Source organism: Ascaphus truei, chromosome 1 (assembly GCF_040206685.1).
Source record: "Ascaphus truei isolate aAscTru1 chromosome 1, aAscTru1.hap1, whole genome shotgun sequence".
Taxonomy (NCBI): Eukaryota; Metazoa; Chordata; class Amphibia; order Anura; family Ascaphidae; genus Ascaphus; species Ascaphus truei.
Window position 1 is genome coordinate 5,900,503 of NC_134483.1, and position 144,179 is coordinate 6,044,681.

Below are 144,179 nucleotides of genomic sequence, written 5' to 3' on the forward strand. Positions count from 1 at the left end.
TAGCGTGTAACCGTGCTGGGCTCTGTCACATCCCCAGCACATAGCGTGTAACCGTGCCGGGCTCTGTCACATCCCCAGCACATAGCGTGTAACGGTGCCGGGCTCTGTCACATCCCCAGCACATAGCGTGTAACGGTGCCGGGCTCTGTCACATCCCCAGCACATAGCGTGTAATCGTGCCGGGCTCTATCACATCCCCAGCACATAGCGTGTAACGGTGCCGGGCTCTGTCACATCCCCAGCACATAGCGTGTAACCGTGCCGGGCTCTGTCACATCCGCAGCACATAGCGTGTAACCGTGCCGGACACTGTCACATCCCCAGCACATAGCGTGTAACTGTGCCGGACACTGTCACATCCCCAGTACATAGCGTGTAACGGTGCCGGGCTCTGTCATAGCCCCAGCACATAGCGTGTAACCGTGCTGGGCTCTGTCACATCCCCAGCACATAGCGTGTAACTGTGCCGGACACTGTCACATCCCCAGCACATAGCGTGTAACGGTGCTGGGCTCTGTCACATCCCCAGCACATAGCGTGTAACGGTGCCGGGCTCTGTCACATCCCCAGCACATAGCGTGTAACGGTGCCTGGCTCTGTCACATCCCAAGCACATAGCGTGAAACCGTGCCAGGCTCTGTCATATACCCAGCACATAGCGTGTAACCGTGCCGGACACTGTTATATCCCCAGCACATAGCGTGTAACCGTGCCGTGCTCTGTCATATCCCCAGCACATAGTGTGTAACCGTGCCGGGCTCTGTCACATCCCCAGCACATAGCGTGTAACGGTGCCGGGCTCTGTCACATCCCCAGCACATAGTGTGTAACCGTGCCGTGCTCTGTCACATCCCCAGCACATAGCGTGTAACCGTGCCGGGCTCTGTCACATCCCCAGCACATAGCGTGTAACGGTGCCGGGCTCTGTCACATCCCCAGCACATAGCGTGTAACGTGCCGGGCTCTGTCACATCCCCAGCACATAGCATGTAACGGTGCCGGGCTCTGTCACATCCCCAGCACATAGCATATAACCGTGCCGGACACTGTCACATCCCAAGCACTAAGCGTGTAACCGTGCCATACTCTGTCACATTCCCAGCACATAGCGTGTAACCGTGCCGGGCACTGTCACATACCCAGCACATAGCGTGTAACCGTGCCGGGCTCTGTCACATCCCCAGCACATAGCGTGTAACGGTGCCGGGCTCTGTTACATCCCCAGCACATAGCGTGTAACGTGCCGGGCTCTGTCACATCCCCAGCACATAGCATGTAACGGTGCCGGGCTCTGTCACATCCCCAGCACATAGCATATAACCGTGCCGGACACTGTCACATCCCAAGCACATAGCGTGTAACCGTGCCATACTCTGTCACATTCCCAGCACATAGCGTGTAACCGTGCCGGGCTCTTTCACATACCCAGCACATAGCGTGTAACCGTGCCGGGCTCTGTCACATCCCCAGCACATAGCGTGTAACGGTGCCGGGCTCTGTCACATCCCCAGCACATAGCGTGTAACGGTGCCGGGCTCTGTCACATCCCCAGCACATAGCGTGTAATCGTGCTGGGCTCTGTCACATCCCCAGCACATAGCGTGTAACCGTGCCGGGCTCTGTCACATCCCCAGCACATAGCGTGTAACGGTGCCGGGCTCTGTCACATCCGCAGCACATAGCGTGTAACGGTGCCGGGCTCTGTCACATCCCCAGCACATAGCGTGTAATTGTGCCGGGCTCTGTCACATCCCCAGCACATAGCGTATAACCGTGCCGGGCTCTGTCACATCCCCATCACACAGCGTGTAACGGTGCCGGGCTCTGTCACATCCCCAGCACATAGCGTGTAACCGTGCCGGGCTCTGTCACATCCGCAGCACATAGCGTGTAACCGTGCCGGACACTGTCACATCCCCAGCACATAGCGTGTAACCGTGCTGGGCTCTGTCACATACCCAGCACATAGCGTGTAACTGTGCCGGACACTGTCACATCCCCAGCACATAGCGTGTAACGGTGCTGGGCTCTGTCACATCCCCAGCACATAGCGTGTAACGGTGCCGGGCTCTGTCACATCCCCAGCACATAGCATATAACCGTGCCGGACACTGTCACATCCCAAGCACATAGCGTGTAACCGTGCCATACTCTGTCACATTCCCAGCACATAGCGTGTAACCGTGCCGGGCTCTTTCACATCCCCAGCACATAGCGTGTAACTGTGCCTGACACTGTCACATCCCCAGCACATAGTGTGTAACCGTGCCGGGCCCTGTCACATCCCCAGCACATAGCGTGTAACGGTGCCGGGCTCTGTCACATCCCCAGAACATAGCGTGTAACCGTGTCGGACTCTGTCACATCCCCAGCACATAGCGTGTGACCATGCCGGACACTGTCACATCCCCAGCACATAGCGTGTAACCATGCCGGGCTTTGTCACATCCCCAGCACATAGCGTGTAACCGTGCCGGACACTGTCACATCCCCAGCACATAGCGTGTTACTGTGCCGGGCTCTGTCACATCCCCAGCACATAGCGTGTAACGGTGCCGGACATTGTCACATCCCCAGCACATAGCGTGTAACGGTGCCGGGCTCGGTCACATCCCCAGCACATAGCGTGTAACCGTGCCGGGCTCTGTCACATCCCCAGCACATAGCGTGTAACCGTGCCGGGCTCTGTCACATCCCCAGCACATAGCGTGTAACGGTGGCGTACACTGTCACATCCCCAGCACATAGTGTGTAACCGTGCCATACTCTGTCACATCCCCAGCACATAGCGTGTAACGGTGCCGTACTCTGTCACATCCCCAGCGCATAGCGTGTAACCGTGCCATACTCTGTCACATCCCCAGCACATAGCGTGTAACGGTGCCGTACTCTGTCACATCCCCAGCACATAGTGTGTAACCGTGCCATACTCTGTCACATCCCCAGCACATAGCGTGTAACGGTGCCGTACTCTGTCACATCCCCAGCACATAGCGTGTAACGGTGCCATAATCTGTCACATCCCCAGCACATAGCGTGTAACGGTGCCGGGCTCTGTCACATCCACAGCACATAGCGTGTAACCGTGCTGGGCTCTGTCACATCCCCAGCACATAGCGTGTAACCGTGCCGGGCTCTGTCACATCCCCAGCACATAGCGTGTAACGGTGCCGGGCTCTGTCACATCCCCAGCACATAGCGTGTAACGGTGCCGGGCTCTGTCACATCCCCAGCACATAGCGTGTAATCGTGCCGGGCTCTGTCACATCCCCAGCACATAGCGTGTAACGGTGCCGGGCTCTGTCACATCCCCAGCACATAGCGTGTAACCGTGCCGGGCTCTGTCACATCCGCAGCACATAGCGTGTAACCGTGCCGGACACTGTCACATCCCCAGCACATAGCGTGTAACTGTGCCGGACACTGTCACATCCCCAGTACATAGCGTGTAACGGTGCCGGGCTCTGTCATAGCCCCAGCACATAGCGTGTAACCGTGCTGGGCTCTGTCACATCCCCAGCACATAGCGTGTAACTGTGCCGGACACTGTCACATCCCCAGCACATAGCGTGTAACGGTGCTGGGCTCTGTCACAACCCCAGCACATAGCGTGTAACGGTGCCGGGCTCTGTCACATCCCCAGCACATAGCGTGTAACGGTGCCAGGCTCTGTCACATCCCAAGCACATAGCGTGAAACCGTGCCAGGCTCTGTCATATACCCAGCACATAGCGTGTAACCGTGCCGGACACTGTTATATCCCCAGCACATAGCGTGTAACCGTGCCGTGCTCTGTCATATCCCCAGCACATAGTGTGTAACCGTGCCGGGCTCTGTCACATCCCCAGCACATAGCGTGTAACGGTGCCGGGCTCTGTCACATCCCCAGCACATAGTGTGTAACCGTGCCGTGCTCTGTCACATCCCCAGCACATAGCGTGTAACCGTGCCGGGCTCTGTCACATCCCCAGCACATAGCGTGTAACGGTGCCGGGCTCTGTCACATCCCCAGCACATAGCGTGTAACGTGCCGGGCTCTGTCACATCCCCAGCACATAGCATGTAACGGTGCCGGGCTCTGTCACATCCCCAGCACATAGCATATAACCGTGCCGGACACTGTCACATCCCAAGCACATAGCGTGTAACCGTGCCATACTCTGTCACATTCCCAGCACATAGCGTGTAACCGTGCCGGGCACTGTCACATACCCAGCACATAGCGTGTAACCGTGCCGGGCTCTGTTACATCCCCAGCACATAGCGTGTAACGTGCCGGGCTCTGTCACATCCCCAGCACATAGCATGTAACGGTGCCGGGCTCTGTCACATCCCCAGCACATAGCATATAACCGTGCCGGACACTGTCACATCCCAAGCACATAGCGTGTAACCGTGCCATACTCTGTCACATTCCCAGCACATAGCGTGTAACCGTGCCGGGCTCTTTCACATACCCAGCACATAGCGTGTAACCGTGCCGGGCTCTGTCACATCCCCAGCACATAGCGTGTAACGGTGCCGGGCTCTGTCACATCCCCAGCACATAGCGTGTAACGGTGCCGGGCTCTGTCACATCCCCAGCACATAGCGTGTAATCGTGCTGGGCTCTGTCACATCCCCAGCACATAGCGTATAACCGTGCCGGGCTCTGTCACATCCCCAGCACATAGCGTGTAACGGTGCCGGGCTCTGTCACATCCGCAGCACATAGCGTGTAACGGTGCCGGGCTCTGTCACATCCCCAGCACATAGCGTGTAATCGTGCCGGGCTCTGTCACATCCCCAGCACATAGCGTATAACCGTGCCGGGCTCTGTCACATCCCCAGCACACAGCGTGTAACGGTGCCGGGCTCTGTCACATCCCCAGCACATAGCGTGTAACCGTGCCGGGCTCTGTCACATCCGCAGCACATAGCGTGTAACCGTGCCGGACACTGTCACATCCCCAGCACATAGCGTGTAACTGTGCCGGACACTGTCACATCCCCAGTACATAGCGTGTAACGGTGCCGGGCTCTGTCATAGCCCCAGCACATAGCGTGTAACCGTGCTGGGCTCTGTCACATCCCCAGCACATAGCGTGTAACTGTGCCGGACACTGTCACATCCCCAGCACATAGCGTGTAACGGTGCTGGGCTCTGTCACATCCCCAGCACATAGCGTGTAACGGTGCCGGGCTCTGTCACATCCCCAGCACATAGCGTGTAACGGTGCCAGGCTCTGTCACATCCCCAGCACATAGCGTGTAACGGTGCCGGGCTCTGTCACATCCCCAGCACATAGCGTGTAACCGTGCCAGGCTCTGTCATATACCCAGCACATAGCGTGTAACCGTGCCGGACACTGTTATATCCCCAGCACATAGCATGTAACCGTGCCGTGCTCTGTCATATCCCCAGCACATAGTGTGTAACCGTGCCGGGCTCTGTCACATCCCCAGCACATAGCGTGTAACGGTGCCGGGCTCTGTCACATCCCCAGCACATAGTGTGTAACCGTGCCGTGCTCTGTCACATCCCCAGCACATAGTGTGTAACCGTGCCGGGCTCTGTCACATCCCCAGCACATAGCGTGTAACGGTGCCGGGCTCTGTCACATCCCCAGCACATAGCGTGTAACGTGCCGGGCTCTGTCACATCCCCAGCACATAGCATGTAACGGTGCCGGGCTCTGTCACATCCCCAGCACATAGCATATAACCGTGCCGGACACTGTCACATCCCAAGCACATAGCGTGTAACCGTGCCATACTCTGTCACATTCCCAGCACATAGCGTGTAACCGTGCCGGGCACTGTCACATACCCAGCACACAGCGTGTAACCGTGCCGGGCTCTTTCACATCCCCAGCACATAGCGTGTAACTGTGCCGGACACTGTCACATCCCCAGCACATAGCGTGTAACTGTGCCTGACACTGTCACATCCCCAGCACATAGTGTGTAACCGTGCCGGGCCCTGTCACATCCCCAGCACATAGCATGTAACCGTGCCGGGCTCTGTCACATCCCCAGCACATAGCGTGTAACCATGCCGGGCTCTGTCACATCCCCAGCACATAGCGTGTAACCGTGCCGGACTCTGTCACATCCCCAGCACATAGCGTGTACCCGTGCCGGGCTCTGTCACATCCCCAGCACATAGCGTGTAACGGTGCCGGGCTCTGTCACATCCCCAGCACATAGCGTGTAACCGTGCCGGACTCTGTCACATCCCCAGCACATAGCGTGTACCCGTGCCGGGCTCTGTCACATCCCCAGCACATAGCGTGTAACCGTGCCGGACACTGTCACATCCCCAGCACATAGCGTGTAACGGTGCCAGCCTCTGTCACATCCCCAGCACATAGCGTGTAACCGTGCCGGGCTCTGTCACATCCCCAGCACATAGCGTGTAACGGTGCCGGGCTCTGTCACATCCCCAGAACATAGCGTGTAACCGTGTCGGACTCTGTCACATCCCCAGCACATAGCGTGTAACCATGCCGGGCTTTGTCACATCCCCAGCACATAGCGTGTAACCGTGCCGGACACTGTCACATCCCCAGCACATAGCGTGTAACTGTGCCGGGCTCTGTCACATCCCCAGCACATAGCGTGTAACGGTGCCGGACACTGTCACATCCCCAGCACATAGCGTGTAACGGTGCCGGGCTCGGTCACATCCCCAGCACATAGCGTGTAACCGTGCCGGGCTCTGTCACATCCCCAGCACATAGCGTGTAACCGTGCCGGGCTCTGTCACATCCCCAGCACATAGCGTGTAACGGTGGCGGACACTGTCACATCCCCAGCACATAGCGTGTAACGGTGCCGTACTCTGTCACATCCCCAGCACATAGCGTGTAACGGTGCCGTACTCTGTCACATCCCCAGCACATAGCGTGTAACGGTGCCATAATCTGTCACATCCCCAGCACATAGCGTGTAACGGTGCCGGGCTCTGTCACATCCCCAGCACATAGCGTGTAACCGTGCCGGGCTCTGTCACATCCCCAGCACATAGCGTGTAACGGTGCCGGGCTCTGTCACATCCCCAGCACATAGCGTGTAACGGTGCCGGGCTCTGTCACAACCCCAGCACATAGCGTGTAACGGTGTCGGGCTCTGTCACATCCCCAGCACATAGCGTGTAACCGTACCGGGCTCTGTCACATCCCCAGCACATAGCGTGTAACGGTGCCGGGCTCTGTCACATCCCCAGCACATAGCGTGTAACGGTGCCGGGCTCTGTCACATCCCCAGCACATAGCGTATAACGGTGCCGGGCTCTGTCACATCCCCAGCACATAGCGTGTAACCGTGCCGGGCTCTGTCACATCCCCAGCACATAGCGTGTAACCGTGCCGGGCTCTGTCACATCCCCAGCACATAGCGTGTAACGGTGCCGGGCTCTGTCACATCCCCAGCACATAGCGTGTAACGGTGCCGGGCTCTGTCACATCCCCAGCACATAGCGTATAACCGTGCCGGGCTCTGTCACATCCCCAGCACATAGCGTGTAACGGTGCCGGGCTCTGTCACATCCCCAGCACATAGCGTGTAACCGTGCCGGGCTCTGTCACATCCGCAGCACATAGCGTGTAACCGTGCCGGACACTGACACATCCCCAGCACATAGCGTGTAACTGTGCCGGACACTGTCACATCCCCAGTACATAGCGTGTAACGGTGCCGGGCTTTGTCATAGCCCCAGCACATAGCGTGTAACCGTGCTGGGCTCTGTCACATCCCCAGCACATAGCGTGTAACTGTGCCGGACACTGTCACATCCCCAGCACATAGCGTGTAACGGTGCTGGGCTCTGTCACATCCCCAGCACATAGCGTGTAACGGTGCCGGGCTCTGTCACATCCCCAGCACATAGCGTGTAACGGTGCCAGGCTCTGTCACATCCCCAGCACATAGCGTGAAACCGTGCCAGGCTCTGTCATATACCCAGCACATAGCGTGTAACCGTGCCGGACACTGTTATATCCCCAGCACATAGCGTGTAACCGTGCCGTGCTCTGTCATATCCCCAGCACATAGTGTGTAACCGTGCCGGGCTCTGTCACATCCCCAGCACATAGCGTGTAACTGTGCCGGGCTCTGTCACATCCCCAGCACATAGCGTGTAACGGTGCCGGACACTGTCACATCCCCAGCACATAGCGTGTAACGGTGCCGGGCTCGGTCACATCCCCAGCACATAGCGTGTAACCGTGCCGGGCTCTGTCACATCCCCAGCACATAGCGTGTAACCGTGCCGGGCTCTGTCACATCCCCAGCACATAGCGTGTAACGGTGGCGGACACTGTCACATCCCCAGCACATAGCGTGTAACGGTGCCGGACTCTGTCACATCCCCAGCACATAGCGTGTAACCATGCCGGGCTTTGTCACATCCCCAGCACATAGCGTGTAACCGTGCCGGACACTGTCACATCCCCAGCACATAGCGTGTAACTGTGCCGGGCTCTGTCACATCCCCAGCACATAGCGTGTAACGGTGCCGGACACTGTCACATCCCCAGCACATAGCGTGTAACGGTGCCGGGCTCGGTCACATCCCCAGCACATAGCGTGTAACCGTGCCGGGCTCTGTCACATCCCCAGCACATAGCGTGTAACCGTGCCGGGCTCTGTCACATCCCCAGCACATAGCGTGTAACGGTGGCGGACACTGTCACATCCCCAGCACATAGCGTGTAACGGTGCCGTACTCTGTCACATCCCCAGCACATAGCGTGTAACGGTGCCGTACTCTGTCACATCCCCAGCACATAGCGTGTAACGGTGCCATAATCTGTCACATCCCCAGCACATAGCGTGTAACGGTGCCGGGCTCTGTCACATCCCCAGCACATAGCGTGTAACCGTGCCGGGCTCTGTCACATCCCCAGCACATAGCGTGTAACGGTGCCGGGCTCTGTCACATCCCCAGCACATAGCGTGTAACGGTGCCGGGCTCTGTCACAACCCCAGCACATAGCGTGTAACGGTGCCGGACACTGTCACATCCCCAGCACATAGCGTGTAACGGTGCCGGGCTCGGTCACATCCCCAGCACATAGCGTGTAACCGTGCCATACTCTGTCACATCCCCAGCACATAGCGTGTAACGGTGCCGTACTCTGTCACATCCCCAGCACATAGTGTGTAACCGTGCCATACTCTGTCACATCCCCAGCACATAGCGTGTAACGGTGCCGTACTCTGTCACATCCCCAGCACATAGCGTGTAACGGTGCCATAATCTGTCACATCCCCAGCACATAGCGTGTAACGGTGCCGGGCTCTGTCACATCCCCAGCACATAGCGTGTAACCGTGCTGGGCTCTGTCACATCCCCAGCACATAGCGTGTAACCGTGCCGGGCTCTGTCACATCCCCAGCACATAGCGTGTAACGGTGCCGGGCTCTGTCACATCCCCAGCACATAGCGTGTAACGGTGCCGGGCTCTGTCACATCCCCAGCACATAGCGTGTAATCGTGCCGGGCTCTGTCACATCCCCAGCACATAGCGTGTAACGGTGCCGGGCTCTGTCACATCCCCAGCACATAGCGTGTAACCGTGCCGGGCTCTGTCACATCCGCAGCACATAGCGTGTAACCGTGCCGGACACTGTCACATCCCCAGCACATAGCGTGTAACTGTGCCGGACACTGTCACATCCCCAGTACATAGCGTGTAACGGTGCCGGGCTCTGTCATAGCCCCAGCACATAGCGTGTAACCGTGCTGGGCTCTGTCACATCCCCAGCACATAGCGTGTAACTGTGCCGGACACTGTCACATCCCCAGCACATAGCGTGTAACGGTGCTGGGCTCTGTCACATCCCCAGCACATAGCGTGTAACGGTGCCGGGCTCTGTCACATCCCCAGCACATAGCGTGTAACGGTGCCTGGCTCTGTCACATCCCAAGCACATAGCGTGAAACCGTGCCAGGCTCTGTCATATACCCAGCACATAGCGTGTAACCGTGCCGGACACTGTTATATCCCCAGCACATAGCGTGTAACCGTGCCGTGCTCTGTCATATCCCCAGCACATAGTGTGTAACCGTGCCGGGCTCTGTCACATCCCCAGCACATAGCGTGTAACGGTGCCGGGCTCTGTCACATCCCCAGCACATAGTGTGTAACCGTGCCGTGCTCTGTCACATCCCCAGCACATAGCGTGTAACCGTGCCGGGCTCTGTCACATCCCCAGCACATAGCGTGTAACGGTGCCGGGCTCTGTCACATCCCCAGCACATAGCGTGTAACGTGCCGGGCTCTGTCACATCCCCAGCACATAGCATGTAACGGTGCCGGGCTCTGTCACATCCCCAGCACATAGCATATAACCGTGCCGGACACTGTCACATCCCAAGCACTAAGCGTGTAACCGTGCCATACTCTGTCACATTCCCAGCACATAGCGTGTAACCGTGCCGGGCACTGTCACATACCCAGCACATAGCGTGTAACCGTGCCGGGCTCTGTCACATCCCCAGCACATAGCGTGTAACGGTGCCGGGCTCTGTTACATCCCCAGCACATAGCGTGTAACGTGCCGGGCTCTGTCACATCCCCAGCACATAGCATGTAACGGTGCCGGGCTCTGTCACATCCCCAGCACATAGCATATAACCGTGCCGGACACTGTCACATCCCAAGCACATAGCGTGTAACCGTGCCATACTCTGTCACATTCCCAGCACATAGCGTGTAACCGTGCCGGGCTCTTTCACATACCCAGCACATAGCGTGTAACCGTGCCGGGCTCTGTCACATCCCCAGCACATAGCGTGTAACGGTGCCGGGCTCTGTCACATCCCCAGCACATAGCGTGTAACGGTGCCGGGCTCTGTCACATCCCCAGCACATAGCGTGTAATCGTGCTGGGCTCTGTCACATCCCCAGCACATAGCGTGTAACCGTGCCGGGCTCTGTCACATCCCCAGCACATAGCGTGTAACGGTGCCGGGCTCTGTCACATCCGCAGCACATAGCGTGTAACGGTGCCGGGCTCTGTCACATCCCCAGCACATAGCGTGTAATTGTGCCGGGCTCTGTCACATCCCCAGCACATAGCGTATAACCGTGCCGGGCTCTGTCACATCCCCATCACACAGCGTGTAACGGTGCCGGGCTCTGTCACATCCCCAGCACATAGCGTGTAACCGTGCCGGGCTCTGTCACATCCGCAGCACATAGCGTGTAACCGTGCCGGACACTGTCACATCCCCAGCACATAGCGTGTAACCGTGCTGGGCTCTGTCACATCCCCAGCACATAGCGTGTAACTGTGCCGGACACTGTCACATCCCCAGCACATAGCGTGTAACGGTGCTGGGCTCTGTCACATCCCCAGCACATAGCGTGTAACGGTGCCGGGCTCTGTCACATCCCCAGCACATAGCATATAACCGTGCCGGACACTGTCACATCCCAAGCACATAGCGTGTAACCGTGCCATACTCTGTCACATTCCCAGCACATAGCGTGTAACCGTGCCGGGCTCTTTCACATCCCCAGCACATAGCGTGTAACTGTGCCTGACACTGTCACATCCCCAGCACATAGTGTGTAACCGTGCCGGGCCCTGTCACATCCCCAGCACATAGCGTGTAACGGTGCCGGGCTCTGTCACATCCCCAGAACATAGCGTGTAACCGTGTCGGACTCTGTCACATCCCCAGCACATAGCGTGTGACCATGCCGGACACTGTCACATCCCCAGCACATAGCGTGTAACCATGCCGGGCTTTGTCACATCCCCAGCACATAGCGTGTAACCGTGCCGGACACTGTCACATCCCCAGCACATAGCGTGTTACTGTGCCGGGCTCTGTCACATCCCCAGCACATAGCGTGTAACGGTGCCGGACATTGTCACATCCCCAGCACATAGCGTGTAACGGTGCCGGGCTCGGTCACATCCCCAGCACATAGCGTGTAACCGTGCCGGGCTCTGTCACATCCCCAGCACATAGCGTGTAACCGTGCCGGGCTCTGTCACATCCCCAGCACATAGCGTGTAACGGTGGCGTACACTGTCACATCCCCAGCACATAGTGTGTAACCGTGCCATACTCTGTCACATCCCCAGCACATAGCGTGTAACGGTGCCGTACTCTGTCACATCCCCAGCGCATAGCGTGTAACCGTGCCATACTCTGTCACATCCCCAGCACATAGCGTGTAACGGTGCCGTACTCTGTCACATCCCCAGCACATAGTGTGTAACCGTGCCATACTCTGTCACATCCCCAGCACATAGCGTGTAACGGTGCCGTACTCTGTCACATCCCCAGCACATAGCGTGTAACGGTGCCATAATCTGTCACATCCCCAGCACATAGCGTGTAACGGTGCCGGGCTCTGTCACATCCACAGCACATAGCGTGTAACCGTGCTGGGCTCTGTCACATCCCCAGCACATAGCGTGTAACCGTGCCGGGCTCTGTCACATCCCCAGCACATAGCGTGTAACGGTGCCGGGCTCTGTCACATCCCCAGCACATAGCGTGTAACGGTGCCGGGCTCTGTCACATCCCCAGCACATAGCGTGTAATCGTGCCGGGCTCTGTCACATCCCCAGCACATAGCGTGTAACGGTGCCGGGCTCTGTCACATCCCCAGCACATAGCGTGTAACCGTGCCGGGCTCTGTCACATCCGCAGCACATAGCGTGTAACCGTGCCGGACACTGTCACATCCCCAGCACATAGCGTGTAACTGTGCCGGACACTGTCACATCCCCAGTACATAGCGTGTAACGGTGCCGGGCTCTGTCATAGCCCCAGCACATAGCGTGTAACCGTGCTGGGCTCTGTCACATCCCCAGCACATAGCGTGTAACTGTGCCGGACACTGTCACATCCCCAGCACATAGCGTGTAACGGTGCTGGGCTCTGTCACAACCCCAGCACATAGCGTGTAACGGTGCCGGGCTCTGTCACATCCCCAGCACATAGCGTGTAACGGTGCCAGGCTCTGTCACATCCCAAGCACATAGCGTGAAACCGTGCCAGGCTCTGTCATATACCCAGCACATAGCGTGTAACCGTGCCGGACACTGTTATATCCCCAGCACATAGCGTGTAACCGTGCCGTGCTCTGTCATATCCCCAGCACATAGTGTGTAACCGTGCCGGGCTCTGTCACATCCCCAGCACATAGCGTGTAACGGTGCCGGGCTCTGTCACATCCCCAGCACATAGTGTGTAACCGTGCCGTGCTCTGTCACATCCCCAGCACATAGCGTGTAACCGTGCCGGGCTCTGTCACATCCCCAGCACATAGCGTGTAACGGTGCCGGGCTCTGTCACATCCCCAGCACATAGCGTGTAACGTGCCGGGCTCTGTCACATCCCCAGCACATAGCATGTAACGGTGCCGGGCTCTGTCACATCCCCAGCACATAGCATATAACCGTGCCGGACACTGTCACATCCCAAGCACATAGCGTGTAACCGTGCCATACTCTGTCACATTCCCAGCACATAGCGTGTAACCGTGCCGGGCACTGTCACATACCCAGCACATAGCGTGTAACCGTGCCGGGCTCTGTTACATCCCCAGCACATAGCGTGTAACGTGCCGGGCTCTGTCACATCCCCAGCACATAGCATGTAACGGTGCCGGGCTCTGTCACATCCCCAGCACATAGCATATAACCGTGCCGGACACTGTCACATCCCAAGCACATAGCGTGTAACCGTGCCATACTCTGTCACATTCCCAGCACATAGCGTGTAACCGTGCCGGGCTCTTTCACATACCCAGCACATAGCGTGTAACCGTGCCGGGCTCTGTCACATCCCCAGCACATAGCGTGTAACGGTGCCGGGCTCTGTCACATCCCCAGCACATAGCGTGTAACGGTGCCGGGCTCTGTCACATCCCCAGCACATAGCGTGTAATCGTGCTGGGCTCTGTCACATCCCCAGCACATAGCGTATAACCGTGCCGGGCTCTGTCACATCCCCAGCACATAGCGTGTAACGGTGCCGGGCTCTGTCACATCCGCAGCACATAGCGTGTAACGGTGCCGGGCTCTGTCACATCCCCAGCACATAGCGTGTAATCGTGCCGGGCTCTGTCACATCCCCAGCACATAGCGTATAACCGTGCCGGGCTCTGTCACATCCCCAGCACACAGCGTGTAACGGTGCCGGGCTCTGTCACATCCCCAGCACATAGCGTGTAACCGTGCCGGGCTCTGTCACATCCGCAGCACATAGCGTGTAACCGTGCCGGACACTGTCACATCCCCAGCACATAGCGTGTAACTGTGCCGGACACTGTCACATCCCCAGTACATAGCGTGTAACGGTGCCGGGCTCTGTCATAGCCCCAGCACATAGCGTGTAACCGTGCTGGGCTCTGTCACATCCCCAGCACATAGCGTGTAACTGTGCCGGACACTGTCACATCCCCAGCACATAGCGTGTAACGGTGCTGGGCTCTGTCACATCCCCAGCACATAGCGTGTAACGGTGCCGGGCTCTGTCACATCCCCAGCACATAGCGTGTAACGGTGCCAGGCTCTGTCACATCCCCAGCACATAGCGTGTAACGGTGCCGGGCTCTGTCACATCCCCAGCACATAGCGTGTAACCGTGCCAGGCTCTGTCATATACCCAGCACATAGCGTGTAACCGTGCCGGACACTGTTATATCCCCAGCACATAGCGTGTAACCGTGCCGTGCTCTGTCATATCCCCAGCACATAGTGTGTAACCGTGCCGGGCTCTGTCACATCCCCAGCACATAGCGTGTAACGGTGCCGGGCTCTGTCACATCCCCAGCACATAGTGTGTAACCGTGCCGTGCTCTGTCACATCCCCAGCACATAGTGTGTAACCGTGCCGGGCTCTGTCACATCCCCAGCACATAGCGTGTAACGGTGCCGGGCTCTGTCACATCCCCAGCACATAGCGTGTAACGTGCCGGGCTCTGTCACATCCCCAGCACATAGCATGTAACGGTGCCGGGCTCTGTCACATCCCCAGCACATAGCATATAACCGTGCCGGACACTGTCACATCCCAAGCACATAGCGTGTAACCGTGCCATACTCTGTCACATTCCCAGCACATAGCGTGTAACCGTGCCGGGCACTGTCACATACCCAGCACACAGCGTGTAACCGTGCCGGGCTCTTTCACATCCCCAGCACATAGCGTGTAACTGTGCCGGACACTGTCACATCCCCAGCACATAGCGTGTAACTGTGCCTGACACTGTCACATCCCCAGCACATAGTGTGTAACCGTGCCGGGCCCTGTCACATCCCCAGCACATAGCGTGTAACCGTGCCGGGCTCTGTCACATCCCCAGCACATAGCGTGTAACCATGCCGGGCTCTGTCACATCCCCAGCACATAGCGTGTAACCGTGCCGTGCTCTGTCACATCCCCAGCACATAGCGTGTAACCGTGCCGGGCTCTGTCACATCCCCAGCACATAGCGTGTAACGGTGCCGGGCTCTGTCACATCCCCAGCACATAGCGTGTAACCGTGCCGGACTCTGTCACATCCCCAGCACATAGCGTGTACCCGTGCCGGGCTCTGTCACATCCCCAGCACATAGCGTGTAACCGTGCCGGACACTGTCACATCCCCAGCACATAGCGTGTAACGGTGCCAGCCTCTGTCACATCCCCAGCACATAGCGTGTAACCGTGCCGGGCTCTGTCACATCCCCAGCACATAGCGTGTAACGGTGCCGGGCTCTGTCACATCCCCAGAACATAGCGTGTAACCGTGTCGGACTCTGTCACATCCCCAGCACATAGCGTGTAACCATGCCGGGCTTTGTCACATCCCCAGCACATAGCGTGTAACCGTGCCGGACACTGTCACATCCCCAGCACATAGCGTGTAACTGTGCCGGGCTCTGTCACATCCCCAGCACATAGCGTGTAACGGTGCCGGACACTGTCACATCCCCAGCACATAGCGTGTAACGGTGCCGGGCTCGGTCACATCCCCAGCACATAGCGTGTAACCGTGCCGGGCTCTGTCACATCCCCAGCACATAGCGTGTAACCGTGCCGGGCTCTGTCACATCCCCAGCACATAGCGTGTAACGGTGGCGGACACTGTCACATCCCCAGCACATAGCGTGTAACGGTGCCGTACTCTGTCACATCCCCAGCACATAGCGTGTAACGGTGCCGTACTCTGTCACATCCCCAGCACATAGCGTGTAACGGTGCCATAATCTGTCACATCCCCAGCACATAGCGTGTAACGGTGCCGGGCTCTGTCACATCCCCAGCACATAGCGTGTAACCGTGCCGGGCTCTGTCACATCCCCAGCACATAGCGTGTAACGGTGCCGGGCTCTGTCACATCCCCAGCACATAGCGTGTAACGGTGCCGGGCTCTGTCACAACCCCAGCACATAGCGTGTAACGGTGTCGGGCTCTGTCACATCCCCAGCACATAGCGTGTAACCGTACCGGGCTCTGTCACATCCCCAGCACATAGCGTGTAACGGTGCCGGGCTCTGTCACATCCCCAGCACATAGCGTGTAACGGTGCCGGGCTCTGTCACATCCCCAGCACATAGCGTATAACGGTGCCGGGCTCTGTCACATCCCCAGCACATAGCGTGTAACCGTGCCGGGCTCTGTCACATCCCCAGCACATAGCGTGTAACCGTGCCGGGCTCTGTCACATCCCCAGCACATAGCGTGTAACGGTGCCGGGCTCTGTCACATCCCCAGCACATAGCGTGTAACGGTGCCGGGCTCTGTCACATCCCCAGCACATAGCGTATAACCGTGCCGGGCTCTGTCACATCCCCAGCACATAGCGTGTAACGGTGCCGGGCTCTGTCACATCCCCAGCACATAGCGTGTAACCGTGCCGGGCTCTGTCACATCCGCAGCACATAGCGTGTAACCGTGCCGGACACTGACACATCCCCAGCACATAGCGTGTAACTGTGCCGGACACTGTCACATCCCCAGTACATAGCGTGTAACGGTGCCGGGCTTTGTCATAGCCCCAGCACATAGCGTGTAACCGTGCTGGGCTCTGTCACATCCCCAGCACATAGCGTGTAACTGTGCCGGACACTGTCACATCCCCAGCACATAGCGTGTAACGGTGCTGGGCTCTGTCACATCCCCAGCACATAGCGTGTAACGGTGCCGGGCTCTGTCACATCCCCAGCACATAGCGTGTAACGGTGCCAGGCTCTGTCACATCCCCAGCACATAGCGTGAAACCGTGCCAGGCTCTGTCATATACCCAGCACATAGCGTGTAACCGTGCCGGACACTGTTATATCCCCAGCACATAGCGTGTAACCGTGCCGTGCTCTGTCATATCCCCAGCACATAGTGTGTAACCGTGCCGGGCTCTGTCACATCCCCAGCACATAGCGTGTAACTGTGCCGGGCTCTGTCACATCCCCAGCACATAGCGTGTAACGGTGCCGGACACTGTCACATCCCCAGCACATAGCGTGTAACGGTGCCGGGCTCGGTCACATCCCCAGCACATAGCGTGTAACCGTGCCGGGCTCTGTCACATCCCCAGCACATAGCGTGTAACCGTGCCGGACACTGTCACATCCCCAGCACATAGCGTGTAACTGTGCCGGGCTCTGTCACATCCCCAGCACATAGCGTGTAACGGTGCCGGACACTGTCACATCCCCAGCACATAGCGTGTAACGGTGCCGGGCTCGGTCACATCCCCAGCACATAGCGTGTAACCGTGCCGGGCTCTGTCACATCCCCAGCACATAGCGTGTAACCGTGCCGGGCTCTGTCACATCCCCAGCACATAGCGTGTAACGGTGGCGGACACTGTCACATCCCCAGCACATAGCGTGTAACGGTGCCGTACTCTGTCACATCCCCAGCACATAGCGTGTAACGGTGCCGTACTCTGTCACATCCCCAGCACATAGCGTGTAACGGTGCCATAATCTGTCACATCCCCAGCACATAGCGTGTAACGGTGCCGGGCTCTGTCACATCCCCAGCACATAGCGTGTAACCGTGCCGGGCTCTGTCACATCCCCAGCACATAGCGTGTAACGGTGCCGGGCTCTGTCACATCCCCAGCACATAGCGTGTAACGGTGCCGGGCTCTGTCACAACCCCAGCACATAGCGTGTAACGGTGTCGGTCTCTGTCACATCCCCAGCACATAGCGTGTAACCGTACCGGGCTCTGTCACATCCCCAGCACATAGCGTGTAACGGTGCCGGGCTCTGTCACATCCCCAGCACATAGCGTGTAACGGTGCCGGGCTCTGTCACATCCCCAGCACATAGCGTATAACGGTGCCGGGCTCTGTCACATCCCCAGCACATAGCGTGTAACCGTGCCGGGCTCTGTCACATCCCCAGCACATAGCGTGTAACCGTGCCGGGCTCTGTCACATCCCCAGCACATAGCGTGTAACGGTGCCGGGCTCTGTCACATCCCCAGCACATAGCGTGTAACGGTGCCGGGCTCTGTCACATCCCCAGCACATAGCGTATAACCGTGACGGGCTCTGTCACATCCCCAGCACATAGCGTGTAACGGTGACGGGCTCTGTCACATCCCCAGCACATAGCGTGTAACCGTGCCGGGCTCTGTCACATCCGCAGCACATAGCGTGTAACCGTGCCGGACACTGACACATCCCCAGCACATAGCGTGTAACTGTGCCGGACACTGTCACATCCCCAGTACATAGCGTGTAACGGTGCCGGGCTTTGTCATAGCCCCAGCACATAGCGTGTAACCGTGCTGGGCTCTGTCACATCCCCAGCACATAGCGTGTAACTGTGCCGGACACTGTCACATCCCCAGCACATAGCGTGTAACGGTGCTGGGCTCTGTCACATCCCCAGCACATAGCGTGTAACGGTGCCGGGCTCTGTCACATCCCCAGCACATAGCGTGTAACGGTGCCAGGCTCTGTCACATCCCCAGCACATAGCGTGAAACCGTGCCAGGCTCTGTCATATACCCAGCACATAGCGTGTAACCGTGCCGGACACTGTTATATCCCCAGCACATAGCGTGTAACCGTGCCGTGCTCTGTCATATCCCCAGCACATAGTGTGTAACCGTGCCGGGCTCTGTCACATCCCCAGCACATAGCGTGTAACTGTGCCGGGCTCTGTCACATCCCCAGCACATAGCGTGTAACGGTGCCGGACACTGTCACATCCCCAGCACATAGCGTGTAACGGTGCCGGGCTCGGTCACATCCCCAGCACATAGCGTGTAACCGTGCCGGGCTCTGTCACATCCCCAGCACATAGCGTGTAACCGTGCCGGGCTCTGTCACATCCCCAGCACATAGCGTGTAACGGTGGCGGACACTGTCACATCCCCAGCACATAGCGTGTAACGGTGCCGTACTCTGTCACATCCCCAGCACATAGCGTGTAACGGTGCCGTACTCTGTCACATCCCCAGCACATAGCGTGTAACGGTGCCATAATCTGTCACATCCCCAGCACATAGCGTGTAACGGTGCCGGGCTCTGTCACATCCCCAGCACATAGCGTGTAACGGTGCCGGGCTCTGTCACATCCCCAGCACATAGCGTGTAACGGTGCCGGGCTCTGTCACATCCCCAGCACATAGCGTGTAACGGTGCCGGGCTCTGTCACATCCCCAGCACATAGCGTGTAACCGTGCCGGGCTCTGTCACATCCCCAGCACATAGCGTGTAACCGTGCCGGGCTCTGTCACATCCCCAGCACATAGCGTGTAACGGTGCCGGGCTCTGTCACATCCCCAGCACATAGCGTGTAACGGTGCCGGGCTCTGTCACATCCCCAGCACATAGCGTATAACCGTGCCGGGCTCTGTCACATCCCCAGCACATAGTGTGTAACGGTGCCGGGCTCTGTCACATCCCCAGCACATAGCGTATAACCGTGCCGGGCTCTGTCACATCCGCAGCACATAGCGTGTAACCGTGCCGGACACTGTCACATCCCCAGCACATAGCGTGTAACGGTGCCAGACCCTGTCACATCCCCAGCACATAGTGTGTAACGGTGCCGGACACTGTCACATCCGCAGCACATAGTGTGTAACCGTGCCGGGCTCTGTCACATCCCCAGCACATAGCGTGTAACCGTGCCGGGCTCTGTCACATCCCCAGCACATAGCGTGTAACCGTGCCAGCCTCTGTCACATCCCCAGCACATAGCGTGTAACCATGCCGGGGCTCTGTCACATCCCCAGCACATAGTGTGTAACGGTGCCGGACACTGTCACATCCCCAGCACATAGCGTGTAACGGTGCCGGACACTGTCACATCCCCAGCACATAGTGTGTAACCGTGCCGGGCTCTGTCACATCCCCAGCACATAGCGTGTAACCGTGCCGGGCTCTGTCACATCCCCAGCACATAGCGTGTAACCGTGCCGGACACTGTCACATCCCCAGCACATAACGTGTAACCGTGCCGGGCTCTGTCACATCCCCAGCACATAGCGTGTAACGGTGCCGGGCTCTGTCACATCCCCAGCACATAGCGTGTAACCGTGCCGGACACTGTCACATCCCCAGCACATAGCGTGTAACCGTGCCGGGCCCTGTCACATCCCCAGCACAGAGCGTGTAACCATGCCGGACACTGTCACATCCCCAGCACATAGCGTGTAACCGTGCCGGGCTCTGTCACATCCCCAGCACATAGCGTGTAACCGTGCCGGGCTCTGTCACATCCCCAGCACTTAGCGTGTAACCGTGCTGGGCTCTGTCACATCCCCAGCACATAGCGTGTAACCGTGCCGGGCTCTGTCACATCCCCAGCACATAGCGTATAACCGTGCCGGACACTGTCACATCCCCAGCACATAGCGTGTAACCGTGCCGGACTCTGTCACATCCCCAGCACATCGTGTGTAACGGTGCCGGACACTGTCACATCCGCAGCACATAGCGTGTAACCGTGCCGGACTCTGTCACATCCCCAGCACATAGCGTGTAACGGTGCCGGACACTGTCACATCCCCAGCACATAGTGTGTAACCGTACCGGACACTGTCACATCCCCAGCACATAGCGTGTAACCGTGCCGGACACTGTCACATCCCCAGCACATAGCGTGTAACGGTGCCGGGCTCTGTCACATCCCCAGCACATAGTGTGTAACGGTGCCGGACACTGTCACATCCTCAGCACATAGCGTGTAACGGTGCCGGGCTCTGTCACATCCCCAGCACATAGTGTGTAACGGTGCCGGGCTCTGTCACATCCCCAGCACATAGCGTGTAACGGTGCCGGGCTCTGTCACATCCCCAGCACATAGCGTGTAACGGTGCCGGACACTGTCACATCCCCAGCACATAAAGTGTAACCGTGCCGGGCTCTGTCACATCCCCAGCACATAGCGTGTAACTGTGCCGGACACTGTCACATCCCCAGCACATAGCGTGTAACCGTGCCGGACACTGTCACATCCCCAGCACATAGCGTGTAACCGTGCCGGGCCCTGTCACATCCCCAGCACATAGCGTGTAACGGTGCCGGGCTCTGTCACATCCCCAGCACATAGCGTGTAACGGTGCCGGACACTGTCACATCCCCAGCACATAAAGTGTAACCGTGCCGGGCTCTGTCACATCCCCAGCACATAGCGTGTAACTGTGCCGGACACTGTCACATCCCCAGCACATAGCGTGTAACCGTGCCGGACACTGTCACATCCCCAGCACATAGCGTGTAACTGTGCCGGACACTGTCACATCCCCAGCACATAGCGTGTAACCGTGCCGGACACTGTCACATCCCCAGCACATAGCGTGTAACCGTGCCGGACACTATCACATCCCCAGCACTTAGCGTGTAACGGTGCCTGACACTGTCACATCCCCAGCACATAGCGTGTAACCGTGCCGGGCTCTGTCACATCCCTAGCACATAGCGTGTAATGGTGTCGGGCTCTGTCACATCCCCAGCACATAGCGTGTAACTGTGCCGGCTCTGTCACATCCCCAGCACATAGCGTGTAACCATGCCGGGCTGTGTCACATCCCCAGCACATAGCGTGTAACCGTGCCGGGCTCTGTCACATCCCCAGCACATAGCGTGTAACTGTGCCGGGCTCTGTCACATCCCCAGCACATAGCGTGTAACTGTGCCGGGCTCTGTCACATCCCCAGCACATAGCGTGTAACGGTGCCGGGCTCTGTCACATCCCCAGCACATAGCGTGTAACGGTGCCGGGCTCTGTCACATCCCCAGCACATAGCGTGTAACCGTGCCGGGCTCTGTCACATCTCCAGCACATAGCGTGTAACCGTGCCGGGCTCTGATTACTTTAACTCATAACCAAGAGCAGGAAGCCTCAGGAACAGAAGCGAGGACATGTCTGACTTGGAGGTGAAAGCTTCGCTTCCTCTGCCGGGCGCCGGCACTGAGAGGAGCGTCATCTCATCCCCTCATACAGGTGAGACCCCCGAGAGAATTAGGGAGAGAGGGAGAGGGAGAGGGAGAGGGAGAGGGAGAGGGAGAGGGATAGAGATAGAGATAGAGATAGAGAGGGAGAGAGATAGGCAGATAGAGAGAGAGAGAGAGAGAGAGAGAGAGAGAGAGAGAGAGAAAGAGAGAGAAGACAGTGTGTGTGAGAGAGAAGACAGTGTGAGAGAGAGAAGTCAGCATGAGAGAGAAGACTGTGTGTGAGAGAGAGGTCAGTGTGTGAGAGAGAGAGAGAGAGAGAAGTCAGCGTGAGAGAGAGAGAGAGAGAGAGAGAAGTCAGCATGAGAGAGAGCCCCTGAATGTAACTGTGATGACTTCTTTGTATCATATAAAAGATGAATATGTAAGGATCCCTGGATCTCGGCGGATCTCGGCGGATCCCGGCATATCTGTTTATCTGTTTGACTGATGGTGGATTGATGACTGACAAACAGTCTTATCACCACCGTGTATTAGATAAAGATTGTAAAAACCCTACAAAGTTTTTATTTATTATGCAGATCTTAATAGTTAAAAAAATATCCAAAAATACGTATAATGTCCGATGAATTTTACTACGTTTTAAACGGCGGCATTAATCCTATTACACACAGGTCTCGCTGTGTCACTTTCAGGGGGGGGGGGGGGCGGAGGCGCTGCCCCTTTAAATGTTTCAGAAACTCAGGATACTGCTAATACCCACAGGGGTGTAATCAGGGAACAGAAAGGTTCCCACATCCCGGGTCAGAGACCCCAACTTCCTGTTATTAAAGTGCACATTACAGTATGAAGCTCACAATGCATGCAGGTCAGTGGCAAGGAAAGGGTATACTGCCCCAGGGTATACTGCCCCAGGGTATACTGCCCCAGGGTATACTGCCCCAGGGTATACTGCCCCAGGGTATACTGCCCAAGGGTATACTGCCCCCTCTGGGTATACTGACCAGGGTTACAGTACAGCCTCTGGGAATACAGCCCCAGTGTATACTGCTCCCTCTCGGTATACGTACCAGCACATAGCGTGTAACGGTGCCGGGCTCTGTCACATCCCCAGCACATAGCGTGTAACGGTGCCGGGCTCTGTCACATCCCCAGCACATAGCGTGTAACCGTGCCGGGCTCTGTCACATCCCTAGCACATAGCGTGTAACCGTGCCGGGCTCTGTCACATCCCTAGCACATAGCGTGTAACCGTGCCGGGCTCTGTCACATCCCCAGCACATAGCGTGTAACGGTGCCGGGCTCTGTCACATCCCCAGCACATAGCGTGTAACGGTGCCGGGCTCTGTCACATCCCCAGCACATAGCGTGTAACGGTGCCGGGCTCTGTCACATCCCCAGCACATAGCGTGTAACGGTGCCGGGCTCTGTCACATCCCCAGCACATAGCGTGTAACCGTGCCGGGCTCTGTCACATCCCCAGCACATAGCGTGTAACGGTGCCGGGCTCTGTCACATCCCCAGCACATAGCGTGTAACCGTGCCGGGCTCTGTCACATCCCCAGTACATAGCGTGTAACGGTGCCGGACACTGTCACATCCCCAGCACATAGCGTGTAACCGTGCCGGGCTCTGTCACATCCCCAGCACATAGCGTGTAACTGTGCCGGGCTCTGTCACATCCCCAGCACATAGCGTGTAACCGTGCCGGGCTCTGTCACATCCCCAGCACATAGCGTGTAACCGTGCCGGGCTCTGTCACATCCCCAGCACATAGCGTGTAACTGTGCCGGACACTGTCACATCCCCAGCACATAGCGTGTAACCGTGCCGGGCTCTGTCACATCCCCAGCACATAGCGTGTAACCGTGCCGGGCTCTGTCACATCCCCAGCACATAGCGTGTAACCGTGCCGGGCTCTGTCACATACCCAGCACATTGCGTGTAACGGTGCCAAGCTCTGTCACATCCCCAGCACATAGCGTGTAACGGTGCCGGGCTCTGTCACATCCCCAGCACATAGCGTGTAACTGTGCCGGGCTCTGTCACATCCCCAGCACATAGCGTGTAACGGTGCCGGGCTCTGTCACATCCCCAGTACATAGCGTGTAACGGTGCCGGGCTCTGTCACATCCCCAGCACATAGCGTGTAACCGTGCGGGGCTCTGTCACATCCCCAGCACATAGCGTGTAACCGTGCCGGGCTCTGTCATATCCCCAGCACATAGCGTGTAACCGTGCCGGGCTCTGTCACATCCCCAGCACATTGCGTGTAACCGTGCCGGGCTCTGTCACATCCCCAGCACATAGCTTGTAACGGTGCCGGGCTCTGTCACATCCCCAATACATAGCGTGTAACCGTGCCGGGCTCTGTCATATCCCCAGCACATAGCGTGTAACCGTGCCGGACACTGTCACATCCCCAGCACATAGCGTGTAACCGTGCCGGGCTCTGTCACATCCCCAGCACATAGCTTGTAACCGTGCCGGCCTCTGTCACATCCCCAGCACATAGCGTGTAACGGTGCCGGGCTCTGTCACATCCCCAGTACATAGCGTGTAACGGTGCCGGGCTCTGTCACATCCCCAGCACATAGCGTGTAACGGTGCCGGGCTCTGTCACATCCCCAGCACATAGCGTGTAACCGTGCCGGGCTCTGTCACATCCCCAGCACATAGCGTGTAACCGTGCCGGGCTCTGTCACATCCCCAGCACATTGCGTGTAACCGTGCCGGGCTTTGTCACATCCCCAGCACATAGCGTGTAATGGTGCCGGGCTCTGTCACATCCCCAGCACATTGCGTGTAACCGTGCCGGGCTTTGTCACATCCCCAGCACATAGCGTGTAACCGTGCCGGGCTCTGTCACATCCGCAGCACATAGCGTGTAACCGTGCTGGACACTGTCACATCCCCAGCACATAGCGTGTAACCGTGCCGGGCTTTGTCACATCCGCAGCACATAGCGTGTGACGGTGCCGGGCTCTGTCACATCCCCAGCACATAGCGTGTAACTGTGCCGGGCTCTGTCACATCCCCAGCACATAGTGTGTAACCGTGCCGGACACTGTTATATCCCCAGCATATAGCGTGTAACTGTGCCGGGCACTGTCACATCCCCAGCACATAGCGTGTAACTGTGCCGGGCTCTGTCACATCCCCAGCACATAGCGTGTAACTGTGCCAGGCACTGTCACATCCCCAGCACATAGCGTGTAACTGTGCCGGGCACTGTCACATCCCCAGCACATAGCGTGTAACTGTGCCGGGCACTGTCACATCCCCAGCACATAGCGTGTAACTGTGCCGGGCTCTGTCACATCCCCAGCACATAGCGTGTAACCGTGCCGGGCTCTGTCACATCCCCAGCACATAGCGTGTAACTGTGCCGGGCTCTGTCACATCCCCAGCACATAGCGTGTAACCGTGCCGGGCTCTGTCACATCCCCAGCACATAGTGTGTAACCGTGCCGGACACTGTCACATCCCCAGCATATAGCGTGTAACGGTGCCGGGCTCTGTCACATCCCCAGCACATAGCGTGTAACCGTGCCGGGCTCTGTCACATCCCCAGCACATAGCGTGTAACCATTCCGGGCTCTGTCACATCCCCAGCACATAGCGTGTAACGGTGCCGGGATCTGTCACATCCCGAGCACATAGCGTGTAACTGTGCCGGGCTCTGTCACATCCCCAGCACATAGCGTGTAACCGTGCCGGACACTGTCACATCCCCAGCACATAGCGTGTAACTGTGCCGGACACTGTCACATCCCCAGCACATAGCGTGTAATGGTGCCGGGCTCTGTCACATCCCCAGCACATAGCGTGTAACGGTGCCGGGCTCTGTCACATCCCCAGCACATAGTGTGTAACTGTGCCGGGCTCTGTCACATCCCCAGCACATAGCGTGTAACGGTGCCGGGCTCTGTCACATCCCCAGCACATAGCGTGTAACGGTGCCGGGCTCTGTCACATCCCCAGCACATAGCGTGTAACGGTGCCGGACACTGTCACATCCCCAGCACATAGCGTGTAACGGTGCCGGACACTCTCACATCCTCAGCACATAGCGTGTAACCGTGCCGGGCTCTGTCACATCCCCAGCACATAGCGTGTAACCGTGCCGGGCTCTGTCATATCCCCAGCACATAGCGTGTAACCGTGCCGGGCTCTGTCACATCCCCAGCACATTGCGTGTAACCGTGCCGGGCTTTGTCACATCCCCAGCACATAGCGTGTAATGGTGCCGGACTCTGTCACATCCCCAGCACATTGCGTGTAACCGTGCCGGGCTTTGTCACATCCCCAGCACATAGCGTGTAACCGTGCCGGGCTCTGTCACATCCGCAGCACATAGCGTGTAACCGTGCCGGACACTGTCACATCCCCAGCACATAGCGTGTAACCGTGCCGGGCTCTGTCACATCCGCAGCACATAGCGTGTGACGGTGCCGGGCTCTGTCACATTCCCAGCACATAGCGTGTAACTGTGCCGGGCTCTGTCACATCCCCAGCACATAGTGTGTAACCGTGCCGGGCTCTGTCACATCCCCAGCACATAGCGTGTAACCGTTCCGGGCTCTGTCACATCCCCAGCACATAGCGTGTAACTGTGCCGGGCACTGTCACATCCCCAGCACATAGCGTGTAACTGTGCCGGGCACTGTCACATCCCCAGCACATAGCGTGTAACTGTGCCGGGCTCTGTCACATCCCCAGCACATAGCGTGTAACCGTGCCGGGCTCTGTCACATCCCCAGCACATAGCGTGTAACTGTGCCGGGCTCTGTCACATCCCCAGCACATAGCGTGTAACCGTGCCGGGCTCTGTCACATCCCCAGCACATAGTGTGTAACCGTGCCGGACACTGTCACATCCCCAGCATATAGCGTGTAACGGTGCCGGGCTCTGTCACATCCCCAGCACATAGCGTGTAACCGTGCCGGGCTCTGTCACATCCCCAGCACATAGCGTGTAACGGTGCCGGGATCTGTCACATCCCGAGCACATAGCGTGTAACTGTGCCGGGCTCTGTCACATCCCCAGCACATAGCGTGTAACTGTGCCGGACACTGTCACATCCCCAGCACATAGTGTGTAATGGTGCCGGACACTGTCACATCCCCAGCACATAGCGTGTAACCGTGCCGGACACTGTCACATCCCCAGCACATAGCGTGTAACTGTGCCGGGCTCTGTCACATCCCCAGCACATAGCGTGTAACTGTGCCGGGCTCTGTCACATCCCGAGCACATAGCGTGTAACTGTGCCGGGCTCTGTCACATCCCCAGCACATAGCGTGTAACCGTGCCGGACACTGTCACATCCCCCGCACATAGCGTGTAACTGTGCCGGACACTGTCACATCCCCAGCACATAGCGTGTAATGGTGCCGGGCTCTGTCACATCCCCAGCACATAGCGTGTAACGGTGCCGGGATCTGTCACATCCCGAGCACATAGCGTGTAACTGTGCCGGGCTCTGTCACATCCCCAGCACATAGCGTGTAACCGTGCCGGACACTGTCACATCCCCCGCACATAGCGTGTAACTGTGCCGGACACTGTCACATCCCCAGCACATAGCGTGTAATGGTGCCGGGCTCTGTCACATCCCCAGCACATAGCGTGTAACCGTGCCGGGCTCTGTCACATCCCCAGCACATAGCGTGTAACGGTGCCGGGCTCTGTCACATCCCCAGCACATAGTGTGTAACTGTGCCGGGCTCTGTCACATCCCCAGCACATAGCGTGTAACGGTGCCGGGCTCTGTCACATCCCCAGCACATAGCGTGTAACGGTGCCGGGCTCTGTCACATCCCCAGCACATAGCGTGTAACGGTGCCGGACACTGTCACATCCCCAGCACATAGCGTGTAACGGTGCCGGACACTCTCACATCCTCAGCACATAGCGTGTAACCGTGCCGGGCTCTGTCACATCCCCAGCACATAGCGTGTAACCGTGCCGGGCTCTGTCATATCCCCAGCACATAGCGTGTAACCGTGCCGGGCTCTGTCACATCCCCAGCACATTGCGTGTAACCGTGCCGGGCTTTGTCACATCCCCAGCACATAGCGTGTAATGGTGCCGGGCTCTGTCACATCCCCAGCACATTGCGTGTAACCGTGCCGGGCTTTGTCACATCCCCAGCACATAGCGTGTAACCGTGCCGGGCTCTGTCAATCCGCAGCACATAGCGTGTAACCGTGCCGGACACTGTCACATCCCCAGCACATAGCGTGTAACCGTGCCGGGCTCTGTCACATCCGCAGCACATAGCGTGTGACGGTGCCGGGCTCTGTCACATCCCCAGCACATAGCGTGTAACTGTGCCGGGCTCTGTCACATCCCCAGCACATAGTGTGTAACCGTGCCGGGCTCTGTCACATCCCCAGCACATAGCGTGTAACCGTTCCGGGCTCTGTCACATCCCCAGCACATAGCGTGTAACTGTGCCGGGCACTGTCACATCCCCAGCACATAGCGTGTAACTGTGCCGGGCACTGTCACATCCCCAGCACATAGCGTGTAACGGTGCCGGGCTCTGTCACATCCCCAGCACATAGCGTGTAACCGTGCCGGGCTCTGTCACATCCCCAGCACATAGTGTGTAACCGTGCCGGACACTGTCACATCCCCAGCACATAGCGTGTAACTGTGCCGGGCACTGTCACATCCCCAGCACATAGCGTGTAACGGTGCCGGGCTCTGTCACATCCCCAGCACATAGCGTGTAACCGTGCCGGGCTCTGTCACATCCCCAGCACATAGCGTGTAACCATTCCGGGCTCTGTCACATCCCCAGCACATAGCGTGTAACGGTGCCGGGATCTGTCACATCCCGAGCACATAGCATGTAACTGTGCCGGACACTGTCACATCCCCAGCACATAGCGTGTAACCGTGCCGGGCTCTGTCACATCCGCACCACATAGTGTGTGACGGTGCCGGGCTCTGTCACATCCCCAGCACATTGCGTGTAACCGTGCCGGGCTTTGTCACATCCCCAGCACATAGCGTGTAACCGTGCCGGGCTCTGTCACATCCGCAGCACATAGCGTGTAACCGTGCCGGACACTGTCACATCCCCAGCACATAGCGTGTAACCGTGCCGGGCTCTGTCACATCCGCAGCACATAGCGTGTGACGGTGCCGGGCTCTGTCACATCCCCAGCACATAGCGTGTAACTGTGCCGGGCTCTGTCACATCCCCAGCACATAGTGTGTAACCGTGCCGGGCTCTGTCACATCCCCAGCACATAGCGTGTAACCGTTCCGGGCTCTGTCACATCCCCAGCACATAGCGTGTAACTGTGCCGGGCACTGTCACATCCCCAGCACATAGCGTGTAACTGTGCCGGGCACTGTCACATCCCCAGCACATAGCGTGTAACGGTGCCGGGCTCTGTCACATCCCCAGCACATAGCGTGTAACCGTGCCGGGCTCTGTCAAATCCCCAGCACATAGTGTGTAACCGTGCCGGACACTGTCACATCCCCAGCATATAGCGTGTAACGGTGCCGGGCTCTGTCACATCCCCAGCACATAGCGTGTAACCGTGCCGGGCTCTGTCACATCCCCAGCACATTGCGTGTAACCATTCCAGGCTCTGTCACATCCCCAGCACATAGCGTGTAACGGTGCCGGGATCTGTCACATCCCGAGCACATAGCGTGTAACTGTGCCGGGCTCTGTCACATCCCCAGCACATAGCGTGTAACCGTGCCGGACACTGTCACATCCCCAGCACATAGCGTGTAACTGTGCCGGACACTGTCACATCCCCAGCACATAGTGTGTAACGGTGCCGGGCTCTGTCACATCCCCAGCACATAGCACGTAACGGTGCCGGGCTCTGTCACATCCCCAGCACATAGCGTGTAACCGTGCCGGGCTCTGTCACATCCCCAGCACATAGCGTGTAACTGTGCCGGGCTCTGTCACATCCCGAGCACATAGCGTGTAACTGTGCCGGGCTCTGTCACATCCCGAGCACATAGCGTGTAACGGTGCCGGGATCTGTCACATCCCGATCACATAGCGTGTAACTGTGCCGGGCTCTGTCACATCCCCAGCACATAGCGTGTAACCGTGCCGGACACTGTCACATCCCCCGCACATAGCGTGTAACTGTGCCGGACACTGTCACATCCCCAGCACATAGCGTGTAATGGTGCCGGGCTCTGTCACATCCCCAGCACATAGCGTGTAACGGTGCCGGGCTCTGTCACATCCCGAGCACATAGCGTGTAACTGTGCCGGGCTCTGTCACATCCCGAGCACATAGCGTGTAACGGTGCCGGGATCTGTCACATCCCGAGCACATAGCGTGTAACTGTGCCGGGCTCTGTCACATCCCCAGCACATAGCGTGTAACCGTGCCGGACACTGTCACATCCCCCGCACATAGCGTGTAACTGTGCCGAACACTGTCACATCCCCAGCACATAGCGTGTAATGGTGCCGGGCTCTGTCACATCCCCAGCACATAGCGTGTAACGGTGCCGGGCTCTGTCACATCCCCAGCACATAGTGTGTAACTGTGCCGGGCTCTGTCACATCCCCAGCACATAGCGTGTAACCGTGCCATACTCTGTCACATTCCCAGCACATAGCGTGTAACCGTGCCATACTCTGTCACATTCCCAGCACATAGCGTGTAACGGTGCCGGGCTCTGTCACATCCCCAGCACATAGCGTGTAACGGTGCCGGGCTCTGTCACATCCCCAGCACATAGCGTGTAACGGTGCCGGGCTCTGTCACATCCCCAGCACATAGCGTGTAACGGTGCCGGGCTCTGTCACATCCCCAGCACATAGCGTGTAACGGTGCCGGGCTCTGTCACATCCCCAGCACATAGCGTGTAACGGTGCCGGGCTCTGTCACATCCCCAGCACATAGCGTTTAACCGTGCCGGGCTCTGTCACATCCCCAGCACATAGCGTGTAACGGTGCCGGGCTCTGTCACATCCCCAGCACATAGCGTGTAACGGTGCTGGGCTCTGTCACATCCCCAGCACATAGCGTGTAACCGTGCCGGGCTCTGTCACATCCCCAGCACATAGCGTGTAACGGTGCCGGGCTCTGTCACATCCCCAGCACATAGCGTGTAACTGTGCCAGACACTGCCACATCTCCAGCACATAGCGTGTAACGGTGCCGGGCTCTGTCACATCCCCAGCACATAGCGTGTAACGGTGCCGGGCTCTGTCACATCCCCAGCACATAGCGTGTAACGGTGCCGGGCTCTTTCACATCCCCAGCACATAGCGTGTAACGGTGCCGGGCTCTTTCACATCCCCAGCACATAGCGTGTAACGGTGCCGGGCTCTGTCACATCCCCAGCACATAGCGTGTAACGGTGCCGGGCTCTGTCACATCCCCAGCACATAGCGTGTAACCGTGCCGGACACTGTCACATCCCCCGCACATAGCGTGTAACTGTGCCGGACACTGTCACATCCCCAGCACATAGCGTGTAACCGTGCCGGGCTCTGTCACATCCCCAGCACATAGCATGTAACGGTGCCGGGCTCTGTCACATCCCCAGCACATAGCGTGTAACGGTGCCGGGCTCTGTCACATCCCCAGCACATAGCGTGTAACGGTGCCGGGCCCTGTCACATCTCCAGCACATAGCGTGTAACCGTGCCGGGCTCTGTCACATCTCCAGCACATAGCGTGTAACCGTGCCGGGCTCTGATTACTTTCACTCATAACCAAGAGCAGGAAGCCTCAGGAACAGAAGCGAGGACATGTCTGACTTGGAGGTGAAAGCTTCGCTTCCTCTGCCGGGCGCCGGCACTGAGAGGAGCGTCATCTCATCCCCTCATACAGGTGAGACCCCCGAGAGAATTAGGGGGAGAGGGAGAGGGAGAGGGAGAGGGAGAGAGAGGCACTAAAAACATAGATTGTAAGCTCCACGGGACAGGGACGTGCCTGAAAAATGTCTCTGTAAAGCGCTACGTAAAACTAGCAGCGCTATACAAGAACACGCTAAAAAAATGTGTCAACAAACGTGTTGTCTTTCTCCCAGGGGGTTACGTGTAGGTCTCTCTCCCAGGGGGTTACGTGTAGGTCTCTCTCCCAGGGGGTTACGTGTAGGTCTCTCTCCCAGGGGGTTACGTGTTGGTCTCTCTCCCAGGGGGTTACGTGTTGGTCTCTCTCCCAGGGGTTTACGTGTTGGTCTCTCTCCCAGGGGGTTACGTGTAGGTCTCTCTCCCAGGGGGTTACGTGTAGGTCTCTCTCTCAGGGGGTTACGTGTAGGTCTCTCTCCCAGGGGGTTACGTGTAGGTCTCTCTCCCAGGGGGTTACTTGTAGGTCTCTCTCCCAGGGGGTTATGTGTAAGTCTCTCTCCCAGGGGGTTATGTGTAGGTCTCTCTCCCAGGGGGTTATGTGTAGGTCTCTCTCCCAGGGGGTTACGTGTAGGTCTCTCTCCCAGGGGGTTATGTGTAGGTCTCTCTCCCAGGGGGTTACGTGTTGGTCTCTCTCTCAGGGGGTTATGTGTAGGTCTCTCTCCCAGGGGGTTACGTGTTGGTCTCTCTCCCAGGGGGTTACGTGTAGGTCTCTCTCCCAGGGGGTTATGTGTAGGTCTCTCTCCCAGGGGGTTACGTGTAGGTCTCTCTCCCAGGGGGTTACGTGTAGGTCTCTCTCCCAGGGGGTTATGTGTAGGTCTCTCTCCCAGGGGGTTACGTGTAGGTCTCTCTCCCAGGGGGTTACGTGTTGGTCTCTCTCCCAGGGGGTTACGTGTAGGTCTCTCTCCCAGGGGGTTACGTGTAGGTCTCTCTCCCAGGGGGTTATGTGTAGGTCTCTCTCCCAGGGGGTTACGTGTAGGTCTCTCTCTCAGGGGGTTACGTGTAGGTCTCTCTCCCAGGGGGTTACGTGTTGGTCTCTCTCCCAGGGGGTTACGTGTTGGTCTCTCTCCCAGGGGGTTACGTGTAGGTCTCTCTCCCAGGGGGTTACGTGTAGGTCTCTCTCCCAGGGGGTTACGTGTAGGTCTCTCTCCCAGGGGGTTACGTGTAGGTCTCTCTCCCAGGGGGTAACGTGTAGGTCTCTCTCCCAGGGGGTTATGTGTAGGTCTCTCTCCCAGGGGGTTACGTGTTGGTCTCTCTCCCAGGGGGTTATGTGTAGGTCTCTCTCCCAGGGGGTTACGTGTAGGTCTCTCTCCCAGGGGGTTACGTGTTGGTCTCTCTCCCAGGGGGTTACGTGTTGGTCTCTCTCCCAGGGGGTTACGTGTAGGTCTCTCTCCCAGGGGGTTATGTGTAGGTCTCTCTCCCAGGGGGTTACGTGTAGGTCTTTCTCCCAGGGGGTTACGTGTTGGTCTCTCTCCCAGGGGGTTACGTGTAGGTCTTTCTCCCAGGGGGTTACGTGTAGGTCTCTCTCCCAGGGGGTTACGTGTAGGTCTCTCTCCCAGGGGGTTACGTGTAGGTCTCTCTCCCAGGGGGTTACGTGTTGGTCTCTCTCCCAGGGGGTTACGTGTAGGTCTCTCTCCCAGGGGGTTACGTGTTGGTCTCTCTGGTATGTTGTGGGACTACCAGAGTGTGGGAGGGTAATGTTGATTGTATTACTGTGTGAGGTATTACCTCGGGTACCATTACGTGATGAGTGTGTAATTATCGGCAAAATGCAGTGTCCATACTGCAGCTGAGTATAAAAAATGCAACATTAAATATTCCGAGCACCGACCTTTCATCTGAGCTACGGAGCCGGATCTTATCTAAAGGAGAGTACATGGTTAATATTGTGTACGCTTTCCCTTCTGCTGCCAGAATCACTCTACTCTTTCCTAGATCTGTCTCAGCATCTCCACTCATGAAATCCCTCTCCTGGCTTCCAATCAAATCCCGTATCTCACACTCCATTCTTCTCCTCACTTTTAAAGCTTTACACTCTTCTGCTCCTCCTTACATCTCACCCTAATCTCTCACTATACCCTCTTCTGCCCCTCCTTACATCTCAGCCCTAATTTCTCGTTATGCACCATCCCGACTCTTGCGTTCTCAAGGATGTCTTCTTTCTACCCCCTTTGTATCTAAATCCCTCTCCTGCCTTAAACCTTTTTCCCTGACTGCCCCACACCTCTGGAATGCCCTTCCCCTCAGTTCCCGACTAGCACCCTCTCTATCCACCTTTAAGACCCACCTTAAGACACACTTGCTTAAAGAAGCATATGAATAGCACTGTGGATATTCTGAACACATGACACATAAAGCTTGGCCCCCTGCAGACGCACTTACCAGAACTCCCTCCTACTGTCTCTGTACGTTCTCCCTACCTACCAATTAGACTGTAAGCTCCTCGGGGCAGGGACTCCTCTTCCACAATGTTACTTTTATGTCTAAAGCACTTATTCCCATGATCTGTTATTTATATTATCTGTTATTTATTTGATTACCACATGTATTACTACTGTGAAGCGCTATGTACATTAATGGCGCTATACAAATAAAGTAAAACAAATATAATCACTGCGCTTCTCCATGTAAAGAGCATGCAGCTAGTGAAGGAAATGGCCATACAAATGTGCAAAACAGAAAGTGAATCCCTGCGCTTCTCCCATAGGGATAGCAATCACTGGGGAATATATATATATATATATATATGTATGGTGTAAATACCTATAAGAAAAAAGGAGACTTTTGGTATACATCCTTTGATCAAATAATGCCAAGCCTGCTAACCACGTCAAGGTAAGTCTCTTTAGCAGGTCCCTACGCTAAATGCATATTAGTGTTATGTGAAATAAGCCCAGAAGGGGTTAAAATATCAAAGCATATGCTTGTATAACCTAGTGCAATTAAAAACTGGTATATACCAGTACAGATACTCACATGTAAGTGAAGTGGAATAAGGGGACCTTGCTAGGAGATTATATACCTAGAAGAGGAGGGGCTGGCCTGCCACAAACTGCTCAATAAGCAGTTGCAGGTGATTGGCTAAATATATTCAATTACACCATAGTAGTGTTGCCCTCTAGGAGCGTGCTGCAAAGGATTAAAATCGGCCCAACAAATAATGTAAAACAAATATAATCACTGCGCTTCTCCATACATATATATATATATATTCCCCATTGATTGCTATCCCTATGGGAGAAGCGCAGGGATTCACTTTCTGTTTTGCTATACAAATAAAGACATACAATACAAAAAAATTGGAATAGCAAAAATAAATGCAGTATAAAATAACAGCGCAAAGTTTGTATACTGAAAATAGTGAGCAGAAAATAAAAATAGAAAATATAATTACTTAAAGTTCAGTTCGTTCGCTGCTTGAGGTCTGAAATTTCCCAAGACCTTTCTCCCACGATGGTCAGTGGTCAGGGATTATTATGCCCGTCAGAAACACTAACTTGTTGATACTTTCGGAGCTAGAATCAGTTGCACGTGGGCGACATGTAGAAGTATTTGAAACCGACATTTCCACCTGGGTTGAAGAGCGTTCTTGCGCAGGAAATGCTCCACCATTACCCAGCCGCCTTCATTTAGATGCTGCTGCTTGGTATTCTCCCTGGTGGATTGAGCGGCTCGCACCTGGGAATAGAGAGACGAAAGCAATTTCATTCATTTCACACAATAGACAACCTTTTTCGGAAGGATAGGACAAATAGAAGGGGAGTTGGAGTGTGTTTATATGTTAAACCGGATATAAAACCTATTATAAGGGATGATGTCTATGAAGGGAATGATGAAAATGTAGAGACCTTGTGGATAGAAATTAGCAGTGGAGGTAAAAGTATAAAGAAAATGTTTGTGGGAATATGCTATAAACCACCAAATATCTGTGAGATTGAGGAAGCTAAAATACTTTTGCAAATGGAGAAGGCATCAAAACTGTGTCATGTTTGCATAATGGGGGATTTTAATTATCCAGACATAGACTGGGGCAATGAGATTAGCGTTACAACAAAAGGAAACAGGTTTTTGGAAGTGCTTAAAGACAATTATTTGACCCAAATTATTGAGGAACCAACCAGGAGAGGGGCAGTTCTGGATTTGGTCATATCAAACAATGTAGAAGTAATAACAAAGATTCAAGTCCTGGAACATTTGGGTAACAGTGATCATAACATGGTCTCATTTGAAATAAATTATCAAAAAACATTACTTGGGTTCAACAAAGACTTTAAACTTTAGAAAGGCAGATTGTAATAAACTGAGGTCTAATATAGTAGTAATACACTGGGATGATATTAGTAGTAACTGTTACGCCGATGCTCGCCACAAACCGGGACCGGACCGCGGGGCTGAGGTGGGGTTATATAATCACGACCTTAGTCCACGCAGACTGATCCGGAGTGCGCAGTTCGTAGTCGTACATCGCAGGGTCAGGATTGGAGAAGGCAGCATCGTCGTTAATGAAGCAGGAGTTCGGCAACAGGAAATCAGGAGTGCCCCGCTTCAGCTTAGGAGCGTGAGCGCGGGGGTGGCTTCTGCGCGAGGTGCGGCCTCGGCCCATGACGCCGATCTCAGCAGGAGGAGACAGCAGGCTGGCCGAAGTTCACCGCAGGGCAGCGTCGGGAAGAACCAACGCTTCAGCGCAGAAGTCCAAGACAGGCCACTGCAAGAGGATCGCAGCAGGCCGCAGGAAAGGAAGGGTAGCCACTGCTAGGAGGGAATGCAGCAGTTACCACTGCTGGCATCAACGCTTCAGCACAGACGTCCAGGGTAGGCCACTGCAAGGAGATAGCAGCAGGCCGTAGGACAGGAAGGGTAGCCACTGCTAGGAGATAGCAGCAGGCCAGTGCTGGCAACAACGCTTCAGCACAGACGTCCAGGACCAGGCCTCTGGATACTCAGGAACTTGGAAGGTAAGAACGCTAGGAGAGAGGCCTGGGGTGGTTTGTGGCAGAGACAGTAACATAGAGGTAGGAATAGTTATGCTCGGCGCTGGTTCAGAGCCAACGCCTAGAATATAAAGGGCGGAGATCCAATCACAGGAGGAGGGTGTGTGAGAATTCCTCCAATGAAAGAGCACAGGGCAGAAGCTGCAATGAGAGGCAGCACCTGTGCCATAGATTGCCAGAGGAAGCTTGCAACTGCACAGGTCTGCAAGGCTATAGTCAAAGCCAGTAGTGGATTCCTTACAGTACCCCCCCCCCTTCAGGTGAGACCTCCGGACGAACAAGATCCATCACAGATTTGGGGAACATGGAATTGTTCCTAAACCTCCTTAGGCGAGAGGTGGCGTTGAAAGCCCATAGTTTGTTGGGATTCCTTACAGTACCCCCACCACTGGGTGAGAAGCCTGGGTGAACAGGACCATTCATAGGTCTGGGAGACATTGAGTTGTTCCTGAAGTGTCTCCGGCGAGAATTAGGTCCACAATCCAGGTGTACATTGGCGAGTGCCATGAAAGACAGCGGTGGTACTGCAGTTCTTGGTACATGAACAATGGGACCTGAGGGCTCCGGAATGGGAACATCAGAAGGGCAGTAGCCAGGTGTCCGGTGCATAGTAATAGTCCAAGAGTACAGGACACAGATTGTCGGACAAAAATGGCAGAGGGACCTTCAGAGAAGGCAATGTCTTTGGTGAAATCAGCACGGAGGAAGTTGCGAGAGTCTTTAGCTTCCAAGGAATTCCGGGTGGTGGTTAGCAAGGGAATGCGGCGGGAGGGTTCACTACACACTATTGCAGCGGTACTTTTGATACCAAGCAGGGTTGCTATCCCAAGCAATTTGCGAGAGTCTGTAGCAGTGTGTATGCAACTCATGGTACTGGCAGTTGAAGAAGGATCCGCTTCCTTTGGTTTGTGATCTTTAGAGAGAATCAAATCCGAAATTGTGGCCTTGGCGAAGGACATAATAAGCATGTCTATACCCATAGTGGACCCATAGAGAACAGGAACGGACGCTTCAGGTAAAGCGACGAGGTCCAGTAAGGGTGTCTTCGTCTTAGGGAGAGGCCAATTGCCATACAGATCGGGCACTTTGGGCACCGCACAGAGACCTGCGAGTAAGGAGTCTGTTTGAAAGGTGAGAAAACAGATTTTATCCAAAAAACAAGGCAGGCGGTTAAGCGGTGCATCAACCTTAGGGAAAAAAGTCTTGGGGTTAAAGCTGGGTGCCTCCAACACAGAGAAAGAAGACAGAGAACTAGAGCTTGGCTTCGGAGTGGAGGTCCCAGGTACCCAGGTCTCACATGATACTGTGGGAGAAGCAATGCAAATTGTTACTGTTTTAAACATAGGGTTTTTAACATCGGTAGCTCCAGGCACCTTTTTGAGAGGTAACCCTAGTTTTGGGACAGGACAGTCAATAGCAAGTACCCCAAGTATTGTGGAAGACACAGAGAAAAATAAGTCCATTTTAAAGACGGGATCTCCTGAAAAAAAGGAAAGTTCCAAATGCGATACCCCTGAGTTCGTGGTAGTAGACATACAGTCAGTAGTGGATACCCCGAATACTGTGGGCGAATCAGCGTGAAACAGTATTATTACAGGAATAGGCATCCCAGACTTAAAGTCATTTTTAATCATCCCGGAGGCTGTGGCATGATCCGTGAGAGAAACTGGGGTAAACTCTCCAACAGACACAAGGGACATCTTGCTTTTTACAGAATTGGGTCCCTGAGAATCCCTAGTGAGGGCATCAGACTCCATGGGAAACTTAGTGACAGGGGTTTTGGAACTGATTAAAGGAATTGCAGGTATCACAGATTTAATAGGAGAAATACCTTGCAAAACAGAAATTTTAGTAAAGGTGATAGGCATCACAGATAGGACAGACAGAAGTAAGCTAGGCAAGGTTGCTTCTATAACAGAAGATTTGGCAGCGGCAAAGCTTAACTCAGCGGCTGCTGGAGAACTTTTAACTACAGTGAGAAGGGACTGCAGATTTACAAAGTCAGGGATAAAGGGAGTCTCAAACTTGAAAGCCTGATCCTTCAAAAAGAAGGGCCCTAACTTTAATGGTACTGAGGGAGCAACAGCAGATACGCTGATCTCAGAAGGGGTCACTTGGAAAGGAGCATAATATGTACTGTTCGCTTTAAACCCTAGGATTTGAGAAAAGGAGAACTCAGACAGTGCAAGTGGGGCAACCACGACTGTGCTGGCCTCTGAAGTGGGTATTTGGGAAAGAGTGTCTGGGACATCAGAAACGACAACAGATTCCACGAAAAGGGGTCTATGCTCAGAAGCATGGGTCTCAGCTCTCTGAGTGACAGACGGGGTGAGTGAAATACCTAGGAGTGGGGATTAGAGAAACAAACGGCTCCAGAATACTTTTTACTGGAGCCAGTATTATTGCCGAAAGTTCAGGGGGCATAACCCCGAGAATTTTAGCCGAGTCAGAGGACAAAAGGGGTTGATCCTCTGAGGCTAAGGAGGTGCCCTGACTGACGAACTAAAGGGATCTACCAAGGAAAGTTCACAGGGCTGACCTGCAGGGGTTAACATAGGAAAAACCCCAAGGGTTAAATTACTCTGTACCTGATAATCAGAGAAATAGAAGCTAGTCTCCGAGAGTGGGGTCATAGGGGGTTCTGCCTCTTGCCCTAGGGACCTATCATTAGACTGCGGAATACTAGGGTTAGCAGTAGGGACCTCACAGAGCAGACTAGCAGGGGTTAATACAGAAAAAACCTCGGAAACAGAGCTTAGAATTTTTGGTTTAGGAAAAGAGGGCAAACAGGATTCATTCTCTGGTGCTAGGGAAGACACACTGACCTGGGGACTGCAGGGATTTACAGTGGGGGACGCATAAGCCTGACTAGCAGGGGTTAAGACCGAAATAACCTCAGGGACAGAACTTAGGGAGGTTAACTCAGGATTAGGGAGCGTGGCAGCTTCTTCCTTAGCGGGCAGCGATAGAGAAATGGTTTGACCATTCTTAGAAGAGAGAGGTACCCCCACAGGTTTAGCAACAGGACTGGCAGCATAGGGGATCTGCCAAGCAGCAGCGTAGCTGGCAAGGAGGGGGTCCTGTTCTATTATGTGAATATCTAGTGTTGAGGAAAGTACATGGAGTGTATCTTGAGACTGAGCCAACATGAGGAGGGCGCCCTGTTGTACTAGGGGAATGTCCAGTGATGAGGCCAGGAGGTAGAGTGCCTCTTGGGCGTCGGCCAGTTCCATAGGGTTCACATTATCCCAGGTTAAAGGGGAATCAGGGGAGCGAATACATTCGGCTAGAGACTGTTTTAAGTTCTGGATGCAGTAAGCCTTAATAAAGAGATCAGACCGGCATTGTCTTTGCAAAGGGGTTAAACCTTCATAGGTAAACATTTCATCAATCAGGGGTAGTACTTCACACAAATACTGGCCTTCATAGTGGGACTGATACGCAGGCCGGGACATAACTTCAGTTGGTAAATTGCCATCCCCCGCCACGGCGCGGTCCGGTTTTAATGGGCCGAGCATACTGTTACGCCGATGCTCGCCACAAACCGGGACCGGACCGCGGGGCTGAGGTGGGGTTATATAATCACCGACCTTAGTCCACGCAGACTGATCCGGAGTGCGCAGTTCGTAGTCGTACATCGCAGGGTCAGGATTGGAGAAGGGAGCATCGTCGTTAATGAAGCAGGAGTTCGGCAACAGGAAATCAGGAGTGCCCCGCTTCAGCTTAGGAGCGTGAGCGCGGGGGTGGCTTCTGCGGGAGGAGCGGCCTCGGCCCATGACGCCGATCTCAGCAGGAGGAGACAGCAGGCTGGCCGAAGTTCACCGCAGGGCAGCGTCGGGAAGAACCAACGCTTCAGCGCAGAAGTCCAAGACAGGCCACTGCAAGAGGATCGCAGCAGGCCGCAGGAAAGGAAGGGTAGCCACTGCTAGGAGGGAATGCAGCAGTTACCACTGCTGGCATCAACGCTTCAGCACAGACGTCCAGGGTAGGCCACTGCAAGGAGATAGCAGCAGGCCGTAGGACAGGAAGGGTAGCCACTGCTAGGAGATAGCAGCAGGCTAGTGCTGGCAACAATGCTTCAGCACAGACGTCCAGGACCAGGCCTCTGGATACTCAGGAACTTGGAAGGTAAGAACGCTAGGAGAGAGGCCTGGGGTGGTTTGTGGCAGAGACAGTAACATAGAGGTAGGAATAGTTATGCTCGGCGCTGGTTCAGAGCCAACGCCTAGAATATAAAGGGCGGAGATCCAATCACAGGAGGAGGGTGTGTGAGAATTCCTCCAATGAAAGAGCACAGGGCAGAAGCTGCAATGAGAGGCAGCACCTGTGCCATAGATTGCCAGAGGAAGCTTGCAACTGCACAGGTCTGCAAGGCTATAGTCAAAGCCAGTAGTGGATTCCTTACAGTAATAAATGAGATGATGTTTTTGCAGGGAAAAATGTAGAAGATAAATGGGCAGTCTGTAAAACATTGTTAGAAAAGCACACTTATCAGTGTATACCCTTGGGTAATAAGTATAAAAGAAATAAGTCAAAACCAATGTGACTAAATAAACAGGTAGGGGAGGAAATGGACAAGAAGAGGAAGGCGTTTAGATTCTTTAAGTCAGAAGGGACGGAGACATCGTATCAGAATTATAAGTAATTTTAAAAAAATTGCAAAAGGGCAATCAAATTAGCAAAAATGGATAATGAAAAAAGGATTGCAATAGAAAGTAAAGTCAACCCTAAAAAGTTCTTTAAGTACCTTAATAACAAAAAAATGAGAAAAGAAAATATAGGACCCTTTCAGTGTGAGATGGGTAGGCAGATTATTGGAGATAAGGAAAAAGCTGGGGTATTAAACAAATTCTTTGCCTCTATGTTTACCAGGGAAGAATCAAGTTCAATAGTAGTTCCGCAGGAGGAAGCCACAACCCCCATATTAATGAACAATTGGTTAACTGAGGAAGAAGTTCATAAGCGACTTGAAAAAATTAAAGTAAATAAGGCACCTGGCCCGATGGCATACATCCAAGAGTTATCAAGGAGTTAAGCTCAGTAATAGCCAAACCATTATATTTAATATTCAAGGACTCCATTTCCACAGGCTCAGTACCACAAGATTGGCGTAAAGCAGATGTGGTGCCTATATTTAAAAAGGGAGCTAGATCACACCCGGGGAATTACAGACCTGTAAGCCTAACTTCAATAGTAGGGAAACTACTTGAAGGTTTAATACGGGATAATATTCTGGAAAACAAAATTATTAGTAATAGTCAGCATGGATTTATGAAGGATAGATCTTGCCAAACTAACCTTATTTGTTTCTTTGAGGAGGTAAGTAGGAATTTAGACCAGGGTAATGCAATTGATGTGGTCTACTTAGATTTTGCAAAGGCTTTTGATACTGTTTCAAACAAAAGTTTGGTGTACAAAATAAAGAAAATTGGACTCAGTAATAATATATGCACCTGGATTGAAAACTGGTTAAAGGACAGACAACAGAGGGTTGTCATAAATGGAACTTTTTCAGGTTGGGCTAAAGTCGTGAGTGGAGTACCTCAGGGATCGGTACTGGGACCCCTGCTTTTTAACTTGTTTATTAATGACCTTGAGGTTGGGATCGAGAGCAAAGTCTCCATCTTTGCTGATGATACTAAATTGTGTAAGGTAATAGAATCAGAGCAGGATGTAATTTCTCTTCAGAAGGACTTGGAGAGACTGGAAACGTGGGCAGGTAAATGGCAGATGAGGTTTAATACCGATAAATGTAAGGTTATACATTTGGGATGCAAGAATAAAAAGGCGACTTACAAATTAAATGGAGATATATTGGGGGAATCCTTGATGGAGAAGTATTTAGGAGTGCTTGTAGACAGCAGGCTTAGCAATAGTGCCCACTGTCATGCAGTAGCTGCAAAGGCAAACAAGATCTTATCTTGCATCAAACGGGCAATGGATGGAAGGGAAGTAAACATAATTATGCCCCTTTACAAAGCATTAGTAAGACCACACCTTGCATATGGAGTACAATTTTGGGCACCAATCCTACGAAAAGACATTATGGAATTAGAGAGAGTGCAGAGAAGAGCCACCAAATTAATAAAGGGGATGGACATTCTAACTTATGAGGAGAGGCTAGCTAAATTAGATTTATTTACATTAGAAAAGAGGCGTCTAAGAGGGGATATGATAACTATATACAGGCATACCCCGCATTAACGTACACAATGGGACCGGAGCATGTATGTAAAGTGAAAATGTACTTAAAGTGAAGCACTCCCTTTTCCCACTTATCGATGCATGTACTGTACTGCAATCGTCATATACGTGCATAACTGATGTAAATAACGCATTTGTAAAAGGCTCTATAGTCTCCCCGCTTGCAAACAGCTTCGGTACAGGTAGGGAGCCGGTATTGCTGTTCAGGACATGCTGAAAGGCGCATGCGCGACCTGCCGTTTGCCTATTGGGCGATATGTCCTTACTCACGAGTATACTTAAAGTGAGTGTCCTTAAACCAGGGTATGTCTGTACAAATATATTCAGGGACAATACAAGGAGCTTTCAAATGAACTATTCATCCCACGGGCAGTACAAAGGACTCGGGGCCATCCCTTAAGGTTGGAGGAAAGGAAATTTCACCAGCAACAAAGGAAAGGGTTCTTTACAGTAAGGGCAGTTACAGTGTGGGATTCATTACCCATGGAGACTGTGATGGCAGATACAATAGATTTGTTCAAAAAAAGGTTGGACATCTTTTTAGATGGGAAAGGTATACAGGGATATACCAAATAAGTATACATGGGAAGGATGTTGATCCAGGGATTAATCCGATTGCCAATTCTTGGAGTCAGGAAGGAATTAATTTTTCCCCTTAATGGGGTTTTTTGTTTGCCTTCCTCTGGATCAATAAGTAAGTATAGATATAGGATAAAGTATCTGTTGTCTAAATTTAGCATAGGTTGAACTTGATGGACCTACGTCTTTTTTCAACCTTATCTACTATGTAACTATGTAACTATGTAACTATATGTAACTATGTAACTATGTAACTATGTAACTATGATTAGGCCGTCAGTCAGAGCATGATCATGCAACGATAATTCTAAGGCCTCGTTCAGGGTGCCGGCTTCGGAGGGGGGGCGTTGGATACAAATTGTTTCAACTGAATTACGGTTGTCAGGGTAGCAGCTGCCCTGTCGCCGAAATACGGAGTTGACGCTGACTACAGTTTCAATGAACAACCCAAGTTGTTTTTTGAAGCTGCAGAAGCGTCACTGGGACCTCGGCAGCCAATGAAATCATTCTTGAAAATGATTTCAATACAGCAACACCGATCCCTAAGCTGCTGTCTGTCGCCCGCCTCCTCAACACTTGAAAATGCCTGCTGGGGATGATGTGCACACATCGCCCAGCAGACTGACGCTCGCACACGCGAACGCCCGCCCTCCAACTCCTGCCTCTGGCCCCCTGAACGAGGCCTTAGGTATCTGCAGTGATAATTGGTCTACCCATTAGAATTTCATGTGGTGTTAGTTTGGTTTTTCCTTGTGGAGTACTCCTTATTGACATAAGCGCCAAAAGGAGCGCATCTGGCCAGTGCAATTTGGTTTTGGCACACATTTTACTGATTTGGGGGAATTAGGGGAGATTAGAGGGGATTGGGGGATATTATAGGTAATTTGGAGAGGTTTAGAGGGGCTTGGGGGATATTATAGGTAATTACAGTATGGGGAGGTTAGAGGTGATTGGGGGATATTAGAGGGAATTAGGGGTAGTTACAAGGGATTAGGGGATATTAGAGGGAATTAGGGGAAGTTAGAAGGGATTAGGGGATATTATAGGGAATTGTGAGACCAGCCGAACATATCAAGGTACGGGGCCTAAGTAATGACGACTACCCCATCGACGGCCTGGTGACTGTGGACCTGGAAATACAACAGCTCGACACGGGAAAATCTCACCCCATGAAGGTGGACGCCTTGGTGTGTCCGGAACCCAAAGATACGCCCAAGTACCCAATCATCCTCGGCACGAATGCTGATATTGTGCAGGCCATCATCCGGGCCTACTTACACGAAGCTAACGAGCTGCCCATATCCAGCCTACAGTTACAGCTGGTTCAAGCCGACCCAGCCCCTCCCAAATCCCCCTCGGAAGACTACGGACTGTTGTTCTGCGGGCGGGGAGGATTGACCCAACTCTTTCCAGGGGAGACGCAGAGGATCCCAGCTTGGTGTGCCTACGCTGACCGACTAGACGAAGAACAACAGTTCTCTCTAGAGAGCACCCCCGAAGAGGATGTCCACCGGGGATACCGCCTGGTACCCGAGTTTCGCAGCTGGCCCGCCGCCATTCCCCGTCGAATCTTTGTAATGGTACAGAATCTGTCGCCCTTCCCCATGGCCATCGATGTGGGTCAACGAATAGGGAGGATTTATCCTGTCAGCTCAGTGGATGAAGCCGTGCAAGTAAACGCGACCAGAGCGGAAGACCCTGGGGCATCGTTAGACTTTGACTTTGGCTCTTCCGAACTGCCGGAAGCCTGGAAAGAGCGATTACGAGTACAGCTACAAAAAAGAAGAGCCGTGTTCTCTACCAGTGAGATGGATGTGGGTTGTAGTCGCAATGCCCAACACACCATTCGTATGACTGATGAAAAGCCCTTTCGGGAGCGTTCCCGTCGACTCGCTCCCCGGGACGTAGAGGATGTAAGGGCGGCTATCAACGAAATGGAAGCAGCCGGGATTGTCATGGAATCACGAAGCCCTTACGCCTCCCCTATAGTAGTCGTGCGAAAAAAACATGGGACAGTGAGATTATGTGTAGATTATCGGATGCTGAACAATCGAACGGTACCGGACCAGTATAACCTTCCCTGCATAGAAGAAATCTTAGATACCTTACACGGGAGCCGGTGGTTCAGCATATTGGACCTTCGGTCAGGGTACTACCAAGTCCCCATGAGTCCCAAAGACCAAGAGAAAACCGTGTTCGTCTGCCCCCTAGGGTTCTATCAATTCACCCGTATGCCCAAGGGCATATGTGGGGCGCCGGCCACCTTCCAGCAGCTAAAGGAGAAGACTCTAGGAGACTTGAACCCCCGAGAATGCCTGGTGTATTTAGATGATATCATAGTCTTCGGGAAAACCCTGGAAGAGCATGAGGCTAGGCTCTTGAAGGTGCTGGATAGATTATCACAGAAGGGGCTCAAACTCTCCTTGGATAAATGCCGGTTCTGCCGGACTTCTGTGACGTACGTAGGACACATAGTGTCCGGTGAAGGAATTGCCACGGACCCCGCCAAAATAGAAGCTGTTGTCAACTGGCCCCGCCCTGATAATGTGGGAGAGTTGCGTTCATTCTTGGGGTTCTGCGGCTACTATCGCAGATTTGTGGAGAGGTACTCCGCCGGGCCAAAGCCCTCAACAGCCTGCTCAAAATATACCCGGTGGACGCGGGCCAGAAGGCCAACCCTGCCGACAGCCCTTCGGGGTTAAATGGACACCCGAGAGCGAACAAGCTTTAACAGACTTGAAACAGAGCCTGACGGCGGCTCCAGTACTGGCCTATGCGAATCCCGAACAGCCATACATACTACATGTAGACGCTAGCCTGAATGGTCTAGGGGCCATGTTACATCAAAAATATCCCAAGGGATTTCGACCCAGTGCGTATATCAGCCGCAGTCTCACTGTCAGCGAGCAGAATTATCCAGTGCACAAACTCGAGTTCTTGGCCCTTAAGTGGGCCATAGTAGACAAACTTCGGGACTATCTGTACGGGGTGCCGTTCGAAGTACGGACAGATAATAATCCTCTCACCTACATCATGACTTCCGCCAAACTCGATGCGGCCGGCCATCGCTGGCTGGCAGCTCTTTTCAATTACAATTTCACCCTGAAATACAAACCTGGCCCGTTGAACATTGGAGCGGACGCCCTGTCTAAGCGCCCGGGATTGGCCACTACCCCCGACGAGGATCAGTGGGAGGAAATCCCAGGGCCAGGAGTAAGAGCTTTATGTTGCACCGCAGCCATCGTAAATGATCAAGTAGCATTTTCAGAATTACGGGTGCCGACTCCCTAGGGTGTGCCTCAAACGCTATACCTGAAGCCTATCGCGACCCTAGTGGAATGCACGTTACCCCCGACAAGATTATCACCTGGAAGGATATGGTACGATACCAAGAGCAGGACCCAGTCGCAGGGGCCATTCGTTATGCTATCTGACACAATCGCCGGGCCCTCCTTCGACAGACTCCGGGGGATGTAGGAGGTCTACTGATGCGGGAAGCGGACAAATTTGAGATACAATAAAATATGTTATACCGAATTGTAGAATATCATAATCACCCGAACCGACGACAATTAGTGTTACCGAAACGACTGCAGTATCTAGTGTTGAAAGCTCTCCATGACGAACATGGTAATTTGGGGTAGATAAGACTTTTGGACTTGTGCGAGATAGGTTCTTCTGGCCCAAAATGAGAGAAGCCGTGGAGCATCACTGTCATAGGTGTGTGCGGTGCATTCAGTGCAAGACTTTGCCCACTAGAGCTGTCCCAATGGGCCACTTGAAAAGTACGGGACCAATGGACTTGGTCTGTATGGACTTCCTGTGCATCGAACCCGATAACCATGGCATAGGCAATGTGCTGGTCATTACCGATCATTACACCCGCTACGCTCAGGCCTTTCCGACCAAAGATCAAAAAGCCATTACGGTGGCTAAGGTACTCTGGGAGAAGTATTTCATGCATTATGGGCTTCCTCAATGCCTACACTCCGATCAAGGGCGGGACTTCGAAAGCAAACTAATAAAAGAACTGCTGAACCTCTTACATATCAAAAAGTCCCGTACTACGCCTTACCACCCTGAAGGGGATGCCCTGCCGGAACGGTTCAATCGCACTCTACTAGACATGTTGGGCACATTAACAGGAGTGGAGAAGACTAAATGGAGTCGCCATGTGGAAGCCCTAGTCCATGCTTACAATTGTACACGACACGATTCTACTGGGTTCTCGCCCTATTTTCTCATGTTTGGTCGTGAAGCTAGACTACCTGTGGACATACAGTTGAGCGTCTCCACAGATGGGGTACACAATTCTACCCACTTCCGCTATGTACAGAGATTGCCTATGTACAAGCCGAGAAATCCGCTGAAAAATTGAATGCCGGAAATAAAAGGCGGTTTGATCATAAGGTGAAACACCGAGACATTAAACCTGGTGATGAAGTACTTCTCCGCAACCTGGGAGTACCAGGGAAGCATAAATTGGCCGACCGCTGGCGGGAGGGGGTGTACGAAGTGGCCTCTCAATTGCCCGGTCTTCCGGTCTACCGCATCAAGACTCGGAGGGCCGGGTGAAAACCTGGCATCGTAATCATCTGCTCCCTATTCCCCAAGTAGCGGAAGGAGATTTGGAGTGGCCGGCATCCCCATTAGATGGAGAAATGTCATCAGAGAAAGAATCAGGGAACTCCGATGTTCTGGAAGATCCACAAGAGGGAACCTCTCAAAGGAGCCCTCCACATGGAGCATCTCCCGGGGGAGCTTCGGGTAAAGAGCTCCAGGAGCAATCACCCCAGGAGGTGGCTCCGGAAAATTCAGTATTAGACCCAAAGAGCCCATGTTTCGTACCAACCCAAGACCAGACCGAGACCCCAAGCCCCTCAAGGGAAGAATTCAACGTACCAGATGCCGATAGTCACTCTCCCACGGGAGTGACTGAACAGCTGTTATGGAGGAGTCAGAGAAATGGGCAACCTCCAATGAGGATGGCCTACGATCAGTTTGGGGCAGCCCACTATGAGGCACAGCAGTGGGCTCGTAATCGAGTGCAATCAGTAATTGTAATGTTTAGCGAGATGTACAAGCTGATTTAGAGAACCACATGTATTAGACATTTTTCATTATATAAAGGTGTGTCTGTTTAGCGTTGTCCAAGCGGGGATGTTGGAATCCACAGGGGGGAGGATGTAGCCGGAATCCCTTTTCTCACCCTTGTGGTGTGGGAGGGTGCGCTGCAGAATGAGTACTCCAATACGGAGGTTCCGCGTCATGAAAGACGCCATGTTCTGGTTGGCAACTGTATAGAACTAACCTAGATAGAGGTTGCGCATGCGCAGACGTGTGTTTGCCAAAGCCCGTGAAGGAGGAGTGTGCTAATTGGAGGGAGGTGGCGAGACACGAGTCCCAGCAGCCCCGCGGAGACCCCGTGATAGATTTTAGCCATTGGGCTGGGAGCTTGGGAGAGGAAGAGGAGGGAGTTGCACGCACGTTGGGTCAGAGCTGGCTGGAGAGGAGAGGAGATGGAGCTTCGGAGTAGGGGAGGCCAACCGCCCCTGCGTAGGCTGCCTGCCCCCAGGCCCAGTCAGGCCCTGAGTCCCAGTAGAGACAAGCGGAGCTAGGGATTGCCATAGCGAGGTTCCTGATTCCCGTTAGTGTCACAAGATCGATAGCAGGACTGATCCAATCGGTGGGAGGTCTGGGCTCAGACCCCTCTAAGCAACCGCCGCGTGTCCGGGTGGGATCGCCCTGGACCGCCACGTGGGTGGAAGGATGACGTCTATATCCAGCGGAGCCTTTGTGAAGATTGTAGCAGTACCGGGTACTGGAGTACCCGGCAGGTATTTCTACAAGTGCACCAACGGTACCATCATTTCATTCGGGACACAGCGGCTGCGCAGTCACACTCACATATACATATCTATCTGACTCACTTGAGGGTGGGGGGACTTATCCCAAAGGGATTGGACATGGGGTGGGATCACCCGGTGTAGAGATCCGTAGGCGTCTGCTGTGGTGCTAAGTAGAGTGTCTCCGCTAGGGAGGGCCGCTGAGCTATATATATATATATACATGTGTAAGGTGTTGCATGCAAGTAAAGTCATTTTGGTTAAGGTATCCTGCTGTGTGGTGGTATTTATCGTGTATACATCCTGCGAAGATCCACTCCCCCTCTGGCGGGAGCTGTCACAGATGGAGGCGCTGCACCCATTATAATTATTGCGCGAGTACCCCAGGCTCTCCATGGCAGAGACTTAGGCCCTGCGAGCCTACAGGGGATACAGCACATGGTAGCGGCCTGCATTCGATTGGAAGCAGGGCTACATATATATAAAATGTTGCCTGGTTCCAGAACTTCAGGGATTAACGTTACGTGCCGTTGGAAAGTTGCAGAGCTGTCTACAACCTTTCCATGTAACTCTTTCCATGCTGCTCTTTTTGATGTTGCTGTTAAACCCACCAATTAGTACGTAGGCCGCACCTGGCCCTGAATGTTGCAATATGGTGGGTTAAGGGTATAAACAGGTGGGGAGGGAGACCCCTAGCTAGTCTCAGCTTCAGCTCAGCACTTTCTCTCTTGGCTGAGAGGATTCCAGCTGCAGTGCCAGTTCCTGTACCGGTTCCCGGCAGGAGGTCCAGTCTAGTCAGGTCCACGACCAGTTCCTGTAAGCACTGCAGTGGAGGATAGTGGGGAAATCTCCTTAGGGAGGTCCCTGCGACTAGGACTGCAGGGTATCCCCAGTTTCCCCAGTTGTGTGTATGTTGTCTGTTTTTATGTCAGTTGTGGATACCTTTTTCCAATAAATTAATGTTCTAAACTCTCGTGTTTCTGTCTGGCGAGTTGATCCCTGGTATTAGTCCTGGTCTCCCGTGACAGTGGAGTTAGAGGACCATGCGCAAAAATATAATGAGGGTCATTTATCAAATTCTCTATGGAAAAACAAATGACAAAATATTGCACCAGCTTTATCAAAGAACAAAATCCCAGATCTTTCAATCGGACGGTTTTACCATAATAAAGCTGGTGTGATCTTTTCAGCCACAGTTTTTCAGCAGGAGAAGGGGTGGGAGTGCCCATCTGAGGTGTGTCTGCATGAAGGTACGAGAGGGAGAATGGGACGGGAGCACCGGTCTGAGGTTTGTCTGCAGGAGGGTATGGGGTGGGAGAGCTGGGCAGAAGTGCCCTTCTGAGCTGTGTCTGCATCAGGGTATGGGCGGAGAATGGGGTGAGAGAACCGAGCGTGAGAATGGGGAGGGAGTGCCCTTCTGATGTGTGTCTGCATGAGGTTGCGGATGAGCGCTCTCGCCCCGCTTTCCCACCCCGCTCTCCCGCCTTGCTCTCTGGCCCCGTACCCTCATGCAGTCACACCCCAGATGGGCGCTCCCGCCCCATTTTACCACCCCATACCCTCATGCAGACATACCCCGGGTGGGTTCTCCCACCCCGTTCTCCCACCCCATACCCTCATGCAGACACACCCCCACCCGGGGTATGTCTGCATGAGGGTATGGGGTGGTAAAATGGGGCGGGAGCGCCCATCTGGGGTGTGACTGCATGAGGGTACGGGGCCAGAGAGCAAGGCGGGAGAGCGGGGTGGGAAAGCGGGGCGAGAGCGCTCATCCGGGTGTGTCTGGATGAGGGTACGGGGCGGGAGAGCGGGGCGGGAGAACCCATTCGGGGTGTGTCTGCATGAGGGTACAGGGTGGGAGAGCGGAGCGGGAGAGCGGGGCGGGAGAACCCATCCGGGGTGTGTCTGCATGAGGGTACGGGGCGGGAGAGCGGGGCGGGAGAACCCATTCGGGGGGTGTCTGCATGAGGGTACAGGGTGGGAGAGCGGAGCGGGAGAGCGGGGCGGGAGAACCCATCCGGGGTGTGTCTGCATGAGGGTACGGGGTGTGGGGTTATTTACTGTATTAGAAAATAACTGAAATTGCTCTCATTGGATGTCCTCTCCTTGCACCAGTTTTGCAGCCGGGAGACATAATTAGACCCCTACGGGACCCCTTATCCTCCTGTGTCTGTGTTCTCTCTAGTTCCCCAGCCCAGGAGGTTTGTGTGTGTGGCGCCCGTCCTGCTGCTCGTCCTTCTGCTGACCTGTCTTACCCTGCAGTGTGTGACCATAGGACTCCGAGAGACATGTAAGTGGGAGTCATGTACATATTAAGGGACATTCTATATTATTTATTTATTTATTTATTTATAAAATATTTTACCAGGAAGTAATACATTGAGAGTTACCTCTCGTTTTCAAGTATGTCCTGGGCACAGAGTAAAACAAATAATACATGGTTACAAATACAGTTACATAAATGAACAAGGTATACATTTATATACAAGACATTGCATGCACAGTTAAAGAAAATATATATTATGAGCTTATGAAACAGTTACAGACCAGATTAAAGTGTGAGACAGCCTTAGATTTGAAAGAACTTAAGCTGGTGGTGGATATGAGAGTCTCTGGTAGGTTGTTCCAGTTTTGGGGTGCACGGAAGGAGAAGGAGGAACGTCCGGATACTTTGTTGAGTCTTGGGACCATGAATAGTCTTTTGGAGTCTGATCTCAGGTGATAGGTACTGCATGTGGTAGGGGTGAGGAGCTTGTTCAGGTAGCTGGGTAGCTTGCCCAGAAAGTATTTGAGGGTGAGACAGGAAAGGTGAACTTTGCGCCTAGACTCTAGTGATGACCAATCTAGTTCTTTGAGCATTTCGCAGTGATGTGTGTTGTAGTTGCATTGGAGAACAAAACGACAAATTGAATTGTAGAGGGTGTCAAGTTTGCTAAGGTGGGTTTGAGGAGCCGAGCCATATACTATGTCTCCATAGTCAATAATTGGCATTAGCATCTGCTGTGCAATACGCTTTCTGACCAGGAGACTTAGGGAGGATTTGTTCCTGTAAAGTACCCCTAGTTTGGCATAGGTCTTGGTTGTCAGGGTATCAATGTGCATCCCGAATGTTAAGTGGGAGTCAAACCATAAGCCCAGGTATTTAAAACTAGTGACAGGTGTTAGGGTGGTTTTAGCGTTGGTTCTAATCAGGAGCTCAGTCACTGGAAGCTTTACAAATTTAGTCTTGGTCCCAAATACCATTGTTACAGTCTTGTCAGTGTTTAAAAACAGTTTGTTTTGGGAAATCCAGTTTTCGAGTCTCAAAAAGTCAGACTGAAGTATGTGTTGAAGGTCAGAGAGGCTATGGCTGTGTGCATACAGGATTGTGTCATCTGCATACATGTGTATTGAGGCTTCCTTACAAGCTGTGGGAAGATCATTAATGAACACTGAGAAGAGTAGGGGCCCCAGAACAGAGCCTTGCGGGACACCACAGGTGATATCCAGGGGGTTGGAGTTAGAGCCTGAGATGGACACATGTTGGGATCTTCCTGATAGGTAGGACTGAAACCAGTTTAAAGCATGTTTCCCTATTCCAGAGCTCTGGAGTTTGTTAAGCAGGATAGCATGATCAACTGTGTCAAAAGCCTTTGCAAAATCTAGGAATACTGCACCAGTGAGTTGGCCCCGTTCCATTCCACACTGGATTTCATTGCAAACTTTTAGCAGGGTAGTTACGGTGGAGTGTTTGGGACGAAACCCAGACTGGAATTGGCTAGGGAAATTTGTCTTGGTGTAGAACTCGCTTAATTGGGAGTGGACACATTTTTCCATAACTTTGGATAGAATTGGGAGAAGTGAGATTGGCCTGTAGTTTGAGACAGTGTTTTTGTCCCCACTTTTGAAGATTGGGACAACTCTGGCAGTTTTCCAGGTCTTAGGGATATGGCCTGCAGACAGGATAGAGTTGACTATCGACGCAATTGGTTTGGCAATGGCTGGGGCACCAAGTCGTAGGAACCTAGATTGTAGTAAGTCGGGTCCACATTGGCTGCTTAGTTTTAGTTTGAGGAGCGCTTGTGTAATCTCCTCTTCAGATACTGGGCTAAATTGAAAATTGTGGGCAGTGTTGGGAGGGGGTGGGACTATAGGGGTACTCCCAGGATGAGATTCAGGTTTGGGGTTTGTGCTGCGTTTCGCTAATAGGTTAGTGGCACACCCCACAAAGTAATCATTGAATGCATTTGCAATGTCAGTGGGGTTTGTCAGAGTAATATCCCCCTTAGTGATATTACTTGGTTGTTGATGGTTAGGAGGCTGGAATATATTGTTGATAACCTTCCAGAAATTAGCTGGGTTTGATGTATTCTGGAGGAGATTGTCAGAGTAATATTGTGCTTTTGCATGCCTTGTTTGCCTTGTGCACACGTTCCGCAGGCATCTGTAGTGATTGAGATCCTTGGTAGTGCCGGTTACTTTGTAGCTTTTCCACAAGGCATCCCTGAACTGGTAGAGTGCTATAAGGTCAGGTGTAACCCATGGAAGGTGGGCCCCCCGTACCCTTATTTTGCGTAGTGGAGCATGGGTATCGCAGAGTTTTAAGAACTCGGATTGGAAATAGTCGAGCGCAGAATCAGGGTCGGGAATTAAATCGATTCTGTGCCATGGGCAGTTGGTAAGGTCATCCAGAAACTGTTGTGGGTTAAAGTTTTTAAATGTTCTAGTTAGGAGAACTTTGGGGCTTGAATGGGGCGGTTTAATTTTCCTTACACAGTACACTATTGCATGGTCACTGAAAATGTCAGGAAGGATGCCAGAGGATTGGATTCTGCTGGGGTTTGAGGAGAGAATCCAGTCTAGCAAGGAATGGTTATGCGACTTCAGGTTTATTCGTGTGGGTTGGGAAATGAGTTGCGATAGGTTAAGTGACTTGAGTTGTATCTGGATTTTGTGGTTTTTAGGGTCAAGCCAATTGAAGTTGAAATCCCCAAGAACTAGCAGCTCACTCTTCTCATTCAGAGAGGAAATGGAGGCAAGAAATTGGGTGATATCAGTCAAGGATTGTAGAAGGGCTTTAGGGGGGCGGTAGATGCCAGCAAGCAAGATGGGCTTAGAAAAGGGGAGGCAGATTTTGCCAACTAGAGTTTCAAAAGAAGGTGGACTTGGTGGGCAATGTAGCAGTGTAAATTGTAAGGTGTCTGCAATATAAAATAACACCCCTCCTCCTCTCTTTGACCTATCTCTCCTAAAAATGGAGTATCCCTGAATGGCAATATTTGCATCAGGGGTTTTAGAGGATAGCCATGTTTCTGTAAGAACGATGGCTTTGGGTTTATGCATAAGGCACCATGCCCTTAGTTCGTCTAGTTTGGGCAGCAGGCTCCGGATGTTTATATGGGCGACAGATAGCCCTTTTTGGAATTTAAAGGTGGAATTCTCAGGGGCATGGGACAGAGCTGAAATGGGAGGACCTGGGTTAGTTTCAATATCACCTGCTAGAGAGAGTAATAGTATGAGAAGAAATTTGGGTAGTTGTTTACAAGTTGTAAATTTGTGGTGTTTTCCATTAGAGTGAGCAGTGGTTGGTGTGCTGGTTTTTAGAGTTCTCCACCAACATTCAGAAGATAGTGCAAGGCTTTTGAGTAGTCCAGGGTGTATGGTGATGTTAGGTGCGGGCCAGGATGGAGGAGTTTGTAGTGGATAGAGGGAGTAACATCTCCATGAGGCCAGGAGAAAGAAAAAAGTTAGAAGACATAGCAGGTTCATGATGCCAGAGGTAGGCAGTGTTGCATGGAGCTGTTATGAGCAGAGTGAGTGTGTGCAGACTAAACAGCAGGGGTGAACCTGTACCTTGTCATGTGTTTTGCTGCATTGCAATGCTAGGGTCAATTCAGGGTTTCAGTGTTTTGTGCAGTCAGTTTTGGGAGAGGCTGCAGTGAAAGAAGTTGTAAAGGGGTGGGGGGTTAAACTATGCAGGCTAACAAGCATGGGATCATAGTGTGATCTGAATAGCTTACCGTTTGTTGTCTTGAGTTAAAGAGTTTGCAGAAAGAAGCAGTCCCCAGTCACCTCTAGTCAAACTGTAGTCTAACTGTATCACTTAAAAACCTCACTTTAAATGCCTCACTGCCCAATGCAAAGTCACTGCTGTGTGTGTCTTTATAATGGGGGGAAATAGCTGTGTGTGTCTTTATAATGGGGGGGAATAGCTGTGTGTGTCTTTATAATGGGTGGGAATAGCTGTGTGTGTCTTTATAATGGGGGGAAATAGCTGTGTGTCTTTATAATGGGGGGAAATAGCTGTGTGTGTCTTTATAATGGGGGGAAATAGCTGTGTGTCTTTATAATGGGGGGAAATAGCTGTGTGTGTCTTTATAATGGGGGGAAATAGCTGTTTGTGTCTTTATAATGGGGGGAAATAGCTGTATGTGGCTATATAATGGGGAGAAATAGCTGTGTGTGTCTTTATAATGGGGGGAATAGCTGTGTGTGTCTTTATAATGGGGGGAAATAGCTGTGTGTGTCTTTATAATGGGGGAAAATAGCTGTGTGTGTCTTTATAATGGGGGGGGGATAGCTGTGTGTGTCTTTATAATGGGGGGGGGGAATAGCTGTGTGTTGCTATATAATGGGGGGAAATAGCTGTGTGTGTCTTTATAGTGGGGGGAAATAGCTGTGTGTGTCTTTATAATGGGGGGGAATAGCTGTGTGTTGCTATATAATGGGGGGGGGGGGGAATAGCTGTGTGTGTCTTTATAATAGGGGGAATAGCTGTGTGTGTCATTATAATGGGGGGGAAATAGCTGTGTGTGTCTTTATAATGGGGGGGAATAGCTGTGTGTGTCTTTATAATGGGGGGGGGGGAATAGCTGTGTGTGTCTTTATAATGGGGGGAATAGCTGTGTGTTGCTATATAATGGGGGGAAATAGCTGTGTGTGTCTTTATAGTGGGGGGAAATAGCTGTGTGTGTCTTTATAATGGGGGGGAATAGCTGTGTGTTGCTATATAATGGGGGGAAATAGCTGTGTGTGTCTTTATAATGGGGGGAAATAGCTGTGTGTGTCTTTATAATGGGGGGAAATAGCTGTGTGTGTCTTTATAATGGGGGAAATAGCTATTTGTGTCTTTATAATGGGGGGAAATAGCTGTGTGTGTCTTTATAATGGGGGGAAATAGCTGTTTGTGTCTTTATAATGGGGGGAAATAGCTGTGTGTGTCTTTATAATGGGGAGAAATAGCTGTTTGTGTCTTTATAATGGGGGGAAATAGCTGTGTGTGTCTTTATAATGGGGGGAAATAGCTGTTTGTGTCTTTATAATGGGGGGAAATAGCTGTGTGTGTCTTTATATTGGGGGAAATAGCTGTGTGTGTCTTTATAATGGGGAGAAATAGCTGTTTGTGTCTTTATAATGGGGGGAAATAGCTGTGTGTGTCTTTATAATGGGGGGGAATAGCTGTGTGTTGCTATATAATGGGGGGAAATAGCTGTGTGTGTCTTTATAATGGGGGGGAAATAGCTGTGTGTGTCTTTATAATGGGGGGAAATAGCTGTGTGTGTCTTTATAATGGGGGAAATAGCTGTTTGTGTCTTTATAATGGGGGGAAATAGCTGTGTGTGTCTTTATAATGGGGGGAAATAGCTGTTTGTGTCTTTATAATGGGGGAAATAGCTGTGTGTGTCTTTATAATGGGGGGAAATAGCTGTGTGTGTCTTTATAATGGGGGGTATAGCTGTGTGTGTCTTTATAATGGGGGGAAATAGCTGTGTGTGTCTTTATAATGGGGGGAAATAGCTGTGTGTGTCTTTATAATGGGGGAAAATAGCTGTGTGTGTCTTTATAATGGGGGGGGGAATAGCTATGTGTGTCTTTATAATGGGGGGGGGGAATAGCTGTGTGTGTCTTTATAATCGGGGGAATAGCTGTGTGTTGCTATATAATGGGGGGAAATAGCTGTGGGTTTCTTTATAATGGGGGGAAATAGCTGTGTGTGTCTTTATAATGGGGGGAATAGCTGTGTGTTGCTATATAATGGGGGGAAATAGCTGTGTGAGTCTTTATAATGGGGGAAAATAGCTGTGTATGTCTTTATAATGGGGGGAAATAGCTGTGTGTGTCTTTATAATGGGGGAAATAGCTGTGTGTGTCTTTATAATGGGGGGGAATAGCTGTGTGTTGCTATATAATGGGGGGGAATAGCTGTGTGTGTCTTTATAATGGGGGGGGAATAGCTGTGTGTGTCTTTATAATGGGGGGGGGGAATAGCTGTGTGTGTCTTTATAATGGGGGGAAATAGCTGTGTGTGTCTTTATAATGGGGGAAATAGCTGTGTGTGTCTTTATAATGGGGGGAAATAGCTGTTTGTGTCTTTATAATGGGGGGAAATAGCTGTTTGTGTCTTTATAATGGGGGGAAATAGCTGTTTGTGTCTTTATAATGGGGGGAAATAGCTGTTTGTGTCTTTATAATGGGGGGAAATAGCTGTTTGTGTCTTTATAATGGGGGGAAATAGCTGTTTGTGTCTTTATAATGGGGGAAATAGCTGTGTGTGTCTTTATAATGGGGGAAATAGCTGTGTGTGTCTTTATAATGGGGGGAAATAGCTGTGTGTTGCTATATAATGGGGGGGAAATAGCTGTGTGTGTCTTTATAATGGAGGGAAATAGCTGTGTGTGTCTTTATAATGGGGGAAATAGCTGTGTGTGTCTTTATAATGGGGGGAAATAGCTGTGTGTGTCTTTATAATGGGGGGAAATAGCTGTGTGTGTCTTTATAATGGGGGAAAATAGCTGTGTGTGTCTTTATAATGGGGGGGGGGGGAATAGCTGGGTGTGTCTTTATAATGGGGGGGGGGAATAGCTGTGTGTTGCTATATAATGGGGGGGGGGGAATAGCTGTGTGTGTCTTTATAATGGGGGGAATAGCTGTGTGTGTCTTTATAATGGGGGGAAATAGCTGTGTGTGTCTTTATAATGGGGGGGAATAGCTGTGTGTGTCTTTATAATGGGGGGAGGGAATAGCTGTGTGTGTCTTTATAATCGGGGGAATAGCTGTGTGTTGCTATATAATGGGGGGAAATAGCTGTGGGTTTCTTTATAATGGGGGGAAATAGCTGTGTGTGTCTTTATAATGGGGGGAATAGCTGTGTGTTGCTATATAATGGGGGGAAATAGCTGTGTGAGTCTTTATAATGGGGGAAAATAGCTGTGTATGTCTTTATAATGGGGGGAAATAGCTGTGTGTGTCTTTATAATGGGGAGAAATAGCTGTGTGTGTCTTTATAATGGGGGAAATAGCTGTGTGTGTCTTTATAATGGGGGGAAATAGCTGTTTGTGTCTTTATAATGGGGGGAAATAGCTGTTTGTGTCTTTATAATGGGGGGAAATAGCTGTGTGTGTCTTTATAATGGGGGGAAATAGCTGTGTGTGTCTTTATAATGGGGGGAAATAGCTGTGTGTGTCTTTATAATGGGGGGGGGAATAGCTGTGTGTTGCTATATAATGGGGGGGGAAATAGCTGTGTGTGTCTTTATAATGGGGGAAATAGCTGTGTGTGTCTTTATAATGGGGGGAAATAGCTGTGTGTTGCTATATAATGGGGGGGAAATAGCTGTGTGTGTCTTTATAATGGGGGGAAATAGCTGTGTGTGTCTTTATAATGGGGGAAATAGCTGTGTGTGTCTTTATAATGGGGGGAAATAGCTGTGTGTGTCTTTATAATGGGGGGAAATAGCTGTGTGTGTCTTTATAATGGGGGGAAATAGCTGTGTGTGTCTTTATAATGGGGGGAAATAGCTGTGTGTGTCTTTATAATGGGGGGAAATAGCTGTGTATGTCTTTATAATGGGGGGAAATAGCTGTGTGTGTCTTTATAATGGGGGAAATAGCTGTGTGTGTCTTTATAATGGGGGGGAATAGCTGTGTGTTGCTATATAATGGGGGGGAATAGCTGTGTGTGTCTTTATAATGGGGGGGGAATAGCTGTGTGTGTCTTTATAATGGGGGGGGGGGAATAGCTGTGTGTGTCTTTATAATGGGGGGAAATAGCTGTGTGTGTCTTTATAATGGGGGAAATAGCTGTGTGTGTCTTTATAATGGGGGGAAATAGCTGTTTGTGTCTTTATAATGGGGGGAAATAGCTGTTTGTGTCTTTATAATGGGGGGAAATAGCTGTTTGTGTCTTTATAATGGGGGGAAATAGCTGTTTGTGTCTTTATAATGGGGGGAAATAGCTGTTTGTGTCTTTATAATGGGGGGAAATAGCTGTTTGTGTCTTTATAATGGGGGAAATAGCTGTGTGTGTCTTTATAATGGGGGAAATAGCTGTGTGTGTCTTTATAATGGGGGGAAATAGCTGTGTGTTGCTATATAATGGGGGGGAAATAGCTGTGTGTGTCTTTATAATGGAGGGAAATAGCTGTGTGTGTCTTTATAATGGGGGAAATAGCTGTGTGTGTCTTTATAATGGGGGGAAATAGCTGTGTGTGTCTTTATAATGGGGGGAAATAGCTGTGTGTGTCTTTATAATGGGGGAAAATAGCTGTGTGTGTCTTTATAATGGGGGGGGGGGGAATAGCTGTGTGTGTCTTTATAATGGGGGGGGGGAATAGCTGTGTGTTGCTATATAATGGGGGGGGGAATAGCTGTGTGTGTCTTTATAATGGGGGGAATAGCTGTGTGTGTCTTTATAATGGGGTGGAAATAACTGTGTGTGTCTTTATAATGGGGGGAAATAGCTGTGTGTGTCTTTATAATGGGGGGGAATAGCTGTGTGTGTCTTTATAATGGGGGGAGGGAATAGCTGTGTGTGTCTTTATAATCGGGGGAATAGCTGTGTGTTGCTATATAATGGGGGGAAATAGCTGTGGGTTTCTTTATAATGGGGGGAAATAGCTGTGTGTGTCTTTATAATGGGGGGAATAGCTGTGTGTTGCTATATAATGGGGGGAAATAGCTGTGTGAGTCTTTATAATGGGGGAAAATAGCTGTGTATGTCTTTATAATGGGGGGAAATAGCTGTGTGTGTCTTTATAATGGGGGAAATAGCTGTGTGTGTCTTTATAATGGGGGGGAATAGCTGTGTATGTCTTTATAATGGGGGGAAATAGCTGTGTGTGTCTTTATAATGGGGGAAATAGCTGTGTGTGTCTTTATAATGGGGGGGAATAGCTGTGTGTGTCTTTATAATGGGGGGAAATAGCTGTTTGTGTCTTTATAATGGGGGGAAATAGCTGTTTGTGTCTTTATAATGGGGGGAAATAGCTGTGTGTGTCTTTATAATGGGGGGAAATAGCTGTGTGTGTCTTTATAATGGGGGGAAATAGCCGTGTGTGTCTTTATAATGGGGGAAATAGCTGTGTGTGTCTTTATAATGGGGGGAAATAGCTGTGTGTGTCTTTATAATGGGGGGAAATAGCTGTGTGTGTCTTTATAATGGGGGGAAATAGCTGTGTGTGTCTTTATAATGGGGGGGGGGAATAGCTGTGTGTTGCTATATAATGGGGGGGGGGGAAATAGCTGTGTGTGTCTTTATAATGGGGGAAATAGCTGTGTGTGTCTTTATAATGGGGGGAAATAGCTGTGTGTTGCTATATAATGGGGGGGAAATAGCTGTGTGTGTCTTTATAATGGGGGGAAATAGCTGTGTGTGTCTTTATAATGGGGGAAATAGCTGTGTGTGTCTTTATAATGGGGGGAAATAGCTGTGTGTGTCTTTATAATGGGGGGAAATAGCTGTGTGTGTCTTTATAATGGGGGGAAATAGCTGTGTGTGTCTTTATAATGGGGGGAAATAGCTGTGTGTGTCTTTATAATGGGGGGAAATAGCTGTGTGTGTCTTTATAATGGGGGGAAATAGCTGTGTGTGTCTTTATAATGGGGGAAATAGCTGTGTGTGTCTTTATAATGGGGGGAAATAGCTGTGTGTGTCTTTATAATGGGGGGAAATAGCTGTGTGTGTCTTTATAATGGGGGAAAATAGCTGTGTGTGTCTTTATAATGGGGGGGGGGGAATAGCTGTGTGTTTCTTTATAATGGGGGGGGGGGGAATAGCTTTGTGTTGCTATATAATGGGGGGGGGGGGGAATAGCTGTGTGTGTCTTTATAATGGGGGGAATAGCTGTGTGTGTCTTTATAATGGGGTGGAAATAACTGTGTGTGTCTTTATAATGGGGGGAAATAGCTGTGTGTGTCTTTATAATGGGGGGGAATAGCTGTGTGTGTCTTTATAATGGGGGGGGGGGAATAGCTGTGTGTGTCTTTATAATCGGGGGAATAGCTGTGTGTTGCTATATAATGGGGGGAAATAGCTGTGGGTTTCTTTATAATGGGGGGAAATAGCTGTGTGTGTCTTTATAATGGGGGGAATAGCTGTGTGTTGCTATATAATGGGGGGAAATAGCTGTGTGTGTCTTTATAATGGGGGAAATAGCTGTGTGTGTCTTTATAATGGGGGGGAATAGCTGTGTGTGTCTTTATAATGGGGGGAAATAGCTGTGTATGTCTTTATAATGGGGGGAAATAGCTGTGTGTTTCTTTATAATGGGGGGGGAATAGCTGTGTGTGTCTTTATAATGGGGGGGGAATAGCTGTGTGTGTCTTTATAATGGGGGAAATAGCTGTGTGTGTCTTTATAATGGGGGGGAATAGCTGTGTGTGTCTTTATAATGGGGGGAAATAGCTGTGTGTGTCTTTATAATGGGGGGAAATAGCTGTGTGTGTCTTTATAATGGGAGGTATAGCTGTGTGTTGCTATATAATGGGGGGAAATAGCTGTTTGTGTCTTTATAATGGGGGGGGGGGAATAGCTGTGTGTGTCTTTATCAGTGCGCGGGCTCCGGATCAGGGCGCGGGCTCCGGATCAGCGCGCGGGCTCCGGATCAGCGCGCGGGCTCCGGATCAGCGCGCGGGCTCCGGATCAGTGCGCGGGCTCCGGATCAGTGCGCGGGCTCCGTATCAACGCGCGGGCTCCGGATCAGCGCGCGGGCTCCGGATCAGCGCGCGGGCTCCGGATCAGCGCGCGGGCTCCGGATCAGCGCGCGGGCTCCGTATCAGCGCGTGGGCTCCGGATCACTGCGCGGGCTCCGGATCAGTGCGCGGGCTCTGGATCAGCGCGCGGGCTCCGTATCAGGGCGCGGGCTCCGTATCAGCGCACGGGCTCCGGATCAGTGCGCGGGCTCCGGATCAGCGCGCGGGCTCCGTATCAGCGCGCGGGCTCCGTATCATTGCGCGGGCTCCGGATCAGCGCGCGGGCTCCGTATCAGGGCGCGGATACATTCAGTGAAAATGTGAATAAATACTATAACAAACACTTCAATATATTACTGTGAATTGAGTGATACTCGGCACACCTCTATGGGCACGTCTGTTCATCAAGGTGTGGAGAGCCTGATAACGTGATGACTCCCACGCGTTTCAGATAGATATGCAGCAGCCAGGATTCGACCATTTCACCAGATCAAATACGCAATATATTGCGTGGTGGTCCAAGATGTTCCGCGGCAGACTATAATGGCCCATCGGATTAACACAGCGGGAGTCCCTGCGGTGTGAGTCCTACCGGGTCTGCCTTTCTGTAAGAGACGCGCAGTAAGAGGCTGAATCCGTCACTCTAACTGCGCGCCTCTCACAGGCGATCGCAGGGGTTTTATATACTTTTAAACATTACAGTAATGTAGCAGGGGGTCTCCGGAGCTGAACCGCATTGATTTCAGGTCCAGGGACCCCCTACTTCCCGATATACAGGCCCTGTTATGGGGTGCCGGTTATCCGGCGGCCATGTTTAAATTTTCCCGCGTCACGGCCCACGTGATCGGGGGATTTAGACCGAGCACAGGGATACCGGCACCCCATAAGAAGGTCTTTAACTCAGAAATTAGGGGGTCCCCGGACCTGAAATCAATGTGTCTACCTACTGCATCAATACACAACCCACCCCCTGTACCCCCAACAACCCCCCTAACTCATACCGTGCAGTAATGGGCAAAATTACTATTATCCAGATATGGATAATAAAATATAAAATCAAACATAAACCAGCAGCATACAGTGAATAAAACGTGCACGTACCCCTGCCAGGATGAAGGCCGTCCTCATCATCATCACCGTCCTTGTCCTCCGTTGTCAGCAACAGCAACAGTACAATAAAAAAATACAATCTGACCCCTTAATCACCTTAGCGGTTAGGTGTCCCTGTGTGCAAAAACAAATCTTTGTGGACCGGTTGGTCCTCCTGAGCGCTGGCTGCATACTGCTGCCCGCCGAGGAGGTCCATCGCGGTGTCACTGGCAGGGACTGCAGGCACCGCTGGCTGAGTCTTCTCCTGTAACTCCTGCACGGTCGCCTGCCGGTAGATGCCCATAAAAACATCCGGGGCATCTACCCCACATCCAAACCGGAGGTTAAGGCTGGCGACGGCCATACAGTCCACAACTGCGCATTCTTACGCTGGAACCCGCGAGCGTGATTATAACCGTCTGTGTTACATGTCAGTTTAGTAAAGTTTTGTGCGCTATTGTGCTATGGTAATTCCTTTCCTTTTTCCCATACACACCATATTGCACAACCACCGCCCCACACACGGGGTAACGATGCTAAGTACTCTTACACCGGGTCAGTGTGGCATGTATCGGTGTGTAGGAGGGCCAAACCCCTTATCAGCAACACTGTGGTGAGCCACGTTTCCTCAGTGTATCACATTGTTAGTGCGTCCTATCTGAAACGCGTGGGAGTCATCACGTTATCAGGTTCTCCCCACCTTGATGAACAGACGTGCCCATAGAGGTGTGCCGAGTATCACTAATTTCACAGTAATATATTGAAGTGTTTGTTATAGTATTTATTTCACATTTTCACTGAATGTATCCGCGCGCTGATCCGGAGCCCACGCGCTGATCCGGAGCCCGCGCACTGATACGGAGCCCGCGCACTGATCCGGAGCCCGCGCACTGGAGCTCGCGCACTGATCCGGAGCCCGCGCGCTGATCCGGAGCCCGCACGCTGACCCAGAGCCCGCACGCTGACCCAGAGCCCACGCGCTGATCCGGAGCCCGCGCACTGATACGGAGCCCGTGCACTGATACGGAGCCCGCGCGCTGATCCGGAGCCCGCTCCCTGATTCGGAGCCCGCGCGCTGATCCGGAGCCCGCGCGCTGATACGGAGCCCGCGCGCTGATCCGGAGCCCTCGCGCTGATCCGGAGCCCGCGCGCTGATCCGGAGCCCGCGTGCTGATCCGGAGCCTGCGTGCTGATCCGGAGCCCGCGCGCTGATACGGAGCCTGCGCACTGATCCGGAGCCTGCGCGCTGATCCGGAGCCCGCGTGCTGATCCGGAGCCTGCGTGCTGATCCGGAGCCCGCGCGATGACCCGGAGCCTGCGCGCTGATACGGAGCCCACGCGCTGATCCGGAGCCCGCGCGCTGATCCCGAGCCCGCGCACTGATCCGGAGCCCGCGCGCTGATCCGGAGCCCGCGCGCTGATCCGGAGCCCGCACGCTGACCCAGAGCCCGCGCGCTGACCCATAGCCCACGCGCTGATCCGGAGCCCGCGCACTGATACGGAGCCCGCGCACTGATCCGGAGCCCGCGCACTGATCCGGAGCCCGCGCACTGATCCGGAGCCTGCGTGCTGATCCGGAGCCCGCACGCTGACCCGGAGCCCACGCGCTGATCTGGAGCCCGCACACTGATACGGAGCCCGCGCACTGATCCGGAGCCCGCGCACTGGAGCCCGCGCACTGATCCGGAGCCCGCGCACTGGAGCCCGCGCACTGATCCGGAGCCCGCGCACTGGAGCCCGCGCACTGATCCGGAGCCCGCGCGCTGATCCGGAGCCCGCACGCTGACCCAGAGCCCGCACGCTGACCCAGAGCCCGCACGCTGACCCAGAGCCCGCACGCTGACCCAGAGCCCACGCGCTGATCCGGAGCCCGCGCACTGATACGGAGCCCGCGCACTGATCCGGAGCCCGCGCGCTGATCCGGAGCCCGCGCGCTGATCCGGAGCCCGCGCGCTGATCCGGAGCCCGCGCGCTGATCCGGAGTCCGCGCGCTGATCCGGAGCCCGCGCGCTGATCCCGAGCCCGCGCACTGATCCGGAACCCGCGCACTGATCCGGAGCCCGCACACTGATCCGGAGCCCGCGCACTGATCCGGAGCCCGCGCACTGATCCGGAGCCCGCGCGCCAAGGAGGACTTTTCTCTGCACACAAATATCCTACATGTGTGTTTTTTGCAGATAAGGCCGTGCACGGCCGCTTTACGTGTCAGGCTGACCGCTGTGTGCAGATAAGACCGTGCACGGCCGCTTTACGTGTCAAGCTGACCGCTGTGTGCAGATAAGACCGTGCACGGCCGCTTTACGTGTCAGGCTGACCGCTGTGTGCAGATAAGACCGTGCACGGCCGCTTTACGTGTCAAGCTGACCGCTGTGTGCAGATAAGACCGTGCACGGCCGCTTTACGTGTCAGGCTGACCGCTGTGTGCAGATAAGGCCGTGCACGGCCGCTTTACGTGTCAGGCTGACCGCTGTGTGCAGATAAGACCGTGCACGGCCGCTTTACGTGTCAGGCTGACCGCTGGGTGCAGATAAGACCGTGCACGGCCGCTTTACGTGTCAGGCTGACCGCTGGGTGCAGATAAGACCGTGCACGACCGCTTTACGTGTCAGGCTGACCGCTGTGTGCAGATAAGACCGTGCACGGCCGCTTTACGTGTCAGGCTGACCGCTGGGTGCAGATAAGACCGTGCACGGCCGCTTTACGTGTCAGGCTGACCGCTGTGTGCAGATAAGACCGTGCACGGCCGCTTTACGTGTCAGGCTGACCGCTGGGTGCAGATAAGACCGCGCACGGCCGCTTTACGTGTCAGGCTGACCGCTGGGTGCAGATAACACCGTGCACGGCGGCTTTACGTGTCAGGCTGACCGCTGTGTGCAGATAACACCGTGCACGGCCGCTTTACGTGTCAGGCTGACCGCTGTGTGCAGATAACACCGTGCACGGCCGCTTTACGTGTCAGGCTGACCGCTGTGTGCAGATAACACCGTGCACGGCCACTTTACGTGTCAGGCTGACCGCTGGGTGCAGATAAGACCGTGCACGGCCGCTTTACGTGTCAGGCTGACCGCTGTGTGCAGATAAGGCCGTGCACGGCCGCTTTACGTGTCAGGCTGACCGCTGTGTGCAGATAAGACCGTGCACGGCCGCTTTACGTGTCAGGCTGACCGCTGGGTGCAGATAAGACCATGCACGGCCGCTTTACGTGTCAGGCTGACCGCTGGGTGCAGATAAGACCGTGCACGACCGCTTTACGTGTCAGGCTGACCGCTGTGTGCAGATAAGACCGTGCACGGCCGCTTTACGTGTCAGGCTGACCGCTGGGTGCAGATAAGACCGTGCACGGCCGCTTTACGTGTCAGGCTGACCGCTGTGTGCAGATAAGACCGTGCACGGCCGCTTTACGTGTCAGGCTGACCGCTGGGTGCAGATAAGACCGCGCACGGCCGCTTTACGTGTCAGGCTGACCGCTGGGTGCAGATAACACCGTGCACGGCGGCTTTACGTGTCAGGCTGACCGCTGTGTGCAGATAACACCGTGCACGGCCGCTTTACGTGTCAGGCTGACCGCTGTGTGCAGATAACACCGTGCACGGCCGCTTTACGTGTCAGGCTGACCGCTGTGTGCAGATAACACCGTGCACGGCCGCTTTACGTGTCAGGCTGACCGCTGTGTGCAGATAAGACCGTGCACGGCCGCTTTACGTGTCAGGCTGACCGCTGTGTGCAGATAAGACCGTGCACGGCCGCTTTACGTGTCAGGCTGACCGCTGTGTGCAGATAAGACCGTGCACGGCCGCTTTACGTGTCAGGCTGACCGCTGGGTGCAGATAAGACCGTGCACGGCCGCTTTACGTGTCAGGCTGACCGCTGGGTGCAGATAACACCGTGCACGGCGGCTTTACGTGTCAGGCTGACCGCTGTGTGCAGATAAGACCGTGCACGGCGGCTTTACGTGTCAGGCTGACCGCTGTGTGCAGATAAGACCGTGCACGGCAGCTTTACGTGTCAGGCTGACCGCTGGGTGCAGATAACACCGTGCACGGCGGCTTTACGTGTCAGGCTGACCGCTGTGTGCAGATAAGACCGTGCACGGCGGCTTTACGTGTCAGGCTGACCGCTGTGTGCAGATAAGACCGTGCACGGCGGCTTTACGTGTCAGGCTGACCGCTGGGTGCAGATAACACCGTGCACGGCCGCTTTACGTGTCAGGCTGACCGCTGTGTGCAGATAACACCGTGCACGGCCGCTTTACGTGTCAGGCTGACCGCTGTGTGCAGATAACACCGTGCACGGCGGCTTTACGTGTCAGGCTGACCGCTGTGTGCAGATAAGACCGTGCACGGCCGCTTTACGTGTCAGGCTGACCGCTGTGTGCAGATAAGACCGCGCATGGCCGCTTTACGTGTCAGGCTGACCGCTGGGTGCAGATAAGACCGCGCACGGCCGCTTTACGTGTCAGGCTGACCGCTGGGTGCAGATAAGACCGTGCACGGCCGCTTTACGTGTCAGGCTGACCGCTGTGTGCAGATAAGACCGTGCACGGCCGCTTTACGTGTCAGGCTGACCGCTGTGTGCAGATAAGACCGTGCACGGCCGCTTTACGTGTCAGGCTGACCGCTGTGTGCAGATAAGACCGCGCATGGCCGCTTTACGTGTCAGGCTGACCGCTGGGTGCAGATAAGACCGCGCACGGCCGCTTTACGTGTCAGGCTGACCGCTGGGTGCAGATAAGACCGTGCACGGCCGCTTTACGTGTCAGGCTGACCGCTGTGTGCAGATAAGACCGTGCACGGCCGCTTTACGTGTCAGGCTGACCGCTGGGTGCAGATAAGACCATGCACGGCCGCTTTACGTGTCAGGCTGACCGCTGTGTGCAGATAACACCGTGCACGGCCGCTTTACGTGTCAGGCTGACCGCTGGGTGCAGATAAGACCATGCACGGCCGCTTTACGTGTCAGGCTGACCGCTGTGTGCAGATAAGACCATGCACGGCCGCTTTACGTGTCAGGCTGACCGCTGGGTGCAGATAACACCGTGCACGGCCGCTTTACGTGTCAGGCTGACCGCTGGGTGCAGATAAGACCATGCACGGCCGCTTTACGTGTCAGGCTGACCGCTGGGTGCAGATAACACCGTGCACGGCTGCTTTACGTGTCAGGCTGACCGCTGGGTGCAGATAAGACCATGCACGGCCGCTTTACGTGTCAGGCTGACCGCTGTGTGCAGATAAGACCGTGCACGGCCGCTTTACGTGTCAGGCTGACCGCTGTGTGCAGATAAGACCGTGCACGGCCGCTTTACGTGTCAGGCTGACCGCTGTGTGCAGATAAGACCGTGCACGGCCGCTTTACATGTCAGGCTGACCGCTGTGTGCAGATAAGACCGTGCACGGCCGCTTTACGTGTCAGGCTGACCGCTGGGTGCAGATAAGACCGTGCACGGCCGCTTTACGTGTCAGGCTGACCGCTGTGTGCAGATAAGACCGTGCACGGCCGCTTTACGTGTCAGGCTGACCGCTGGGTGCAGATAAGACCATGCACGGCGGCTTTACGTGTCAGGCTGACCGCTGGGTGCAGATAAGACCATGCACGGCGGCTTTACGTGTCAGGCTGACCGCTGTGTGCAGATAACACCGTGCACGGCCGCTTTACGTGTCAGGCTGACCGCTGGGTGCAGATAAGACCGTGCACGGCCGCTTTACGTGTCAGGCTGACCGCTGTGTGCAGATAAGACCGCGCATGGCCGCTTTACGTGTCAGGCTGACCGCTGGGTGCAGATAAGACCGCGCACGGCCGCTTTACGTGTCAGGCTGACCGCTGGGTGCAGATAAGACCGTGCACGGCCGCTTTACGTGTCAGGCTGACCGCTGTGTGCAGATAAGACCGTGCACGGCCGCTTTACGTGTCAGGCTGACCGCTGGGTGCAGATAAGACCATGCACGGCCGCTTTACGTGTCAGGCTGACCGCTGTGTGCAGATAACACCGTGCACGGCCGCTTTACGTGTCAGGCTGACCGCTGGGTGCAGATAAGACCATGCACGGCCGCTTTACGTGTCAGGCTGACCGCTGTGTGCAGATAAGACCATGCACGGCCGCTTTACGTGTCAGGCTGACCGCTGGGTGCAGATAACACCGTGCACGGCCGCTTTACGTGTCAGGCTGACCGCTGGGTGCAGATAAGACCATGCACGGCCGCTTTACGTGTCAGGCTGACCGCTGGGTGCAGATAACACCGTGCACGGCTGCTTTACGTGTCAGGCTGACCGCTGGGTGCAGATAAGACCATGCACGGCCGCTTTACGTGTCAGGCTGACCGCTGTGTGCAGATAAGACCGTGCACGGCCGCTTTACGTGTCAGGCTGACCGCTGTGTGCAGATAAGACCGTGCACGGCCGCTTTACGTGTCAGGCTGACCGCTGTGTGCAGATAACACCGTGCACGTCCACTTTACGTGTCAGGCTGACCGCTGTGTGCAGATAAGACCGTGCACGGCCGCTTTACGTGTCAGGCTGACCGCTGGGTGCAGATAACACCGTGCACGGCCGCTTTATGTGTCAGGCTGACCGCTGTGTGCAGATAACACCGTGCACGGCCGCTTTACGTGTCAGGCTGACCGCTGGGTGCAGATAAGACCGTGCACGGCCGCTTTACGTGTCAGGCTGACCGCTGTGTGCAGATAAGACCGTGCACGGCCGCTTTACGTGTCAGGCTGACCGCTGGGTGCAGATAAGACCGTGCATGGCCACTTTACGTGTCAGGCTGACCGCTGTGTGCAGATAAGACCGTGCACGGCCGCTTTACGTGTCAGGCTGACCGCTGTGTGCAGATAACACCGTGCACGGCGGCTTTACGTGTCAGGCTGACCGCTGTGTGCAGATAAGACCGTGCACGGCCGCTTTACGTGTCAGGCTTACCGCTGGGTGCAGATAAGACCGTGCACGGCCGCTTTACGTGTCAGGCTGACCGCTGTGTGCAGATAACACCGTGCACGGCCGCTTTACGTGTCAGGCTGACCGCTGTGTGCAGATAAGACCGTGCACGGCCGCTTGCCGTGTCAGGCTGACCGCTGGGTGCAGATAAGAACGTGCACGGCCGCTTTACGTGTCAGGCTGACCGCTGGGTGCAGATAAGACCGTGCACGGCCGCTTTACGTGCCAGGCTGACCGCTGGGTGCAGATAACACCGTGCACGGCGGCTTTACGTGTCAGGCAGACCGCTGTGTGCAGATAAGACCGTGCACGGCCGCTTTACATGTCAGGCTGACCGCTGTGTGCAGATAAGACCGTGCACGGCCGCTTTACGTGTCAGGCTGACCGCTGTGTGCAGATAACACCGTGCACGGCCGCTTTACGTGTCAGGCTGACCGCTGTGTGCAGATAAGACCGTGCACGGCCGCTTTACGTGTCAGGCTGACCGCTGTGTGCAGATAAGACCGTGCACGGCCGCTTTACGTGTCAGGCTGACCGCTGTGTGCAGATAACACCGTGCACGGCAGCTTTACGTGTCAGGCTGACCGCTGTGTGCAGATAAGACCGTGCACGGCCGCTTTACGTGTCAGGCTGACCGCTGTGTGCAGATAAGACCGTGCACGGCCGCTTTACGTGTCAGGCTGACCGCTGTGTGCAGATAAGACCGTGCACGGCCGCTTTATGTGTCAGGCTGACCGCTGTGTGCAGATAAGACCGTGCACGGCCGCTTTACGTGTCAGGCTGACCGCTGGGTGCAGATAACACTGTGCACAGCGGCTTTACGTGTCAGGCTGACCGCTGTGTGCAGATAAGACCGTGCACGGCCGCTTTACGTGTCAGGCTGACCGCTGTGTGCAGATAACGCTGTGCACGGCGGCTTTACGTGTCAGGCTGACCGCTGGGTGCAGATAAGACCGTGCACGGCCGCTTTACGTGTCAGGCTGACCGCTGTGTGCAGATAACACCGTGCACGTCCACTTTACGTGTCAGGCTGACCGCTGTGTGCAGATAAGACCGTGCACGGCGGCTTTACGTGTCAGTCTGACCGCTGTGTGCAGATAACACCGTGCACGGCCGCTTTACGTGTCAGGCTGACCGCTGTGTGCAGATAAGACCGTGCACGGCCACTTTACGTGTCAGGCTGACCGCTGTGTGCAGATAAGACCGTGCACGGCCGCTTTACGTGTCAGGCTGACCGCTGGGTGCAGATAAGACGTGCACGGCCGCTTTACGTGTCAGGCTGACCGCTGTGTGCAGATAACACCGTGCACGGCCGCTTTACGTGTCAGGCTGACCGCTGGGTGCAGATAAGACCGTGCACGGCCGCTTTACGTGTCAGGCTGACCGCTGGGTGCAGATAACACCGTGCACGGCCGCTTTACGTGTCAGGCTGACCGCTGTGTGCAGATAATACCGTGCACGGCCGCTTTACGTGTCAGGCTGACCGTTGGGTGCAGATAAGACCGTGCACGGCCGCTTTACGTGTCAGGCTGACCGCTGGGTGCAGATAAGACCGTGCACGGCCGCTTTACGTGTCAGGCTGACCGCTGGGTGCAGATAACACCGTGCACGGCCGCTTTACGTGTCAGGCTGACCGCTGGGTGCAGATAACACCGTGCACGGCCGCTTTACGTGTCAGGCTGACCGCTGGGTGCAGATAACACCGTGCACAGCCGCTTTACGTGTCAGGCTGACCGCTGGGTGCAGATAAGACTGTGCACGGCCGCTTTACGTGTCAGGCTGACCGCTGGGTGCAGATAAGACCGTGCACGGCCGCTTTACGTGTCAGGCTGACCGCTGGGTGCAGATAAGACCGCGCACGGCCGCTTTACGTGTCAGGCTGACCGCTGGGTGCAGATAAGACCGCGCACGGCCGCTTTACGTGTCAGGCTGACCGCTGGGTGCAGATAACACCGTGCACGGCCGCTTTACGTGTCAGGCTGACCGCTGGGTGCAGATAAGACCGTGCACGGCCGCTTTACGTGTCAGGCTGACCGCTGTGTGCAGATAAGACCGTGCACGGCCGCTTTACGTGTCAGGCTGACCGCTGTGTGCAGATAAGACCGTGCACGGCCGCTTTACGTGTCAGGCTGACCGCTGGGTGCAGATAAGACCGTGCACGGCCGCTTTACGTGTCAGGCTGACCGCTGTGTGCAGATAAGACCGTGCACGGCCGCTTTACGTGTCAGGCTGACCGCTGTGTGCAGATAAGACCGTGCACGGCCGCTTTACGTGTCAGGCTGACCGCTGGGTGCAGATAAGGCCGTGCACGGCCGCTTTACGTGTCAGGCTGACCGCTGTGTGCAGATAAGGCCGTGCACGGCCGCTTTACGTGTCAGGCTGACCGCTGTGTGCAGATAAGACCGTGCACGGCCGCTTTACGTGTCAGGCTGACCGCTGTGTGCAGATAAGACCGTGCACGGCCGCTTTACGTGTCAGGCTGACCGCTGTGTGCAGATAAGACCGTGCACGGCCGCTTTACGTGTCAGGCTGACCGCTGGGTGCAGATAACACCGTGCACGGCCGCTTTACGTGTCAGGCTGACCGCTGGGTGCAGATAACACCGTGCACGGCCGCTTTACGTGTCAGGCTGACCGCTGTGTGCAGATAAGACCATGCACGGCCGCTTTACGTGTCAGGCTGACCGCTGTGTGCAGATAAGACCGTGCACGGCTGCTTTACGTGTCAGGCTGACCGCTGTGTGCAGATAAGACCGTGCACGGCCGCTTTACGTGTCAGGCTGACCGCTGGGTGCAGATAAGACCGTGCACGGCCGCTTTACGTGTCAGGCTGACCGCTGTGTGCAGATAAGACCGTGCACGGCCGCTTTACGTGTCAGGCTGACCGCTGTGTGCAGATAAGACCGTGCACGGCCGCTTTACGTGTCAGGCTGACCGCTGGGTGCAGATAAGGCCGTGCACGGCCGCTTTACGTGTCAGGCTGACCGCTGGGTGCAGATAACACCGTGCACGGCCGCTTTACGTGTCAGGCTGACCGCTGTGTGCAGATAAGGCCGTGCACGGCCGCTTTACGTGTCAGGCTGACCGCTGTGTGCAGATAAGACCGTGCACGGCCGCTTTACGTGTCAGGCTGACCGCTGTGTGCAGATAAGACCGTGCACGGCCGCTTTACGTGTCAGGCTGACCGCTGGGTGCAGATAACACCGTGCACGGCCGCTTTACGTGTCAGGCTGACCGCTGGGTGCAGATAACACCGTGCACGGCCGCTTTACGTGTCAGGCTGACCGCTGGGTGCAGATAAGACCGCGCACGGCCGCTTTACGTGTCAGGCTGACCGCTGGGTGCAGATAACACCGTGCACGGCCGCTTTACGTGTCAGGCTGACCGCTAGGTGCAGATAACACCGTGCACGGCCGCTTTACGTGTCAGGCTGACCGCTGGGTGCAGATAAGGCCGTGCACGGCCGCTATACGTGTCAGGCTGACCGCTGTGTGCAGATAAGGCCGTGCACGGCCGCTTTACGTGTCAGGCTGACCGCTGTGTGCAGATAAGGCCGTGCACGGCCGCTTTACGTGTCAGGCTGACCGCTGTGTGCAGATAAGACCGTGCACGGCCGCTTTACGTGTCAGGCTGACCGCTGTGTGCAGATAAGACCGTGCACGGCCGCTTTACGTGTCAGGCTGACCGCTGTGTGCAGATAAGACCGTGCACGGCCGCTTTACGTGTCAGGCTGACCGCTGTGTGCAGATAAGACCGTGCACGGCCGCTTTACGTGTCAGGCTGACCGCTGGGTGCAGATAACACCGTGCACGGCCGCTTTACGTGTCAGGCTGACCGCTGGGTGCAGATAAGACCGCGCACGGCCGCTTTACGTGTCAGGCTGACCGCTAGGTGCAGATAACACCGTGCACGGCCGCTTTACGTGTCAGGCTGACCGCTGGGTGCAGATAAGACCGTGCACGGCCGCTTTACGTGTCAGGCTGACCGCTGGGTGCAGATATTCCCTGACTTCCTCCTGGCTTATTCTTTACAAGCCGCAGAGACGCAGAATCAGGAGGAAGCTGCGAGTCGTCCGACGGCCGAGAGATGGGAGCGTGACAGGAAGTGTGTGTCACAAGCCACAAGTAATGCAGGTAATGTGCCTCTGTGTTACTCACACACACCGTGCGTCCCCAACACACACACACACACACACACACACAGCACAACTGTCTGAGGTTATACGCACGCGTTATAGGGAGCGGGTATATGGGGTAATAGGAGGAGTTATAGGGAGCGGGTATATGGGGTAATAGGAGGAGTTATAGGGAGGGGTTATATAGGGGTAATAGGAGGAGTTATAGGGAGCGGTTATATGGGGTAATAGGAGGAGTTATAGGGAGTGGGTATATGGGGTAATAGGAGGAGTTATAGGGAGGGGTTATATGGGGTAATAGGAGGAGTTATAGGGAGGGGGTATATGGGGTAATAGGAGGAATTATAGGGAGCGGGTAAATGGGGTAATAGGAGGAGTTATAGGGAGGGGGTATATGGGGTAATAGGAGGAGTTATAGGGAGGGGGTATATGGGGTAATAGGAGGAATTATAGGGAGCGGGTAAATGGGGTAATAGGAGGAGTTATAGGGAGGGGGTATATGGGGTAATAGGAGGAGTTATAGGGAGCGGTTATATGGGGTAATAGGAGGAGTTATAAGGAGAGGTTATATGGGGTAATAGGAGGAGTTATAGGGAGCGGTTATATGGGGTAATAGGAGGAGTTATAGGGAGAGGTTATATGGGGTAATAGGAGGAGTTATAGGGAGAGGTTATATGGAGTAATAGGAGGAGTTATAGGGAGGGGGTATATGGGGTAATAGGAGGAGTTATAGGGAGCGGTTATATGGAGTAATAGGAGGAGTTATAGGGAGAGGTTATATGGGGTAATAGGAGGAGTTATAGGGAGAGGTTATATGGGGTAATAGGAGGAGTTATAGGGAGCGGTTATATGGGGTAATAGGAGGAGTTATAGGGAGGGGTTATATGGGGCAATAGGAGGAGTTATAGGGAGCGGGTATATGGGGTAATAGGAGGAGTTATAGGGAGCGGGTATATGGGGTAATAGGAGGAGTTATAGGGAGCGGGTATATGGGGTAATAGGAGGAGTTATAGGGAGAGGTTATATGGGGTAATAGGAGGAGTTATAGGGAGCGGGTATATGGGGTAATAGGAGGAGTTATAGGGAGCGGGTATATGGGGTAATAGGAGGAGTTATAGGGAGCGGGTATATGGGGTAATAGGAGGAGTTATAGGGAGCGGGTATATGGGGTAATAGGAGGAGTTATAGGGAGCGGGTATATGGGGTAATAGGAGGAGTTATAGGGAGGGGGTATATGGGGTAATAGGAGGAGATATAGGGAGCGGTTATATGGGGTAATATGAGGAGTTATAGGGAGCGGTTATATGGGGTAATAGGAGGAGTTATAAGGAGAAGTTATATGGGGTAATAGGAGGAGTTATAGAGAGGAGTTATATGGGGTAATAGGAGGAGTTATAGGGAGAGGTTATATGGGGTAATAGGAGGAGTTATAGGGAGCAGGTATATGGGGTAATAGGAGGAGTTATAGAGGGGGGTTATATGGGGTAATAGGAGGAGTTATAGGGAGAGGTTATATGGGGTAATAGGAGGAGTTATAGGGAGCGGTTATATGGGGTAATATGTGGAGTTATAGGAAGGAGGTATATGGGGTAATAGGAGAAGTTATAAGGAGAGGTTATATGGGGTAATAGGAGTTATAGGGAGGGGTTATATGGGGTAATAGGAGGAATTATAGGGAGTGGTTATTTTGGGGTAATAGGAGGAATTATAGGATAGGTTATATGGGGTAATAGGAGGAGTTATAGGAAAGGATTATATGGGGTAATAGGAGTTATAGGGAGTGGGTATATGGGGTTATAGGAGGAGTTATAGGGAAATATTATATGTGAATAACAGTAGGCACACACACACATCCATGTAAAGCAATAATAGTGAAATAGCAAGGTTAGGATATTATCTAATCATTGCAAAATATGTAAAAGAATACAATTGTAACGCACTTTTCCCCACCCCTGGGAGATGTGCAGCTACGGAGTGTGTGTAACGCACTTTTCCCCACCCCTGGGAGATGTGCAGCTACGGAGTGTGTGTAACGCACTTTTCCCCACCCCTGGGAGATGTGCAGCTACGGAGTGTGTGTAACGCACTTTTCCCCACCCCTGGGAGATGTGCAGCTACGGAGTGTGTGTAACGCACTTTCTCCCACCCCTGGGAGATGTGCAGCTACGGAGTGTGTGTAACGCACTTTTCCCCACCCCTGGGAGATGTGCAGCTACGGTGTGTGTGTAACGCACTTTTCCCCACCCCTGGGAGATTTGCAGCTACGGAGTGTGTGTAACGCACTTTTCCCCACCCCTGGGAGATGTGTGGCTACGGTGTGTGTGTGGTGCGGTGCGATACCTGTGGCTCACAGGAGGCCTGAGCCTCCGCTGCTGGGATCCTGGGGCGTACCTGAGTCGATGATCGGTAGCGCCTCCACTTGTGCGGGATTCTACTGTGTGGAATTACCCCATTACAGGAACCCCATGCAACAAAACACACGTGTATAGGTATAACAGTTTAACAGTAGAGGTACCTGCCTGGTGGTCCCACACCTGGTAATGTCACGGCAGAAGAGCGAATCCACTGATCCAGCGTGGTCATCGCAGCCCCTGCCTCTACGGTGGGTCCCGCGTGGATGTTGCTACCATGGAGAATGTCTCTATATATTGGAAGAGGGATGATCTGGTCCCATATCACTACGGGCCAGGATGCAGTCGCGTCCTGGATGTGTCCCTATGCTCTGGTACTACAGGGGCAGAGTCCCTATCTTATGGGCCTCTCCCTGCTGCAACCACAAGCTGGGGCCTAACAGGGGATCTCTGGCCTAGTGCAGGTGCCACAGACACCAGCACATACACAACCTACCCTACTGGTGTCCCAGCTCAGACTGGCATGACTCGCAGCGCACCAAATGTATCCTTTCAGGGAGCAGGGGAATCCTGATCTTTCTCACAGAGGCTCATGGGACATGTAGTCCCTGCTGGAAGCCTTCTCCAAGGTTCCCTCCATAGGATCCTATACAGTTTCATTCACTGTTTCCTCAGCTTCCATAGAGTCCTTGATAGAATCATTGGTGGTTTCTTCGTTGCTTCCCGGTTCTTCCGGCTCACTATCCAGAGGTGTAGCCGGCATCTCGGGCTCGTTGTCTCCCACCTGTGGGATAGGGAGAATATGGTTACGGTGCCAGACCCTTACCCAGCCATCCGTGTCTTTTATGCGGTAGACTGGGAGTCCTGGCATCTGCGACTCGACCTCGAATACACCGTCACGCCAATGGTCGGCTAATTTGTGTTTCCCGGGAATTCCGAGGTTGTGAGAGAAGAACAGCATCTCCAGGACGAATTTCCCGATGTCTGAACTGGTGGTCGTATCGCCTCTTATTGTTGGCATTTAGTTGGGCGGAGGATTTTTCGGCTAACTGATAAGCATGTTGCAGGCTTTCTTGGAGCTGTTGCACTTATCGAAAGTGCGTCGTTTTGGATACCCCATTGGTCGATACTCTCAGGTGCTCATCCACAGACAGCCTGGCTTCTCACCCAAATGTGCGGAAGTAAGGGGAGAACCCGGTGGACTCATGGGTACAGTTGTATGCATAAACCAGTGTTTCCACATGCCGGCTCCACTCGGTCATCTGAGCGCCTTTCAGGGTACCAAGCATATCCATTAACGTCCGGTTAAATCGCTCCAGCAGAGCGTCTCCCTCTGGATGGTACGGGGTCGTCCAGGACTTAGTGATGTTCAGGAGTTTGAGTAATTCCCGGATAAGTTTGCTTTCAAAGTCTCTGCCCTGATCTGAGTGTAGCCGATTTGGTAGACCGTAATGGATGACGTACTTCTCCCATAATATTTTGGCCACCGTATTGGTCCTTAGTTGGGAAGGCTTGGGTGTAGGGTGTATAATTGTCTGTGATGACCAATACGTTACCGATGCGTCAGGTTCTCAGGTTCAATGCACAGGAAATCCATGCACACCAGATCCATGAGACCCAAGCTTTTCAGATGAGCCATTGGTGCGGCTCTTGTCGGAAGTATCTCACGCTGGATGCACCGTGTGCATCAGCGGCGGTGTTGCTCTACTGACTCTCGCATCCGGGGCCAGAAGAACCGGTCTCGTGTCAGCCCAAAGGTCTTCTCTATACCGAGATGGCCATGTTCACCATGCAAGGCTTTAAGGACCATATATTGCAGGTACCTGGGCAGAACCAGTTGTCTTCTATCGGATGGTTATGGTATTGCACCACCCAATAGAGTAGACCGTTATCAATCTTGAATTTGTCTATTTCTCTCATTAGTATCGCGACCATGTCGCTAGGAGCACATTTGATCAGGGCAGGTTTCTTTTGCTTGGCAGACGGCTCCAGCCACTGGATCTCTTATTTGATATTGTCCCAAGTCCTTCCAGGCGATGATCTTGTCCGTAGTGATGTTCATTCCTTCTGGAGTACAGTATGCAGCAGGGGTGGCCTTGGATTAGCATCCCAAGGAATCTGTGACCCTCAGTTCTGAGAAGGCCACTTTATCTTGTACATTGGCCGCCGTATTGCACATAGCTCACATCCCTGGTCCAGGGATCTCCTTCCATAGGTCATCGTCCGGGGTAGTACTCAGTCCGGGTCTATGGGTCATAGCATCAGCTCCAATGTTCAGGGGCCCTGGTTTATACTTCAGTGTGAAATTATAGTTTGATAAAGCTGCCAGCCATATGTGGCCGGTGGCATCCAGCTTGGCAGATGTTAATATGTATGTTAACGGATTGTTGCCTGTTCGTACCTCGAAGACTAAACAGTACAGGTAGTGATTGAGCTTGTCCACGATTGCCCACTTGAAGGCAAAGAATTCCAACTTGTGGATGGGGTAATTCTGCTCACTGGGAGTCAGACTGCGGCTGACAAAGGCCACTGGTTGGAGTCCTTCCGGGTATTTCTGGTGCAGGACTGCCCCTAGGCCATTGAAGCTCCCGTCCACATGAAAGATGTAGGGCTGTTCAGGGTCGGCGTACGTTAGAATGGGTGCCTCCGTTAAGCTTTTCTTCAACCAAATGAAAGCTTTCTCACAGTCGGTCGTCCATTTGTCATCAAACGGGTGTCTGGCAGAGGTGGCCTTCCGCCCTGTGTCCTCGGGGTATATTTTGAGGAGATTGTTAAGGGGCTTGGCCTTACTTGAATACCACTCCACAAAGCGGCGATAGTAGCCACAGAAGCCGAGGAAAGAGCGTAGCTCCATGACATTCTCGGGTCGCGGCCAATTCACCATGGCTTTCACTTTGGCAGGATCAGTGCAATCCCATCGGCGGACACAATGTGACATAGGTCACTGAGGTGTGGCAGAACTGGCAATTGTCAAGAGACAGCTTCAGGCCTTCTCGACCAAGATGGTCTAGCATTTTTAACAACTGTTCTTCATGTTCCTCCAAGGTCTTACCAAAGACAATGATATCGTTCAGGTAGACAAAGCATTCCCAGGGATTCATGTCACAGATGTTTTTCTCCATTAGGCGCTGGAATGTTGCGGGGGCCCCACAGATGACTTGAGGCATGCAAGTAAATTGGTAGAAGTCCAGGGGACATAAGAAGGCCATCTTCTCCTGATCTTCTGCACTCATCTGTACCTGGTAGTACCCAGATCTTAGGTCCAGGACACTGAACCACTGGCTTCCCGTCAGCGTGTTGAGTATCTCCTCTATTCTTTGAAGAGTGTTACTGGTCGGGAACGGTGCGGTTGTTCAGCGTCCTATAGTGGACACACAGTGGTACCGACACATTCTTCTTTCTCACCACCACAATGGGAGAGGTGTAGGGACTCCGGGTTTCATTCACAATCCCCGCTGTCTCCATCTCTTGTAAGACGTCTCTCATGTCATCCAGATCCCGAAAGGCGATGCGACGAGAACATTCTCAGAAGGGGGTGGCGTCACTTAGTCGGATGGTATGTTGAGCATTTCGGCTGCAACCCACCTCCATCTGACTTGTGGAGAATACGGCCCGGCGTTCTTCCAATTTGGGCGTTAGTCGGTCTTTCCATTCGTCTGGCAGGGTCGAGTCTCCGAAGTTGAATGTCAGGTCGGCTAGCTGCTCTGACACCAAAGCGGCATTCACCTGAGGCATCGTCTCCATGGGGGTGACGGGGTATATTCGCCCCAATCTTCGTCCCTGATCAAAGGTCATGGGATATGGGGAGATATTTCGGACGAACACTTTAATTCTTCTGGGAATCTTGGAGGTCCATTCCCGCAATTCGGGCACCAGCTTGTAGCCTCACTGGGCATCTTCCTTCGGTGTACTCTCCAGGGAGAAAAGGTGATCGCCTCGTCTCGGTCAGGGTAGCAGCACAGTGCGGCCATGCGCTTCACTCCCCCTGGTGGAATCTCTGTTAACCCAGCTTGCAGGTTGAAGAGATCTCCATATCTGTCTTGGGCGGATATCTTGCAACATTCTTCCGGCAGGATGGGATGAATTGCTAGAGTATCCAGAGGCAATTTGCTGGCTTCTCGCAGGTAGGCACGAATCACTGCTCGCACTACATCGGTGTTAGTTCCCGTATGAGTATGATCGGTGAACTTGGCTGTTCTCGGGGTTCGGGGCCTATTAGCACCTCCCCATCCACGATGTGCGATTTGCCTGTGTTCAGTTGAGGTATCTCCATCCGAACCTTCACTACCCCGTCGATGGGGTAATCATCATTGCTGAGTCCCCTCAGTTTCATGTGCTCCGTTGGCTGCAAGGGTTGGTCTTGGAGATGTTGATTGTAGAATTCTCTGTACACAATAGTCACTTGGGACCCTTTGCCCATCAGTGCCGACGAATAAACACCGTCCACGATGATGCGTATGATGGCAGCTGGTCCCACCCGACTGTAAGTGTCCAATGTTGGGGTTCCATCGTTGGGGCTTGGCTCGGGAGGGGTTTCAGGAGGTACAGAAGGTGTTTCATCCGACTGGACCCTACGATCATTACGTTAGGGTGGAGAATCCTAGCAGAGGAGTTTTGTTTTTCTGGGCAAGTCCGTGATGTGCGACACCTTCTGACCACAGTGGTAGCAGATGACTTTACTGAGATCCCCTTCGGTCCTATAAGTAGGGGATGCTCTCACAGATGCCCATGGCTTGCCAGTAGGTGGTTTGGGAGGAAGGCTATTCTCCGAGCTGTAGGCCTCTGTGCTTTTTGGCGAAGTCGAGGCTCACTTGGTTTCACCCTTGAGGTTTCTTGGGTCTTCTTGGGAGTATGTAAGCGAGTATTTGACTCATGTCCTTTTACCACTCCTCGAAGGTAGGGGGAGTTCCTTGTAGTAAAGAGCACCTGATCATGATCACGATGTGATGAGTGGGGATGGCCCCTTTTAAGGAATTGTTTGCGACAGTACTCATCCACTGTGGAGGCGGAGATGAGGTAGTGATTCTGCAGTTTCCAGAGGACCAGTTGAATTTGTTGAAGGAAGATGGACATGTCTTCCCCGTCCCTTTGTCTGAGGCCACAGTATTTGGACCACAGTTCACTTTCGTCTTCATCCTGTCCGTAGATTCGCGTCAGCAGATCCAAGATCCGATGAGCTGAGTGTTCGGCGTCATGATCGCGTTGCATACTGACCATGGTGGAGGCTGGAGGTCGGAGGCTCTCCATTATCCTCTGTCGCTTCACCGCCTCAGAGCAAGGCCATTTGTCAAGCACCTTGAGGGTGTGTTGCCTCCAGGAATCTATCCCTTCTTCGCCCACAGTGGTAGGAGTCATCCCAGAGAAAGCCTTTAGTTTCCTATAGTTTTGCAGTTGGGATGACATGGCTAGGGCTTCCACTATTTGCGGTTGTGTCACGTCCAGGATGGAGCCGCAACTTATTAAGCGACTATCGGTTCCAGGCCCAGGACTAGGGACCGGTGTAGAATTTCTCACCTGGCGGCTAGGGGGAGGGGACTGTGGTGGACTCCCGGCCCAGCTGGTGGCCCCTTGCATGGTACTTGAAGTAAACGTTACCCGGGGTAGGGATACACCAGGTCTGGCGTGTTTTCCCATGAACAAGTTAGCATAGGATGGGTCAAAGCTTGTACCCATTGCTGTTCCAAATGTCTGGAGATAGTAAACCCCATCAAATAAGAAATAATTATTTGTCAATAGTGTAACGCTGCTGACTGCAGGACAGGGTACAGACCCGCAGGGCAGAGGTTGGGAGTAGGTTTACCGACCTTGGCCTGGGATCTGAATCCTGGGGTGCAGGGGAAAACAGGTCAGGTTCCGGGGGAGGTGCAGGCACAGGCAAGGGGAATACTCAGGAACAAAGAATAACGGACAGAGGAACCGGACTAGAACAACAGGAACAGGGCAGGAACAAGACAGGGGGTACTCCGGTCCAGGCAAGGGTCAAGACAACAGGATCAGAGGCATAGTGTACTGGAGTACTACTTGCACCAGCAAGGTCAGGTAGCAACTGCCTGCTATTTAAAGACCAGTGGCAGCTGCCATCTTAGGTGACGAACAGATCCCTTATAAATAGAAAGTGAATGGAATCTAAAATGAAAGTGGTTTGTGAAAGGTCAGAGTGATCTAAGAAGTGTCGTACAGCTGCCTCTCCAAGCTGGTACGCAATGATTTTATACAATGAGGTAACGTCCATAGAGACCCAGAGATAATTACTTCTCAAGGGGATGGTCTGTATTTGAGTAATCAAATCTCCACTATCAATGATAGTGGTGGGAGGGGACATTGTAAGGGCTGCAAATAATGACTCACATACAGTACCGTGACAGACCATCTCCCAAAGATCCAATGCTGGAGATGATAGGTCTCCCAGGAGGGGAGATCAGCGTCTTGTGGATCTTTGGGAGATGGTGGAACACGGCCGTGGTACGATGAAGATTATACAGAAAGTCCATCTCATTCTCACTCAGTATTCTCAATATCTTCAGCAATTCCCTCATGTCGAAAAATATCAAGGAGTAAACTCCAAGAAAACCGATGCTCTAGATCGTGCACACATAAAATCCACAGTATAATCCAATGTATAAATGGTTCCTTAAAGCGCTCGTGATCAGTTTCCCAATAGCAGCATGGAACATAGTTAAGTGAGTAAGTAAAGCTGTGTAATCAAGACTGACAACGGGAAGGGGCTAGAGTGTGATAAGGAGAGAAAGTACAAGCAGAAATAGCCGTGTCCCCTGCGTGGGACTCTAATGCGGCTAACCGCAACTGCTCTCCGCCACTGCCCTCACAGACCCGGCGTCTCATACACAGCAACAACCCCCCAGATACAGGAGTACTCACAGACTTGACTCGACGAGTTCAATCCTCAGGATGATGAAGCCGGTAATGCTGATCAGGTGCGCTATGAAGCGTGCTCCAGCCGGTTAATGTGGTAAGTAGAAGAAAAAGTTTCAGGCGGTTCACAGCTTACCGAAGGGGTACAAAAACTGGTCTCCAAACGCAATCACATTAAAAGGTTGTTTATTGAGTGCATACACCTAGTTCTTTCTGCCACAGAGAAGAACTCTTGACGCGTTTCGTCCACCAATAGGACTTTGTCAAAAGACTCTTTTAACCTTTTAATGTGATTGCGTTTGGAGACCAGTTTTTGTACCCCTTCGGTAAGCTGTGAACCGCCTGAAACTTTTTCTTCTACTTAGCACATGTCAGCCATAAAGGAAATCATGGGGTGAGAAGGTAGGACAGCATGGGAGAGAGTATCCCCAAGTTGGCACAAAGCCTCCCTGTGGTAGTCGTCCTATGCTGCACTACCACGGCACATCATTATGGATTCTTAATTATATAATGTTCTTTATGTTTATATTAAACATTTTCTTCTTTTTTAGTATGTTTTGTTTTGTTATTGTCCATTTTCCATTTTTTGTTTGATGAGTCCCTTACCTTTTCTTGGGGTTTATCTGACTTGGCAATTTGCCATGTTTCAGATATCCCGGATGTGGCTTGTTGTATACTGTTATAATGATATATATGTTTTATGTCAATGTTTATATGTTATTAGATATTCATAGCTTTTTAATTTGTAATATTATCTTTTGGTGACCCTTGGGATAAATGTTCTTTGTTTCTTAGGTTGTTTATTAAAGTTTTTTTATTTTTGAACACAATCCATGAGTGCGCGCTTGTGGGGAGGACGCACTTCTCTCTGCGCGTGTGCGTGATGTCACAAGATCTTGCAAGCAAATGTGTGTCACGGGAGACCAGGCAATTACACCTTTATACCGGGATCATATCGCTGAGCAAAGCAAGATGATAAAATAAATTGTCATTTATTCACTTAAAATAGGCAAACACAATGTTACACAAAATAAAGGCAAAAAGCACAGTTACTTGGGACAGGAGTAACAAAACTCTACTAGGTGCAGGGACTTCAACATCCAGAAGTTTACCCAAAATAGTCTTGGAACTGCAAAGATTCCCGGCAGATTTTGCTGAAGCAGAGCCTTGCCTCTTTCTTGCTGGAAAAACGATAGACTCTTGAGAGAAACTTAAAAACTTTTCAAAAACCTCTCAGTTTCATTCACAGAAACCTGCAGCCCGATCAAAAAGCCTGAGACATTTCTCAGCAGCCAATCTGAGACAAACCAGTATCAGAACAGGGTTTCTCAGATATCTGAATGAACCCAGGGGCGGGTGAAATATGCCCCTCTGCCCTTGGTTCCCTTCATGCCACCCGCGGTGACGGGGCTCTGGCCCGGCTGGGGAAAGCAGCTTGAAATGTAAATCGTGTCTCCTGATCTCAGGATGTGGACACTACTTGGCTTTCCTGCCCAAATGGTCCTCACACCTCTGGCCTTTCAAGCCCAGACCTCTGAGTGACACAGAGTGGCACCGGCTTGGTACAATTCACAAGCATATGTTTCAATACATTGCTAATAAAATATACCTCACACTTTTATGCTGCTAACATGTCTAAGTCTTTTTGGTGTTAGGGATAGGATGAGAACTGGTACTTGTTATTCCCACAAGCCATATACCCCACAGTCTGGGAAACCTGACTTTAGACTTTAACAAAACCTCACAGTCTTATATATAACTGGAATATCCCCTGAACCCCTTTGTTACCTAGGGATCCCCGCAGCTACAAGAACACTTTTCATCCCTGTGCCTCATTTTACCGTGCACAAAGCATACGTGTACTTACGCACTTTGTTAATAAAATATATGCGTTAACAATCCTAAATCTTTCTGGTTATGGGGAATAGAAGAAGAAACTGCATGTTATTTCCCCTTAGCCATATTCCACACACACACACACACACACACACACACACACACACACACACACACACACACACACACACACACACTTTCTATTAAACTTAGCACGGATTCTAAGAATCCCCTCACAGCCTTAGATGATTGGAGTACCTCAGAACCCCTATACAAGTTCTGGGTGACTAGGGACTTTACCGAGTGTCCCCATTAATCTAGGAACCCCGTGACTGTTTCAGGGATATCTCACATCCCTATGCCCCTTTTACCTTTCTAGTCTGTGCTGAAGCAGGGAAACGCTGTGGGGAGTCGCACAAGCGTTTTCAACGGGAGATATTACAGGGACCATGTGTCTACATGCATCCAGGCATCCAACCTGATTCCTGGGTACATTTTTTAGGGGAACCAGCCACTCTAGGTCCTGGCTAGCCAGGCACATTCTGACCAAACTTACTCCGCAAAACCCCCCTTGACACTCATACCACAGCAATCTCTGCTGGCTGGCACTCCAGGAAAGGTAAAAACACATCAAATACTTTATTTCTGCACAATTACAGGTTATGCATATACAACACTGGGTCCAAGAGCTGACACTCTATAAACCCAACACACGGATCAGGGGTAACCAAACGTGTTTAAACTTTTATTTGATAGCCTGGCTCCCCCCTACCATCACAATGTGTAATTCTGGTCACATTCTAGGATTAAAGTTTTCTACTATTGTGTGCTATTAGCCAATGACAGCCTGCGTTCCCCTCAGGTGATGGAGGAACGCAAGGTGGCGGTGCATAGCGTGTGACGTCACGGCAGCGCAAGAGGATTTAAAAATGTCAGTTTTACCACTTTGTGATACACCACGATGAAGCGTTGCATGCGCGAAACGCGCTGCGTGTTTTTGGGGGTCTACGTATGATCCATTAAAGCTCTCATATTGTTATTGAATACCCTCTCTGGGTCCTTATGCTAAGACAGTGCTCTGTGTTTCCTTTCTCACTTGCTAGAGCAACTTAACCAATATGCATGATACGTGTACCGGAAAGCTGACGCTACACAAGTATTACTAGAAACGCAATATAAGAGGGGTGGAGAGGGGGGGAGAGAGGGGAGAGAGAGAGGGAGGGGGAGAGAGGGGGAAGAGAAGGGAGAGAGAGGGCAACAGAGATGGGAGAGAGAGGGGGGAGGGAGAGAGGGCGACAGAGAGAGGATGACAGAGAGGGGGAAAGAGAGAGGGTGACAGAGAGAAGGGGATAGAGAGAGGGCAACAGAGAGATGGGGGGAGAGAGATAGGGGGATATCGGTGGAGAGGAGGGAGAGAGAGAGAGGGGGAGAGAGGGCGACAGAGAGATGGGGGGAGAGAGGGGGAGGGAGAGGGGGAAAGAGAGAGGGTGACTGAGAGAAGGGGATAGAGAGAGGGCAACAGAGAGATGGGGGAGAGAGATAGGGGGATATCGGAGGAGAGGGGTGAAGAGAGGGGGAGAGAGGTGGGAGAGAGAGAGGGCGACAGGGAGAATAGTGAGAGAGAGGGGGATATCAGGGGGAGAGGGGGGAGAGAAAGGGAAGGGGAGAGAGGCGGGAGAGGGGGGAGAGAGAGAGGGAGAGGAGGAAGATAGAAAGAGGGAGAGGGGGAAGAGAGAGAGGGAGGGAGAGGGTGGAGAGGGGGGAGGGAGAGAGAGGGACAGGAGGAATATAGAAAGAGGGAGAGGGGGAAGAGAGAGAGGGAGGGAGAGGGTGGAAAGAGAGAGGGAGAGGAGGGAGGACAGAGGGAGAGGGGGGAGAGAGAGAGGGAGGGAGAGGGGGGAGGGAGAGAGAGGGACAGGAGGAATATAGAAAGAGGGAGAGGGGGAAGAGAGAGAGGGAGGGAGAGAGTGGAAAGAGATAGGGAGATGACATGTAATGACTGTAATGAATATAACGAATGGAATGAATGTAGGATATTGTACGATAGTGAAATAGTAAACTTGTTGCATTTGATGCGGTTGCTAGCCGGAAATGCTGACGCTTTTCTCTGCCGTGATATATTATATGTTCCCGAGCGCGGTAATTCTGACGACACGTTTTGTTGACGCCACGATTTGTTGACGCCCGGTTTCTATGTCTGTTTAGCTGATCCCTCCTCCTCGTGTCCTCCGCACTGGATCTTTTTCCTTACAAAATGCTACTTATTTTCCGGAGAGAAGAAATCTAGACACGAGAGTGAGGAGAGCTGTGAAGCGGGAGGCGGAAGCCTGGCGTCAGTGACGGAGAAACACATCACCTTAAGGGTATGTCCGCAGCAGGGGCCGGGGGTCGGTACAGGGGAATTACTGCCGGCTTCCGGATATCAAACCCCGCACAATGTCGTGAGGAGGAGGAACCGGACAAACTCAACTCCAGGGATGGGAGAAAACACTGCCTGGCCCACAAACGGGTCACTCAGTGTTATAGGGAGAGGGTTATATGGGGTAATAGGAGGAGTTATAGGGAGGGGTTATATGGGGTAATAGGAGGAGTTATAGGGAGAGGGTTATATGGGGTAATGGGAGGAATTATAGGGAGCGGTTATATGGGGTAATAGGAGGAGTTATAGGGAGAGGGTTATATGGGGTAATGGGAGGAGTTATAGGGAGGGGTTATATGGGGTAATAGGAGGAGTTATAGGGAGCGGTTATATGGATGAATAGGAGGAGCTATTGGGAGCAGTTATATGGGGCAATAGGAGGAGTTATAGAGAGGGGTTATATGGGGCAATAAGAGGAGTTATCGGAGAGGTTATATGGGGAAATAGGAGGAGTTATAGGAGAGGTTATATGGGGTAATAGGAGGAGATATAGGGAGCGGTTATATGGGGTAATATGAGGAGTTATAGGGAGAGGTTATATGGGGTAATAGGAGGAATTATTCGGGGCAATAGGAGGAGTTATAGGGAGAGGTTATATGGGGTAATAGGAGGAGTTATAGGGAGCGGTTATATGGGGTAATAGGAGGAGTTATAGGGAGAGGTTATATGGGGCAATAGGAGGAGTTATAGGGAGCGGTTATATGGGGTAATAGGAGTTATAGGGAGAGGTTATATGGGGCAATAGGAGGAGTTATAGGGAGCGGTTATAAGGGGTAATAGGAGGAGTTATAGGGAGGGGTATATGGGGTAATAGGAGGAGTTATAGGGAGAGGTTATATGGGGTAATAGGAGGAGTTATAGGGAGAGGTTATATGGGATAAAAGGAGGAGTTATAGGGAGCGGTTATATGGAGCAATAGGAGGAGTTATAGGGAGGGTTATATGGGGCAATAGGAGGAGTTATAGGGAGGGTTATATGGGGCAATAAGAGGAGTTATAGGGAGTGGTTATTTGGGTCATTAGTAGGTGTTATAATGTGTGGTTTTGGGGGGTGGTTTCATGGAGTAATTATTGATCCCCTTAAGTATGCAACAGGTATTTGAACTTGATATAAACTGACGATTTCACTCTTATTCCAGAGGTTTATAAATATAACGTCTCAGGAATACTGGATCGGATTAACTAAAATAGACAACAGGTGGAGTAACAAATCTCAGCGCCACGAGTGGACCGGGAAATGGACAGACGGAACCATCGAGTGAGTCATTACAAACGCTCCTTATTGGGTCACTGTAAATTCCCAGCAAATTAGAGAAACACTTTCATTGTTAACAAGTATGTATCCATAAGTGGCCCCTCCGTGCTCTCTCCCCGTGACACACACGTGTTTGTAGTATATGAGTATGTATCCATAATTGGCCCCTCTGTGCTCGCTCCCCGTGACACACACGTGTTTGTAGTATATTAGTATGTATCCATAAGAGGCCCCTCTGTGCTCTCTTCCCGTGACACACACGTGTTTGTAGTATATGAGTATATATCCATAAGAGGCACCTCTGTGCTCTCTCCCCGTAACACACACATGTTTGTAGTATATGAGTATGTATCCATAAGTGTCCCCTCCGTGCTCTCTCCCCGTGACACACACGTGTTTGTAGTATATTTGTATGTATCCATAAGTGGCCCCTCCGTGCTCTCTCCCCGTGACACACACGTGTTTGTAGTATATTAGTATGTATCCATAAGATGCACCTCGGTGCTCTCTCCCTGTGACACACACGTGTTTGTAGTATATTTGTATGTATCCATAAGATGCACCTCGGTGCTCTCTCCCCGTGACACACACGTGTTTGTAGTATATGTGTATGTATCCATAAGATGCATCTCGGTGCTCTCTCCCCGTGACACACACGTGTTTGTAGTATATGAGTATGTGTCACGCGGGAGACTCCAAGAGCGGGTAGGACATTGGTGGCCGGAACAGCGGGAGCAGGCAAAGATTGCTGGGGTCACGGGCTGAGGTCGATGGCAAGCGGCAAGTCAGATCGTCATGGGCAAGTAGGGGTCGATGGCAGGCAGCAAGCAGGTTCGGCAACAGGAAGGCAGGAGCAGAACAGGGGAGCAGGAACCAGATAGGGGAGCAGGAACTGAGACTAGGGAGCAGGGACAGGTCTGGAACTTGCTAGCAGGAAACAAACTAGAGCAATCTAGTTAAATAGCAAGGGCCTTTAATATGAACAGGACTCCAATACAGAACAGGACTGGTACAGGAACAGATACAGGAACAGGCCGCAGCAGAAGCATAAGCATGGAGTCTGACACTAAGCAAAGGCAAGGACCCAAACAGGAAGCAGGAAATATAAGCACAGAGAACAGGAGCAACAAGAGGAGACAGACAGACAAACCCCAGAGCAGAGAGAAAGCAGCAGCACACCCGCTGGACAAGGAAAGGAACTATGGCTAGGAGCAGGATGTCTAGGAGACCCTGACATTACTCCACCCTCTCGAGAGCATTCTCTGGACGATCCTCCAGGCTCTTCCCAGAGGCCTTGATGAAAAGTGGACTCATGGTGACCCACCTCTGGTGGTTTGTCAGCGGGCAGAGGGTACTCCACAGGTATAGACTGAAAAAGTCCATCAGAAAGCCGACAGAGGAATTCAATTCTCTCTCTGAACAGTTGAATGTGAGAATGCATCAACCCAAACGCCAGAGAATCTGTGAGCAGTAAGCTTGACTTTGCAGAGTAGGTCACAGGCTCAGCAGAGGACGCATCAGATACTTGTAGATAAACGGAACAACTTGCGCTTGTCTTCACAGCGGGAGCAGAGGAGCCAGTAGATCCTCCTGACAACCCTCCAGGTTTAGCGGGGTGTCCCTGATGGAAAGCCAACTCACAATGGCCTTCGGAAAACACTCCATGTTTTGCAGGAACATAGGAATCAGCAACGACTCTGGACAACCCTCCAGGCTCTTCAGGGAAACCTTAATGGAAGGCCAACTTAGTGTGTATGTCAAGTGCTGATGGGAAATCTGTGAGAGGTGCATATATCCTCATCACAGTAGCGTAGGCATAAGCAACAGGTACATTAGGCATTGCATGGAACTTCACAAGGGGTCCGTCTAATGTCATAGCAGGGGCGTGGGCATTGGGAACGGATACATCAGACTCTTCACAGCGTCAGTGGGGACATATAGTTCCCTTTCCGTGGTCTCTTTTTGTGACCAACATATCGCTTTTAGTTTTGGAATCAGGAACTTCCCAATGGGTACATTCAACTCAATCACCGGGGCATGGACATCAGGAACATGGGCCTCAGGCACGGGTGCATCAGACTCTCCATATGAGTCAATGGGGACATTAAGTTCACTCTCCGTGGTCTCTTTTTGTGACTGCCATTTTGTGGTATCACTTAAATTCTCATTAAGACCAGCTATTTGAGTTTTCAGCTCTTGAAGCCGTCATTCTGCACTTCTTTTCCCACTCAATGCAGTTGTCAGTTCAGCTTCTTTGGAGTTGAGTCGCGACTCCATATCTCCCAGCTGACTCAGAGTAAAGCTTAAATGTGTTTCTTTTTCTTTATTTCTGATCTGCAGCTGCCGGTACTCCTACCGGACCTTGTCCAGCTCCAGTTGGGCCTACTCACGGGCTGTGTGGTCCAACAATTTGAAGGCATCGGCCATTTTGACCTCATAGTGCAGTGTCAGGCCAGCCACTTGACAGAGGGACACCTCCTCTCTCTCCTCCTTTTTGGCAAGCTGTGTCTTGAGCTCAGCTATCTGCGCCTGCAGCGCTGTGAGTCTGAGATGTGTGTTCAGCTGCTAGCTTTAGCTCTTCCATTTTTAGGCGTTGCTGCAATTTCCACTCCCCAGCGAGAGACCCCTGGTTCAGTGCATTTTGCAATTCTCCTCTCAGGGCTCTCATCTCTTCACTGTGGTCATTTTGAGCTTGCTTCCATGCATCCCTCATGCATTACGTCTTGGAGCTCTGCCAATTCCTTTGCTAGGGTCTCAGCAGCCTGCCTTTTCCAGGTCTCTTTCTCGTGGGTGTACAGACTGTTGGGGATGGAGAAGTGTCTCTGCTCCTCTAACTCTTGCTTCAGTTTCTGGACCGCCTTGTGCTCCTTCTCATACAGGGTTACCAGGCCTCTAAGCTCCTCCTCCAGCGAGGCTCTGGTTATGCTCAGTGTGGCCTTCAGCTCCTCATGCTGCTCTTTGGGGACACACTGGGTACTCAAATGTTCTTGCAGCATCTTTACTTTGCTAGCAGTCTGGAAACTTTCTTCCTTCAGGTTTATGTTCTCTTGCTTTACTGACTCTCTGTCCCGTAGGACCATCTCATATGCATCCATCACTGTACACAGCTCTGTGAACTTCTTTCTGAGATGGTTCCAGCAGTGTGAAATTCCTTTTGGGAGGTTTCAAGCTCTGTATTAAGCCTGTCATTTTCCTTCATAGAGATTTCCAGGAATTCGTTACTTTTAGTAGCGAGGCGCTGATCCTCGGCAGCATCAGCGTATGCCTTCTCCAGCTCACCTGACATGACAACCAGGTTCCTCTCCAACTGGTGCTTTTCTTTCTCCTGTAATACGTATTTAGCAATTGCTGAGGACAGACACTTTTGTAATGCAGCTTTGGCCTCTACCTCTTTATCTATGCATTCATGGAGGCAAACAATCTCTTTCCATGCAGGTTGAAGTGCCTGAGTTAGGGCATCTTTTCCTTAGTTAAAGACATCCTTTTTCTCTTCCACTATTCCTGGGATAAGTCTGTGAGGTGCCTTAAGCTGCAGCATATCTCTTTCATCAAATGCAGATTGTCCTGGGGTTAAAGATTCATCCTTAATGCCTTCTGCAACTTCCACTGTAATACCTCCTTTCCTTTTCTTCTACCTCTTTGCTTTGAGAAGTTCTGAAGAATCAGTGGTACCGTGTTCACATTTATTGCTCAAGACTGTTTTCAAAGTGGGAGTCATAGCTTCAGACATCGGGAAACCAAACTTCCTAAGAAACCTGTAAAGAGGAAATGTGTCTTTAAAGCAGAAGCATTAGAATGAACAACAGAAATATTAGTCACAACAGAGAGACACAAAATAGGAGAGCTGACCTTTAGATTTGAGACCTTAGCATCAGTCACAAAGATATCATAAATTGCAAGGAAAAACATAGACAGAGAAACCTGCAGTTATATCTGAAACTTAATAATTAAGCATAGGAATATCATAGACAGAGAACCCTGCAGTTAAATCTGAATTTTTAGACATCAGGTGTAGGGATATCATAGACAGAAAAACCTGCAGTTAAATCTGAATCTTTAGATATCAGGTGTACGGATATCATAGACAGAAAAAACCTGCAGTTAAATCTGGGTCTTTAGAAATCAGGCAAAGGGATATCACAGGTTGCAGAGAAATCCCAACATAAGCAATTAAGCAATGAGTTATCTTGATTTGAAATGTAACCCTGTAACGAAGCAGTAGTCCAGCCAGGGTAAGCAAAGAAAAAACAAGCCTTGTCCAGGGAATGAAAGTCAGAGTCTAAAATGGTGAAAGGTACACTGATCTCTGCAGGAAAAGAAAACTTCAGGGTCCCAAACTTTAACAAAAAGTACTTATCTTCCCCCCACGCAAGCGGGAGGGGTCTGCTGAAGCAGGCAGGAAAGAGTGCAGGCAGGAAAAGGGGCTGTTCCAGCGAGGTCCAGAAGTGTCCTTTGTTTTCTGTCACGCGGGAGACTCCAGGAGCGGGTAGGACCGTGGTGGCCAGAACAGCGGGAGCAGGCAAAGATTGCTGGGGTCACAGGCTGAGGTCGATGGCAAGCGGCAAGTCGGATCGTCGTGGGCAAGCAGGGGTCGATGGTTCCATGATATGAGTGATTGTCAGATCCCTTAATAACAAGATGTTCTCCATGATATGAGTGTCACGGGAGCTCGTACACGGTTATAATATACACCAAAATATCTGGGTTGAATTGAATGCGGATAACTATAGATAGGAACCTCGCTCAAACCCCTTGATGGTTGAGGCGTGCTGCCTAGGGAGTGGATCATGAACTGATGACGAGTGTATCTAAAGAGGTACAAAGAAAGAATCCCTTTGTAGGCGCACCGCAGACCTTTATAGAATAAATGTGGTCAGGGGAAATAAATAATTGTGTTTAACAAAAATTGTAATCAAATTAGTGATGGTGTAATAAAAATAGCAAATATTAAAGAACTAGTATTTACTATGTTAAAAGACACTAATTGTGTCACAACGGTAGGTCCAGACGAGTAAAGCAAAACATGGCTTACTGTTAAAGGCTCATACAAATGCCATCACTGTAAGGCGTGCAGCTATATGAAGGAGAGCAAAAATTTCACGAACATGGGAGACACTAAATCCTATAAAATAAAACAATTCATAAATTGCAAAAGTACAGGAATATATCTCGCCACATGCATATGTGGTAAAAAGTATGTTGGAAAAACAAAAAGGGAACTAAGAAAACGAGTGTTGGAGCATATTGGCTCCATAAGAAACTCTCTAGACACCCCTATCTCCCGCCATGTGAGAGAACACCACGCAGGGAATACCAACACTTTGACATTTCAAGGGATAGATCACATACTCCCAAGTATCCGCAGAGGAGACTGGGGCAAGAAACTTCTGCAACGTGAATCGAGATGGATATACTTACTCAACACACAATGTCCGTCTGGTATCAACGAAGGTTTTGCCTTCACTTCTTTCCTCTGAGTAATTATGTATTGCCATCATATGTAGGTTCTTTCCCTAATCAACACTCTTGTGTATTAGTACCATGAATACTATTTACACTTCATCTTTGGTCAGAGTTTTTAAATTAAATTTTCTAAGTATAGCATTTGGGTGCAGTACCTATGCACCACCAGCTCTAACTCGGCAACACACGCGTCCTATGGTCACCATGACAACCACCGGGTATAAAACAGGAACTGTAGACGCAGTTACGCCCACCCCGGAAGAAGTCGCAAGTAAGCGACGAAACATGCAGCATGTCGGGTCTCTGCCGAAATTATTGATTTAAAAATCTTTACAGCAGATAAGAGCATAGCTCTATTGTTTCACTGCTTCATTACAAATGCTGCAATATCAGCCTCTAATCTATCCTATGGACCTCTGACTTGATACACCCAGTTAAAGAGGTGTTAGCCTTGCTTTTAGCAGGGCTGTCCAATAACATATACGCTCTCTCAAACCCCAAATGGAATGTCTGCCCTATTTTAGCCTCTATGTGCCCCTGATCCCAATAAGGTAATAATATCACCTGGGAAATCAGCACACTGTGGGAATGTCCCCCCGCTACTATGGGTCTCTGCAGGAATCATTGATTTTAAGAAACTACTCACAGCCCACGAGTGCGGAGCTTCACTGTTTCATTGCTTCACTGCGAAGGGGCAGGGCTGCCTAACAACGCTATATAGTCCTTTAAAAAACCGAACAGAACGTCTGCCCTATGCTACCCTCACTGTACCCCTGACTCTAATACACTGACAATATCATCTGGGAACTCAGCGTACTGCGGGACTGTTTCCTGCCACTGTCTTACCCAACTGTGATATAGCCCGTCTACACATCCACCCTCGCCTGAAGCGACATAATCCAGTCACAAAGTACCAAACTATTACAACGTGTGGGTAAATACAAAACTGTACTGTATATGATGGTGAAATACTTTAGCCACTAAAACTTGCCCACATAGTATAAAGACACTGATTAACAGTATCGGTACACGGGGTCTACCAGGGCTTACATCAAAGGGCGTGAGGAAAGGCACGGCAACTGTTGCTACAACAACATAAAAATTACTGCACTCATAATAAACCACCAGGTTTGCTTATTAAACGCAGTAATACATACTGTATTGAACTAGATGCAGACACTGCAGGATTCACAAACTCACCTAGAATTGTGCCCGATATATTAGCGCAAACTGTATACTCCCCGACATCCAAGTATCTGTACACGGGGTCTACGGGACAAAAATCAAGGGGCGCGAGGGGTGACACAGCAAATGTTGCCATAACTGGTATAATAACAACTGCCCCCGCAATAAACTCCCAGAGTTTGAGACTGAGTGTAGCAATACACACCGAAGTGAACGCAGACACCTTAGAATTAACTAACAAACCTAGATTCTAGCTCTAAACTACAGCGCTTCTGTGTGTCCAGCGGTAATACACTGAGAAACATTTCCATAGGTATAGTGGACATTAACCCCATCACTGCTGAGACACAATAATCGTGACCAGAATCAGGTAGCTACATACCATCAGTGCATATCTGTATCTGCACTAGGGCGATACTTACCCAGCCAGTCACATTGGATAGTCAAGAATCCTCCATACACTGTTGGTATATGCACGGTGGATTCCAACCATGCACTCACTCATGGGACCACATACTGCCAGTGGAATCATTAGAGCACAGAGGCATATAGCAATGAAGATCTAGGCATAGTGTGTGAAACATTTCAGCACCACTAGGTGTCACACTTGAGTGATCTACATCCACTTTAGGACATATACTGGTATACTTTAGATATATGCTAAACATCCAAGACATTACAGTGAATCAATACAAGCTACATATACTGTATATCTACATCTGCTGATGGGCCCAGAGTAATTCCTCTGGACCTACCGTTGTGACACAATTAGTGTCTTTTAACATAGTAAATACTAGTTCTTTAATATTTGCTATTTTTATTACACCATCACTAATTTGATTAAAATTTTTGTTAAACACAATTATTTATTTCCCCTGACAACATTTATTCTATAAAGGTCTGCGGTGCGCCTACAAAGGGATTCTTTCTGTGTACCTCTTTAGATACACTCGTCATCAGTTGAATTGAATGCGACTATGTTATGATAAATATAGCTTATTCCTTAAAGAAGGTGAACACACAAAATATACAAATAACACACAGAATATGGACACTTACTTATGGGTTGGACAATGAAGCAATCAGGTACAGGATTGGCAATTCATACAGGATACAAAACGAAGTCACAACGAAGATCAAAAACACGAAGACATGGATATAGGGTTTACACTGGTTTATATGGGATTCCAGCCCTATATTTTAACATTGGATGCAAGGCATTGGTTCTAAATTACCTCCACCCAATGACCCTTTGCCAGCTCACATGAGAAGCAAGGTAGTACTTGCCCACTGGGTGGTCATTATTCTAATCAGGGGCTCATTTTCCTAGCCCCCCTCCCACAAGACTGGCGTCGCCTAGTCTGCTTGGGACAGGAAAACCTTTGTCCCAAGGTGTGAAACACAACACTTATCACAAGTACCCACGTCCTGCTCTGCTTTGTTCTAGAATACACAAGCAGGGTGGGGTAGCTTTTGATCAGGGAGCTTATTGTAGACCACTTGTCTCCCCCCTGAGCATTAACATACCATATGGGCTCTAGCCTTCCCGGGCTTTTACCCTGGACCCAAAACATAGTACATTTTCACAATCATATTTATATTCAAATAATCTGTTCTGTGGGTCTGAGCGGGCTGAAATCTGACAGGTCCTCATGCCGGAGGACCCTTGCCATAGTGGCCAAATATCAGCCCTACACGACCCCCAGAACCAGAGATACCAAAACACAGTTTTTAAAAGCACTTTTGAACACAAGGCTTTTTTCTGCCATGCAAGTCAATGGCAGAAACCCAAACTTTACCATTACCCTGACTCCGTTCTGTTGCCCCGAGAGGATCACTATTTGCCATGCAATCCTTCCGGAACTAGGACTACATGGTGGCCGAATCTCAGCCCTCTAGGTTGAATAAAACCGGAGTTATGGTTTCCAGGTTTCTGCTCATTCTGACTTAGCCGTTTTTACTCACGGCTTTTACCTCCATTAGAATCAATATGGCCGGCGCTGCCATAGGATTCAATGGGACCTCCGCTACCATTGAAGTAAATGGGAAACACAGTTAACCCTACTCCGTCCGGTTCAGGGGAGAGGGCTGGAAATTGCCATGTAGTCATGCTAGGGCAGTGACTACATCCTGGCCAAATCCCAGCCCTCTGGTCCCCACGGAACCGGAGTTATGGGTTTTCAGTTTCTTACTTAGTGTTTGAAAGCCACGCGGCTTTCTCCGCCATTACGGTCAATGGTGCGACCCTCGTAATGAGCGCGACCTTTTACCGGGGTCATTAACTCCCGGACCCGGTTGGGGGTCGAGTGAGGGGGTTCCTAGGGGCCCGGGGCAAAACGAATTTTATTCCTGGGTGCCCTAAAACAAAAGTTCCCACGCCAATTGGACGTGAACTTGACCGGGACCTGATCACGAGGTCGGCTTCCAGGAATCCCCGTTGAAATGCATTACTCCATTCACTTTCAATGGGGAACCGCCGCTCCTCCTCTCCGGCACCACCTGCAGGTCTTCTCCGATATCAGGCCCAAATTGCCGGAATTTCCATACGATTACATGGGGCTGTAATGGCGACAAATGGAGAGACTGCAAAATGAAGCCTGCAAAGGCGGGAAAAGGAACAAAGGGCTATAAACACCAAATTAACATTAACCCTTTCCCTCCCACCTGAATCCCAGTGTATGTGGTTGCTGCAATGGTACAACCCTCAATAATTGTACCAATATACACATCTTAGCAAATAAAACCGGTTGCTATGAGGCAGGGGAATAAACATACATTAATTCCCTCTAAATATGGGAATAGGATAACCAAGGGACATACCTTTTGGTGGTGAAGCAGGGGAACATTTGTATTGTAAGTACATTTCGGGTTAACCCCTCACTTCCCAGACTGTGGAAGGGTAAGCCTAATGGGGGTGACCCCTTTATTACTCGCTTGGCACCCCTACCCCGTCACAATGCGTCAAATCCCTTAATAACGAGGTGTTCTCCATGATATGAGTGATTGTCAGAGCCCTTAATAATGAGATGTTTTTCATGATATGAGTGATTGTCAGAGCCCTTAATAACGAGGTGTTCTCCATGATATGAGTGATTGTCAGAGCCCTTAATAACGAGGTGTTCTCCATGATATGAGTGAAATTCAGAGCCCTTAATAACGAGGTGTTTTCCATGATATGAGTGATTGTCAGAGCCCTTAATAACGAGATGTTCTCCATGATATGAGTGATTGTCAGAGCCCTTAATAACGAGATGTTCTCCATGATATGAGTGATTGTCAGAGCCCTTAATAACGAGGTGTTCTGCATAACATGAGTGATTGTCAGAGCCCTTAATAACGAGATGTTCTCCATGATATGAGTGATTGTCAGAGCCCTTAATAACGAGATGTTCTCCATGATATGAGTGATTGTCAGAGCCCTTAATAACGAGGTGTTCTCCATGATATGAGTGATTGTCAGAGCCCTTAATAACGAGGTGTTCTCCATGATATGAGTGATTGTCAGAGCCCTTAATAACGAGGTGTTCTCCATGATATGAGTGATTGTCAGAGCCCTTAATAACGAGGTGTTTTCCATGATATGAGTGATTGTAAGAGCCCTTAATAACGAGATGTTCTCCATGATATGAGTGATTGTCAGAGCCCTTAATAACGAGGTGTTCTCCATGATATGAGTGATTGTCAGAGCCCTTAATAAAGAGATGTTTTCCATGATATGAGTGATTGTCCGAGCCCTTAATAACGAGGTGTTCTCCATGATATGAGTGATTGTCAGAGCCCTGATGCCACCATCCTTAAAGTGATTTATCCTGTCATATCCCAACTTTGTTAATCTCGCAGTGACAGCTCCACAGCATCGGCTCATGTATTGAGCGCTCAACCAATCCTGAAATTATGAGAACATTATGTCTCTCATTCCAACCCTATTAAGTTGTTAAGCAACATGGGTAACACATAAGTAGAAATCCTGTGGCACAAAAGTGTTAAAGCAGTCCTATTCATATGACCTGAAACACAGTTCTACCTTCACTTACAATCGAGCTGATAGTCCGATCTGGATACGCCCCTCTTTCGGCTGGTTTGCATAAATAGAATGGGAGACGTCACTAGAAACCACTCCCACTACCCTGACGAAGCGCTAGAAGCGTGAAGCGTACGTCGGTACGTCATGACGTCATTTCTGTGACGTCATCAGGAGGCGCGGGAGCGTGGACGCATGAGGAGCATGAGACGATCGATTCAGGAATAACACTGGGTGAACAGGTCGTATGCCTCTATATAGCTGCACAGCAGAAGCTGAGCACATTTGTTCCGGCACTAGGGCAAAGAGATATTACTAGCAACAGGATATAGAACACACTGCAGATAGATCATGGTAGATAACAAACTAGTATGGTTTGGTATAAGCTATATTTTGACAACATGCAATACTAGTTTGTTATCTACCATCATCTATCTGCAATTAAGTGTATTAACACCCCCACTGACAATAGATAGTGGGCACCGCATGACTCTATAACCGCAGGGGAAGAAAGGGATTTTTTCCGACTACTGACCCTATTGTAGTAATTCAGTAACAATATCCCCTTTCTTTTCTCCACTACTCCTCCGTGGGGAATTTTATCATTTTAACTATTGAGTGTGTAATTATTTATGTAATAAAACTTTTTTGTTTTTGTCGCTCACATTTTCCCTGTAAGGGCTCTGTTTTTTTGGCATAAAGGAGAATCTATCTGTGAACAATGGTAATGAGTGCAAATAGTGGGGTGCTTTGAACTCATCTCTTTTGGGTTCCCTCTGTACTGTATGTATCTTTTACCTCCCTTGCACCTATCTTTCATACTTAGGACTAAGAATATATAGGCGAGCAGTTATATTCATTAATTCAGAACTGTGGTATACACGGCATTATACCCGTATCTAGATTGCTGCGGACATGCCTTCAAACTACACCCGGCCCTTCCTCAATAATAATAATACAGTCAATTAAATGTAGCTGACTGAGACAAGTAAAAAATTAAAATCCGACATATATATTTCTAAATCATTTTTACAATGTCAAAAAATGTCCATGGTGAGCAAAGATGTGGAGGTTTTACTGTCTTTATCTAAGGTATTTTAGGGGTGAGACTGCTTGTCAGTCCCCAGAGCCACATTGTTATTTTGTTTTGTTGAATATTTGTGTAGTAATTAGGAAGCTGTCATTTGTTAAACAAATAAAAAGAAGTAGAGGATTTGCAGGAATTCTGAGGACCAGCATAAGAAAGGGTTAATCTCTCAGTTTGTATGAACACAGATAAGTAAAATTTACGGGGTATTAAATCTGGCTAAAGAAGCAGATTACTCTAGTACAAGGGTGGGCAACTCTGGTCCTCAAGGGAGAGGAACAGGTCAGGTTTTCAGGATATCCCTGTTCCGTCGAAGAACGAGACACTGATTGAGCCACCTGTGCTGAAGCATGTCTATCCTGATAATCTGACCTGTCCTTGACCCTTGAGGACTGGAGTTGCTCACCCCTACGCTAGTAAACTGAAGGGGATTTAAACGCTACGTGAGCCTGCCCCATTGAAATATGTTGTATTTTCATTGTTTCCCAGCATGCCTCTGTGTTGTTGAGGACACAGTGAGCAGGGTTCTGGGGCATGTGTAAGAAGTCTCTAATGAAGCTCCTATTCCCTGTAATGTCTCTCCCTCTGTGTACTCGCTGGTTAGGATGGTTCTGGAGGGCTCCGGGTCATGTGCAAAGCTTGGAGGGCACCTGCACCTTGACAACTGTTACGCGGAGCTCCAGTGGATCTGTGAGAGAGAAGCGTTGCAGGACGACATGGTCACAAGAGTCTAGAGGTGTTTGAGGATGCAAGATTCTTCCTAATGTGGCTTCCAACTGATACCAATGGACTTTACACTGTGGGTATGCAGCAATTCATGGGGAGCAGAGCACAACTGCTGACATGAGAGAAAAATAGTGCGATACTGTATATAGAGATATAAGACATGTATAAATGTGTGTGCAGGTATACGGAGATAAGAGATGGGAGAGGGAGACAAAGAAAGGGGAAAGGGGCAGATGGAGAATGGATAGATGACGAGTAGATAGACAGATGGGTGGGTAGATGATGGGTGGATAGATGATTGGATAGATAGAAGATGGATGGATAAATGATGGATGGATAGATGGATGGATAGATGGGTGTATAGATGATGGGTGGATAGATGATTGGTGGATAGATGATTGGTGGATAGATGATTGGATGGATGGATGGATGGATGGATGATGGGTGGATAGATGATTGGATAGATAGATGATGGATGGATAGATGATGGGATGGATAGATGCTGGATGGATAGATAGATGATGGGATGGATAGATGATGGTGACACGGGAGACCAGGCATTTACACCTTTTTATCAGGATCATACATTGAGCAAAACAGGTAAGTGAAATAAATTGTAAATTTACTCGCAGGAAAAGGCAGACACACAATGATACACAAAATACATAAGAAGAGACACAATTACTTGGGAACTGGGGTAAAAAAAATAGACTTTCCTAGCTGTATGGCACTCTAACCAAGAGCCTTTCTTTGACCGGGACTTAGCCCGAAATGTCCTGGAAATCAAATCGGCATGCAATTCCAGACGCCACCGCTCCCTTCTCTCCGGAGGACTTGATTCTGCTTGATCGGGACTTAGCTCTAAACAAACGAAAATCGACTTGAAATCCCAGCCGCGACCGCTACGTTAGTTTCTGAGAACTTGGTCCCGAAAAGCTGGACTTAGAAAATATTCCGGGTTTCTTTTTCTGAAGCCAGTTCCTTGCTATTCGCGCAAGAGCATCTTTTTCCACATTCAAAAATCCTGCCACTGTTTTGGCGCTTGAGAATCTCCCGGTTGCTTTGCTGAGAGGTTTCTAATAGTATTTTGGAGTTCATTAACAAAATACTACAGCCAATCACAGCGTGGTAACTTTCCTTCTAGCCAATCAGAGTGAAGCCGATCCTGTGATGCAGGGAAAGCAGGGATTCTGAATCTGCCAAGGGACATGCGCAAGTTTGCCACCTCCGTCCCTTGCTATTCAGGTACCACCCGCAGGGTTAGGCTCCTCCAAGTCTGGTGCGGCAAATGGGTGATTTTTTCAGAAGAAATATCATCATTGATTGAGTTGCGCTCCCCTTCCAGCTAGAGGGATTCCTGTGGACCATCCTTCCAAGGGTTCTGAGCAGCATTTCTTTATCCACTAATTGCACGTTATATTTATTTATTTATATTTTATATATTCACAGTCACATTTTAGTCATTATTCACTTTGGTTTTTGGATATAATTATCATTTATAAGTCTCTGTTAGAGCGCTGTTATTAATTTTTTTGACTACCTGGAGAGAAACTGGGTATCACCCTTAACCAAGGGACCCCTCATACTGTAGTTACAGGGACACTTTTCATCCCTTTGCCCCATTTACCTTTCTGGGCTGTGCTGAAGCAAGGAACTCTAGCAGCAAGTCGCGCAAGCGTTTTCAAGGGAAGATATTGCCGGGACAATGTGTGATTCTCAGGTACATTTTTAGGGGAACCAGAAACTCTGGACCCCAACTAGCTAGGCACATTCTGACAACAATTCCTCCGCAACCCCGCCCCCACCCCCCCCTTGAAACTCATACCCTAGCAATCCCTGCTTGCTGGCATCCTTGGAAAGGCAAAAACATCGAAATCCTTTAATGTCGCACAATTACACATTATGCACATACAACTGTTAGGCTCAAGAGCTGACACTCTTGAACCTCAATACATGGATCAGAGGTAACCAAACAGGCTTAACCTTTATTTCAGAGCCTGGTTACCCCCTCACCATGACAGATGGGTTGGATAGATGCTGGATGGATAGATGATGGGATGGCTAGATGATGGGGTGGATAGATGAAGGGATGGATAAATTATGGATGGAGAGATGATGGGTGGAATAGGTGATGGATGGATAGATGATGGATAGATAGATGATGGGTGGATAAATTATGGGTGGATAGATGATAGATGGATAGATGATGGATAGATAGTTAATGGGATGGAGAGATGATGGATAGATGATGGATGGATATGGATAGATGATGGATGGATGGATGGATGGATGGATGGATGGATATATGATGGGTGGATAGATGATGGGTGGATAGATGATGGGATGATAGATGATGGGATTGATGGATGATGGGTGGCTAGGTGATGAATGGATAGTTGATGGATGGATAGTTGATGGGATGGATAGATGATGGGTGGATAGATGTTGGGTGGATAGATGATGGGATGGATGGATGATGGGGTGGATGGATGATGGAATGGATAGATGATGGGATGGATAGATGATGGGACGGATAGATGTTGGGTGGATAGATGATGGGATGGATGGATGATGGGGTGGATGGATGATGGAATGGATAGATGATGGGATGGAAAGATGATGGGTAGATTATGGGATGGATGATGGGATGGATGGATAGATTATGGATGATGGATATATTATGGGATTGATAGATGATGGGATGGATGGATGATGGAATGGATGGATGATGGGATGGATGGATGATGGGATGGACAGATAATGGGATGGATAGATTGTGACAGTGAGGGTGTAACCAGGCTCACAATAAAGGTTAAGCAAATTTGGTTACCTCTGATCCATATATTGGGGTTAGGGAGTGTCAGCTCTTGAGCCCAGTGATTGCGCATGCATTGTGGAAAATTATGCGACAATAAAGAATGTATGTGTTTTTACCTTTCCTGGAGTGCCAACAAGCAGAGGTTGCTGGTCTATGAGTTTAAAGGGGATTTTACAGAGAAAGTGTTGTCAGAATGTGCCTAGCTAGTCGGGTTCCGGAGTTACTGGATACCCAAAAAATGTACCCGGGAATCAGGTCGGATTCTCGGATACATATAGGCACATTGCAACGGCAAAATCTCCCCTTGAAAACGCTTGCGCAACTCACTGCTAGGATTCCCTGCTTCAGCACAGACAAGAAAGGTAAATGGGGCATAGGGATGTGAGGTGTCCCTGGAATGGTCAAGGGGTCCCTAGGTTAAGGGGGATGACCTGATAATGCCCATGTCACCCAGAACCTGGTATAGGGGTTCTGGGGGTGCTCCAACCATACACAAGGTTGTGAGGAGTTTTAAAGTCTAAGTCTAGTTTATAGTGTGTGGGGAATATGGCTAGTGAGAAATAAAGCGCAGCTTCTTTTTCGATTCCCCATAACAAGAAGACTTAGGAAAGTATAAAATGTATAATTTATTAAACAGTGTATTTAAAGTACTTACTGCATATGCTTGTGCACGGTATTATGAGCTGGGTCTTTCCGGACCGATGTTCTGGGTGAGTCACTGGGCTACCAGCTTGGTGCCAATGTGTCTACCCAGACATCGAACATGAAAGCCACAGAGGATGCCAGAGGTGTAAAGAGCATTTGGGCAGGAGGTTCAGGCTGAGTACCCACATCCCGGGATGAATGGAAAGTTCTCGGGACTACCATTTGCCTTCCCAGACTGTGAGGAGCCTAAACCAGCGGGTGGCTTCTGCATACCAAGTGGCTGAGGTGGCAAGCTTGCACATGCTCATGGCTGATTCAGAAGATCCGCTCGCCTGGCTTCAGTAGACTGTTATCGCTCTGATTGGCTGGTAGGAAATTTCCCACGCTGGGATTGGCTGTAGTATTTCATTAATGAACTGTGAAATACTATAAGAATCCCTCAGCCAATCCGGTGATCAGATTCTAAGCGCCAGAACAGAAGTGGCAAATTTGAATGTACCTAAAGATGCTCTCGGTGAAATAGAAGCAAGCCGGCTTCAGAAAAGTCCCACTTTTTGTGTCCAAGTTCTGAGAATTGAACGTAGCGGTCGCAGCTCGGATTTCAAGCGGATTTTAGTTCCAGGACGTTTGGAGCTAAGTCGCGGTCAAGTTATTTCAAGTCATCCGGAGCTGAGAAAGCGTTGGCATCAGGAACTTTATGCCAATTGGAGTTCTAGGACATTTCAGGCTAAGTCCCGGTCAACCAAAGACTTTGTTTTTTGTTCTATTTAAGCTAGGAAAGTCAAGTTTTGTAGCCCAGACCCCCAGTAAACGTGTCTTTCTCGTGTTTTTTGTGTTGCACTGTGTGTTTGCCTTTTCATCCGAATAAATCTACTATTTATTTCACTTATCCTGTTTTACTCAGTGAATGATCCTGGTAAAAAGGTGTTAATGCCTGGTCTCTCGTGATATAGATGATGGATGGGATGGATAGATGATGGATGGATAGATGATGGATGGATAGATGATGGATGGATAGATGATGGATGGATAGATGATGGGATGGATAGATGATGGATGGATAGATGATGGGACGGATAGATGATGGGACGGATAGATGATGGATGGATAGATGATGGATGGATAGATGATGGATGGATAGATGATGGATGGATAGATGATGGATGGATAGATGATGGGACGGATAGATGATGGGATGGATAGATGATGGATGGATAGATGATGGGATGGATGGATGGATAGATGATAGATGGATAGATGAGTGTGTGGATAGATGATGGGATGGATAGTTGATGGGATGGATAGATGATGGGATGGAGATAATGGATGGTTTGATGATGGATGGATAGATGGTGGGATGGATAGATGATGGGATGGATAGATGATGGGATGGCTAGATGATGGGATGGATAGATGATGGGACGGATAGATGATGGATGGATAGATGATGGATGGATAGATGATGGGATGGATAGATGATGGGATGGATAGATGGTGGATGGATAGATGATGGATGGATAGATGATGGATGGATAGATGGATGGATAGATGATGGATGGATAGATAATGGGATGGATAGATGATGGGATGTATAGATGATGGATGGATAGATGATGGATGGATAGATGATGGATGGATAGATGATGGATGGATAGATGATGGATGGATAGATGGATGGATACTGCACCGACACACTTTATTCGAGCAAATACCCAGTATGTACCTGGCAGATACCTGGAATGCGCCGCTCCTCACCTCTGACAAGCCCCGTTGCGTTTGCCTTCCCAGCCTGGGTTCATGCCTGGCTGACGGGCGGCTGATCTGTTAAATGATAATGATTAGGATTTAATAGGCTGCAATGCTTCGCGTGTCTACCAGATGGCATAAATTCATGAATTGTAATGCAGTATATATATATATACTGTGCAGTATTGCAGCCAGCGGGAATAAAATGCTTCAATCCCTGCTTGGAAAATACCTCAATGCACTCGGGCAGAAAACAGTCACAAACCTCAATACACCCGGGTATACCCGAATTCGTGGGACTAGCCGAGCTCGAATAAAGTGTGTCGCCAGTGTAGATGATGGATGGATAGATAATGGGATGGATAGATGATGGGATGTATAGATGATGGATGGATAGATGATGGATGGATAGATGATGGAATGGATAGATGATGGGATGGATAGATGATGGAAGGATAGATGATGGGATGGATAGATGATGGATGGATAGATGATGGATGGATAGATGATGGATGGATAGATGATGGATGGATAGATGATGGGATGGATAGATGATGGATGGATAGATGATGGATGGATAGATGATGGGATGTATAGATGATGGATGGATAGATGATGGATGGATAGATGATGGAATGGATAGATGATGGGATGGATAGATGATGGAAGGATAGATGATGGGATGGATAGATGATGGAAGGATAGATGATGGGATGGATAGATGATGGGATGTATAGATGATGGATGGATAGATGATGGATGGATAGATGATGGATGGATAGATGATGGATGGATAGATGATGGGACGGATAGATGATGGATGGATAGATGATGGATCGATAGATGATGGGATGGATAGATGATGGATGGATAGATGATGGGATGGATAGATGATGGATGGATAGATGATGGGACGGATAGATGATGGATGGATAGATGATGGATGGATAGATGATGGGATGGATAGATGATGGGATGGATAGATGATGGGATGGATAGATGATGGGTGGATAGATGATGGGATGGATAGATGATGGATGGATAGATGATGGGACGGATAGATGATGGATGGATAGATGATGGATGGATAGATGATGGGATGGATAGATGATGGGATGGATAGATGATGGGTGGATAGATGATGGGATGGCTAGATGATGGGATGGATAGATGATAGATGGATAGATGGTGGGATGGATGATGATGCAATGGATAAATGATGGGATGGATAGATGATCGGATAAATAGATGATGGGATGGATAGATGGTGGGATGGATAGATGATAGATGGATAGATGATGGATGGATAGATGATGGGATGGATAGATGTTGGATGGATGGATGATGAGATGGATAGATGATGGATGGATAGATGATGGATGGATAGATGATGGGATGGATAGATGTTGGATGGATGGATGATGAGATGGATAGATGATGGATGGATAGATGAGTGTGTGGATAGATAATGGGATGGATAGATGATGGGATGGAACGATAATGAATGGTTCTATGATGAGATGGATAGATGATGGTGGATAGATGATGATAGATAAATGATGGGATGTATAGATGATTGCTGGATAAATTATGGATGGATAGATGATGGGATGGATAATGATGGGACGGATAGATGGTGGGATGGATAGATGATGGGATGTATAGATGATGGGATGGATAGATGGTGGGATGGATAGATGGTGGATGGATGATGATGCAATGGATAAATGATGGCTGGATAGATGATGGGATGGATATATAATGGATGGTTAATGATGAATGGATAGATAGAGGTTCTATTTAATAAAACTATTCTCCATGTGGTCAAAATGGAACATACCTAAAATGCCTGGGATGTATGGAAATAAAAATATGTCAAATGTATTCACTTTCTCTCGCTCCCTATCACTCCCATCCTCTCCCTCAATCTCTCTCTCCCATCCTCTCCCTCTATCTCCCCCATCCTATCACTCTCGTCCTCTCCCGCAACCTATATTTTACCTATCTGAGGGATGCGAGATGTCTATCAGTTTCTGGCGGGTATGGAAGCAAATTGGGTGAAAAATGGCAATGTAAATAAGATATAAAATCTTGCAAATTATATGTTCAGATTATTCTTAATGAATACGGGCAAAATTGGCAGAATTCTACTGTGCCAAATTGCATGCCATTTCATGCTGTTTCCATTGTCAATATCAGAGTTTAATGAATAGACCCCATCAATGGATGAATGATAAATTATATATATAAATATATTTTGTGTATTATACATTACTTGTTTTCAAGATGTATTCATTTTGCATATGCCTTACAATCCTGTACCCAATTGTATATTAATAAATGTTTTTTCTTGACTTGGACTTTCAGCTCTTCAGACATAAATGTTACCAGTAATTAATAATTTATTGGATTATAAAGAAAATAGGAGATGTATAAAAATAGGCCTATAAAAGTGTAACGGATGTGCTCACAACAAATCATGATGAGACCGCAGGGCCGAGGTGGGGATAAAGAAGCCTGGAGCCGTGAAGCTGAGTCCGGATTATTCGTAGTCGTGGGTAGCCAGGTCAGGGTAGGAGAGAGCACTGTAGTCGTGATCCATGCTGGGATAGGCACCAGGCAAGTCTTCAGCGGCAGGGTAGGCTGTAGGAATGGAAACAAAAGAAACAGCGCACAACGCCAAATAGTGAAGCAAGTATTGCTATATATTAGTAATTACAGGGTAATAAATCTGCGTATATCAAAACAGTGGAATAGGTGCATTTAGTGTGTTTCACACAAGTTACCACTCAGCAACTGTTGTCAGAAGAGTCTGCAGCTTGCTCCTCTCAGCGGGGGCGCTACGTTGGTTCAGGAGCAGGATTAATGTCCAAAACCCCTCATCCAACAGTACATCGCTCCCAAGGGGATTTCCCTTTAAAGCAACCACGCTCCATTGCAGGTATTGGTGCTTGGTGGGACCACTCGCGCTTCCAAGCCGTCTGGTGCAGCTCGTGTGGCTCAGCGAGCAGATCCACTGTACGGGGGTGAGACCTCAGCTCTGCAAGGGTACACTGGCGTGCCACGTTGTCGCTCCGTCACGGGATACTGCGTGATGACGTCACAGTCTCCGCAGCAGCGAAGGAACCGGCAGGGAGGCAGTCAAAGTCTCTCAAAGTCTCTCATAAGCCCAAAATTACCACCGGGAGTAATACTAGCAGGGTGAAGCCAATGGAGGCAATGGCAATATTAAGGCACTAGATAAAAATCATCCAACATGTTTCGTAGAATAAACTACTTCTTCAGGGAATAATTTAGCCATTACCCAGAGGTCTTAAGTACCTAACAAAGATGTCTCATTGGTCAAACAATTAAAAATGGACCAATCATCTAGACTAGGTAATGGTTAAAGTGATAGGGAAGATGAAATCATTACTTTTAAAACAACAACTTTATTAACTACATACATAATAAAAAGATTTTAAAAACATATAAACTAAACCTAGCATAAATAATTAAAAGCATGCTGGAATAAAAGAAACACAATATTAGTACTAAAATAGATAGTATCATATAAAAGATGCAACTAAAAGTAACAGTATAAATACGTATAGACAATAGAACAGAGCAGGGAAAACAGAGATACATAGATCAGTGATATCCCTTGGGTTTAAGTGGAGAAGGGGGCTAGAATTGTTTTTTTTTTTTTTTAAATAAAAATTCCTCTTAATAAAGTGCCCAGATGTAAACATCCTCATTTAACCCCTTAGGGGACATAGTATCTAACTTGTGTATCCAATATGTCTCCTTAGATGATAGTGTTTTAACTCTGTCCCCACCTCTTCTATTTACAGGAATAAACTGAATCCCCTTAGAAGTGAGACTGGACGGATCTTTGTTGTGGTGTAATAAAAAGTGTCTGGAAACACTGTGTTTTTCAAAACCGTTTTTTATATTTCTGACGTGTTCCTGGATACGAACTTTAAGGCTGCGTTTGGTTCTGCCAACATACTGTTATCCACACGCACATTCCAATAAGTAAACAATGTGTGTAGATGTACATAAAATAAAGTCATCAATACTAAAAACTTCTTGTGTGTTTTTAGAATTAAATGTATTTTTGTCAGGATGTTGGTAAAATGGTTACATCAGACGAGGAACACGAGCAGGGACCAGAGCACAAAAGAAGACAGTACTCTTGGGAAAGAACACCCTAGCAAACAAAGGGGTTTTTAATCTCTCCTCCACAGTTTTAAGTAAGGATCAATTGAGCATACTTGGAAGGGGTTTGAGTTTTTCCAAAACCTGTGGACCAAGCTCCTTCCAGTTGTTCAAAGATCTACACAAGTTCACTCGCAATATTACCCTAAAGAGACATTTTCTGAAACAAGATATGGACCGTATTCCTGATAAGGCTGCTATGGTTGCTGCAAGTAATTCTGATAAAGAAATAGAAATTAGACATACTGAATTCAAAACCCAATCTAAGTTCTATCCCGCGCATTCCAAGGGTCATCATATTGATACATTTTTTAATATGGTCATCAATGATTTTAACATTTTATCACGTAATTTTAAGTCAGGAAACATTAAACATAACCTCAGTGTAAGCGAGTCCCTAGCCCTTAAAACATTGAAGGATGATGCAAGCCTAATTATAAGGCAGGCGGACAAAGGTGGTGGCGTAGTAGTCCAAAATAGGTGTGATTATGAAAAAGAAGCTTTAAGGCTTCTTAACGACACATCGTCCTATGTTAAATTATTGAAGGACCCCACAGCCGAGTTTTTAAGGGAACTAAAAGCGCTATTAGATAATGCAGTCACTCTATCCGTCATCACTATAACAGAGTTCGCCTTCCTATTTTCTGAATTCCCAAGGATCCCCATATTTTACCACCTGCCGAAAATACATAAGGCCTTGGTGGATCCACCCGGATGCCCAATCGTGTCAGGTATACAATCTATGACAGCCAATCTTAGTCAATACGTGGATTTTTTTCTCCAACCGTATGTTGGTGAATTAACCTCTTATTTGAAGGATTCTACTGCAGTTTTAAATTTATTTAAAGATTTCAAATGGAAGAGTTCATATGTATGGATTGCATGTGACATAAAATCCCTCTATACAAATATACCCCATCAGAAAGGGTTGGATGCAGTCAACTCCTTTTTGGAAGTAGACCCCACAATGCACCCATTAAATAGGAAATTTATTCTCGAGTCTATTAGTTTCATATTGAAACATAATTATTTTCTGTTTCTTTCCACTTTCTACCTGCAGGTTTGCGGAACTGCAATGGGTACTAGGTTTGCCCCCAGTTTCGCAAGCCTGTATGTGGGTAAGTGGGAGTCTCAGTTCATTGTGCCCGAGGAACCCTACCACAGGAATGTCGTTGTGTGGAAACGCTACATAGACGACATCCTGTGCATGTGGGACGGTGATTATGCATCGGCCAGTGCATTTGTAGATAACCTGAATAGGAATGATTTCAACCTTGAGTTTACACATAAGGTGGATGCCACCCAGATAGATTTTCTAGATTTAAGAATTACTTCCAGAGCGGATGGCACTGTGGAGATTGAAACCTTCTTTAAGGAGGTGGATACTAACAATTTGCTGATGGCGAATAGTAATCACAAAAGTACATGGATAAAAAATATACCAGGAGGGCAATTTGTCAGACTCAGACGTAACTGCAGTAGTTTAGAGGTTTTTGACAAGCAGGCTAATAAACTATTTTTGAGATTCAGAGAGAGGGGATACCCTAAGGAACTTCTCGAAAGAGAGATTATAAGGGTACGTAACATGGATCGTAAAGATATGGTAATTCAAAATAGAACCAAGACAAGAAATAAAATAGGCCCAATAATGAAAAATGAAATTTTAAATGTGGCCTTCATTACGGATTATAATTCTGTACATAGGGACATCGAAAAGTTTTTTTATAAACACTGGGGTATTTTGTGCAATGATCCCATATTGGGATCACATCTAGACACTAAACCACGGTTTATCTATAGGAGAGCCAAAAACATTAAAAATTTGCTAGCACCTAGTGATGTTTTTTTAAGTAATAACACTACAGTACAAAAGGGCCTAAACCAAACGGCAATTATATTTGTGGTAAGTGTAGTATTTGTAAGTACCAACATCCTGACAAAAATACATTTAATTCTAAAAACACACAAGAAGTTCTTTCCCAAGAGTACTGTCTTCTTTTGTGCTCTGGTCCCTGCTCGTGTTCCTCGTCTGATGTAACCATTTTACCAACATCCTGACAAAAATACATTTAATTCTAAAAACACACAAGAAGTTTTTAATATTGATGACTTTATTTTATGTACATCTACACACATTGTTTACTTATTGGAATGTGCGTGTGGATATCAGTATGTTGGCAGAACCAAACGCAGCCTTAAAGTTCGTATCCAGGAACACAACAGAAATATAAAAAACGGTTTTGAAAAACACAGTGTTTCCAGACACTTTTTATTACACCACAACAAAGATCCGTCCAGTCTCACTTCTAAGGGGATTCAGTTTATTCCTGTAAATAGAAGAGGTGGGGACAAAGTTAAAACACTATCATCTAAGGAGACATATTGGATACACAAGTTAGATACTATGTCCCCTAAGGGGTTAAATGAGGATGTTTACATCTGGGCACTTTATTAAGAGGAATTTTTATTTAAAAAAAAAAAAAAAAATTCTAGCCCCCTTCTCCACTTAAACCCAAGGGATATCACTGATCTATGTATCTCTGTTTTCCCTGCTCTGTTCTATTGTCTATACGTATTTATACTGTTACTTTTAGTTGCATCTTTTATATGATACTATCTATTTTAGTACTAATATTGTGTTTCTTTTATTCCAGCATGCTTTTAATTATTTATGCTAGGTTTAGTTTATATGTTTATAAAATCTTTTTATTATGTATGTAGTTAATAAAGTTGTTGTTTTAAAAGTAATGATTTCATCTTCCCTAGCACTTTAACCATTACCTAGTCTAGATGATTGGTCCATTTTTAATTGTTTGACCAATGAGACATCTTTGTTAAGTACTTAAGACCTCTGGGTAATGGCTAAATTATTCCCTGAAGAAGTAGTTTATTCTATGACACATGTTGGATGATTTTTATCTAGTGCCTTAATATTGCCATTGCCTCCTTTGGCTTCACCCTGCTAGTGTTACTCCCGGTGGTAATTTTGGGCTTATGAGAGACTTTGAGAGACTTTGACTGCCTCCCTGCCGGTTCCCTCGCTGCTGCGGAGACTGTGACGTCATCACGCAGTATCCCGTGACGGAGCGACAACGTGGCACGCCGAGTGTACCCTTGCAGAGCTGAGGTCTCACCCCCGTACAGTGGATCTGCTCGCTGAGCCACACGAGCTGCACCAGACGGCTTGGAAGCGCGAGCGGTCCCACCAAGCACCAATACCTGCAACGGAGCGTGGTTGCTGTAAAGGGAAATCCCCTTGGGAGCGATGTACTGCGGGATGAGGGGTTTTGGACATTAATCCTGCTCCTGAACCAACGTAGCGCCCCCGCTGAGAGAAGCAAGCTGCAGACTCTTCTGACAACAGTTGCTGAGTGGTAACTTGTGTGAAACACACTAAATGCACCTATTCCACTGGTTTGATGCACGCAGATTTATTACCCTGTAATTACTAATACATAGCATTACTTGCTTCACATTTGGCGTTGTGCGCTGTTTCTTTTGTTTCCATTTCTTAGAGTGTGGGGGGGGGGGCTGAGCCACCCCGTGTTTATAGCAGCAGACGCCTCTACAAATACACGGTTATGTGATATAATTTCTTCATATATACACCCTCACTGTGGTTATTGTGATTTATTTCTTGGTCACTTATTTATGTGGTTTAGTCACTGCACTATATTTATATTCTAAATTCTGGGTTAGATAGTAGCGCACAGTATTTTCTCTGTTTTTTAGGCCGTAGGAAGCAGGATAGGCCTCTGGAAACAGGGTAAGCCTCAGGAGACATCTTCAGCAAGCGGGGCTTCAGCACAGGGAAGGCCTCAGGAACAGAGAAGGCTTCAGCACAGGGGCGACTAGGCAAGGCACTTGTGACTAGCACAGGATACAAAGGATTATGCTCAGCCTCTTCCTGGTTGAAGAGGCTGACCCTATATAGCAAGGAGAGGTTTACCAGGTACCAAGATGGCCACTTCAGCCATGTAAGGGCAAGTTTCAGCCAAACATACTTGAAAACGAGAAGTAACTCTCAATGTATTACTGCCTGGTAAAATATTTTATAAATAAATAAATAAACCCCGGTTTGCAACCCTTACAAACTGGTGCAGTTTCCTTTGTCTTTGCATTGAATAAGTCCGCCAGGTCAGCACATTAACATCTGCTCCTGAGATCCGCTCCTCAGATCCGCTCCCGAGATCCACTCCCGAGATCCACTCCTCTCTGTATGGCAGCTGTAAGGTATCCGGCAGTCTCTGGCATTTTGGTTTTAACCTTGAAGGGACTGAGGAACCCTTTAACAAATAATAATGATTTGTAGAACCCTAAACCTACAAAATCTGTCTTTTTTATGTGAAAATACTATTGGTTACATTTTTTAAATAAACTTTCATTGTAGGTAGTGATATATGTTTGCGGAACATCATTGCAGTTCTTCATAGGTAAAATGATCCGTTTCTTCAGGAAGTGTGTGACGGTTCGCTAAAGTATATCGCAATCCACAATAAATCTCCAGGACCAGGACCACTATTGGATCGTTAAACTATTTAAATAAACTTTAAAACAATGTAGAAAATATTGAATGTATAACATTATATTTGTTCTGTCTCCTCTCCCAGCATTTCCTGGTTTCCCCCTGTGGCCTTTGAACTCCCCCCCCCCCCCTTCTCTTCTGTCTGAGTTGGGCTGCTCCTCCTCCCCTTGTGATTTGGTGCAGTCCTACATTCTATTTCCCTTCTGATTGTGTCATGTCCTGTCCTTTCAGTGTGTGCATCCCTGCAGCAAGGTTCTCCCACTGTTTCCCTGTAAGAAGCCTTGGTTTTTTTACCCATTCCTATTCCAATTCCCATTCTATGTTCCCAACCCTTAGTGTGCATTTCCCAAGTACTTTTCCCCACTTTTATTTATGTTTTGTTCCCCCCAATAAACAATTCAGAAAATAGAAGCTGCCCCCCCCCCCCCTTGCATGGAATAGGGATTGAGTTGAGCTGTCTGCCTCTTCTCACTAGCCAAAGTGTGCATGAGCCAAAACAGTAAATAACAGCTCTACTGGAGACAGGCTGGGACACCCAGCAGCGGTGGCACAGACAGATACTGAGTAAGCAGGCCCCCAGCAGGTCTATACAGCTGCACAGTGAGGTAGAAGCCACTTAGATCCACCCCTGCGCTACATCCCCATATCTAGGGCTCCCAAGAGCCACGCTATGGACATCCGCCAGTACACGGTTCAGAGCAACAGAGACCTGTAAGAACAGCTCTCACTATGCTGAATGTTGATGGATACCGACCGGAACTATCTGAGGCAGTCGTCCATCACTGATGCAGGTAAAAGACCACACGCCACACACACTCGCTAAGGCCTATAGACACCTGCAGCATGGCAGAACTCAGACCCTCACCAGGCCCCAGAGTGACAACTCGGACGCTGAGACCGCTGCACAACCGCAACAGACACCAGAGAGTGTAAGGGGACAGTCTCACTTACACACTAGGCCCATGAAAAATATGAGGCTGACATTGACGCGCACCATGAGAAATTAGAGAAGACCTGGGAGAAAACTGAACGTGAAATGTCTAATGCTACAAATATTAGCAACCATGAAAAGCAGATTAAGCAGGTGTGACGGTGAGGGGTAACCAGGCCATCAGTAAAGGAATTAAGCCCAGTTGGTTACCTCTGACTCATATTTGGGGTTTTAGAGTGTCAGCTCTTGAAACTGTTTATTATACCTGCAATGTATGTAATTATGCGACAATAAAGAATTTTCTGTGTTTTACCTTTCCAGGTGGGCCAGCGAGCAGAGATTTCTAGGCTATGCGTTTCAAGGGGGGTTACAGAGAAAGTCTTCTCAGAATATGTCTAGGTAGCCGGGTTCCAGAGTTGCTGGATACCTCAAAAATGTACTCGGGAATCAGGTCGGATTCCCGGATACATATAGGCACAATGCTCCGGCAAAATCTCCCCTTGAAAACACTTGCACGACTCACCGCTAGGATTCCCTGCTTCAGCACAAACCAGAAAGGTAAATGGGGCATAGGGATGTGTGGTATCCCTGAAACGGTAAAGGGGTCCCTAACATACGTTAATACCCTGATCACCCAGAACCTGGTATAGGGGTTCTGGGGGTGCTCCATCTATATCAAAGCAGCAGAAGGTAAGTTTGTAGGCGGGCACTGCAAAATCAGGATCTCAGCCACAAAATGTAGATAAAATCAGCTTTATTTGGACATGTTGCTGGACATCACAGAGACTCCTGTTTCTCAGAGTTTTTCGGGAGTTTTATACGGCTTTACGTCTTGTCTCTGTTTTCCTTCCTGCAAAACGGGCCCCCCTCCTTGGCTGCGTTAGTCTGGTTATATGCTTCCTCGGCATTACTTCTAAAGCTTATTATATTTTATCAGCAGTGGGATCGTTGTTTCATTTCATCTTGTTCATATACCTCTGAGGTTGCAAAAGTACTTGTTATACCCAGCGTTATACCTTGTTGAGCACCGGACTTCATGGGGTTCACTCCCCATACTAACTATAGACCATCTATATCAAAGGCTGTGAGGATTTTAAAAGTCAAAGTCTGTTTTTTCAGTGTGTGGGGATAAGGCCGGTGAAAATGAACCTGCACTCTTTTTCATTCTATTCCCCATAACCGAAGGGCTTAGGAAAAGTACATTTTATTAAAGTGTATAAAAGTACATATGTTTGTGCACAGTACATGAGCTGGGGACTTCCAGATCCACGGTTCCGAGAGACCATGTGGCTACCAAGCCTGGTGCCATCGAGTCTGCTCGGGACCCGGATATGAAAGCCTCAGAGGTTGCCAAGGTGTGAAAGCCATTTGGGTACCGGAGTTAGCCTAAAGTACTCACGTCCTGGGATGAATGGAAGTCATCGGACCACCATTTGCCCCAGCCCAGACTTTGAGGAGCCTAAGTCTGTGGGTGGCTTCTGACTGACAAGTGGCAGAGGTGCCAGGTTGGCGCACGCCCTGGTCAGATTCTGAATCTGAGCTTGCCCGACTTAGACAGACTGGCAACGCTCTGTTTGGCTGGTAGGATTTTTTTTCATGCTCGGATTGGCTGTAGTATTTTATGAATGAACTCTGAAATACTATAAGAATCCTTCAGCCAATCCGTTCGCGAGATTCTAAGCACCAAGACAGCAGCGGCAAATTCAAAATCATCAAAAGATGATCTGTGAGAAATAGCAGCGAGCGGCTTCAGACATTTCAGGTCGAGATATTTTCTAAGTCCCAACTTTTGCGGCCAAGTTTTCAGAATAGAACGTAGCAGTCGCGGCTGCGATTGTAAACCGAATATAGTTCCAGGACTTTTGGAGCTAGGTCGCTGTCACACTATTTCAGCACCTCCAGAGCTGATACAGCGGATACAGTCAGGAACTTCATGCAGATTTGAGTTCAAGGACATTTCAGGAAGAGTCTCGGTCATCTAAAGACTTTAGTTTATGTGCCATTTCAACTAGGAAAGTCTAGTTTTGTAGCCCAGACCCCCTGTAAGTGTGTTTTCTTCTCTATTTTGTAATCCACTGTGTATGTCTGTTTCAATGGAATAAATGACAATTTATATGTGACGGGGAAGGAAGGGGTTAAACTGATTTGCTATGCATTACTGTGTTTGCCCTGTCCCAGCCATTTTTATACCCCATTTGCAGGCCATTCCCTGCCTGCATGTTAAAAGACAAGATGCATTACTTGCCATACCCTCTAACCAACACATGATGGCAGTCTAGCAGCTGGCATTTCAATGAGAAATACTAATTCTAGAACGAAAGCACCCAGAATCCTGATTTTTGAGGTGCAAATACAGTGAACCCCTACATGCGCGTACATATCATTTTTACAGTTATGACGCGAATAGAACATGGTGTTTAAATAAAGTGTGCCAAAACTACAGATCGTAAATGTAAGGCATGAGGTATTTTTTGTAAGTCCAAGCAGGAATTCTGTGGACATACAGCTGTGAGATGGGTGAGTGAGCTCCGGAATTTTTTTTGATGGAGCCTCAAAGGGATCAAGCTGATTAGCATCTCCCTGTCTAAAAGGGTGTCAGTTATGAAAAGACCAAGAGACCCATAAGTTAGACACGCCCAGCATTCTGAGGTATCACAGATGCCAGTCTATTGACATCTCTGGTTCAAAAATCAGACTCAGTGGTGCCAAGGTATGGGTGTAGCCCAGGTATGCTAAGTGGCATGGGCGTCAACCTGACCCATGCGCCCTGCCCACCGGACAGCCATTTTGACCGGTCTTATGAACTGTGGGTAACTTGGCTATTCGTGGGTTTTTTTGTTCCCATGAGGGGATTGGATCCACATGTTAAAGATAGCTTTGGCCAGTCTATAACTGTGGCTCCCCAGGTATCCTCAGTGTGATTCCTGAATTTTAATCCATGATGTAAAGATGCAAGACTTTGTTCCAGTACAGCAGCAACTGGTCCAGGAGTGAAGGGGTTAATAACAACATAACCACAGGACTTTTAAAACCAAGGTTGCATTTCTGGCACTTGCAAGCAAAGGACAATTTCTTTCATTCCAAGGACAATTTATTTTATTCCCTTATTCCAGTAAGTGTTGTTTTAAGTGTTTTCTGCAGATGTCGTGTGTTTGTCTATCATGGAAATAAATCACAATTTATTTTGCAACTTGTTCTGTTCAATCAGGTACCCAGAAATATAAATGTGTTGATAAAGGTGGTGTCCATCGTGACATTATATTACTAACTTGTTTTGCTCAATGAATGATCTCGGTAAAAAGGTGTAAATACCTGGTCTCCCGTGACAGAAGGCTATAACGCAAATGAAGCCATTCCATAGACGTTACCAACTGCTGTCACAGGCATATCTCACCTACCTGACAAGGACCAATACAGAAAAAAGCCTGCGAGAATGTGATCTGCAGAAAGCAGTTTATCTGGAACGTAACCGCCTTGTGCAGACCGCTATCACGGAAGCTGAAAGCCAGAGACAGGACCTCTTGCTGGAGACTGCTGCACAGCTCAAGCGCATCCAGGCACTCAACAAGGTCAGCAAAGGTTCAGTCTCAGAGTTACTTTCTAACTACATAGGAATTTGGACTTAGACATGAAATCAGCCTTGCAACCGTATCGATGGTTGAAGCACCCCAGAACCTCTATACCTTGTTCTGGTGATCTGGGCATATACTGGGGGACCCCCATTAACCTAGGGACCCCTGACTGTACCCGGGAAACACATAATCCTATGCCCCCATTTACCTTTCTGGTCTGTGCTGAAGCAGGGAAACCTGGCGGTGAGTCGCATAACTGTTTTCCAGGGAGGATCTTGATAGGAGTGATGTGTCTCTATGTCCCCAGGAATCTGACCTGATCCCCGGATAAATTTTTGGGGTGGCCAGCAACTCGGGACACCTTCTAATTAGACACATTCTGACAACACTTTGACCGCAACCCCTCCCCCCCACCCCCCTGAAACTCATAGCCTGAGAATCTAAACTCGCCAATATGGCTCACAGGTAACCAGCCGGGCATAATACCGTTATTGATGGCCTGGTTACCCCGTGACTGTCACAGTGAGTACTTAGTAGCGTCTCATACCCTCGCTGTCTCTGCCTGATGCCTGCATTCAGTAGCTCAGCTCTGCATTTCGGTGCATCATACAGAACAATGGGCCCTTTCTGAGCAGAGCTCTGAGACCACAGACAGGCCCCAGTCACATGCTCATTAATATGGATGTGACATGTGTATAACAAGGAAACGTTCTGTATTAAGCACTAGTGAGCAAGTTCAGCACTGGCTGCACGTGTATACACTGTATAAAGGACAGACGTGCAGCTTACACCATACAACTTCAAGTGGGAGACTGAAGGAGAAACTGACCCGGATATAGAGGGTTAATATGTGCAGCTCAGAGGAGAGAAGGGAGAGGGGATATGAGAGAAGCTGTCACATATATAAAGGGTTAATATGTGCAGCTCAGAGGAGAGAAGGGAGAGGGGGATATGAGAGAAGCTGTCACATATATAAAGGGTTAATATCTGCAGCTTAGAGGAGAGAAGGGAGGGGGATATGAGAGATACTGTCACATATATAAAGGGTTAATATGTGCAGCTCAGAGGAGAGAAGGGAGAGGGGGATATGAGAGAAGCTGTCACATATTAACCCTTTATATATGTGCAGCTTAGAGGGGAGAAGGGAGAGGGGGATATGACAGAAACTGACCCGGATATAAAGGGTTAATATGTGCAGCTCAGAGGGGAGAAGGGAGGGGGATATGAGAGACACTGTCACATATATAAAGGGTTAATATGTGCAGCTTAGAGGGCAGAAGGGAGAGGGGGATATGACAGAAACTGACCCGGATATAAAGGGTTAATATGTGCAGCTCAGAGGGGAGAAGGGAGAGGGGGATATGACAGAAACTGACCCGGATATAAAGGGTTAATATGTGCAGGTTAGAGGGGAGAAGGGAGAGGGGGATATGACAGAAACTGACCCGGATATAAAGGGTTAATATGTGCAGCTCAGAGGAGAGAAGGGAGAGGGGGATATGACAGAAACTGACCCGGATATAAAGGGTTAATATGTGCAGCTCAGAGGAGAGAAGGGAGAGGGGGATATGAGAGACACTGTCACATATATAAAGGGTTAATATGTGCAGCTCAGAGGGGAGAAGGGAGAGGGGGATATGACAGAAACTGACCCGGATATAAAGGGTTAATATGTGCAGCTCAGAGGGGAGAAGGGAGAGGGGGATATGACAGAAACTGACCCGGATATAAAGGGTTAATATGTGCAGCTCAGAGGAGAGAAGGGAGAGGGGGATATGAAAGACACTGTCACATATATAAAGGGTTAATATGTGCAGCTCAGAGGAGAGAAGGGAGAGGGGGATATGAAAGACACTGTCACATATATAAAGGGTTAATATGTGCAGCTCAGAGGGGAGAAGGGAGAGGGGGATATGAGAGAAACTGACCCGGATATAAAGGGTTAATATGTGCAGCTCAGAGGAGAGAAGGGAGAGGGGGATATGACAGAAACTGACCCGGATATAAAGAGTTAATATGTGCAGCTCAGAGGGGAGAAGGGAGAGGGGGATATGAGAGACACTGTCACATATATAAAGGGTTAATATGTGCAGCTCAGAGGAGAGAAGGGAGAGGGGGATATGACAGAAACTGACCCGGATATAAAGGGTTAATATGTGCAGCTCAGAGGGGAGAAGGGAGAGGGGGATATGAGAGACACTGACCCGGATATAAAGAGTTAATATGTGCAGCTCAGAGGGGAGAAGGGAGAGGGGGATATGAGAGACACTGACCCGGATATAAAGAGTTAATATGTGCAGCTCAGAGGGGAGAAGGGAGAGGGGGATATGAGAGACACTGACCCGGATATAAAGAGTTAATATGTGCAGCTCAGAGGGGAGAAGGGAGAGGGGGATATGACAGAAACTGACCCGGATATAAAGAGTTAATATGTGCAGCTCAGAGGGGAGAAGGGAGAGGGGGATATGAGAGACACTGTCACATATATAAAGGGTTAATATGTGCAGCTCAGAGGGGAGAAGGGAGAGGGGGATATGACAGAAACTGACCCGGATATAAAGGGTTAATATGTGCAGCTCAGAGGGGAGAAGGGAGAGGGGGATATGAGAGACACTGACCCGGATATAAAGAGTTAATATGTGCAGCTCAGAGGGGAGAAGGGAGAGGGGGATATGAGAGACACTGACCCGGATATAAAGGGTTAATATGTGCAGCTCAGAGGGGAGAAGGGAGAGGGGGATATGAGAGAAACTGACCCGGATATAAAGGGTTAATATGTGCAGCTCAGAGGAGAGAAGGGAGAGGGGGATATGAAAGACACTGTCACATATATAAAGGGTTAATATGTGCAGCTCAGAGGAGAGAAGGGAGAGGGGGATATGAAAGACACTGTCACATATATAAAGGGTTAATATGTGCAGCTCAGAGGGGAGAAGGGAGAGGGGGATATGAGAGAAACTGACCCGGATATAAAGGGTTAATATGTGCAGCTCAGAGGAGAGAAGGGAGAGGGGGATATGACAGAAACTGACCCGGATATAAAGAGTTAATATGTGCAGCTCAGAGGGGAGAAGGGAGAGGGGGATATGAGAGACACTGTCACATATATAAAGGGTTAATATGTGCAGCTCAGAGGAGAGAAGGGAGAGGGGGATATGACAGAAACTGACCCGGATATAAAGGGTTAATATGTGCAGCTCAGAGGGGAGAAGGGAGAGGGGGATATGAGAGACACTGACCCGGATATAAAGAGTTAATATGTGCAGCTCAGAGGGGAGAAGGGAGAGGGGGATATGAGAGACACTGACCCGGATATAAAGAGTTAATATGTGCAGCTCAGAGGGGAGAAGGGAGAGGGGGATATGAGAGACACTGACCCGGATATAAAGAGTTAATATGTGCAGCTCAGAGGGGAGAAGGGAGAGGGGATATGAGAGACACTGACCCGGATATAAAGCGTTAATATGTGCAGCTCAGAGGGGAGAAGGGAGAGGGGGATATGAGAGACACTGACCCGGATATAAAGGGTTAATATGTGCAGCTCAGAGGGGAGAAGGGAGAGGGGGATATGAGAGAAACTGACCCGGATATAAAGGGTTAATATGTGCAGCTCAGAGGGGAGAAGGGAGAGGGGGATATGAGAGACACTGTCACATATATAAAGGGTTAATATGTGCAGCTTAGAGGAGAGAAGGGAGAGGGGGATATGAGAGACACTGTCACATATTAACCCTTTATATATGTGCAGCTTAGAGGAGAGAAGGGAGAGGGGGATATGAGAGACACTGTCACATATTAACCCTTTATATATGTGCAGCTTAGAAGAACACTGCACGGATCTGTCTCACCCGCCCCCCTGGGAGGGACTCGGGTGTGAGGTTTTTAGGAGTCCCTGTAAATACGCAGTTACACCTGTAAGCAGTCAGTGGTAGGGGGGTCCCTGTAAATACACAGTTACACCTGTAAGCAGTCAGCGGTAGGGGGGTCCCTGTAAATACGCAGTTACACCTGTAAGCAGTCAGTGGTAGGGGGGTCCCTGTAAATACACAGTTACACCTGTAAGCAGTCAGCGGTAGGAGGGTCCCTGTAAATACACAGTTACACCTGTAAGCAGTCAGCGGTAGGAGGGGCCCTGTAAATACACAGTTACACCTGTAAGCAGTCAGTGGTAGGAGGGCCCCTGTAAATACACAGTTACACCTGTAAGCAGTCAGTGGTAGGAGGGTCCCTGTAAATACACAGTTACACCTGTAAGCAGTCAGTGGTAGGAGGGTCCCTGTAAATACACAGTTACACCTGTAAGCAGTCAGTGGTAGGAGGGTCCCTGTAAATACACAGTTACACCTGTAAGCAGTCAGTGGCAGGAGGGTCCCTGTAAATACACAGTTACACCTGTAAGCAGTCAGTGGTAGGGGGGTCCCTGTAAATACACAGTTACACCTGTAAGCAGTCAGTGGTAGGGGGGTCCCTGTAAATACACAGTTACACCTGTAAGCAGTCAGTGGTAGGGGGGTCCCTGTAAATACACAGTTACACCTGTAAGCAGTCAGTGGTAGGGGGGTCCCTGTAAATACACAGTTACACCTGTAAGCAGTCAGTGGTAGGGGGGTCCCTGTAAATACACAGTTACACCTGTAATCAGTCAGTGGTAGGAGGAGCCCTGTAAATACACAGTTACACCTGTAAGCAGTCAGTGGTAGGAGGATCCCTGTAAATACACAGTTACACCTGTAAGCAGTCAGTGGTAGGGGGGTCCCTGTAAATACACAGTTACACCTGTAAGCAGTCAGTGGTAGGAGGGTCCCTGTAAATACACAGTTACACCTGTAAGCAGTCAGTGGTAGGAGGATCCCTGTAAATACACAGTTACACCTGTAAGCAGTCAGTGGTAGGAGGGTCCCTGTAAATACACAGTTACACCTGTAAGCAGTCAGTGGTAGGAGGGTCCCTGTAAATACACAGTTACACCTGTAAGCAGTCAGTGGTAGGGGGGTCCCTGTAAATACACAGTTACACCTGTAAGCAGTCAGCGGTAGGAGGGTCCCTGTAAATACACAGTTACACCTGTAAGCAGTCAGCGGTAGGAGGGTCCCTGTAAATACACAGTTACACCTGTAAGCAGTCAGTGGTAGGAGGGGCCCTGTAAATACACAGTTACACCTGTAAGCAGTCAGTGGTAGGAGGGTCCCTGTAAATACACAGTTACACCTGTAAGCAGTCAGTGGTAGGGGGAGCCCTGTAAATACACATTACACCTGTAAGCAGTCAGTGGTAGGAGGGTCCCTGTAAATACACAGTTACACCTGTAAGCAGTCAGTGGTAGGGGGGCCCTGTAAATACACAGTTACACCTGTAAGCAGTCAGCGGTAGGAGGGTCCCTGTAAATACACAGTTACACCTGTAAGCAGTCAGTGGTAGGAGGAGCCCTGTAAATACACAGTTACACCTGTAAGCAGTCAGCGGTAGGAGGAGCCCTGTAAATACACAGTTACACCTGTAAGCAGTCAGTGGTAGGGGGGTCCCTGTAAATACACAGTTACACCTGTAAGCAGTCAGTGGTAGGAGGGTCCCTGTAAATACACAGTTACACCTGTAAGCAGTCAGTGGTAGGAGGAGCCCTGTAAATACACAGTTACACCTGTAAGCAGTCAGCGGTAGGAGGAGCCCTGTAAATACACAGTTACACCTGTAAGCAGTCAGTGGTAGGGGGGTCCCTGTAAATACACAGTTACACCTGTAAGCAGTCAGTGGTAGGAGGGTCCCTGTAAATACACAGTTACACCTGTAAGCAGTCAGTGGTAGGGGGGTCCCTGTAAATACGCAGTTACACCTGTAAGCAGTCAGTGGTAGGGGGGCCCCTGTAAATACACAGTTACACCTGTAAGCAGTCAGTGGTAGGGGGGTCCCTGTAAATACACAGTTACACCTGTAAGCAGTCAGTGGTAGGGGGGTCCCTGTAAATACACAGTTACACCTGTAAGCTGTCAGTGGTAGGGGGGTCCCTGTAAATACGCAGTTACACCTGTAAGCAGTCAGTGGTAGGGGGGTCCCTGTAAATACGCAGTTACACCTGTAAGCAGTCAGTGGTAGGGGGGCCCCTGTAAATACACAGTTACACCTGTAAGCAGTCAGTGGTAGGGGGGTCCCTGTAAATACACAGTTACACCTGTAAGCAGTCAGTGGTAGGAGGAGCCCTGTAAATACACAGTTACACCTGTAAGCAGTCAGTGGTAGGAGGTCCCTGTAAATACACAGTTACACCTGTAAGCAGTCAGTGGTAGGGGGGTCCCTGTAAATACACAGTTACACCTGTAAGCAGTCAGTGGTAGGAGGAGCCCTGTAAATACACAGTTACACCTGTAAGCAGTCAGTGGTAGGGGGGTCCCTGTAAATACACAGTTACACCTGTAAGCAGTCAGTGGTAGGGGGGCCCCTGTAAATACACAGTTACACCTGTAAGCAGTCAGTGGTAGGAGGAGCCCTGTAAATACACAGTTACACCTGTAAGCAGTCAGTGGTAGGAGGTCCCTGTAAATACACAGTTACACCTGTAAGCAGTCAGTGGTAGGAGGGTCCCTGTAAATACGCAGTTACACCTGTAAGCAGTCAGCGGTAGGAGGGTCCCTGTAAATACACAGTTACACCTGTAAGCAGTCAGTGGTAGGAGGGTCCCTGTAAATACACAGTTACACCTGTAAGCAGTCAGTGGTAGGGGGGTCCCTGTAAATACACAGTTACACCTGTAAGCAGTCAGTGGTAGGGGGGTCCCTGTAAATACACAGTTACACCTGTAAGCAGTCAGTGGTAGGAGGGCCCCTGTAAATACACAGTTACACCTGTAAGCAGTCAGTGGTAGGAGGGTCCCTGTAAATACACAGTTACACCTGTAAGCAGTCAGCGGTAGGAGGGGCCCTGTAAATACACAGTTACACCTGTAAGCAGTCAGTGGTAGGAGGGCCCCTGTAAATACACAGTTACACCTGTAAGCAGTCAGTGGTAGGAGGGTCCCTGTAAATACACAGTTACACCTGTAAGCAGTCAGTGGTAGGAGGGTCCCTGTAAATACACAGTTACACCTGTAAGCAGTCAGTGGTAGGAGGGTCCCTGTAAATACACAGTTACACCTGTAAGCAGTCAGTGGCAGGAGGGTCCCTGTAAATACACAGTTACACCTGTAAGCAGTCAGTGGTAGGGGGGTCCCTGTAAATACACAGTTACACCTGTAAGCAGTCAGTGGTAGGGGGGTCCCTGTAAATACACAGTTACACCTGTAAGCAGTCAGTGGTAGGGGGGTCCCTGTAAATACACAGTTACACCTGTAAGCAGTCAGTGGTAGGGGGGTCCCTGTAAATACACAGTTACACCTGTAAGCAGTCAGTGGTAGGGGGGTCCCTGTAAATACACAGTTACACCTGTAATCAGTCAGTGGTAGGAGGAGCCCTGTAAATACACAGTTACACCTGTAAGCAGTCAATGGTAGGAGGATCCCTGTAAATACACAGTTACACCTGTAAGCAGTCAGTGGTAGGGGGGTCCCTGTAAATACACAGTTACACCTGTAAGCAGTCAGTGGTAGGAGGGTCCCTGTAAATACACAGTTACACCTGTAAGCAGTCAGTGGTAGGAGGATCCCTGTAAATACACAGTTACACCTGTAAGCAGTCAGTGGTAGGAGGGTCCCTGTAAATACACAGTTACACCTGTAAGCAGTCAGTGGTAGGAGGGTCCCTGTAAATACACAGTTACACCTGTAAGCAGTCAGTGGTAGGAGGGTCCCTGTAAATACACAGTTACACCTGTAAGCAGTCAGTGGTAGGGGGGTCCCTGTAAATACACAGTTACACCTGTAAGCAGTCAGCGGTAGGAGGGTCCCTGTAAATACACAGTTACACCTGTAAGCAGTCAGCGGTAGGAGGGTCCCTGTAAATACACAGTTACACCTGTAAGCAGTCAGTGGTAGGAGGGGCCCTGTAAATACACAGTTACACCTGTAAGCAGTCAGTGGTAGGAGGGTCCCTGTAAATACACAGTTACACCTGTAAGCAGTCAGTGGTAGGGGGAGCCCTGTAAATACACATTACACCTGTAAGCAGTCAGTGGTAGGAGGGTCCCTGTAAATACACAGTTACACCTGTAAGCAGTCAGTGGTAGGGGGGCCCTGTAAATACACAGTTACACCTGTAAGCAGTCAGTGGTAGGGGGGTCCCTGTAAATACACAGTTACACCTGTAAGCAGTCAGCGGTAGGAGGGTCCCTGTAAATACACAGTTACACCTGTAAGCAGTCAGTGGTAGGAGGAGCCCTGTAAATACACAGTTACACCTGTAAGCAGTCAGCGGTAGGAGGAGCCCTGTAAATACACAGTTACACCTGTAAGCAGTCAGTGGTAGGGGGGTCCCTGTAAATACACAGTTACACCTGTAAGCAGTCAGTGGTAGGAGGGTCCCTGTAAATACACAGTTACACCTGTAAGCAGTCAGTGGTAGGGGGGTCCCTGTAAATACGCAGTTACACCTGTAAGCAGTCAGTGGTAGGGGGGCCCCTGTAAATACACAGTTACACCTGTAAGCAGTCAGTGGTAGGGGGGTCCCTGTAAATACACAGTTACACCTGTAAGCAGTCAGTGGTAGGGGGGTCCCTGTAAATACACAGTTACACCTGTAAGCTGTCAGTGGTAGGGGGGTCCCTGTAAATACGCAGTTACACCTGTAAGCAGTCAGTGGTAGGGGGGTCCCTGTAAATACGCAGTTACACCTGTAAGCAGTCAGTGGTAGGGGGGCCCCTGTAAATACACAGTTACACCTGTAAGCAGTCAGTGGTAGGGGGGTCCCTGTAAATACACAGTTACACCTGTAAGCAGTCAGTGGTAGGAGGAGCCCTGTAAATACACAGTTACACCTGTAAGCAGTCAGTGGTAGGAGGTCCCTGTAAATACACAGTTACACCTGTAAGCAGTCAGTGGTAGGGGGGTCCCTGTAAATACACAGTTACACCTGTAAGCAGTCAGTGGTAGGAGGAGCCCTGTAAATACACAGTTACACCTGTAAGCAGTCAGTGGTAGGGGGGTCCCTGTAAATACACAGTTACACCTGTAAGCAGTCAGTGGTAGGGGGGCCCCTGTAAATACACAGTTACACCTGTAAGCAGTCAGTGGTAGGAGGAGCCCTGTAAATACACAGTTACACCTGTAAGCAGTCAGTGGTAGGAGGTCCCTGTAAATACACAGTTACACCTGTAAGCAGTCAGTGGTAGGAGGGTCCCTGTAAATACGCAGTTACACCTGTAAGCAGTCAGCGGTAGGAGGGTCCCTGTAAATACACAGTTACACCTGTAAGCAGTCAGTGGTAGGAGGGTCCCTGTAAATACACAGTTACACCTGTAAGCAGTCAGTGGTAGGGGGGTCCCTGTAAATACACAGTTACACCTGTAAGCAGTCAGTGGTAGGGGGGTCCCTGTAAATACACAGTTACACCTGTAAGCAGTCAGTGGTAGGAGGGTCCCTGTAAATACACAGTTACACCTGTAAGCAGTCAGTGGTAGGAGGGTCCCTGTAAATACGCAGTTACACCTGTAAGCAGTCAGTGGTAGGAGGAGCCCTGTAAATACACAGTTACACCTGTAAGCAGTCAGTGGTAGGGGGGTCCCTGTAAATACACAGTTACACCTGTAAGCAGTCAGTGGTAGGGGGGTCCCTGTAAATACACAGTTACACCTGTAAGCAGTCAGTGGTAGGGGGGTCCCTGTAAATACACAGTTACACCTGTAAGCAGTCAGTGGTAGGAGGAGCCCTGTAAATACACAGTTACACCTGTAAGCAGTCAGTGGTAGGAGGGTCCCTGTAAATACACAGTTACACCTGTAAGCAGTCAGTGGTAGGAGGGTCCCTGTAAATACACAGTTACACCTGTAAGCAGTCAGTGGTAGGAGGGTCCCTGTAAATACACAGTTACACCTGTAAGCAGTCAGTGGTAGGGGGGTCCCTGTAAATACACAGTTACACCTGTAAGCAGTCAGCGGTAGGGGGTCCCTGTAAATACACAGTTACACCTGTAAGCAGTCAGTGGTAGGAGGGTCCCTGTAAATACACAGTTACACCTGTAAGCAGTCAGTGGTAGGGGGGTCCCTGTAAATACACAGTTACACCTGTAAGCAGTCAGTGGTAGGGGGTCCCTGTAAATACACAGTTACACCTGTAAGCAGTCAGTGGTAGGGGGGTCCCTGTAAATACACAGTTACACCTGTAAGCAGTCAGCGGTAGGGGGGGTCCCTGTAAATACACAGTTACACCTGTAAGCAGTCAGTGGTAGGGGGGTCCCTGTAAATACACAGTTACACCTGTAAGCAGTCAGCGGTAGGAGGGTCCCTGTAAATACACAGTTACACCTGTAAGCAGTCAGTGGTAGGGGGGTCCCTGTAAATACACAGTTACACCTGTAAGCAGTCAGTGGTAGGAGGGTCCCTGTAAATACAGTTACACCTGTAAGCAGTCAGCGGTAGGGGGGTCCCTGTAAATACACAGTTACACCTGTAAGCAGTCAGTGGTAGGGGGGTCCCTGTAAATACACAGTTACACCTGTAAGCAGTCAGTGGTAGGAGGGTCCCTGTAAATACAGTTACACCTGTAAGCAGTCAGCGGTAGGGGGGTCCCTGTAAATACACAGTTACACCTGTAAGCAGTCAGCGGTAGGAGGGTCCCTGTAAATACACAGTTACACCTGTAAGCAGTCAGTGGTAGGGGGGTCCCTGTAAATACACAGTTACACCTGTAAGCAGTCAGTGGCAGGAGGGTCCCTGTAAATACGCAGTTACACCTGTAAGCAGTCAGTGGTAGGAGGGTCCCTGTAAATACAGTTACACCTGTAAGCAGTCAGCGGTAGGGGGTCCCTGTAAATACACAGTTACACCTGTAAGCAGTCAGTGGTAGGAGGGTCCCTGTAAATACACAGTTACACCTGTAAGCAGTCAGTGGTAGGAGGGTCCCTGTAAATACAGTTACACCTGTAAGCAGTCAGCGGTAGGGGGGTCCCTGTAAATACACAGTTACACCTGTAAGCAGTCAGCGGTAGGAGGGTCCCTGTAAATACAGTTACACCTGTAAGCAGTCAGCGGTAGGGGGGTCCCTGTAAATACACAGTTACACCTGTAAGCAGTCAGCGGTAGGGGGGTCCCTGTAAATACACAGTTACACCTGTAAGCAGTCAGTGGTAGGGGGGTCCCTGTAAATACACAGTTACACCTGTAAGCAGTCAGTGGTAGGAGGGGCCCCTGTAAATACACAGTTACACCTGTAAGCAGTCAGTGGTAGGGGGGTCCCTGTAAATACACAGTTACACCTGTAAGCAGTCAGTGGTAGGGGGTCCCTGTAAATACACAGTTACACCTGTAAGCAGTCAGTGGTAGGGGGTCCCTGTAAATACACAGTTACACCTGTAAGCAGTCAGTGGTAGGGGGGTCCCTGTAAATACACAGTTACACCTGTAAGCAGTCAGTGGTAGGAGGAGCCCTGTAAATACACAGTTACACCTGTAAGCAGTCAGCGGTAGGAGGGTCCCTGTAAATACACAGTTACACCTGTAAGCAGTCAGTGGTAGGGGGGCCCCTGTAAATACACAGTTACACCTGTAAGCAGTCAGTGGTAGGGGGGTCCCTGTAAATACACAGTTACACCTGTAAGCAGTCAGCGGTAGGAGGGTCCCTGTAAATACGCAGTTACACCTGTAAGCAGTCAGTGGTAGGAGTGTCCCTGTAAATACACAGTTACACCTGTAAGCAGTCAGTGGTAGGGGGGTCCCTGTAAATACACAGTTACACCTGTAAGCAGTCAGTGGTAGGAGGTCCCTGTAAATACAGTTACACCTGTAAGCAGTCAGTGGTAGGAGGGTCCCTGTAAATACACAGTTACACCTGTAAGCAGTCAGTGGTAGGGGGGTCCCTGTAAATACACAGTTACACCTGTAAGCAGTCAGTGGTAGGAGGGGCCCCTGTAAATACACAGTTACACCTGTAAGCAGTCAGTGGTAGGGGGGTCCCTGTAAATACACAGTTACACCTGTAAGCAGTCAGTGGTAGGAGGGTCCCTGTAAATACACAGTTACACCTGTAAGCAGTCAGTGGTAGGGGGGGCCCTGTAAATACACAGTTACACCTGTAAGCAGTCAGTGGTAGGAGGATCCCTGTAAATACACAGTTACACCTGTAAGCAGTCAGTGGTAGGGGGGTCCCTGTAAATACACAGTTACACCTGTAAGCAGTCAGTGGTAGGGGGTCCCTGTAAATACACAGTTACACCTGTAAGCAGTCAGCGGTAGGAGGAGCCCTGTAAATACACAGTTACACCTGTAAGCAGTCAGTGGTAGGAGGATCCCTGTAAATACACAGTTACACCTGTAAGCAGTCAGTGGTAGGGGGGTCCCTGTAAATACACAGTTACACCTGTAAGCAGTCAGTGGTAGGGGGGTCCCTGTAAATACACAGTTACACCTGTAAGCAGTCAGTGGTAGGAGGAGCCCTGTAAATACACAGTTACACCTGTAAGCAGTCAGTGGTAGGAGGGCCCCTGTAAATACACAGTTACACCTGTAAGCAGTCAGCGGTAGGAGGGTCCCTGTAAATACACAGTTACACCTGTAAGCAGTCAGTGGTAGGGGGGCCCCTGTAAATACACAGTTACACCTGTAAGCAGTCAGTGGTAGGAGGGGCCCTGTAAATACACAGTTACACCTGTAAGCAGTCAGCGGTAGGGGGGTCCCTGTAAATACACAGTTACACCTGTAAGCAGTCAGCGGTAGGGGGGTCCCTGTAAATACACAGTTACACCTGTAAGCAGTCAGTGGTAGGAGGGGCCCTGTAAATACACAGTTACACCTGTAAGCAGTCAGTGGTAGGGGGTCCCTGTAAATACACAGTTACACCTGTAAGCAGTCAGTGGTAGGAGGGTCCCTGTAAATACACAGTTACACCTGTAAGCAGTCAGTGGTAGGAGGGTCCCTGTAAATACACAGTTACACCTGTAAGCAGTCAGTGGTAGGAGGGTCCCTGTAAATACACAGTTACACCTGTAAGCAGTCAGTGGTAGGAGGGGCCCTGTAAATACACAGTTACACCTGTAAGCAGTCAGTGGTAGGGGGGTCCCTGTAAATACGCAGTTACACCTGTAAGCAGTCAGTGGTAGGAGTGTCCCTGTAAATACACAGTTACACCTGTAAGCAGTCAGTGGTAGGGGGTCCCTGTAAATACACAGTTACACCTGTAAGCAGTCAGTGGTAGGAGGAGCCCTGTAAATACACAGTTACACCTGTAAGCAGTCAGCGGTAGGGGGGGCCCTGTAAATACACAGTTACACCTGTAAGCAGTCAGCGGTAGGGGGGTCCCTGTAAATACACAGTTACACCTGTAAGCAGTCAGTGGTAGGAGGAGCCCTGTAAATACACAGTTACACCTGTAAGCAGTCAGCGGTAGGAGGGTCCCTGTAAATACACAGTTACACCTGTAAGCAGTCAGTGGCAGGAGGATCCCTGTAAATACACAGTTACACCTGTAAGCAGTCAGTGGTAGGGGGGTCCCTGTAAATACACAGTTACACCTGTAAGCAGTCAGTGGTAGGAGGGGCCCCTGTAAATACACAGTTACACCTGTAAGCAGTCAGTGGTAGGAGGGGCCCCTGTAAATACACAGTTACACCTGTAAGCAGTCAGTGGTAGGAGTGTCCCTGTAAATACGCAGTTACACCTGTAAGCAGTCAGTGGTAGGAGGGCCCCTGTAAATACACAGTTACACCTGTAAGCAGTCAGTGGTAGGAGGGGCCCCTGTAAATACACAGTTACACCTATAAGCAGTCAGTGGTAGAAGTGTCCCTGTAAATACGCAGTTACACCTGTAAGCAGTCAGTGGTAGGAGGGTCCCTGTAAATACACAGTTACACCTGTAAGCAGTCAGTGGTAGGAGGGGCCCCTGTAAATACACAGTTACACCTGTAAGCAGTCAGCGGTAGGAGGGTCCCTGTAAATACACAGTTACACCTGTAAGCAGTCAGTGGTAGGGGGGTCCCTGTAAATACACAGTTACACCTGTAAGCAGTCAGTGGTAGGAGGGGCCCCTGTAAATACACAGTTACACCTGTAAGCAGTCAGTGGTAGGGGGGTCCCTGTAAATACACAGTTACACCTGTAAGCAGTCAGTGGTAGGGGGATCCCTGTAAATACACAGTTACACCTGTAAGCAGTCAGTGGTAGGAGGAGCCCTGTAAATACACAGTTACACCTGTAAGCAGTCAGCGGTAGGAGGGTCCCTGTAAATACACAGTTACACCTGTAAGCAGTCAGTGGTAGGAGGAGTCCCTGTAAATACACAGTTACACCTGTAAGCAGTCAGTGGTAGGAGGGTCCCTGTAAATACACAGTTACACCTGTAAGCAGTCAGTGGTAGGAGGAGCCCTGTAAATACACAGTTACACCTGTAAGCAGTCAGTGGTAGGAGGGTCCCTGTAAATACACAGTTACACCTGTAAGCAGTCAGTGGTAGGAGGGGCCCTGTAAATACACAGTTACACCTGTAAGCAGTCAGTGGTAGGGGGTCCCTGTAAATACACAGTTACACCTGTAAGCAGTCAGTGGTAGGAGGAGCCCTGTAAATACACAGTTACACCTGTAAGCAGTCAGTGGTAGGGGGGTCCCTGTAAATACACAGTTACACCTGTAAGCAGTCAGTGGTAGGAGTGTCCCTGTAAATACACAGTTACACCTGTAAGCAGTCAGTGGTAGGAGGAGCCCTGTAAATACACAGTTACACCTGTAAGCAGTCAGTGGTAGGAGGGTCCCTGTAAATACACAGTTACACCTGTAAGCAGTCAGTGGTAGGAGGGGCCCTGTAAATACACAGTTACACCTGTAAGCAGTCAGTGGTAGGAGGGTCCCTGTAAATACACAGTTACACCTGTAAGCAGTCAGTGGTAGGAGGGTCCCTGTAAATACACAGTTACACCTGTAAGCAGTCAGTGGTAGGAGGGTCCCTGTAAATACACAGTTACACCTGTAAGCAGTCAGCGGTAGGAGGGTCCCTGTAAATACACAGTTACACCTGTAAGCAGTCAGCGGTAGGAGGGTCCCTGTAAATACACAGTTACACCTGTAAGCAGTCAGCGGCAGGAGGATCCCTGTAAATACACAGTTACACCTGTAAGCAGTCAGTGGTAGGGGGGTCCCTGTAAATACACAGTTACACCTGTAAGCAGTCAGTGGTAGGAGGGGCCCCTGTAAATACACAGTTACACCTGTAAGCAGTCAGTGGTAGGAGGGGCCCCTGTAAATACACAGTTACACCTGTAAGCAGTCAGTGGTAGGAGTGTCCCTGTAAATACGCAGTTACACCTGTAAGCAGTCAGTGGTAGGAGGGTCCCTGTAAATACACAGTTACACCTGTAAGCAGTCAGTGGTAGGAGGGTCCCTGTAAATACACAGTTACACCTGTAAGCAGTCAGTGGTAAGAGGGTCCCTGTAAATACACAGTTACACCTGTAAGCAGTCAGTGGTAGGAGGGGCCCCTGTAAATACACAGTTACACCTGTAAGCAGTCAGTGGTAGGAGGGTCCCTGTAAATACACAGTTACACCTGTAAGCAGTCAGTGGTAGGGGGGTCCCTGTAAATACACAGTTACACCTGTAAGCAGTCAGTGGTAGGGGGTCCCTGTAAATACGCAGTTACACCTGTAAGCAGTCAGTGGTAGGGGGGTCCCTGTAAATACACAGTTACACCTGTAAGCAGTCAGTGGTAGGAGGTCCCTGTAAATACACAATTACACCTGTAAGCAGTCAGTGGTAGGGGGGTCCCTGTAAATACACAGTTACACCTGTAAGCAGTCAGTGGTAGGAGGGTCCCTGTAAATACACAGTTACACCTGTAAGCAGTCAGTGGTAGGAGGGGCCCCTGTAAATACACAGTTACACCTGTAAGCAGTCAGTGGTAGGAGGGTCCCTGTAAATACGCAGTTACACCTGTAAGCAGTCAGTGGTAGGAGGGGCCCCTGTAAATACACAGTTACACCTGTAAGCAGTCAGCGGTAGGAGGGTCCCTGTAAATACACAGTTACACCTGTAAGCAGTCAGCGGTAGGGGGTCCCTGTAAATACACAGTTACACCTGTAAGCAGTCAGTGGTAGGGGGGTCCCTGTAAATACACAATTACACCTGTAAGCAGTCAGTGGTAGGGGGGTCCCTGTAAATACACAGTTACACCTGTAAGCAGTCAGTGGTAGGAGGGTCCCTGTAAATACACAGTTACACCTGTAAGCAGTCAGTGGTAGGAGGGTCCCTGTAAATACACAGTTACACCTGTAAGCAGTCAGTGGTAGGAGTGTCCCTGTAAATACACAGTTACACCTGTAAGCAGTCAGTGGTAGGAGGGTCCCTGTAAATACACAGTTACACCTGTAAGCAGTCAGTGGTAGGAGGGTCCCTGTAAATACACAGTTACACCTGTAAGCAGTCAGTGGTAGGGGGGTCCCTGTAAATACACAGTTACACCTGTAAGCAGTCAGTGGTAGGGGGGTCCCTGTAAATACGCAGTTACACCTGTAAGCAGTCAGCGGTAGGAGGGTCCCTGTAAATACACAGTTACACCTGTAAGCAGTCAGCGGTAGGAGGGTCCCTGTAAATACACAGTTACACCTGTAAGCAGTCAGCGGTAGGAGTGTCCCTGTAAATACACAGTTACACCTGTAAGCAGTCAGTGGTAGGAGGGTCCCTGTAAATACACAGTTACACCTGTAAGCAGTCAGTGGTAGGAGGGTCCCTGTAAATACGCAGTTACACCTGTAAGCAGTCAGTGGTAGGAGGGTCCCTGTAAATACACAGTTACACCTGTAAGCAGTCAGTGGTAGGAGGGTCCCTGTAAATACGCAGTTACACCTGTAAGCAGTCAGTGGTAGGGGGGTCCCTGTAAATACGCAGTTACACCTGTAAGCAGTCAGTGGTAGGGGGGTCCCTGTAAATACACAGTTACACCTGTAAGCAGTCAGTGGTAGGAGGGTCCCTGTAAATACACAGTTACACCTGTAAGCAGTCAGTGGTAGGGGGGTCCCTGTAAATACACAGTTACACCTGTAAGCAGTCAGTGGTAGGAGGAGCCCTGTAAATACACAGTTACACCTGTAAGCAGTCAGTGGTAGGAGGGGCCCCTGTAAATACACAGTTACACCTGTAAGCAGTCAGTGGTAGGAGGGTCCCTGTAAATACACAGTTACACCTGTAAGCAGTCAGTGGTAGGGGGGTCCCTGTAAATACGCAGTTACACCTGTAAGCAGTCAGCGGTAGGAGGGTCCCTGTAAATACGCAGTTACACCTGTAAGCAGTCAGTGGTAGGGGGGTCCCTGTAAATACGCAGTTACACCTGTAAGCAGTCAGTGGTAGGAGGGTCCCTGTAAATACGCAGTTACACCTGTAAGCAGTCAGTGGTAGGGGATTCCCTGTAAATACACAGTTACACCTGTAAGCAGTCAGCGGTAGGAGGAGCCCTGTAAATACACAGTTACACCTGTAAGCAGTCAGTGGTAGGAGGGTCCCTGTAAATACACAGTTACACCTGTAAGCAGTCAGTGGTAGGAGGGTCCCTGTAAATACACAGTTACACCTGTAAGCAGTCAGTGGTAGGAGGGTCCCTGTAAATACACAGTTACACCTGTAAGCAGTCAGTGGTAGGAGGGTCCCTGTAAATACACAGTTACACCTGTAAGCAGTCAGTGGTAGGGGGGTCCCTGTAAATACACAGTTACACCTGTAAGCAGTCAGCGGTAGGAGGGTCCCTGTAAATACACAGTTACACCTGTAAGCAGTCAGTGGTAGGAGGTCCCTGTAAATACACAGTTACACCTGTAAGCAGTCAGTGGTAGGGGGGTCCCTGTAAATACACAGTTACACCTGTAAGCAGTCAGTGGTAGGAGGGTCCCTGTAAATACACAGTTACACCTGTAAGCAGTCAGTGGTAGGAGGGTCCCTGTAAATACACAGTTACACCTGTAAGCAGTCAGTGGTAGGGGGGTCCCTGTAAATACACAGTTACACCTGTAAGCAGTCAGTGGTAGGAGGGGCCCTGTAAATACACAGTTACACCTGTAAGCAGTCAGTGGTAGGGGGTCCCTGTAAATACACAGTTACACCTGTAAGCAGTCAGTGGTAGGAGGGTCCCTGTAAATACACAGTTACACCTGTAAGCAGTCAGTGGTAGGAGGGTCCCTGTAAATACACAGTTACACCTGTAAGCAGTCAGTGGTAGGAGGGTCCCTGTAAATACACAGTTACACCTGTAAGCAGTCAGCGGTAGGAGGGTCCCTGTAAATACACAGTTACACCTGTAAGCAGTCAGTGGCAGGAGGGTCCCTGTAAATACACAGTTACACCTGTAAGCAGTCAGTGGTAGGAGGATCCCTGTAAATACACAGTTACACCTGTAAGCAGTCAGTGGTAGGAGGGTCCCTGTAAATACACAGTTACACCTGTAAGCAGTCAGTGGTAGGAGGATCCCTGTAAATACACAGTTACACCTGTAAGCAGTCAGTGGTAGGGGGGTCCCTGTAAATACACAGTTACACCTGTAAACAGTCAGTGGTAGGAGGGTCCCTGTAAATACACAGTTACACCTGTAAGCAGTCAGTGGTAGGGGGATCCCTGTAAATACACAGTTACACCTGTAAGCAGTCAGTGGTAGGAGGAGCCCTGTAAATACACAGTTACACCTGTAAGCAGTCAGTGGTAGGAGGGTCCCTGTAAATACACAGTTACACCTGTAAGCAGTCAGTGGTAGGGGGGCCCCTGTAAATACACAGTTACACCTGTAAGCAGTCAGTGGTAGGAGGTCCCTGTAAATACACAGTTACACCTGTAAGCAGTCAGTGGTAGGAGGGTCCCTGTAAATACACAGTTACACCTGTAAGCAGTCAGTGGTAGGAGGGGCCCTGTAAATACACAGTTACACCTGTAAGCAGTCAGCGGTAGGAGGAGCCCTGTAAATACACAGTTACACCTGTAAGCAGTCAGCGGTAGGAGGTCCCTGTAAATACACAGTTACACCTGTAAGCAGTCAGTGGTAGGAGGTCCCTGTAAATACACAGTTACACCTGTAAGCAGTCAGTGGTAGGAGGGGCCCTGTAAATACACAGTTACACCTGTAAGCAGTCAGTGGTAGGAGGTCCCTGTAAATACACAGTTACACCTGTAAGCAGTCAGTGGTAGGAGGGGCCCTGTAAATACACAGTTACACCTGTAAGCAGTCAGTGGTAGGAGGTCCCTGTAAATACGCAGTTACACCTGTAAGCAGTCAGTGGTAGGAGGAGACCTGTAAATACGCAGTTACACCTGTAAGCAGTCAGTGGTAGGAGGAGCCCTGTAAATACACAGTTACACCTGTAAGCAGTCAGCGGTAGGAGGGGCCCTGTAAATACACAGTTACACCTGTAAGCAGTCAGTGGTAGGGGGGTCCCTGTAAATACACAGTTACACCTGTAAGCAGTCAGTGGTAGGGGGGTCCCTGTAAATACACAGTTACACCTGTAAGCAGTCAGTGGTAGGAGGGTCCCTGTAAATACACAGTTACACCTGTAAGCAGTCAGTGGTAGGAGGGTCCCTGTAAATACACAGTTACACCTGTAAGCAGTCAGTGGTAGGAGGGGCCCCTGTAAATACGCAGTTACACCTGTAAGCAGTCAGTGGTAGGGGGGTCCCTGTATATACACAGTTACACCTGTAAGCAGTCAGCGGTAGGAGGGTCCCTGTAAATACACAGTTACACCTGTAAGCAGTCAGTGGTAGGAGGAGACCTGTAAATACACAGTTACACCTGTAAGCAGTCAGTGGTAGGAGGGGCCCCTGTAAATACGCAGTTACACCTGTAAGCAGTCAGTGGTAGGGGGGTCCCTGTAAATACACAGTTACACCTGTAAGCAGTCAGTGGTAGGAGGGGCCCTGTAAATACGCAGTTACACCTGTAAGCAGTCAGTGGTAGGGGGGTCCCTGTAAATACACAGTTACACCTGTAAGCAGTCAGTGGTAGGAGGGTCCCTGTAAATACACAGTTACACCTGTAAGCAGTCAGCGGTAGGGGGGTCCCTGTAAATACACAGTTACACCTGTAAGCAGTCAGCGGTAGGGGGGGCCCTGTAAATACACAGTTACACCTGTAAGCAGTCAGTGGTAGGAGGGTCCCTGTAAATACACAGTTACACCTGTAAGCAGTCAGTGGTAGGGGGGTCCCTGTAAATACACAGTTACACCTGTAAGCAGTCAGTGGTAGGAGGAGCCCTGTAAATACACAGTTACACCTGTAAGCAGTCAGTGGTAGGAGGTCCCTGTAAATACACAGTTACACCTGTAAGCAGTCAGTGGTAGGAGGGTCCCTGTAAATACGCAGTTACACCTGTAAGCAGTCAGCGGTAGGAGGGCCCCTGTAAATACACAGTTACACCTGTAAGCAGTCAGTGGTAGGAGGGTCCCTGTAAATACACAGTTACACCTGTAAGCAGTCAGTGGTAGGGGGGCCCCTGTAAATACACAGTTACACCTGTAAGCAGTCAGTGGTAGGAGGGTCCCTGTAAATACACAGTTACACCTGTAAGCAGTCAGTGGTAGGGGGGTCCCTGTAAATACACAGTTACACCTGTAAGCAGTCAGCGGTAGGGGGTCCCTGTAAATACACAGTTACACCTGTAAGCAGTCAGTGGTAGGAGGGTCCCTGTAAATACACAGTTACACCTGTAAGCAGTCAGTGGTAGGGGTGTCCCTGTAAATACACAGTTACACCTGTAAGCAGTCAGTGGTAGGAGGGTCCCTGTAAATACACAGTTACACCTGTAAGCAGTCAGTGGTAGGAGGGTCCCTGTAAATACACAGTTACACCTGTAAGCAGTCAGTGGTAGGAGGGTCCCTGTAAATACACAGTTACACCTGTAAGCAGTCAGTGGTAGGAGGGTCCCTGTAAATACACAGTTACACCTGTAAGCAGTCAGTGGTAGGAGGGTCCCTGTAAATACGCAGTTACACCTGTAAGCAGTCAGTGGTAGGAGGTCCCTGTAAATACACAGTTACACCTGTAAGCAGTCAGTGGTAGGAGGGTCCCTGTAAATACGCAGTTACACCTGTAAGCAGTCAGTGGTAGGAGGGTCCCTGTAAATACACAGTTACACCTGTAAGCAGTCAGTGGTAGGAGGGTCCCTGTAAATACACAGTTACACCTGTAAGCAGTCAGTGGTAGGAGGGTCCCTGTAAATACACAGTTACACCTGTAAGCAGTCAGCGGTAGGGGGGTCCCTGTAAATACACAGTTACACCTGTAAGCAGTCAGTGGTAGGAGGGTCCCTGTAAATACACAGTTACACCTGTAAGCAGTCAGTGGTAGGGAGGTCCCTGTAAATACACAGTTACACCTGTAAGCTGTCAGTGGTAGGAGGGTCACTGTAAATACACAGTTACACCTGTAAGCAGTCAGTGGTAGGAGGGTCCCTGTAAATACACAGTTACACCTGTAAGCAGTCAGTGGTAGGAGGGTCCCTGTAAATACGCAGTTACACCTGTAAGCAGTCAGTGGTAGGAGGGTCCCTGTAAATACACAGTTACACCTGTAAGCAGTCAGTGGTAGGGGGGTCCCTGTAAATACGCAGTTACACCTGTAAGCAGTCAGTGGTAGGAGGGTCCCTGTAAATACACAGTTACACCTGTAAGCAGTCAGTGGTAGGAGGGTCCCTGTAAATACACAGTTACACCTGTAAGCAGTCAGTGGTAGGAGGGTCCCTGTAAATACACAGTTACACCTGTAAGCAGTCAGTGGTAGGAGGATCCCTGTAAATACACAGTTACACCTGTAAGCAGTCAGTGGTAGGAGGGTCCCTGTAAATACACAGTTACACCTGTAAGCAGTCAGTGGTAGGAGGGTCCCTGTAAATACACAGTTACACCTGTAAGCAGTCAGTGGTAGGAGGGTCCCTGTAAATACACAGTTACACCTGTAAGCAGTCAGTGGTAGGGGGGTCCCTGTAAATACACAGTTACACCTGTAAGCAGTCAGTGGTAGGGGGTCCCTGTAAATACACAGTTACAACTGTAAGCAGTCAGTGGTAGGAGGGTCCCTGTAAATACGCAGTTACACCTGTAAGCAGTCAGTGGTAGGAGGGTCCCTGTAAATACACAGTTACACCTGTAAGCAGTCAGTGGTAGGGGGGTCCCTGTAAATACGCAGTTACACCTGTAAGCAGTCAGTGGTAGGAGGATCCCTGTAAATACACAGTTACACCTGTAAGCAGTCAGTGGTAGGAGGGTCCCTGTAAATACACAGTTACACCTGTAAGCAGTCAGTGGCAGGAGGGTCCCTGTAAATACACAGTTACACCTGTAAGCAGTCAGTGGCAGGGGGGTCCCTGTAAATACGCAGTTACACCTGTAAGCAGTCAGCGGTAGGAGGGTCCCTGTAAATACACAGTTACACCTGTAAGCAGTCAGCGGTAGGAGGGTCCCTGTAAATACACAGTTACACCTGTAAGCAGTCAGTGGTAGGAGGGTCCCTGTAAATACACAGTTACACCTGTAAGCAGTCAGTGGTAGGAGGGTCCCTGTAAATACACAGTTACACCTGTAAGCAGTCAGTGGTAGGAGGTCCCTGTAAATACACAGTTACACCTGTAAGCAGTCAGTGGTAGGAGGGTCCCTGTAAATACACAGTTACACCTGTAAGCAGTCAGTGGTAGGAGGGTCCCTGTAAATACACAGTTACACCTGTAAGCAGTCAGTGGTAGGGGGGTCCCTGTAAATACGCAGTTACACCTGTAAGCAGTCAGCGGTAGGAGGGTCCCTGTAAATACACAGTTACACCTGTAAGCAGTCAGTGGTAGGGGTGTCCCTGTAAATACACAGTTACACCTGTAAGCAGTCAGTGGTAGGGGGGCCCTGTAAATACACAGTTACACCTGTAAGCAGTCAGTGGTAGGAGGAGCCCTGTAAATACACAGTTACACCTGTAAGCAGTCAGTAGTAGGAGGGTCCCTGTAAATACGCAGTTACACCTGTAAGCAGTCAGTGGTAGGAGGGTCCCTGTAAATACACAGTTACACCTGTAAGCAGTCAGTAGTAGGAGGGTCCCTGTAAATACGCAGTTACACCTGTAAGCAGTCAGTGGTAGGGGGGCCCCTGTAAATACGCAGTTACACCTGTAAGCAGTCAGCGGTAAGAGGGTCCCTGTAAATACACAGTTACACCTGTAAGCAGTCAGTGGTAAGAGGGTCCCTGTAAATACACAGTTACACCTGTAAGCAGTCAGTGGTAGGAGGGTCCCTGTAAATACACAGTTACACCTGTAAGCAGTCAGTGGTAGGAGGAGCCCTGTAAATACACAGTTACACCTGTAAGCAGTCAGCGGTAGGAGTGTCCCTGTAAATACACAGTTACACCTGTAAGCAGTCAGTGGTAGGAGGAGCCCTGTAAATACACAGTTACACCTGTAAGCAGTCAGTGGTAGGAGGGTCCCTGTAAATACGCAGTTACACCTGTAAGCAGTCAGTGGTAGGGGGGTCCCTGTAAATACACAGTTACACCTGTAAGCAGTCAGTGGTA

At 50.4% G+C, this 144,179-nt stretch overlaps 1 protein-coding gene across 1 annotated transcript; it reads left to right on the forward strand.

Annotated features, from left to right (window-relative positions):
- Positions 1–32,098: 32,098 nt before the first annotated feature.
- On the forward strand, positions 32,099–102,492 carry LOC142468791 (early activation antigen CD69-like). The gene is made up of 6 exons (XM_075575347.1): positions 32,099–32,207; positions 52,030–52,134; positions 74,845–74,943; positions 88,211–88,368; positions 89,563–89,681; positions 102,039–102,492. Exons 1-6 carry the CDS (start codon positions 32,126–32,128, stop codon positions 102,166–102,168), a joined length of 693 nt encoding a protein of 230 aa, XP_075431462.1. The 5' UTR covers positions 32,099–32,125; the 3' UTR covers positions 102,169–102,492.
- Positions 102,493–144,179: the final 41,687 nt, after the last annotated feature.

What these genes read in the sequence shown, in the direction of transcription:
- LOC142468791 (XM_075575347.1), top strand. Translation starts at nt 32,126, where the DNA reads ATGTCTGACTTGGAGGTGAAAGCTTCGCTTCCTCTGCCGGGCGCCGGC. An exon ending in CATAGGACTCCGAGAGACAT is followed by an intron (nt 52,135 to 74,844) that starts GTAAGTGGGAGT and finishes ATTCTTTACAAG; the next exon opens with CCGCAGAGACGCAGAATCAG. An exon ending in TGGACAGACGGAACCATCGA is followed by an intron (nt 89,682 to 102,038) that starts GTGAGTCATTAC and finishes CTCGCTGGTTAG; the next exon opens with GATGGTTCTGGAGGGCTCCG.